We start from the raw sequence: 121,896 nt of genomic DNA, 5'->3' as shown, positions 1-121,896 counted from the left end.
TCATAATGTCTGAGCAAAATGTTTGTTTCATGATTTTGTAGTAGATTATAATCAGTGTTAAAAATCTATGTCAATAATCTGTCCCTTTCTCCAACTGCGTTTTTTCTAAATACAACATGCTACTTTAGTTCAATTAAATATTTAATATGACAAAAGAGTATTACTAACAAAACATTCTTTTTTGTTTTATTTTGTTTATGAAAAGGGAAGTATTACATTGAACAAATAACTGACTTCAATCTAACAGCCTTCCTTTATTCTTATAAAAAGAAGTAATACTTTCAACAAACAGTAACTTGACAGATAACATAATAGCAAATGAAATGGCTGTCTCAATAAAAGTTGGAATGTCAAACAGCAATAAAATGTCAATTCATAAAATCAACTTAGGCAGCAACAAATAAATGACTTCAGCATTTTGGACAATATTTCTTTGTAGTATATGCTATTTAAAAAAAGAAACAGTCAAATCAAATAATATTCAAATGTCTATTGCCTACAGCGAAGTAATACTGCAGATAAATGCAAATACAAGAATGTATACTATGAAAATTTAAACTACAAAACATTGAACATTGCAATATATACACAGAACACATTATACTGTGTTATCTATGTACACAATTATATTTCTGTGCACACAAAACAACAAGTGCAAGAATATAATATTTTCTTTAATAAATAAATTAACTAATACAAGTATTTTGAATAAAGATACATACTTATCTGAAAAGTAAATGATTTTAACAAAATGAAAATAAAATTCAATAGGTACATTTGCTTTGGCTAATTGTGTGTCACATAAAAAAGCACCAGTATATTCTACACACATAACAGCAGCTACTTTCATAAATTTGTTTTTTGTGGAACGATATGTAATGAAGGTCATTTACGTCAAGGGAAGACACACCTCTAAACTTTTGAGTATCAAAAATAGAAATAATGCTGCCATAAACATCACTTTGCATCCAATACACATTTAATAATACAATTCTATAATACTTCTGAGGATTTGGAAGTGTTCAAAACTTGTTTCCTACTCAAATCTGAAATCTGTTCATTGGAACATCAGTACTTGGTAAAGAAAGTGATTACATTGTAAAAATACAGCAAATATATTTAACTTAGGAATATAACCTCAGCTGCATATCTTAAAACACTGCTTACAATGCTTTTATAATAAATAATGTCTTCTTACACTTCTGATGTTTATTGAAGTTCTTGTTGTTACGCAAAGACATTTTAACATCCAACTTCGCACAATGTCAATAAAAAAACTTATTCCTCTCACAAAAGTAATGGCAAGTAACACTTTGGCGTAACTGTAGAAATGATTAAAGACAGAATGAAGCTCTTGTCCATCTTTTTTCTGATCTTCCTGTTCTGAATGATTTTAATCAATAAAAAACTAAGTCTGATGTCCTGTTATAAGTTGTATCAATCAGCTGCACATTTGACCTTCTCAAGATTTTCCACTATTGCTTAATGCTGTGAACACTCCAAACCTCTAACTATATATAAATGGATTTAAAAACATTTTATAAAACCTGCATTGTACAGTCTTTCTTAATTAAGGCACAGAATAGAGTAAGTAGTACAGAATTAATAAGTTTTTTGATTGTTTATAAATAGTTCTAAACAGCTGCACAGCAATTTTTGTTTGAGCTCCACTCTTCAACCTGTACTCTACATGTGGCACAACTATCTTCTTAGGAATGCCATAACACATTTTAAACATAACTTAAAATTTAATCCAGGAGAAAAGCAACCGAACTTGATTGGTTAATTGTATTTATTTTAAAACACCAAAATTTAAAGCAGGTACTCAGTAAGATCTTTTTTGTGTTATGCTGTGCATACCATATTGAACTTATGGAAGTACATGAATAGTCATGAACAAACCACGGTACATGAGAAGTATTTTAAAATTTAATATGCGTTATCTGTCTTCCTCTAATCTGTGACTAATATGACCCTATAATTCTGTCTTGTTTCAAGGAAAACATTAAAAGACAACTCACTCTTACATAATTTTAAATACAGTAATGTTTAACAATTCACAAGTCAACAGTTTCTAAACCTCTGTGCACAATGCACATTTTCCTCGATCTTGCAATTTTACAAAATAGCTGGAAACTCTAATAATGAGTGTTTTGTGCTTTATACTCCATAACACATTTCACAGTACCACACTACAAAACTATATTTTTTTTTATTTTTATAATTTACACAGAACCTTAGTTTGGAGCATGTGATTTTGCCGAGAAACAATGGTTTAGAGCAAGAAGGAGAGATTCATTATTCAACTTCACACTTTTTCTGCTTTTAGGATCATACTTCTAAAAGGACCAAAAAACTGTGAAGCAATACTGAGTATATCATTATCAAAAAATAAGGACTGCACTAGAATGCGTGAATAATGTGGTTCACATTGAGAGTGAATGCGGCATTTACATTTCATGCAGCATTGCACATTTTACATGAAAAACTTTAAAAAGAGTTTGCCTTTTCTGGTACTGCAGTTTCTTGTTATCTCTTGCTTTTGTGACCATTCTCTTGACTTGCACGCCTTTTTGCCAACTGTCGCCTGTGCTCATAATCAAAATCTTCTTCAGAAAGATTCAAGCGCAGTATCTGCAATTAACAAAACACACATTCTTCACATCTTTTTGCCTCTTTGCATAATGTAGGTTTTAAAGTGAAATCCCCTGTCTGTTTACAAATCTTTTGTGTGGAATTGATACAATACATTCTTATAATATTCTGAACCTTAAATAGGTTTCAGACCTACCTGGCTGATCATAAATTCTTCTTCCACGACTTCAATTGGTGGATTGCGCAATACTTCTAAGGTTTCGTACATAGTTGGGCAGCTTTTAATAACACCTGGTCTTCCAAGACTGAATTTCAAAAGTACAAGGGCAGTCTTGAAGATCACCTTAACCCCTGAAACCATAAAAATTCTCCTTATTGCACAATCATCAGTAGTTTGCAATATATGAAAAGAATGAACAAAGTGAACTGAAAATAAAATGTTCAATGCCTGTGAATACCTATCCACTTTTACATCTACAGACTTTCCGGGTGATCTGTTGACATTTTTGTTTCAGATATTCTCGCAGATGTCGGCTTTGTTCTTGCACGATATTTTGACAACATGACCCATTATCTTCAACAATTGCTACCAGAGAATGTTCCTCAAGTGGTACAGGTCCAGTATTTGTACCTACAATCTTCCTTCTTCAAGGTCAGTTCAAGATCTTATGCAATCTGCTTCTACCAGCAATGTTCTTAAATGTTCCCTCTTCGGTCTGGTGCTCTATCTGGGGTTCATCCCCCATATCCACACCTTTCAGTAGTTCTTTTTGTGGGATTTTGTTGCTGTCCCCCATTACATTTTCGGCAATTCCAGTGCATAATCCCAGGCTCTACTGAACTCCACCTAGTGTCATGATTCATGAGTTTTTCTGCCAACTTCATCTCTACTGTCTCTCTTATAACACTGTCCCAGTATCTGGGGGTCTGTGCCAGAATTTCACCATAGATCATGGAATGACTGAGTTCCAGACACTTGGTAATGTCTGATGTAGTTGTCTTAGTCAAGTGCATGTGTGACATTCTTTGCACCTCGTGTCGACTGTTCTACTTGTTTGGACAAGGTACAACATGCCACAATGGCAAGGTGTATTGTAAATTCATTGTCCCAGGTCATCTTGCGCATTTTCCACCCTCAGTAGTTCTCTTACTTTAGTAGGTGGACAGAATGCACATTTTATGTTATGGTTCCTGAGAATCCTGATTTTGGCACAAATGGATCCCACATATGGCTTGTATGCCACTGTCTTTGTCTCAACATCTTCTTCTTCTTCTTCTTCTTCTTCTTCTTCTTCGAGATCACGTGGATGAGTGGCTGGTTGTAGGGCAATCTGAATCTGGCCAAGTATCCATTCTTGCAGACCACAGGTCTGAGATGATCTATTTCTACTGCCAAACTATCTGGGTCTGACAAGGTGTTTGCCCTGTGGATCAATGTCTTCAGCAGTCCATCCCTCTGCACTGGGTGCTGACAGCGGCTGGCTTGCAGTTATAAATCAGGACATGTAGGTTTGAAATACACACGGTGATCAAACCACCCACCTGCTCTCCTTTCGACAAGTATATACAGAAATGGCAAATGGCCATTCATTTCCAGCTCCATTGTGAAGTTCATGTTTGGGTGGCTTGAGATAAGATGTTCCAAAAACTCACTGAGCTTATCCCTACCATGATGCCACATCACAAAGACATCATCCACATACCTGAAGGAAGCATAAGAGTTTGTACCTAACCACATCTATTGCCTCCAAAATGATAACAAGTCATGTTGTCGAAATATTATGCAAGAGCAACACTGGTACCTGTCACAATATCTGAAACCTCAAGGTGTCATCCACATATTTATTTGTGTGTGTGTGTGTGTGTGGGGGGGGGGGGGTTACCGTGTATGCAAAGCCCTTTGACAAAATGTCAAATAATATAGGTACATCAGATCAGTGAAATCACTTCATTTATTTACAGTAATAACCTTGTACATTCAAAATAGCAAGATTATATATAAAAAGTTTACTTAAATTGTGTTAATTTGACTTAGATTGGTACATATTCTATAGGTAATTTTTTATATGCTTGTTTGCAGATTTTACTGGTTTATGTTGTTCATAAGCATTCACAAAAAGTAACAGGATATTCTGATGAAATGGTCTAAGGCAAATGTTGTTAAAGTGAGCCAAAATAAAATATAAACTGTTAAAATACCAATCACTCTCCCATTTTCACTCACATTCACCCACCAAATCATACTACCACTCAGAATAACGAAACTTAACGAGGTCAGTGATCTAACAACCACTAAAATGTTGGAAAGAAAGTGAATATATAAGTTGAATAGTACAGTCTGCTACATCAACGACCCTGAAAATACACAAAATCTTGTCTCACATAATTTCAAAAGCAAATCGGACATACCTTAAAAGTACGTCTATCTGCCAGAATAGAAGAAAATGGAATGGTAAAGCAGACTCTGTTCTCATTTAAATACAAACACTGAGACCAGTGTACTGAAATCCTTACACTACAAGCACTTTTGAGCAGGAGCCCATGTGTCCCTTGAATATGCTAAATTTCCCAGAATTGTGACACAACCTAGCAGAATGACATTTCCTTTCCCAGTGAGTTATGTACTGGATATTCTTGGGTTTTTATCTGCTGGGAACATATGTTGGATTGACTGAATGACATTATAGCAGATTCCACATTACGAGTAAATTTCACATGCTCCAGTGTGGTATAGATGATACGTAATCCTGCAGCAAAAACAGATAGCTCATTTGGTACACAACAGAGCTACTGATGCCTTTGCATTTTGAGAGACATATATGGTTTTTACCACAAATGATTTAAAAGGTACCACACTCGTCACAGCAAAGATCTCAATGAAACAATGGAAAATCCAGAATGGAATGTAACAATATTATGAAAAAGATAGATGCTACTCACCATATAGCAGAGGTGCTGAGTTACAGACAGGCACAATGAAAAGACTGTCACAAAATAATCTTTTGGCCAACAAGGCGTTTGTCAAACACACACACACACACACACACACACACACACACACAAAACCACCACAATCTTTGGCAGCTGAAGCCAGACTAATTGTTACAAGGTTAATATTGTTACAAAGAACATAATGGAAAGATACTCTCCCAAAGTCCTACACCTGTAAAATGTGAATACTATCAAGAAGATTTATAAATACTCAAGTAATTCAAGTACAAAATATGAGAATTCTTGAGCAACAACACAACAGCCACTTAAAAGAAATATTTACACGTTTGCAGCTATTTTCCTTTTTACTCCCACTTCCATTTTTTTTATTTTTCATTTATTCAGACTTTCCACAGAAGAGAGGATCCTTTTCATCACAATAATATCCTTAAAATTTATTAAAATTAGTATTACACAACACTATCTCTTCAAGATGTTCCTCCTTGTACTTCGGTCTTGTGGGTTTTATTCTGTGCCATATTTTTTCATTGTCATCTGTACATTTTGAAGCCAGGTAGTCACTGGTTGTTTCCTTTTTCTTCATTCAATTTCTCATCCCGGTATCAGTTTTGGTAGGTATTCTTGTATTGTCCAGTCTTCGGAATGTCTGTACCACTGCAATTTTCTTTGAACTATAACATCACATACTCCTTCTTCCACTTCCATCATCCTTGCGAGGTCTTTCCTTGAGATCATTGATTCTCCAGAAATCCATTTCCATACTTTCAGCTTGTTTTTGTGTGTCTGATTAGGTGACCATGTCTCTGTTCCAAGCAGGAATGTACTTTATAATATACTGTGCATTTCATAATGAACAACCCGATTTCAAAATTCCATATTTAATTATAAAAACACACCACACACATGGGGCAAATTGCAAAATACTCATAAAATCAAAGTTTTAGCTATGTTACTACAAATGCACTGTGTGTCCAGTAGCAGCAGCACAAACAACATCTAGCCAATAGCTGCATTGGTCATAAAGTTTACACAAGAGATCAGCTATTACAGAAGTTATGGCGGCTGTTATTCTGTTCATCACTTCTTCTATGTTACGAGGTAAAGGTGAGATGAACACACCTCCCTTTACACATCTTCACAAGAAAAAAAATTGTGTGGGACCACATCTCGCGATACTGGAGGCTAAGAATGCAGGCCATATCTAGGAGTCCTGTGCGTCCCATCCAGTGTTGAGGCAGAGTGCCACCGAGAAACTGATGTATGTTGTGCCAGTGAGGTGCAGCTCCATTCTGTTGGAAAATGAAGTCTTAAGAGTCCTTAGGTTATGGAAAAAGCAAATTTTGCAGCATCTGAAGATAGTTCACTTTAGGTGTCTTTTTCATGGTCAATAATGTTGTGAGGGTTCTAAAGTTTCCATATGTGCATATTTTGTCAGTTTACTTTACCACCAGCAGGAAATGTTGCTTCATCACTGAAAATTAAGTGTGGTAAAAATGTTTCATCTTCCACATCCTCTAGTGGAGCACTGCTGAAGTCAATCTATTTCCTTGAATCACCAACCACAAGAGCTTGCACTAATTGTAGTCTGTATTGTTTACAGTCGAACCGATGTCGTAACACTCGCCAGATAGTTATGTAAGGCAATGCTTGTGTGGCGAGTAGACTTTCATGTACTCCACTCAAAAGTTTGCTAAATTCTTTCCACTGTGTCATCAGAAGTATGAGGTCAACCTGGACTCTCAGCTTTGCACAAGCATCCTGGTCTCTTCAAATTGGTGATACCAACGACGAATGTTTTTCAGTGCAGGTGATTAATACCAAAACGCCAACAGAAAGAACGCTCACCTGAAATCACTAACTCACTTTTTGCGTATTTGCAGCACACAAAAAGCCTTCTGTTGAGTGAATGCCAACTTGCTTCTGACTGACAGCAAACTGAGAAGATCCACTGACTGACATATAATAGCACTGGTGACATGAGGCAGCCTGTAAGAGGTCCTAGCTTGTTTTAAATTACTGTGAAAGTATATTGTCAGTTCTTATTAGGCATATACACTGATAAGCCAAAACATTATGATCACTGACCTACTATCGATACAAACCTGTTCAGCCGATAGCCGTGACACCTAACAAACAATGACTACTAGTCAGACACACTCACGGTCTTGCAGTATCAGTGAGAGTGCTGTCTGTGTGTAGAATGGGGAAGGCACACGATCTACCCAAGTCTGACAGAGGGCAGATTGCAAGGGCCCACGGCTCAGTACGAGCATTTCAGAAATTGCACCGCTTGTTGGGTGTTCGAGGAATGCTGTGGTTAGAGTCTTCAATACATGGCCAAACCAAGGTGAAGCCATGTCCAGACATCATGGGGTTGGGCAGCCACCCCTCATTACAGATGTCAGACGTCGTAGGCTGGGCAGACTGGTAAAACAGGACGGGCGGCAAGCTGTGATGGAACTAACATCAGTATTTAAAGCTGGGCAGAGTACAAGTATGTCTGAACACACAGTGCACCAAACACTCCTGATGAGGGGCCGCTGCAGCTGACACATCACACATGTACCAATGTTAACACCATGACATTGGCAACTACGACCGAAATGGGCATGTGACCATCGGCACTTGCCGTCGGGGCAGTGGCAGAGCTTTGCATGGGCTGCTCAATCCCGAGACCTTCTTTATTGCGCAAATGAGAGGGTGTGAATACGTCATCTTCCAGGAGAAAAGCTCCTTTATACATGCGCTGTGGGACAGAGACAAGCTGGTGGCGGCATTCAATGTGCTCTGGGGAACATTCACATGGGCATCCAAGGGTCCAATGGAGTTCACGCAAGGGACCGTGACAACTGTAGACTGGTTGCAGTGGCATTTTTCAACAAGATGATGCACCATGTCACAAGGTCAAAAGCGTGACAGAGTGGCTCGAGGAACACAGCAGCGAGTTCCAATTGATGTGCCGTCCCCCATCTCACCAGATTTGAACCTGATCAAACACATCAGGGATGCGATTGAATGTGGTGTCACAGCTCAAATCCTCCCACGCATTTATGAGAATTAGGTGACTTATGTGAAGAGATGTGATACCAACTCCTTCCAGCAACTTAAACCCAGCAGGACCTCACTGCTTCCATGACACGATGCATCACCTCTGTTATCTGTGCCAAAGGTGGAGATACTGGCTATTAGGCGGATGGCCATAATGTTCTGACTGATCATTGTATTCCCTTAATACATGTCTTACAGTATTTTTAATTAAGGGATCCTCTGTGTCTACCATATTTAATGCTTTCTAAAGCTCAGTTTCCTTGGGATGGTATCATATGACTTTTGTAAATCTTTGAAACTAGTCCAATACTTCTTAATTTTCCTCTATACTTTCCCAAAATCTGTCGTAATATGAAAATACGGTTTATAGACGATCTCCTGTCAAACCACATCGTTCTTCTTGGGTCCTAAAATTAGTTTCCTCCCTCCCTCTCCCCCTGTATTATTATTCTTAAAATTCTCACTAATGAGTGAGTAACACAAATTTCTTTATAGTTCAATCAAATGTTGCAATCTCCTTTCTTAAATATGGTAGCAGTATAACTTTTCTTCTTTCCTTTGATATTAAGTCTCCATTAATTTTTTTTTTAGTAGCTGTGATGCTAAACTTTGTTGCCACTATATTTTCAAAGTCCCAGGTTGGTATCACTTGGTCCAGGTGATTTGCCCATCTTTCCTGTTCTTATACATCAAGCACTCAGTTCAGAAATTTGGAACTCATCACCTTTGTGTTCGCTTCTCCCTACTATTCCTTCCTCCATACAGTCTTCTCTATCCTTCTTTCTTCTTCTTCTCACTGTTGGCTTTACCCTGTATCTTCACAGGATCAGCATGTTAATCTGGATTTGGTAACATTAGTGGTAGAGGATGGCCACCAGATGCCCTTCCTGTCACACTCCGTCCTTCCCTTGGGCAGATTTTGTGCAAAGCTCTCTATCTGCAAGCAGTGTAATCCCACATGAATTTGTGTGCGTGAATCATTTGACTGAGGCAGGACATGGATACCAGCCTGGCATTCACAAAATCAGAGTAGGAAACCACATAAAAATCAGATCCAGGTTGGCTGGCACACTGACCCTCAACTAACACGCTATGCAGGATTCAATTTAGGGCCGATGCACCTCCCTGATTCCAGGAAGTGGCATGCTAACAAACCACTATCTAGGCAGATCTATTATTCTTTATCCTCCTCTAGTAATTTTTTGAAATATTCTTCCCATTATTTTTGTGTTATAAACTGTAGATTTGCTTTGGATTTTATCTGTTGTCAAGCTCCTTTTAATACTGGCCACACTTCTTTCACTCTCTCAAATCCCAGCTTATGTTCTTTCCCATCTTCCATTCTTTGCAATCATTATTTTTTCCGATTTCATTCTTTTTTTCCTTATAGATAGGTTCAGTTGCTTCCAATTTATAATGTAAACACTGAAAATATGTGTTCCTTTTCTGTTTTGCTATCTCTATGTCTTCTGACCATCATTCTACTTGTGGTTGTTTTCCTGTACACCCAATACCTCTGCTGCTATTTTCAAAAATGGTACTTATCTGTTCATACATTTCTTCTGTTCTTTCTTCAAATGATTGTGGATGAATCATTCTGATTCTGGTAGCAAGCAATGTTCTTATACTTTCATTTTGTATGCTCTTGATATTATAATGTTTACTTTCATTCTTCTCAGTGTTGTTCGTTTTTACAGCACTAGTGTTTACTTACTCAGGGTTAGTACTGAATTTACAAAATAAAAATTGAGGACTTTTAAGCACCTCTTCTTTACTGACAATAGTTGCACTCAATGCTGTAGCAATGTCAAGAATAAAATTAACATGTGCTAATAGATGATAACTTCAATATGGTATCACTATAATAAAATTCAGCAGTATCAGCTTAATAGACATAAGGAAAATTCTCTAACAACTTACAACAATTTACTTCATCACATGTTTGCTTGATCTTTGATAATGTTTTTTCTTATTGAAGTGGTTAAAGCAAGTACATCACATTTCATAGGCCTCTCTGCAGTTTTCATCCAACAATAAAGCTTAAAAGTAATTCAAATGTGTGAATTTTAATGAAATTGAGAATTGTCAATAAGAAAAACTTATAAACAGTGAAAGATAAATTGATTAATTAAAAAAGCTACACTCTAGATAAAAAACCAGTAAATCATAACGTTTTAAGTTTGTCAATTTTTTCCTTTGGCTGTCTAATACTTGAACCTCTTCTTTCTTTTCATAAGTCTTCTTCCTTTTTGCATTATTGTAAGCAGTACAAAATGATTCTTGCCTTTTCTGCAACCTCAGAAATTCATCAGCAAGTTTGTGCAATGAAGGAATGTCAGAACTGAGGTGCATTCTTTTCTGTTGTGAACCTTGCAATTCCTCTTACAATTTTACTTTCTTTCCAATAGTGTCTTGGTCTTCTGCACTTGTTTTTGTTCCTCACGATAAGCCATGTATTGTGTTCCTTGCAGGAGATGCAGATGCCAACATATCCTTAGTAAGTTGTACATTTTGCACTCTCCCACAAAATTTAAGGTGGTCTTTAACTTGCCGCATAGCAACATAGGATCTTTCGTTCAAATTTTCTACTTCTAGAGCCTTGTTGATTGAGAATGTACTCTCTACTGCTGCCTGACCATGTGAACAGATTAATATCTTCTTGCAAACCTTCCAATTTTTTTTAAACTTCTTGAATACATAATACTTTTACAGGAAGTAATCTTGAAATTTTAACATCAAAGTCTCTACATTCTTGATATGGTATTTGCTATGCAAAATCTCCAAACTCCAATAAGAGGGAATCACAATTTTCCACAAAACATGGCCACTTCCACCCAGACTTGCAGCATTAATTTCGTGTTGATCCTGCAACCATCTTCATTTTCAAAAATAACTTTTGGATCCAGACACGCTTAATTATGTACAAAGGAATAATATGCAATGGAGATTTTTCAAAAATACTTTTAACCATTTTCTTAAGAAATGACTGTGCTTTGTGTTTTAAGGTTAGGACATCTTTCCTGGCAATTTTTTCCTCCTTAACAATGCTGAACAAAATATTGTCTCCAATAGAGCCTAAACCTACTTTTACTTAATTCACCGAGTGAAAGATGGTTTCACTTCATAAGTGCCAAGCTTACCTGAGGAATCCATTTACTTCATATCCTCTTTCTTCAGTATATGAAAACTGAGGAGACAATGGTTTACTAATTTTGCGAGGCCATTTGAAAAATAAAGGGGGGGAGGGGGGGAATAGTGGTTTGTTGGACTGATATATAGTCAAAAAAGGGTGAACAATCTAGGTCATAGCAACAAGAAATTGAAATTTTATGTTTAGTAACTTATCCTCTAACGCTGATGTAACAACAGTATTCGAACTGGAAGCTGGCTTGTTAATTTTTCCCTTTTCTACATAAGCAACAAGCAGAGAAATGTCATCCAAAATTTCCAGAGCTCTTGGAACTGCATGGAAGTTTCCTTAAAACCTATGGTGGCAAAATTTAGGCCAACTTGCTTTGAAACTGAAAGTTCTATGTATGTTTCAACTTTTGCATGTGAGTCATGAAATAAACCAATACAAACTTTTTAAGGAAATATATATGTCCCAGCCAGAAATCTGAGCACCTTTATCAAAAGCATCATTGGTGTGTGTAACCTGCAGGAGCTTAAATCCAATAATTTCTTTCCATGATCCTGTTTCATATTCTTCTGCAGCATCTTAATGAACTTTTTATTTACTGCAGATCCATCCATGCACACTTGCAGATGTTTTTGAAGCTTGATACTTTCCACAGTAGGCATAAATGAATTTTAATATCCTTTGCTGTTGCACACCCATGAAAGAAGAAGTAATGTATCTTGTATGAACCTGATTTAAGTATGTGTTCCAAAATGTAACTGAAACATCCACCTGCTCAGCCTGGGTGGAGCTATTTAAAGTTTCACCAAATAAAACTGTACTTATCTACACAATCTAAGTATTTAAACAAAGTTTGTTTGAAATGTGGTGTAGTACCAAAACAAATTAGATGGGCACATTTTTTTCCTCTCCACAGGTGAAGTGTTTCACTATTTCACTATGAGTAAACATGTTTATAAATAAAGCTTGAAGCTTCATTTGTTTCTGAATTTGAGTGCAAGTCTTTATAAGATAAAAGTAAATGGTCCACACTTTGTAATGTTCCTGTGGTAGGGTAAAAAAAGTAGCATGCTTCCTTGCTGTTTCACCTTCGCAATGTGTTTCTATCACAGAAGAAAAGAAAAATGTGCTGGTATTATTTTTTAGTAATACTCTTGGTAATTAATATAAACACCTAAATCAGTTTTTAAAAAAAAAAATATTGGCATGTCTTAAGTTTACGAGTTATGGCAAATTTCTTCTTTCAGACGCGTGTTACAACTACGAACTATATCTCAAAACCGCAATTTTGCAAGTACTTTCTTTGAACAGCTTCCCTGGAATTGGTGTTTTGTAAGTTTTAGGAGCCTAGAAGTAAAAAAAAAAAACGTGCCTCCAGCCAGACAATTCGATGCCTTCCTGTCACTGCCAATGTTATATCAAATAGAGGTAATACATCAAGCTTTCTGTACAGTCTGCTACACAGTGCCTGCAATGCTCTTAAATGTGTGTGTGCTGTAGTGTTCCAGTTTGTGGTTAGAACTGCTGGCGGCGCAGCTCTCCCGTCACGTACCCAGCTCCATCCTCATTGGGTCTTGACAGTTGCCATTCAACACTCCATCTTCTGCTATATTGACTTTGAACGATTTGGTCTATAATTCATACTTTTTAATCTGAAATCAACTTGCTATGAGAATTCTACATCTTTGTGTCCATCTATATAATGTAAGTGCTCGCGAAATTACGAGTTTTGCGATATAATTTGTGGGTTTAGCACGGTTTAAGTGCAGTGCACAAGTAATTTACCCCAACCTTTGTTACTTTTATTTTTATGCTTTTGATTGCAAAGTACCTCACCTTTCCGATAAATTTTGACAGTTTCGAGTGATCGTGACTGCACACTAATCTTTTACCATTTGTTTTATCGTTAATGTTTGCTTCATTTATACCTCACCTTTCCCATATATTTTATCACTTACTTTCGCAGATATTAAACATAATTATTATGCAAGTAGTTACAGATGAAACTTATTACCAACTCATTAATGATTCCACATAAGTCAAATCATTCTAATCAAGTTATATATGATGTAAAATAACATTTACTTGTTTATAATTGTCTTGTCGCTGCCACAGTTGGCTAAACGCACACGTTCCACGCATTTTAATCACAATTTTAGAAAGAAACCAAATATGTGCCATGTAGGGGTGGCCGATAAATTGTAGATTGATACCTCTTCGGTAAAATATTCCGGAGGTAAAATAGTACCCCATTCGCATCTCCGGGCAGGGACTACTGAAGAGGATGTCGTTATCAGGAGAAAGAAAATTGGCGTTCTACGGATCGGAGCGTGGAATGTCAGATCCCTTAATTGGGCAGGTAGGTTAGAAAATTTAAAAAGGGAAATGGATAGGTTAAAGTTATATATAGTGGGAATTAGTGAAGTTCGGTGGCAGGAGGTACAAGACTTTTGGTCAGGTGAATACAGGGCTATAAACACAAAATCAAATAGGGGTAATGCAGGAGTAGGTTTAATAATGAATAGGAATTAGGAATGCGGGTAAGCTACTACAAATAGCATAGTGAACGCATTATTGTCGCCAAGACAGATACGAAGCCCACACCTACTACAGTAGTACAAGTTTATATGCCAACTAGCTCTGCAGATGATGAAGAAATTGAAGAAATGTATGATGAAATAAAAGAAATTATTCAGATAGTGAAGGGAGACAAAAATTTAATAGTCATGGGCGACTGGAACTCAAGTGTAGCAAGAGGGAGAGAAGGAAACGTAGTAGGTGAATATGGATTGGGGCTAAGAAATGAAAGAGGAAGCCGCCTCGTAGAATTTTGCACAGAGCACAACTTAGTCATAGCTAACACTTGGTTTAAGAGCCATGAAAGAAGGTTGTATACATGGAAGAACCCTGGAGATACTGGCAGGTTTCAGATAGATTATATAACGGTAAGACAGAGATTTAGGAACCAGGTTTTAAATTGTAAGACATTTCCAGGGGCAGATGTAGACTCTGACCACAATCTATTGGTTATGATTTGTAGATTAAAACTGAAGAAACTGCAAAAAGGTGGGAATTTAAGGAGATGGGACCTGGACAAACTGAAAGACCCAGTAGTTGTACAGAATTTCAGGGAGAGCATAAGGGAACAATTGACAGGAATGGGGGAAAGAAATACAGTAGAAGAAGAATGGGTAGCTCTGAGGGATGAAGTACTGAAGGCAGCAGAGGATCAAGTAGGTAGAAAGACGAGGGCTAGTAGAAATCCTTGGGTAACAGAAGAAATATTGAATTTAATTGACGAAAGGAGAAAATATAAAAATGCAGTAAATGAAGCAGGCAAAAAGGAATACAAACGTCTCAAAAATGAGATCGACAGGAAATGCAAAATGGCTAAGCAGGGATGGCTAGAGGACAAATGTAAGGATGTAGAGGCTTATCTCACTAGGGGTAAGATAGATACTGCATACAGGAAAATTAAAGAGACCTTTAGAGATAAGAGAACCACTTGTATGAACATGAAGAGCTCAGATGGAAACCCAGTTCTAAGCAAAGAAGGGAAAGCAGAAAGGTGGAAGGAGTATATAGAGGGTCTATACAAGGGTGATGTACTTGAGGACAATATTATGGAAATGGAAGAGGATGTAGATGAAAATGAAATGGGAGATACGATACTGCGTGAAGAGTTTGACAGAGCACTGAAAGACCGGAGTCGAAACAAGGCCTCGGGAGTAGACAACATTCCATTAGAACTACTGACGGCCTTGGGAGAGCCAGTCCTGGCAAAACTCTACCATCTGGTGAGCAAGATGTATGAGACAGGCGAAATACCCTCAGACTTCAAGAAGAATATAATAATTCCAATCCCAAAGAAAGCAGGTGTTGACAGATCTGAAAATTACCGAACTATCAGTTTAATAAGTAACAGCTGCAAAATACTAACACGACTTCTTTACAGACGAATGGAAAAACTGGTAGAAGCCGACCTCGGCGAAGATCAGTTTGGATTCCGTAGAAATATGGGAACATGTGAGGCAATACTGACCCTACAACTTTTTTAGAAGCTAGATTAAGAAAAGGCAAACCTACATTTCTAGCATTTGTAGACTTAGAGAAAGCTTTTGACAATGTTGACTGGAATACTCTCTTTCAAATCCTGAAGGTGGCAGGTGTAAAATACAGGGAGCGAAAGGCTATTTACAATTTGTACAGAAACCAGATGGCAGTTATAAGAGTCGAGGGACATGAAAGGGAAGCAGTGGTTGGAAGGGAGTGAGACAGGGTTGTAGCCTCTCTCCGATGTTATTCAATCTGTATATTGAGAAAGCAGTAAAACAATCAAAAGAAAAATTCAGAGTAAGTATTAAAGTCCATGGAGAAGAAATAAAAAGTTGAAGGTTCGCTGATGACTTTGTAATTCTGTCAGAGACAGCAAAGGACTTGGAAGAGCAGTTGAACGGAATGGACAGTGTCTTGTATGGAGGATATAAGATGAACATCAACAAAAGCAAAACGAGGATAATGGAATGTAGTCGAATTAAGTCGGGTGATGCTAAGGGAATTACATTAGGAAATAAGACACTTGAAGTAGTAAAGGAGTTTTGCTATTTGGGGAGCAAAATAACTGATGATGGTCGAAGTAGAGAGGATATAAAATGTAGACTGGCAATGGCAAGGAAAGCGTTTCTGAAGAAGAGAAATTTGTTAACATCGAGTATCGATTTAAGTGTCAGGAAGTCATTTCTGAAAGTATTTGTATGGAGTGTAGCCATGTATGGAAGTGAAACGTGGACGATAAATAGTTTGGACAAGAAGAGAATAGAAGCTTTTGAAATGTGGTGCTACAGAGGAATGCTGAAGATTAGATGGGTAGATCACATAACTAACGAGGAAGTGTTGAATAGGGTTGGGGAGAAGAGAAGTTTGTGGCACAACTTGACCAGAAGAAGGGATTGGTTGGTAGGACATGTTCTGAGGCATCAAGGGATCACCAATTTAGTATTGGAGGGTAAAAATTGTAGAGGGAGACCAAGAGATGAATACACTAAGCAGATTCAGAAGGATGTAGGTTGCAATAGGTACTGGGAGATGAAGAAGCTTGCACAGGATAGAGTAGCATGGAGAGCTGCATCAAACCAGTCTCTGGACTGAAGACCACAACAACAACAACTTTGCCACATATATTTTCTTGTCACAGGTGTACTATTTAGTTAAGGTTTCTGTGTCCCTTGCCATTTCAGCCAATGTATAGTACCACTGCGGCCTATGTATAGTATTTTCCTGCACTAGCACTGCAGTAATGAGTTTACATACAGCAAGCAGTGTCACTTGCCAGTACCGCATGTAATCATACCCCCACTATGTTCTACAGGCCTGTGGTGGTAGTGGAGGGGGGGGGGGGGGGGGAGGGGCAGCCTGCCCCTCTCGCCCTACATGTCATGCAGCTGAGTGACCATCATAACTGCTTTGGCCTTCGACCCATGCATCCATCCTTTTTTCGCCTTTTTAACTTCACAAGTTAATCTTTTTTAAAGTATGAATACAATTGCCAAGATTAAAATAACGACCTTTCAGGACTGCAACTAAAAAAAAAAAGGACAAAATAAGCACTTACAAGTACTTTTATAACATGGTATACAAATTAAGAGCTTTTAAGGACTTTTAAGAAAGGTACAAATCTTGTTGCTGTTTTCCAAAGCCAGAAACACTTCTCTCTCAGTAAACAGTTACTGATAGAGACTGATCCTCACTAGTAATCTCCATAAAGTCTCATATCAGCCACCTCAAAAGTACTTCTTCCTCCAATGGATATATATAATCTATAATCCGGTATTCTGCTACCAAATATATTTGTGAATGTACTTGTATTAAAAAAAAACTGTGTTAAAAACTTTTTCATCAGTCGTTCTCCATTGTCATTATATACTGTTATTCGCATTTTCCCACTATCCTACATGATTCCTCATTCTTACTCTTGCATTCTCCATAATAATCAGTTCTTTACTTCCTGGGATTTTTAGTTTCTCTCTGTCTCTCTAAGAGTTGCCCCATTCTTGTGGTCATTTATATCACTCATGGGTGTACATACTGCGATAATCCCAACTTTCCTATCAAATAGTGTCATTTGAACTATATCAATACATTGCTAATAAATTACCGATTTCCAATTATTTTCTTCTATAATTTTCTCTATCATAATAGAAACTCCTGCTTTGGTTATATCATTTCGAATGTATACATATTTACCAAGCTCTTTCTCTCCTCTATCTTTCAACTTTGTTTACGAAAATATAGTAACATCAATTTTGAGTGTGCTACGTTCTGTGGTCAACTCATTCAGTTTAGCAGAAATACCTCACATATGCCAGAACCCAAACCTCCATCATTAGACTGTCATCCAAAGTTCCAGCTTTTCCAACACATTTTATAGGGTTTTTCAGCATTTCATTTTTTTAGGTGCCGAGAAGCTGGCCTGCTACACAAACCCAAACATGGAGGACCATTTAATTTACTCTCAGGGCTTTCTTCCTTTAGGCTCGCATAAACCGATATAATAATAGAAAACAGCAAAGCTTCTTTTGGTCCACCCTCAGTATTCTATTTCCCTGGTACCCACCATATTGGACGAGAATTCCCTATCTGCTAGTAGGGAGGTGCCTGCTGGAAGACAAGGAACTTCGTATATCACTACTGTTATTCCATAGAGATCTATTTACAAATATTGCTCCAAATTTCTGTAGCCTATCCTATTATTTTCAAGCAAAGTGTAAGTTAAAATTAGGGATGTTATAATGAACTACATAAAGGCATATATCATGTTTTAAGGTGACATTATGGAAACAAATTAATAATTATTTTCTAAGTGGTGCAGCATTTTGTTTGCTTACCTTCACACAAGAACATATCCCACACCCTAAGGATTGTGTCCCATGGAAGTGTTCTTGTAAACACACAAAGAAACCATTCAGTCATGTATAAAATAGGTTCAATTTTTTGCTTTTTCTGTAAAAAAAATATAAATAAATAAATAAATGACATGAAATGACATGTATTATCAGACTACACCATTGCAATGACTAAAAACTGCTATACCATACTTACTATGTGTTTATAAACACTTGGAGAAACTTTTTTAAGTAGTCCAAACAAAATGTCACCATCTAGCTGCAATGTTTCCTGGAAAAAGCAACGGGTTATCATTCACAATCATACAGCTTTTAATTATTTGCTTTAGCACCTGTAATGTATATACTGTAATCCTGTAATACATATTGTAATCCTACAGTAGTCAGTATTAAACTTTCTGACTCCACCACTGCTACCAAATGGTTTTTCTCACAATAAGTGGTCTATGTAATAAAACACAACACTTTGTTGAACAATGTCATGTGTAGTTCTATTCTGATAAGCATACCAAAGGATGGTATCAACAATAGATATAGCCAATTTCCCAAAATTCTCAAGTTCTGACATGGTCCCGACATATTTTTAGCAGTCTCTCCACCTCAACAATAGCAAACTCCCCATCAATGAAAACTTCTTCCTTATTGTCTGGATACTTTCATACACTGTACACAAAGCCACTAGCCCACTATGATGATGAGTTTGAAAAGGTTATACAAACAGAATGGACCCCCTCTATCTCCAACAAACTTGTTATATCTACTAATTCTCACATTTACTGCAGTAGTCAACATTAAAGAAGGAAGAAAAATTAAGGTCTACTGTCCTGTCGACAACATGGTTATCACATATAAAGCAAAAGATGGATTTCAAGAGAATTGGAAAAGAAACAGGCTGTGTTCTTTTTAAAATTGTAAATTTAGGGTATTCACTAAAAATATTGGATGGGGATTTGAACCCTGCTGCTCCTGAATACGAGTTCGAAGTCTAAAATACTGCACTGCCTCAGATGGTAAGAGCCAAAATGTAATACCACCTTTGACTTCAACAACTCAAATGCACCGTCCTGCAGAAACTGAATTACATTTCGTCACATGATAATTAACTGAAGCCCTCAGCTGCTGACAGGGGTTGTTGATATACCTCGGTGGGGAGAGCTGAAAATGTGTGCCCTGACCGGGACTCGAGCGCGGGATCTCCTGCTTGCATGGGCAGACACACTACCCATCTGAGCCACTGAGGACACAGGTGAATAGCGCGACTGCAGGGACTTATCCCTTGCACACTTCCCGTGAGACCCATATTCCCAACTGTCCACAATCTACATATGTAAAGTTCCTAATAGGTATTTGCCAATCTACTCATTACACGTGCACACTAAGGTGGTGATTCGCATAAGAGTTCGGACAACCTGTGCTCTTCCTGGCCATTGACCTTCGTCTGTGCGAATGTGCACAGATTGTGAACAGTTGTGAATATGGGTCTCATAGGAAGCGTGCAAGGGATAAGTCCCTGCAGTCGTGCTATTCATCTGTGTCCTCAGTCTAATATATTTCTTGCATCCTTAAAATTGTTTATCTGCCTCGCCTCCCCCATACCGTACAATATTACTGGTTCATGCTTACACCCTTTTTGCTTCCAACCCAATGGTCCATTGATCATGTACGTTTGAACACTTGTAAGTCCAGCCCAAGCCATCTACTCACTACTTCTTAAATTTGTCTCATACAATTATTTATTACTCTAGCAAATGAAAAGGACCTATTGAAATCACCATGCACAATGATCCTGTTGTCCATTCCAATTAATTGTCAGTCAAAAAATGTTGCCTGGACATATCAGACCACACCAGAGAGCCACTTTCAACTCTTACTTTATGGCTAATACCAACTGGGCACTCCCCCTATATTAGCTTTTCTGAACTCTCATCCTATGGATCCCTTGGTTCCAACAATCATCTAAGCAAATTCCACTGTCTCAACTTTACCTCCTGTCCACTATACTGCCCTAGACTCATCTATCAATGTCTTAAAATGTTCCCTCTGCTTGGTTTCTGACTTTGCAAATGCTCTGCTCTTGCTTCATTATTTATTTAATTTCACATAACTTATTCAACTTTGGTTTGTTTTTAGGTTTCTTCCCCTCTGTTGTTACTTCCAATGTATACTTATTCCCTGGACGGCAGTACTTTTCTCTTCAAACTCTCCTGGTTTCCTCAACTTCTCATCCAATAAGTATATATACATATTTGTTGTTCTCAAAGAATAATAAAATTTACAGGCCTACATATGCAGTTATCACAAATTTTTACATTCTTATCCACCACAAATCACTTTACCTAGGAGGTAAGTTGTAGTCTACATTCTCAATATTGCCAGTTCATAACCTTATAGACCTGTTTGTTGGACTACATAAAAAATGTATCTCCTTCATGTCACTAATCATGCTTCATGTCACTAAACAGACATTTCAATAAAATATCAGCATGTTATTCAAAGCTCTTGTAAGCATACTTCATTATTAAACCAAGTTTCGACAAGAATAAGATGTAAAGATATGGAAAAGCCATGTCAAAGAATTACAAAAATAAAATTAATCTATGTGCTCATCGTTTAACAACTAGATCAATCTCAAAGTGTGCATTAATACAAAATCATAAATCTGGAAAGTCACAAAAAAAATTCCGCTATGAAAATACCACAAACCACGTTAATACATTCTTTTATTAACACACGAACATGAGAAAATCACCTTAAATTTTAAAGCACGAATGAAACAGAAACATGGACACAATTCTCAACATGGATGGTGAGTGTTCAGAAATGGTCACAAGTGACATGTCCACCCATGTGATCTGCAACCACAACATGCTCCAGTGGTGCACTGTACACCATATACACACATTTTGCTTCCAAAAAATGTACACACAGAAATGGATGATTTAACTTCATTAGTGACTTTCCAAAATGCTTGAAGAAAAACTAAGAATATTGTTGAGGTGTCTATGGGTTCAAAGGTACTTAACAAATTGGAAAACAGAACTACAAACATTTTCAATTTCCTTCTAGATAAACTACTACAGATAATTTATTTGAACACACAGAGAACTTAAACAATCACGAGGAGTTAAAAATTTTGTGTGTGACTGGGAATCAAACTTAGATCCCCAAATAAAGAAAACAACTCTCTACCAAACATGCTGCACATTAACGATGTGTTCTGAGGAGTTGTTTCCTTTTTATGCAAAGTATCTTTACAACAACTGCAATATGCATGAAAATGCTGTTGTTCTCAAGGAATAATAAAATTTACAGGCCTACATATGCAGTTATCACAAATTTTTACATTCTTATCCACCACAAATCACTTCACCTAGGAGGTAAGTTGTAGTCTACATTCTCAATATTGCCAGTTCATAACCTTATAGACCTGTTTGCTGGACTACATAAAAAATGTATCTCCTTCATGTCACTAATCATGCTTCATGTCACTAAACAGACATTTCAAGAAAATACCAACCATGTGGATGTACTTTTGATAACTTTTCTTACGTGTTGAGCACACTTATTTTTTCAACAACCTAGCACATTTTGACTTTACGTCATTTTCAAAGGCAGTGTTATGTCAGTCATATAAAATTTTTCATTTGATACATTTTATCATTTCAACCTTCTCGATTGTGAAACGAACCCTGTCAGTTAGTGCATACACTGGAAACTACTATTTGACAGAACACTAAGAAACACAACATTAATCAATCATGGTCAGTAAATCTGAGACATCGTACTTATACATATACATAACAGAGGTGCCATCAAAGTTTCATGTCCATGTCTTCCAAGATTACAACAAACCAAGCTTTCACTGTTACGTGAACAGTGGAGATACACACGATCATTGGTCGAGTAAAGCATTTGGAGAGGTTTATCTGTTCATCCTATACCATCTGTCACTCTCATAACAAACTGTATCGAACACAATGTGATTTTGATGTCTCTATAATGTCCAGTGCCTTGAAGCAATACATTTTCATTATTTACAAATTCTAAAAGCACCAAATACTGCATGTCAGTTGGATCACAATATAGTATCTGCTCAGTTCAGCCCATAAAGCTGAAAGGCATTTCACACTGTACTGATTTCTGTTTTAAAGCACATTGCTGAAATCCAACAAGACTTCAAGCACTGTTCACATTGATGAATGATTTGTAATGTGAAATTCCATCTCATGACATCACAAAACTTGCTCTGTTCCACAACCTTACTACCTTTACGTCTCTTTAGTGGATGGTCCTTATAGTTCCAAAAGCATAAGTAGAACAAATGAAGTGATCACAGCCCGCACCTCGTGGTCGTGTGGTAGCGTTCTCGCTTCCCGCGCCCGGGTTCGATTCCCGGCGGGGTCAGGGATTTTCTCTGTCTCGTGATAGCTGGGTGTTGTGTGTTGTCCTTAGGTTAGTTAGGTTTAAGTAGTTCTAAGTTCTAGGGGACTGATGAACATAGATGTTAAGCCCCATAGTGCTCAGAGCCATTTGAACAATTTTTTGAAGTGATCACAATACAACACAGTATAAGTGGACTGAAGGACCTGCCTACTACAAAACTAAAAATTGTGTCATGGTACAGATGGAAAAGGTACTGCCAAAATTTAGTAGTGAAAATTTAAACATAAATGAGATTAATGATCCACAAAGGTTTTTCCCAATATGAAACCATGTAATAGTTGTAGCTACAGCATCTCTTGGGTACAAAACAACCTAAAAGGCACATCTACTCATTTCTAGAGTATACAGCTTCAAGTGAAATCTGAATTATGCAAAGATAATATCTTTGACAATAGCATGGACATTTTTATTATGATTTGACATTAATGCAGAATTTCCTTTCACAAAACCCAAATCATTGGTGTGCTAGAGAAAAATTGTGATCTTAGCTAGTACTAGATTTATTCTAGTCCACTTTATTTTCCATTCCACACTCCCCCTCCCTGCTGGCAAATCCAACGCTATTGCCTAAAGAAATGAATGTAACACTAAACTCTGTAGTTGGCCAATGTTATGGATTATCTGCCATGCTGTGTTTACAGGACTATCAAAGCCATTTCCTATATGGTTCTTCCAATTTCCAATCTACCAAGATTCTATGTCAACATATTCTTCAAAATTTCTCCCTCTTTACCAACAGTCCACTTTTCCATTGTGAAATACATTGTTGGGTGGTTTGCGGAGTATAAATGTATGTAGATGAATGAAACTTTCTGCAAATCAATGAAAGTAATTTTAACTGACAGGCAATTCTTCTGAGACACACCCACAATTTATAAAGTTGTTAAGTTCTTCATTATCTTCAACACCTTGCTTTTCCATCTCTTATAAGTACCTCTCACATCCTTCCTTGGGACTGACTACAAAACAACCCTCTCCCTTTTTTCAAAAATCTAATGAAACAATAATTTTCTCCAGGTGGTTCCATAGGCGCATTACTGTAAGCTGCTAACCTATTCACAGTGTGTGAATCTAAGTCCCCCAATCTTTATTTCCAACAGGCTTTTAATTTTTGTGAACTCTTTTCTATGCAAGAAGTCTCAGTAGCACTATACATACCATTCCTTGACTGTAGTAGCCCACAAGGTACTTGTCGCAAATGGAAACTAGGCACCAAAATGCTTGTTCAGCTGGCATGTGCATTAGCAGGAAAGCTGCAATTGGAGCCTGTGCCTGGCAGTAGCCAACAGTTTTGTTCATGATTGAGTATGCCTTCAGTACTTGGAAAAGTTCTTGCTGCCTGCAAAATACAAAGGAAATATATGCTACAGCACTCAAAAATTATGTAATGCAATGAAAGAAATTGAAAATGTTAATGACTATGCCCTCATTACTTTCCTGCCTAAACAAGAAACACACAAAAAGTATGGTATACATCTAGATGCTAGGGTGGCCATATGATAATTTGTTTGGAAGGCAAATGGTGACTTAAGTAGCCACAAAAAAGTTTCAGGTCTGACCCTGTTAAAAATCTACGAAAAATACTTTTAAATAATTTCCTTGAAAGAATTTTCTTTTCTTTTTTTTTTGCAGTCGCGGCTCCTGTCCTCTACTACGGTAGTGTTTAGTTTTGTGTTGTGTGGCATTCTTTGCTCCTAAGAGTTTCCTTTTGTTTTCGTCCTTTTACTGTATGAATTATAGCCTAAGTTGACCACAACAGATTATGGGACCAGGTTTGAACGTTTCAGGTTGTGATAATTATAGTATTCATTCACTAGACTATTTTTTTATTTACTAGGATATTCGTGAGACTGCAAGATTTGTGGAATGGCAGACACGATGCTTCAGTTGAGTTATGACATTCAAAGAAAGAAATAAAGAAAGTCGTACATGCAAGAAAGCTGAACATATTGTCGCGAACTGTCTAAAGCAATGGCCACAGAAGTAAAAGCGACAGCTAACAACAATAATAATTTGAGTTCCAGTTTAAAAGTGAGCAGCAAACCAAACAGCCACTAGCTTGTTGCTTCATGTTAATTGTGATAGTGCAGATGCTTGGATTTCGAACATTTCACCAAATGAACACCATTTCGATACATTTGAAAAATTTCAGATTCCGCAATGTGTAACAGACAGCTGGCAAAGAAGTTATTTTTGCCCGTAGGGCTAGCAGTATTCATACTGAAACATTCCTCAACAAATGAGGGACAACTGCTTTGCTTGAAAGTGACTGGTACGTACCCAATATCAGACACCAACTTTTCTCTGTGCATCAAGCTGCACAACGTGGATATAATGTGAATTATGATAACAACATAGTGAAATAGTCATAACAGGAAGACTTGTGTGTTCAGCCTATATTCACAAGTAATGATTAATTTATGAACTTCAGAGGAACAACTGCAATGCTGGCATGAGAGACTCTGTCATCAAGATAAACGACTTGTACAAAATGTGCTCTCTTGGTTTGGTATATCATTCAAGTGTTCTGATACCACATCATTTTGTGATGGATGTGTTCTTGGAGATCCCACCGCAAACCATTTCGCCACACCAGAGATCGTTCACAAACTTTCAGTGGGCAGATCAATGCAGACGTTAATGGACCAATGTCTGCTAACTCTAGAAATGGTTTTCGTTACTATCTTATTTTGAGAGATGATTATTCTTGCTTCATTTGGATATATTTCATGCAAAATAAATCTAAAGCAGCTGACAATTTGAAAACATTTTTGAAGGAGTGTGATGCTGTTGGTCATAAGGTAAAAGTACTTTGGTCTGATGGTGGAGGAGAAAGTAATTGTAACATGGTAGCTGCAGTGCTACAAGAGCATGGTATTAAGTTTTGTCTTACATGTCCAGATGTCAAGACACTCAGATCAGTACCAAATGTTGTGCGTCAATCGAGTATCAACCAAAACAAACAACTTAGTTTGTGCTGTGTACTGATGTCCACTAGAAGATCCATAATTGGTAATTAAAAAGTAACAGATTACGTGTGAAATTGTTATATGGGAGAATATTTTGCTGCCATGTAAAAGGACGTTTCTGAGTTTATAGCAATGTTCTTTTGGCAGTCTGCTTTCACTTCGTTAGTTGAAAGTAGCGAACCTATAGCACATATTTGTATAGATAACACCACACCTACCTATATAAATGTACTCTTAGGTTTATCTTACCAAACAAAAGTGTTGGTATGTTGATAGACACCCAAACACAAACACACACACAAAATTCAAAGTTTCGCAACCCACGGTTGCTTCACCAGGAAAGAGGGAAGGAGAGGGAAAGACGAAAGGATGTGGGTTTTAAGGGAGAGGGTAAGGAGTCATTCCAATCTCGGAAGTGGAAAGACTTACCTTAGGGGGGAAGAAAGGACAGGTATTTTTCCCCCTAAGGTAAGTCTTTCCGCTCCTGGGATTGGAATGACTCCTTACCCTCTCCCTTAAAACCCACATCCTTTTGTCTTTCCCTCTCCTTCCCTCTTTCCTGATGAAGCAATGTGGGTTGCGAAAGCTTGAATTTTGTGTGTGTGTTTGTTTTTGTTTGTGTGTCTATCAACATACCAATGCTTTCATTTGGTAAGTTACATCATCTTTGTTTTAGATATATTTTTCCCACATGGAATGTTTCCCTCTTTTGTACTCTTAGGTTTGTTACTTTCAACCCAGCAAAAACAGATTGGGGAAAAAGACACTACAATCAGTGAGTTTTCAACTCAAGATCCTTAGCATGACAATCTGACACCCTACCAACTCACCTACCAGAGATCTTTATACGTTTTGCATATACTCCATAGTTCTTGTGTTACTTTTAATTACTGTTTGCCCACCTTCTGCCTGACGACAGCACACAGCATGAACTTGGGTGTGAGCAAAATGGTGCTGCTGAACAAGCAAATAAAAATATAGCTGAATTAGCTCACTCAATGTTAACATCTAGCATATTACCTAGATCATTTTGGGCTCGTGCAAGTGACACACGTGCTTTTCTACTCAATTGTACTGGGAAGTCACATGCTGAAGGTAATACACCTTTCAAACTGTGGTCTGGCAAAATGTTTAAGTGTTTCAGCTCTCTACAAATTTTTGGATCCAAATGCTATGTTTATTTGTCAAAGAATTTCATTTTAAGTTTGATGACAAAGCTATGCCTGCCCATTTCATTGGCTACGTGACTGACAACAATGGTTACAAAGTGCGGATTCCATCGAAACATCGTGTGACGAAATTGTGCAATGTTGATTTTCAACCAGAAAAGCTATGTGCAACTGGAAATTCGATAGAATTGAAATTTTATTCCATACCTGAAGAAAATGGAGAGCAAAGTGGGATCTACTGTTGATCAGCTTGTGACTAGTGACCAAGAATATTGGAATGAGTTACCAAATTGTCGACCAGTTCATGAAATATGTCCCCAAGTGAAATTTAGTAACTATAATTAGGATAACACCCTCAGCAGTCTCAAGAAGCAAACACATTAGTTTGCCTGACGAAAACGAAGCTTGAACCACCGAACTTCAACAAAGCTACGGAAAGTAGTAATTCCAATAAACGGTTTAATGCGATAAAAGCTAAGAAATGAAGGCCTCTGAAGAAAATACCTGAAAAAAAAGGTGTTATCAATAATTGATGGGCACTTCATATTAAAAATAGACCTGATGGATCAACTGATCGATACTGTGCTTACTTGGTTGCGTGCAATATGTTTCAACATGCCAGGCTGATGGAACTTTTAGTCCAGTTGCTCTTTATGGCGGCATTCATGCTGTAATAGCGATTGCAACAGAAGAAAATTTGGAACTTGGTCAATTTGATGTCTGAACTGCAGTTTTGTATGGTGACTTTTGGATACAGAAGTATACATGACTCAACCAGAAGGTTTCAATGATGGGTCAGGTCGTATTTGTCGTCTCACAAAATCATTGTATGGACTTATGCAGTCACCTCATAGCTACAATAATAAGTTGCATTCATGAGGGGGAGGGGGGGGGGGGGCAGGAATGCTTATTAGTTCTACAGCAGATACTTGCATTTACATTCAACACAGCAAAGCACAAAAATTGCTGATTGCTATTTATGTAAAATATTTATAAAATTATATCCTAAGTTCCCACAAGAGTATGTAACATTTGTAATCTTTGTTGATTTTGGCAGTTGCAGAACATATACTATGTCCTGTTCCTCTGACAACACCGCTATTGTGACAAAGATACAGGGCTTTTTTGTGTTTTTACATTTTTTTGCTATACAAATGGTTTTATATGACTTGTACTGCGAAGAAAACACGAAATAAATGCTCCCAACTGTGATTTAGTTGAGCCTCTTTGGGGCATAAACACATCTTCTAGCATAGTTTTCTTCTTCTCCGCCTGTAATCCTTTCATAATGTATTTTGTTTACCCTATTTTTGAGACCAAGTCTCAATGTTTCAATTTTGGCCTGAAAGAGTTTCTCACAGAAGACATGTATTCAAAAGTTTGCCCAGTATTTGGATTTTCAAAAAGTAGGACAGACATGCAAGTTAGATTACTGAAATACTTCAGTATGACAATGGTTGCTATGCTGATTAAACATGTGGTTGCTGTCTCGTGCCCACTACATGAGGTTCAGTAGATCTAAACAATATTGAGTTCAGTTTGTATGACTTATGGTGTCCTTCTGCTTATTTATTTTTTTGTCTGCATCCATGATGCCAAAATAGAACATGAGCACTAGAGGAATGTATCAGCGATAGTATTCAGGGCGACAAATCTACTGTAAGGTGAAGCATTTCTAACGTCTCAATCCAGTTGATAAAAAGCATCAACAAAAATATATAAAGTGCCAGCCATGCCAAGAATAAGGAACTACAACACAGTCACAGTACAAACACAACTGTGTATTACTGAGGCATTGGTATCTGTAAGTTAAAAAAGTAGAAATGATTTTTTTTATGGTGACACCATTGCAACGATTCTGGCACTTAGTATTCCCCTTTCCCAAACTAGACAACAACATTATGAAATCATATCTGAAGAAGTAGACTGGCAAATCTGTTCCCAATGAGAGTATTTCAAGAAAGTTACACTTATCAACAGCAGTACTCTGAAAACGACTGTGAATTGCATGGCAGAGGGTACTTCCCATCATACAAGTTATTAGGTCTTTTTCCCACTCCATTCACATAAGGAGTGTGGGAAGAATGATTGCTTAAATGCATCTGTGCACACTGTAATTAGGATAGTCTTTGTGACCTCTACAGGAGTGACACAGAGAGAATTTTAGTATATTTGTAGATTCATCATTTAAAATTGGTTCTTGAAACTTCCTTAGTAAGCTCTCACAGATAGCTTGCATCTACCTTCAAGTGTTTGCCAGTTAAGTTCTTTCAGTATCTCCATGAAGATCTCCTATTGGTCAAATAAACTTCGTGCTGCCATACTTTGTATACATTCCGTATCACCTGTTAGTCTTACTTTGAATAGGTTCCACTCACCTGAGCAATATTTTAAGATGGGTCACACAAATATTTTGCAACCAATCTCTTTTGCAGACACTGCACTTCCCTATTATTTGACCAATAAATGTTGGAAAATGTAAAATGAGGAAAAAACATTTAAAGTGGTGAAGTTACATCTAAATGTTTATTATATAATATAAACCACTGATATAACTAGAAATAGTAACTGTCTGGGAAATAGAAATTTTCGACTTAATTCCATGCATCATAAACAATGTTTTTATCTTAATAATGAAACACTGCAACAGTTACTTATTTTTTGATGCTCAGCAAGACCTATTTCGAGAATTCATTCTCACTACCTAGTGAAAATATTTACTTAAGTATTCTGTGCAGAACTTGCATATGTGTTGTTCTGTGTCTCTTGCAATGTAGTTGTCTTTTTGACATTATCCGGTACTGTGTTCCCCAATTACACAGAAAACAACTCTCACACAATCTATCACTCAAATTGTTAGTTTGTGAAATGACACATAAAATACTTACATAAATATTGCACTTGACAAGAAGAATAAATTCTCGAAAAACATGCCTTCGTAAGTACGAAAAAATACGTTACTAGCACTCAGTTTAAATAAAAAACATTTGAGGCTTTGAACAACGAAAACTGGGCAAAGGTGTTAGCTAGCCAAACGACAAAACATGCTAAATATGGTTAGACAAAGATGTCCTGATGATCACAACATCCATGAAGCTGCTCATGCACAGCAGACAGTTTGAAATGATTGTGATTGGTCATGATACCTTTATTTGAACAAACAATGCTCGTTACTCCCATCAGCCGCCAAGATGAGCAGAACTTGGCAGCAACAGGAGATATGGTATGAATTGTGACCTGTTTATCAGTTCAGATGTGTTGTGTGGAGCATGACCTTGGTGTCAAGAAACTTAACCATGCAAAGTTTGTATATGCTAAGTGATGTCGAATACCATGCCGGCGTCATTTTACATCAGTTATTTCAGTTTTTTAGTTGGCGGTCATCTGTGCATGAGGTGTATTTGCTTGTGTGTATGAATGGTGTGTGTGTCTTTTTTACTGACGAAGAGTCAAGAGATATATTAGCTCTTGTTACATGGAGCAATAAACTATACTTTAGATGCAATAACACACTTCACAGAGTTGACAGTTACAGTGCAGTTAGTGGCCTGTAACAAATCATTAAACAAACACAGGAGAATAAGGACTGCTCACCATTAGTAAAGAAGCAGACCACATTCAGTTATAACAGACAAGAGTCTCATGTCATTATTTCCCACCTGTCTTCATAAATACTGCTGTTCTCCAGCTCTGAATTGAATTGGTCATCACGATAGATGGTTTTTGTACTGAAGCACTAGATTTAATGATTATTACGGTGTAGTGACACCCACGTATTACATGTTCCAGCACCTCTCATGAACACAATTCTTCCTGTTTCCAAGATGACAGCATCCAAGTAACCACATCTGTCCCCTAATGCAACTTGTCACTGGCTGGCGCTTACTACATCGCTGATGGAGAGACTAAGGGTCTTCCAACACCAGTACATCTGGCAGTGCTTGCTCCACTAATTTTGTCATCACTGCTGGATAAGAGGGCTGTCTGGTGCCTGTTTCCTGATCATTGCTAAAGACACTTCTGGGTGTCTTGGCCTACCAGTCTGTTGGGGCCTGGATCAGCCAAGTACATGGTTTTCGACAGTGTGATACTTCCCAATGATTCACTATGAATCATCATCATTTTCTGAAGCATGAGCGAGGACAGTAACGACCGTGTGAGGACATAATCTCTTGCTATGGCTTCACCTGCAGACAGCAGACTTCAGGCCACAAGACTTCGGGCAGATTGCTGGAGTGGAAGCCTTAGCACCTGAGCCTACAACAGGAGTCAACAGAATTCATCTGTGTCACTGACACGAGGCATCAGATGAGGCTGACGAGAAGACACGCAACTGTATATCTGAATGAATAAATACTAACTCGCTAACCGTGTTTTACTAGCACTGAAAGATACTCTACAGGTTCCACAACATCATCCTGACAACAAAGAGCTGTTATCAATCGGGACCACCTACACCTGGTTCAAAATAAACGCATTTAAATAGGCTGCAAACTTCCCTAAAAAGACACATCGTTCCCACCACCTAATGCTAGTACAAAAAGCAATACTTAAATCTGTGCAAGTGTAAATGTAAACCATGCCAAACAGCCTTCACAGTTCCTTGCTGGTCACATTGCAGAGTAAACACACAGTGATACAAACAGGGGCGGCTTCTGAGGTAGTGCCACTGTGCCGTGGCCCCACTTGTATGAAAAAGAAAGAGAAATCTATACGAATTGCACCCAGAACATTGTTTCAGAGTATGTATATTCTGATTTGAAAAGGCGTGTTTCACTGCGCGCATTCTCACAGTGGTTTTCTGAAGCTTGGAGTCAACTGCAGACTGGCACCGTCTGCTCTAATAAGCACAGTGAGAAAGGATCGGTGGTCAGTTTCTACCGCTTCTTATGGTGGCAAATGGAGCCACAGCCATTCTGGCTCAGAGCTTTACATTCCTTCCGCCAGAGAGCATTACAGTGCAGAACTATAGAAGCATGATCTGCCATCTAGTGATCACGTTAGAATACATCAGGGCACAAACTTCTTGTAACCCAGTTCTATAATCTTTCTGCAAGCTAATGCATTCCTAAATGCAAATTAATGCTTAATTAAGTCAAATAGAAATAATAAACTTAATTATCATTATAAATAGTTATATACAATGTGAAATAATTATGCCCTTAGATTTTGAAACTAAGAGGTATTATTTTAATATTGGCATATTTCACAACAGCAGGGCTATAGGAACAGAACAAGAAATCTAACATGTTCACCACCTGTTGAGCATCTGTTTTTCAAACAGTGGTGTAGTATTTCTGTTTATACTCTTTATATTCATGCAATACAGTTCTGTTCAAATACGTTGTAGTTATTATGAGATCATGTAACTGACAATATATAGCTGTGTGCACAGTATTATCTGTAAGGGAAAATTCAGTTGACTGTGAAAGTAGAAAACATGAACAAAGTAAATGAGTTATTAAAAACGTCACTTAGCGGCTGAAAGCAAGGGGAAACTACAGCTGTAATTTTTCCCGAGGGCATGCAGCTTTACTGTATGGTTAAATCATGATGGTGTCCTCCTGGGTAAAATATTCCGAAGGTAAAATAGTCCCCCATTCGGATCTCCGGGCGAGGACTACTCAAGAGGACGTCGTTATCAGGAGATGGTCGAAGTAGAGAGGATATAAAATGTAGACTGGCGATGGCAAGGAAAGTGTTTCTGAAGAAGAGAAATTTGTTAACATCAAGTATTGATTTAAGTGTCAGGAAGTTGTTTCTAGATGGGTAGATCACATAACTAATGAGGAAGTATTGAACAGAATTGGGGAAAAGAGGAGTTTGTGGCACAATTTGACAAGAAGAAGGGACCGGTTGGTAGGACATGTTCTGAGGCATCAAGGGATCACAAATTTAGCATTGGAGGGCAGCGTGGGGGGTAAAAATCTTAGAGGGAGAACAAGAGATGAATACACTAAGCAGATTCAGAATCATGTAGGTTGCAGTGAGTACTGGGAGATGATGAAGCTTGCAGAGGATAAAGTAGCATGGAGAGCTGCATCAAACCAGTCTTAGGACTGATGAGCACAACAACAACAGCGACAGGACTCTCAGCAAAAAAAAATTCAGATAAAAACACTAGGTAGGCCACTCCCGAATCTGAATCTGCAGCAGCAAACAAAAAATCTATGCCTTAAGTTCGAATCGGAAATTTACCAAAAAACAAATTGATTCGTGGCTGTGAAGAAAGAAACACTGTTTTCCTTGTGTGTTATTTGGAGGAGATGTTCATTGGTTAAGACTGAAATAACTGATATTGGGCAAATATGGTCTAAAATAAAAGTACATGAAATGTCAAAGTGACATATGTGCTTGTCTTTCATTTCTAGCCAAAACCAACCTTCAGCAGAAATTAGATTCGCAATACAGACAGACATCTGACAGCCACAGCAAACATGTAGAAAAGATATATTGAATTTAACTGTAAACTATATTCAATTCTGTGGTGCTTTGGAACTGGCTCTAAGGGGCCACGATTAATCTGATGCCTCTCGAAATAAGGGTATTTTCAGTAAGCTAATTCACTTCAGTGCAGAACAGAATAAAGATCTTCACATTCATCTTAGTCAAGCATCAGTGTTCGAAGGCATTTCTAACACTCTTCAGAACGAACTACTACAATGAATGTTGGAAGTGTACCATGATGAAGTTCGTAAAGAGAGAAAAGTCCCGATTATGTTGCAATCATCACGGATGAAAATACAGATGTGACTCGCAAATTTCAATTGGTTATTATTTTTCGTTATAGTGTTAAGGGAAACCTGTTGAAAGATTATGGAACTTTTTTAATCCAGGAAGTCAGAATGTTTAAACAACAGCTGAGAATACTCTGAAAGAAATTGCACCATTAATTGGCGATGACTGAGCAAAATTAATAGCTCAGAGCTACGACAGAGCAAACATTATGAGTGGCAAGTCGAATCGCGTGCAGAAACTAATTAAAGACAAATACCCAAATGAAAACTACATTCATTGTTATGCACATCAGTTCAACTTTATTATATCTATGGCAGCCTCTGTTAATCGCAAAGCCTGCATATTTTTTGCACATCTTTCAGGTACTTCATTGTTCTTTTTTTTACTCGCCACAAAGCAAAAGTGTGCATAGCATTATTTTTTTTTAAAAAAAAAAGAGCTTGTCCCGTGTGTGTGTCACAAGATGGAATTACCACTCTGTAGTGGTAAAAGATGTTTTTGAAAACAGAGAAGATCCTATTGCTGTTATGGAAGTCACTGAAACAAGTGAGAGCATAAAATTATGTTCTACTATTGGTGCTACAGAAGAATGTTGAAGATTAGGTGGGTAGATCACGTAACTAATGAGGAGGTATTGAATAGGATTGGGGAGAAGAGAAGTTTGTGGCACAACTTGACTAGAAGAAGGGATCGGTTGGTAGGACATGTTCTGAGGCATCAAGGGGTCACAAATTTAGCATTGGAGGACAGTGTGGAGGGTAAAAACAGTAGAGGGAGACCAAGAGATGAATACACTAAGCAGATTCAGAAGGATGTAGGTTGCAGTAGGTACTGGGAGATGAAGGAGCTTGCACAGGATACAGTAGCATGGAGAGCTGCATCAAACCAGTCTCAGGACTGAAGACCACAACAAACAACAACACTACTGAAAAAGTTGGTTCATACAAACAAAGACTGCAGGATAATGAATTCATTTTGTGACTATCATTTTTCTTTAAGATAATTCCTCATGTAGATGTACTTTTTAATCATCTCCAGAAGAAGATAACCGAACTGACGAAAGCAAAACAAGACACCCAGAACTTTGAAGTGTTAATGCAAAACAAGAGAGATGACACTGACTCAATCCTTAAAGATATTAGTTTTGAAAATGACAAAACGATGCCTGCCAAGAAGCCACAGAGTTTTGATGGGCATAAAAAAGAGAGATGCTTTGGAAGTGTGCGTTGCCATTCTTTCTGAAACAAAATTACGTTTTCAGTTCACTGGACATCTCACTGCAGCCAACTTATTTGATGCAAATCAGTTTGACAAATATATCACAAATTTTCCACACAAATGCCTTCAAATTACATACACACATACATTTCTGGAGAAAAGAAATTAGAGGGGTGAGCTTCAAGTCTTCTATGTTAGCTTGAGTTGAGAGCAGTTGCTGACATAGTCTCGTTTCTTTCGCTGATTCTAGAGGATGAACTTTGTTACACATTCGACGAGACTGTTAAAAGTTTTGAAACTGCTAATGCCGACACCTATGTTGATATTAGAAATTGAGAAATGCTTTTCAATGCTCAAGAGAATTAAAATTTTCCTGTGAAACACCATGAAAAAAGAACGACTGAGTGCTTTAGGGATGCTATCCTGTGAAAAGTCATTTGAGGGTAAAATTGAAGATTTCAATTTGACAGTGACAGATTTTTTTGCAACAAGGAAGGAATTTCCAATATCATTCCTACTATATATTTTGAAGCTGTTATCTCAAAGTCATTGATTGGTTGGTTGATTTAGAGGGGAAGGGACCAAACTGATATGTCACTGGTCCTTTGTTCCAAATAAAACAATGCCACAAGGGTGAGAAAAAACAAACGAGAATTACAAAACAAAACGGAATGAAAGGAAAAACCACAAGAATGATGGAAGGGCAACAAACACTTAAATGGACAAAAGGGGACAAGACAACTGCAGAAATGCAAGAAACAGGTATAAGATATTAAAACTACAATGCAGATTACCACGGGTGGTTGACCATAAGAATAAAAAGGAGAAGCCAGCCACACTATGACACATTAATACTTCCACCAGGAAAGCACTATGGTGGAGGACATAGAGGGACAAAGGACATGTGCTAAAACTTAGATCAAATGATAAAACCCACCCTCACGAAGAAAATATAAAACTAAATCAGCCGATCAGGCGACAACATATAAAATTAGCGTCAACTAGTCCGGTAACCCAAGATTTCATCGCAGGGCACTCAAAAGTGGGACAGTGCACCAGAATATGGGCCACTGTTAACCAGGCGCTGCACCGAGGCACGTCTTCACGGTGCAGAAGGTAGACGTGGATCCCCAAGCATGGTCAATGCGGAGCCAGCTGAGTCCCTGCGAGAGGCCCACATGGAGGACTTCCATACATTCGCAGTCTCCTTAATGGCACACCATTTGTTGTGCATACTGAGACTATGCCATTCTGTCTCCCAAGTCGAAACATCTTGCGGCGTAAAAACGAACGCAGGTCAGTTATTGGAATGCCTATCTCCATAAGCGGTTTCTGTGTAGCCTGTTTGCTCAGCCTGTTGGCAGACTGGTTGCCTGGGATTATGACGTGACCTGGGGTCAAAACAAACACCACTGAACAACTGGACTGTTCCAGGGCATAAATGGGCTCCTGGATGGTCGCTACCAAAGGAACCAAGGGTAGCACTGATCGATAGCTTGACTGCTGCTCAAGGAGTCAGTACACAGAAGAAATGACTCCCCAGGCATTGAAAGGATGTGCTCAAAAGCGTGAGATATAGCCACCAGCTCTGCAGTGAAAACACTGCAGCCACTGGGCAAGGAATGCTGTTCAACATGTCCTCAATGGACATACACGAAGTCGAAGCGACCATCAGCCATCGAGCCATCTGTGTAAACCGCTTTCTGACCTCGGTAAATGCCAAGAATTGAGTGGGAGTGGCAGTGGAGAGCCGTGGGGTTGACTGAGTCATTAGGGCCATGTGAAAGGTCCAGGCAAAGCTATGGCCTAGGTATACACCATTGAGGTGTACTTGAATGGACCTCAAGTATAGGTGGTAAAGGCAAGGACTCCAGTTCTGCAAACTACAATTGTAAGCCCTGACCTGGGCCATCGATACGAAAGATGAACCATTGTGGGTGGGAAAAGGAGACGGTAATTCGGATGCGCAGAACTACAAATGTGTGCAATGTAACTGGCGAGCAGTTGCGCACACCTAACCTTCCATGGAGACTCCAGCCTCCACCAGGAAGCTGGTCACTGGACACATCCTAAAAGCTCCCGTCGCTAGTCGAACGCCACAGTGGAGCACTGGGTCAAGTAAACACAACGCTGAGGGCGCTGCTGAACCATAAACCACACTCCCTTAGTCAAGGTAGGATTGAACAAGGGCTCTAGAGCTGCAGCAGTGTAGAGCGATCTGCACCTCAGTTGGTGTTGCTCAGGCAGCTGAGGACATTGAGGCGCTGCCAGCACTTCCACTTAAGCTTACGAAAGTGAGGAAGCCAAGTCAATCAAGCATCGAAAACCAAGCCTAAGAATTGATATGTCTCCACTACAGTGAGTGGATTGTCATTAAGGTAAAGTTCTGGTTCTATGAATGGTACGACGGCCGACAGAAGTGCATAACACACGACTTCGCAGCCGAAAACTGGAAGCTGTGGGCTAGAGCCCATGACTGCACCTTACGGATGGCTCCCTGTAGGCACCGCTCAGCAACTCCAATACTGGTGGAGCAGTACGAAATGCCGAAGTCTTCTGTATACAGAGAAGGTGAGATGGACGGCCGTTGCTAGACCGTTAATGGGCACTAAAAGTAGAGATACACTCAATACACAGCCCTGCGGGACCCATGGATATTGGGGGAGGGGGGGGGGGGGGGGGGGGGGGGGGGGGGGGTTGCACTATAGGAGGCATCAACTTGCGACTCTGAAACTACGAAGTGACAGGAAATTTTGGATAAAAATAGGGAGCGGGCCTCGGAGACCCCACTCATACAATGTGGCAAGGATATGATGTTGCCAGGTGGTGTCATATGCTTTTCGTAAATCAAAAAAGACGGCAACAAGATGTTTGTGTCTGGAAAAGGTTGTTCGGATGGCAGACTCGAGGGTCACAAGATTACCAGTGATAGAGCAACCGTGGCGGAAACCGCCCTCGCACGGAGCCAGTAGGCCGCATGACTCCAGGACCCAAACCAACCGCCGACACACCATACGTTGCAGCAGCTTACAGATAACGTTGGTGAGGCTGATGGGCCGATAGCTATCCACATCAAGTGGATTTTTACTGGGTTTTAGCACTGGAATGAGGATGCTCTCCTGCCACTGTGAGGGGAAGACGCCATCATACCAGATCCGGTTGAAGAGGATGAGATGTCATTTGTAGTCAGACGAGAGATGTTTAATCATCTCACTATGGATCCGATCCGGCCCAGGAGCTGTGTCAGGGCAATGTGCAAGGGCACTGAGGAGCTCCCACTCTGTATATGGGGCGTTATAGGATTCCCTGTGGCGTGTAGTGAAAGAGAGGACTTTCCATCTGCCGTTTAAGGGTGTGAAAGGCTGGAGGTTAATTCTCCGACAAAGAGGTTCGAGCATAATGCTCAGCAATCGCGTTTGCGTCTGTAGGTAACATGCCACTGATGTTAATGCCAGGGACACCTGTTGAGGTCTGGTACCCAAAAACACGTCTGATCTTTGTCCAGACTTGAGGAGGTAATGTATGGCACCCAATGGTCGAGACTTCTCTCCCAACACTCTTGTTTCCATCTTTTTATAAGCTGGCGAACGTGGGCATGGAGCCATTTAAAGGCTATTAGGTGCTCTAGGGAAGGGTGCCGCTTATGTCACTGAAGAGCTCACTGAAGCTCCTTAATTGCCTCAGCGACTTCTAGTAACCACCAATGTACTGACTTTCACCGGGGGCAGCCTAAAGAACAAGGGATCGCGTTTTCCACCGCAGAAACGATCGTTGTAGTCACCTGCTCAACCACATCGATGGCACCACGTGGGAGAGATTCAACGGTGACAGCAGGGTGAAGGCTTCCCAGTCTGCCTTGTTGAAAGCCCATCTGGGTAGGTGTCCGTGGGCATGATGCCAGGGGAGTGACAGGAAGATGGGGAACTGGTCACTACCACACAGGTCATCATGTGCTCTCCTCTGAAAAGATGGGAGAAGTCAAGGGCTGCAGAGGGATAAACCAATGGCCGAGTAAGTGCTGTGAGCCACACTGAAATATGGGGTGGCCCCAGTATTTAAGAGGCAGAGGTCGAACTGAGACAGTAAGGTTTCAACATCTCTGCCTCAGCCAGGAAGCACGGTGCCACCCCACGAGGGGTTATTAGTGTTAAAATCTCCCACATGTAGGAAAGGTATAGGGAGTTGATCAATCAGTGCAGCCACTGCATTCAGGGGTACTGCACCATCTCGAGGAAGATATACGTTGCAGACAGTTATTTCCTGTGTCGTCCTTATTCTGACAGCCACAACTTCAAGAGAGATTTGAAGGGGGTACACTACATACTGACTTCAGGACAGAGACGCAAACTCCACCTGACTATTATATTCGCTATGGTTCTCGTAATGTCCCCTATAGCCATGGAGGGCATGGGTCCACATTGCAGAGAACCATGTTTCCTGGAGCGCAATGCAGAAAGAAGGTGTAGAGCTTAACAGTTGCTGTAGCTCAGCCAGGTGCTGGAAAAAACTGCCGCAATTCCACTGGAGGATGACTTGCTCGTGAGATCGGGGAGGCACGAAATACTCAATGAGGCTGTCTACGCCTCAGGGTCACCTGCTGCCACTGGATGAGTTTAACTGTGCTATTGAAATCCATTTGTGTCTGAGGGCCCTGAGAGATCTATGTCCTCAGCGGACGCAAGAATCTCCACTTCATCCTCAGATTCAGAGCTTGTAGGTAGCGGTGGTATGCGTGTCACTGCAATTTCTGGGTTTTTGGGGGTTTTCTCTCGCTGCACCTTTGACTGTAGGGGCTGGGAGGGATTCACTGGATAAGTCTCAGGGACTAAGGAGGACCGTGAAGCCCTCTGACCGGCTACCTGTGGTTGCTTCAGCCACTGGCGGGTGTCAGCTTTGCCACTGGTAGCAACGTGGGAAGGGAGTTATCCAAGGGAACCCTTCCTAGCGAGAGGAGCCGAAGAAGACTTGTGCTTCTCCAACTGAGAAGTGGGGACTGATGTCCCAATGGTTTGGGGGGGGGGGGGGGGGGGGGTGCCCTGAAGTAGGTGGTGCAGCAGCAGCAGAGAGGGCCCCACCATCAAGGGGGCAGGTGGAGTCTGACAGCTCAGATCCAACTGTGCACGGCAGTTATAGTGGCAACATAAGTGGATGTCATATGCACAGGATGTAGTGCCTCATATTTTTGCTTTGCCTCAGAGTAGGTCAGTTGGTCCAAGGTCTTGTATTCCATGATTTTCCTATCTTTCTGCAAGATCCTGCAGTCTAGTGAGCGAGGTGAATGATGCCCTTGGCAGTTGACATAGATGGGAGGCGGGACACATGGAGTATTGGGATGTGATGGATGTCCACAATCTCAACATTTGATGGTGGAAGTACAGTGGGAAGACATATGGCCGAACTTCCAGCTCTTAAAAGCACCGCATCGGGGGAGTGATATATGGTTTGACATCACAGCAGTAGACCATCACCCTGACCTTCACGAGTAATGTGTCACCCCCGAAGGCCAAGATGAAGGCACCGGTGGCAACCAATTATCCCTCAGACCCCGATGGATGCACCGGATGAAATGAACACCTCACCACACTAAATTGGCACGCAGCTCGCCATCAGACTGCAAAAGAAGGTCCCTGTGGAATATAATACCCTGGACCATATTTAAGCTCTTATGGGGCGTAATGGTAACAGATACATCCCCCAACTTGTCACAAGTGAGTAATGCCCTTGACTAGGCAGAGGATGCTGTTTTTATCAAGACTGACCCTGAGCACATTTTGGACAAGCCCTCTACCTCCCAAAACTTGCTTTCTAAATGCTCTACAAAAATTTGAAGGTTCATTGGCATGAAAGGTTCCCCATCAACTCTTGTACAAACGAGCTACCGGATCGAATAAGCTTCACTGCCATCCTTAGTATGACATTCCTCCCATGGTGTGGCCAGGGGGGAAACAATTTGAGTTCGTATTTCTTAGCATTGAAGTTAGACTTTGACTGCTTAGAGACTGCTGGTGTTGGACCACCAGCAAGAGATGACATACTACACTTCATGGCGTGTCATCCACCCTGAAGCCATCCACTCCAACCAGGGGTCCTCACCACAGGCACGCTTCCAGCCTCAGCAAGGGCTACCTGGCACATACCCCGTGAGCAGTGAATAATTGTGCTGTTTGTATGTGTGTGTGCGCGCACATGCATATGTGTGTGCGAGAGAGATTTTCTGAGTCTGTGATACATTTTGTATATCATGCAGACATGGAAAAAAGATAGCTAAAGTAATCTTCTCTCTCTCTCTCTCTCTCTCTCTCTCTCTCTCTCTCTCTCTCTCTCTCTCTCTCTCTCTCTCTCTCTCTCTCTCATACAAATGTTTGCTATCATGTTCTCCAGGAATATATCAAACTCTCACTGTGCATAAGATAGATGCTGTTGTAGTAAGTGTTTATTACTGTTTCCCTATACATTTTGTTTGTTGAATTATTGACGAAATGCCGTAATACGTTTGGTGCTACTAAACTATGCTTTTTTTTGTTTTTTTTCTTTTTTTTCCCCCAATGGAAGGCCTCAGTTGTCGCCACTGGGTACAACAAGAAACCAAGGAAGTGTGCCCTGGCTTCGGTGACAGGCCGTTCCATGTCAACAACAACAAACCTATGCACAACTCAGCTTGTCTGCCCACATCCCTGCTGGGAGGCTGGGCACTGCATTGGACAGAGTGAGGGAATGGGGTGAGGGATACTGAAACACCAGAGACAGGCACTCACACAGCACCAAGCCTACGACGAATGGTGAGCACAGTGTTGTATCGAGCCAAGCAGAAGGCAATAAAATGCCTCTGCCCAAAAGCAAACCAGATGCACTGCCTTACAAAATTTCCCCAATTTATCTAGAATGAATAAATCTAGTTTTTTCCCAGGTTCTACAGGATGCTGGATACCTTGTCTCACCTTCAAAAGTACTGAGATTACTATTAATATTGTCTGCAAGGTCATTAATATACAACATGAACAACAAGGATCCCACCAAAGTTACTTCTACAGCTGCCAATGACCCTCCATCCCAGATAATGTGCTGTGTCCTCCCTAACAAGTAATTCACAATCCAGTCACTCACTTAATTTCATACTCAATATGACCCTACTTATGATAATAAGCATACATGTGGTACTGAGTCAAATGCTCTTTGAAAGTCAAGAAATAATGCATCTGGTTGCCTTGATCCATGGCTTTCAGGATGGCATGTGACAAAAGCGCAAGTTGGGTTTCACATGATCAAAGTTTTTGGAATCGATGCTGGTTGGCATGGAGGTCTTTCTGTTCAAGATATCTTATTGCAGTTGAGCACAGAATATACTACAAAATTCTATTGTAGACTGATATCAAAGATAATAGATGGCAATTTTTTCGGTCACTTCTGCTGCCCTGCTTTTAGATCAATGTGACCTGTGCTTTCTTCCAAACGCTGGACATGCTTTTCGTGTTCGAGAGATCTATGGTATATGATGGTTAAAGACAGTGGGCCATTCCGTGCCAAGTGGTCTAATATCGAGAAATGTTCCCACATGACCATCATGGATTTTAATGAAATTTTGTATGATCATTCACACATGTTCTCAATGAACACTGGTAAAGCTTCAGTTTCAGAAATTCAACACTTGGGGAGATTTAGTCACTTGTTTGAAGCCATAGCACAGCTTCCAATAGTGCATCCTTGAATTTTCAGCAACTTTGAGATGAGATATCTCTAAGTATTTGCATGAAAGAAACAAAACTTGGCCATCTTATATAACTTTTAGAGCTCTTTAAAGTAAAATGTTAAGAAAGGGATTTCTGAGCAATTTTCATATAGATAATTTGAAGCAAAGTTGGGCGAAAAAATAGCTGTTTAAAAAAATGTGAACTTTAGTTTTTTATATCTCCAAAAGTAATTGTGGGATGTACATGAAACTTTCCACACCATGACTCACCAACACAAGGTCTTAGAATATTTCATTCTCCTATTGCTTTCCATTATTTCACAAATCTAGGGTGTAGTCGCCGATTTTTCAAAAAGTGCTAAAAATGGGTATTTTTAGTCAAATTTTTCAAAAAAGTGTTTTCTCCAAACTCTTCTAAACTATGGTCATTAGAAAGAGAATATTCTAAACTATCTAGAAAAGTGGATTTGGTTTTGCAATGCAAGCATATAAGGCCCTAAAAAGTAGCATCATCAAAGAAGCGCACTGGAAGTTCGAACACATTTTTCTGGCACTCAAATTATACCTGAAACATTTTATTATGCCTAATAAATGTTTATTAGTGCCTTTAACAATTGAAATAAAAAGATCTGGTAAATAGGCAATGAGACTGTCAGAAAAACTTGAAAAGCCCTAATACTTTTATTGTAAGTGTTCACCTGCATAAAAAACTTCTCATTTGTAAAAGAAGAAGACGTAGAAGAAGAAAGGGGGAAAAAAAAAAAAAAAAAGCGAGAGATAATAAAGTATTCAATGAATAATAGCTTCATATTTTTTGTACTTCTCAAAATTGTAAATATTTACAACTGGAAAATGAAGACCTAATTTTTGGATTTAATTGTAAAAAACATTTTTTCCAAAAAAGAATCGGTTTGCTTGAATCATGCATCAAGTGATGTAAATTTTCCAATCGATATTGCAGAGATTTTAATACCTAGGTGTTGTAACCTGTGGATTATTAGGGAAACATGTGAAATTGGTTGGTTAAACATCTAAGAGTTTTAATTTTGTATTTAATCACACATTAATGTAGCCTACTACCTTGGTAAATACGTAACCACTAGTTTCACAGAAAAAATTCACTGTTTATAGGAAATATAATGGCAACAATTCCTTTAACAATCAGATTGTTTCATTATTGTGAGCCTTGTTTGAACAATCAGTATTTCAGCGGTGTGTTTACAGCATAGTGAGTGGGTTCTCTTGACTGAGTGTGGCTTGTTAAGTGATTCGTAAGACCATCAAAGTTTCTTATCTAGTTTACAAAAAATTGTTTTGATTGTGTCTTTTATAGCATATATCTCTTTTAGATATTTTCATTGGTATTATACATTGTGTATAATTTCATTCAGTAGCAATTTGTCTGAAATTTTAGCAGATTATAATTTGCACTTGGAGACCAAATACATTATTCAGTTACTGATTAGATATGGATGCAGAAGGGAACAGCATACCTTCCTACTCAATTGGGCAAGGAGATAGTGGAACAAAGTGTCATGTCACTTTCTTTGCCAAAAAAGCTGCTTTAAAATGGTTTACGGATTTTAGTGATGAGGAAAAAGAGTTGTTGGTCTGACGTTCTGAAGCAAAGCTGGACAATACCTCTCAAGTTTGCCTACACCATGAAGCCCTGTTATTGACACAATACAAGAAGAATTAAATAGTAGCTTATTGTCTATCAGTGTTTCACCCCTGAAGAGAACAGTAAGCTATAGAGATAAGCCCCAATATGTGAAGAAGAAAATTCAAAAGGTTCGAAATGTGATTAAAAACAGAATTGTAAATGCACTGGGAGTAAACCGACAAATTTAAGATGCTAGTGAAATTAACGAATGTGGAAACTGTGCCGACTATGCACATTTTCTGACTGAACTGAAAGCCAAGACCCAGAATGCAATTCATAAAGAACAGATGCAAATTTTAACCTTGGCACTTGTAAGTTGGACAGTCAGACAAACAGCAGCTCAGTTCGGCGTGTCCGAAAGTATGGTGAAGAATGCTCGGAAGCTTAAGGCAGAGAAGGGCATTCTGGCACTTCCCGAAAATAGGCAAAGCAGAAGTTGCTAGTAGAGTGCGAAATTTTTTTGAAGATGATGAGTATAGTAGGGTGTGCCCTGGAAAAAAAAGATAGTATTTCAGTTAGACATTTAGATAGAAAGACATACATGCAGAAAAGATAGTTACTTTGCAATTTTCGGGAAATGTATGTTATCTATAAGAATATAAATGGTCCAGAAATAGGGTTCTCAAAGTTTTGTGAACTTAGACCCATGGAATGCATGCAGTTTGCGTCTGTGCAATTCACCAAACTGTTAAGCTTATGCTTAGCGGAACTGGTATATGTGAAAATTATAAGGAGATTCTCAGCAAGGCAGTTTGCAGTTTGAACTCTAAACAGTGCATGCTACATCACTGTGAAAGGTGTCCTGGGCCCGAAGCTATAGCATCTGAAATTGCCAGCTATTTTCTAGATCATGAGCCACAGGAAGTTATTGTGTTTAAGCAATGGATGCATACCGATCGGGCCGCACTGGACACGAAGCAAATGGTAGTGGATGAATTTATTGAAGATGTAAAAAATAAAATATCGAGTCTGTCATGCCATCATTACATTGCCAAGCATCAAAGCTTGCATCTTAAAGGCCTTAAATGTCATCTGAAAGGCCTTAAATGTCATCTGAAAGACGAAGAGCTTGTTGTCCTAATGGATTTTGCAGAAAATTATTCTTTTATCATTCAGGATGATGTGCAAGGCTTCCAGTGGGACAATCGTCAAGCAACAATTCATCCATTTGTTATCTACTTTTGTCAAAATGAGAAAGTAGAATCTTTAAGTTTTTGCATTATCAGTGGTTGTTTGTGGCATGACACTATTACAGTTCAAGTTTTTATCAAGGAGCTCATCAAATATATAAAAGCACGGTTTGCACAGATATCCTACATTCATTATTACAGTGATGGCTCCAATGCTCAATATAAAAATTCCAAGAATTTCCTAAATTTGTGGTATCATAAGAGTGATTTTGGAATGACAGCCGAATGGAATTTTTTTGCTACTAGTCACAGGAAATCACCTTGTGATGGGATTGGAGGTACAACAAAGCGGTTAGCAGCAAGAGCAAGCTTGCAATGGCCACTTCATGGACAAATTCTTACTCCCCTAGATCTGTTTCACTTCTGCCCTGAAACCACTAATGGAATTAAATTTGTTTTCTTCAGTAAAGATGAAATTGAAAAAAAAAAAAAAAAAAAAATTGTGTCACAAGAAGAGAGGATTAAACTTGGACAAACTGTAGCAGGCACTAGAGAAAATCATCACTTTTTATCTACTGATGAAGCAACAATTCAGGTTAGCAGAGTTTCAAATGATTGTTCATCTTTCCTAGCTAAAATGGATCACAGTAATGAAGGAGGCATATTAATGTCTGCCCTCCAACCAGGACAATGTGTTGCATGCATCTATGAAAACGTGTGGTGGATTGGAAATGTCTGTGAGACCTCCACAGAGCAAAGGGATGCATTAATAAACTTTATGCACCCACATGGTCAAGCAAATTCATTTTATTGGCCACCAAGAAGTGACAAGTGCTGGGTTCGAAAACCACATCATTGCAGTTATTCCAGCTCCATCAGCAAATTCGTCTGGCCGGCAATACACCATTCCTCTTGATATTCATCAGAAAATCAATAGCGCATATAAAAAATTGAAATAGGTTAGAGGAAAAAATCTAAGGAACCCAAGAGTGCCTTCTAATTTTACACAGGGCATTTAAATAATTTTACTATCAGGCTTGGGATCCTGTGGTAAAGAAACCCACCCGTGGCTGTTGTTGCTAAGCTATCAAGCGAGGCCCCTATGGCAATGGCAATGCTGGTTTTCTCAGGTAAAATGAAACTAGCAGTGGTTAAGCCACTGTGGACCATAGCAACTCATTTATACACTTCTTTTCCATCAGTAAGCTGGTGTTGCTCATTAAACAGGCAACTAATAATTAGATGATTATGCAAATAAATTTAATGATTTACAATCATTCTTAATAATTATTATATTGTGTGTGTGTGTGTGTGTGTGTGTGTGTGTGTGTGTGTGTGTGTGAGAGAGAGAGAGAGAGAGAGAGAGAGAGAGAGAGAGAGAGAGAGAGTGGGGGGGGGGACAATTAAGAAATAACATTTTTTCTATTTTTATTCTTTTGCAATTCGGACTTAAGCTAGGCCCTATTCATCAGGACTTTTTATTTCACTTATACCAGACATTAATAAACATGTATAAGGCAAAATAAGAGATTTCAGGTATAATTTGAGTGCTAGAAAAATGTGTTCAAACTTCCAGCAGCATGTCTTTTTGATGATGCTATTTTTAGGGCCTTATATTCTTGCATTGCAAAACCAAATCCACTTTTCTAGATAGTTTAGAATATTCTCTTTCTAATGACCATAGTTTAGAAGAGTTTGGAGAAAACACTTTTTTGATAAATTTGACTAAAAATACCCATTTTTAGCACTTTTTGAAAAATCGTCGACTACACCCTAGATTTGTGAAATAATGGAAAGCAATAGGAGAATGAAATTTTATATTCTAAGACCTTGTGTTGGTGAGGTATGGTGTGCAAAGTTTCATGTACATCCCACAATTACTTTTGGAGATATGAAAACTAAAGTCCGCATTCTTTTAAACAGCTATTTTTTTCGCCCAACTTTGCTTCAAATTATCTATTTGAAAATTGCTCAGAAATCTTTTCTTAATATTTTACTTTAAAGAGCTCTATAAGTTGTATAAGATGGTCAAGTTTTGTTTCTTTCCTGCAAATACTTACAGAGATATGTCATCTCAAAGGTGCTGAAAATTCAAGGACGCATTATAGAAAGCTGTGCTATGGTCATAAACAAGTGACTGTATCTCTAAAAGTATTGAATTTCTGAAACTGAAACTTTATCAGTGTTCATTGAGAACATGTGTGATTGTTCATACAAAATTTCATCGAAATCCATGAGGGTCATGTGGGAGCCTCTAGACCACTTGGCATGGAATGACCCCAGTCTAACTTAGCTCCAACTGTGGTATAGAGTCCAACAGAAATGGAGGACAAAATGGCACAAGTCAGATGAGTAATAGCTGATGATCCTTTGTATTTTAGATGAAACAATTGACAAGCAGAACAGATTTCTACTGAATATTAGAGTGAGAACCCTTGAATGGAGACCAAATAAAACCCAGGTTTCGCTGACTTGATTTCTTGAGAAGACAGACAATGCCACTGTGATGCAAAGTTTCAACAATGCACAATTTGTGTTGTGGCTTGATGGAACAAAATATGATTGATTATGCATTTTCTAAACTGCGTTCTGTATTTAAAACATGTGAACTGCATGTGATTAGAGTTTGTGAAACACTAAAAGAAGAATATTCATTCACAAGAGAATCCTGAATTAATGTGATCCAGGAAAAAGCTCCTGTCATAACACACATACATACAATTGACTGGAAATAGCCCTGTTTATTATAATCCGTTAATCATAAGAATAAACCTGATGTAAACATTGCACCGTGTGTTCTTCCGTGTTTGCTGGACCTCATTGGATTTCCATTTCACGCAGAACTGCAGTCAAGCTGTTTCAAGTACTGTCCAGTACAAAAACAAGGATATGTTTTGTGCTGTGCATTACGAGCACATCGACTTAACGGTAATACGGTACAACAACTTTATCAGCGCATTTAACTTGGACAGCACTGGTCGGTCAGCTGGTAAAGCTGGCCTGCAGTGACGTGGTCAGCTGCAGTTCACATGGGAAAAAAGAGAGAGAGAGAGAGAGAGAGAGAGAGAGAGAGAGAGAGAGAGAGAGAGAGAGAAGCAGCTTCGAATATCATTTAATTTTTAAGCAGAATTAAATAATACACTTCAAATCTCCCACAACACGCTCCTTAGACGACTAGACGAAAACTGCAACATGTTATCGTTTTTAGTTAACGTACTATTGTAATTAATAACAAGACTGATGAAAATTTCTGACTTAACCACAGGGTAGTTTTTCTGCATAAGCTGTGTGTAACGTAAGAGTACTGAAGGATTTCACCATATAATTAAATATTGAAGCCACTGAAGATATTACTTACAGTCAGTCGTCTGGTAATCTCTTAGCTCCTTCCTTATCTGAATGCAACAAATACATTTCAGTTCTAGAAGTGTTACATATACATTTCATAAGCCACGATACATGTGTACATGCACAGAATGTGACCAATACACTATCTTCGTATGGTGTCAACAATGTTGTTCAGCCGAACTTCCATCACACATACACCCCTTACCTGCGATTTAAAATTTAAATTTGTTTTCTTTCTCACAAGTCGTCGACAGAGCACTATGACTGAACAGTCTGCGTACCATTTGCGTAAAAACTTGCACTTACAACCGAGTAGAAAACAACGGAACAAAATTCGCAACACAAATATTTACGCATTAACACTGCAGCCAATGACCACCTCACAAACGCACCGTAACCCAGCCTTAAGTTTTCGGATAAATTACCAACTCCTGCCGACGAAAAATAAAATAACACTCTGGAAGTGTTACCTGCTATGTTGATAATGAGCCTATCAACAACAGAATCCACAAAGCCAACCAGGAGCAGCAATTTCTTCTTTTATGGCATTGTTGTTGTTGTTGTTGTCTTCAGTCCTGAGACTGGTCTGATGACGCAGCTCTCCATGCTACCCTATCCTGTGCAAGTTTCTTCATCTCCCAGAACGTACTGCAACCTACATCCTTCTGAATCTGCTTAGTGTATTCATCTCTTGGTCTCCCTCTACGAATTTTACCCTCCACACTGCCCTCCAATGCTAAATTTGTGATCAATTGATGCCTCAGAACATGTCCTACCAACCGGTCCCTTCTTCTCGTCAAGCTGTGCCACAAGCTCCTCTTCTCCCCAATTCTATTCAATACCTCCTCATTAATTATGTGATCTACCCATCTAATTTTCAGCACTCTTCTATAGCACCACATTTAGAAAACTTCCATTCTCTTCCTGTCCAAACTATTTATCATCCATGTTTCACTTCCATACATGGCTACACTCCATACAAATACTTTCAGAAATAACTTCCTGACACTTAAATCTATACTCGATGTTAACAAATTTCTCTTCTTCAGAAAATCTTTCCTTGCCATTGCCAGTCTACGTTTTATATCCTCTCTACTTTGACCATCATCAGTTATTTTGATCCCCAAATAGCAAAACTCCTTTACTACCTTAAGTGTCTCATTTCCTAATCTAATTCCCTCAGCATCACCCGACTTAATTCGACTACATTCCATTATCCTCGTTTTGCTTTTGTGGATGTTCATCTTATACCCTCCTTTCAAGGCACTTCCAAGTCCTTTGCTGTCTCTGACAGAATCACAATGTCATCAGCGAACCACAAAGTTTTTATTTCTTCTCCATGGATTTTAATACCTACTCCGAATTTTTCTTTTGTTTCCTTTACTGCTTGCTCATTATACAGATTGAATAGCATTGGGGAAGGGCTACAACCCTGTCTCACTCCCTTCCTCACTCCCTTCCAACCACTGCTTCCCTTTCATGTCCCTCGACTCTTATAACTGCCATCTGGTTTCTGTACAAACTGTAAATAGCCTTTTGCTACCTGTATTTTACCCCTGCCACCTTTAGAATTTGAAAGAGAGCACTCCAGTCAACATTGTCAAAAGCTTTCTCTAAGCCTACAAAAGCTAGAAACGCAGGTTTGCCTTTCTTTAATCTTTCTTCTAAGATAAGTCGTAAGGTCAGTATTGCCTCACGTGCTCCAATATTTCTACGGAATCCAAACTGATCTTCCCCGAGGTCGGCTTCTACCAGTTTTTCCATTCGTCTGTAAAGAATTCGCGTTAGTATTTTGCAGCTGTGACTTATTGAACTGATAGTTCGGTAATTTTCACATCTGTCAACACCTGCTTTCTTTGGGATTGGAATTATTATATTCTTCTTGAAGTCTGAGGGAATTTCGCCTGTCTCATACATCTTGCTCACCAGATGGTAGAGTTTTGTCAGGACTGGCTCTCCCAAGGCTGTCAGTAGTTCCAATGGAATGTTGTCTACTCCCGGGGCCTCGTTTCGGCTCAAGTCTTTCAGTGCTCTATCAAACTCTTCACGCAGTATCGTACCTCCCATTTCATCTTCATCTATATTCTCCTCCATTTCCATAATATTGTCCTGAAGTACATCACCCTTGTATCGACCCTCTATATACTCCTTCCACCTTTCTGCTTTCCCTTCTTTGGTTAGGACTGGGTTTCCATCTGGGCTCTTGATATTCATACAAGTGGTTCTCTTTTCTCCAAAGGTCTCTCTAATTTTCCTGTAGGCAGTATCTATCTTTCCCCTAGTGAGATAAGCCTCTACATCTTTATTTATGGTGAGGTGTTCTATATCCCACCAGCATCCAGCAGTGAAGTGTGAAAAAGCTGTGTTCGTTAGTTCCACTCTGTCTGGCAGCTTAACAGTCTTGTTACTTCTCGGGCCAAATGGCTCCAGATCAGTTCTGTTGGGTTCATATTGTAATGGTACAGTAGCAAACGTAAAAATGCATTTGTATGATGTGCTCGATGTTGTGGAAATGATTGTTTTTCATGTTTCTTCAACACTTATCTACCTCTGTGGTATAAAACAATGGACATAGTCCAAATAGAGACAATATGGTTTTTGATTTTTACCTTAAAAAATTAAATTTTTATATTTTTTTAATTTAAACGACTTTTATGAACAGTCTTTCATAAACCATTGATAATTAAGAATTTGTATTTGAAATAGAAAGAGGAATTTTGCATCCAGTATGTAATTAGAAACAAGATGTGCATTATTCATAAAAATGATTATGAGTTTTATAATAACGAGATAAGGAATTTCAGAGATTTGAACCAACGGACAAATAATTGAACCAACGGACAAATGATTGCATTTGGTTTACATCCTATAATGCTACCAACTGTGCTGCAGATTTAATACAATCAACTGCATCAGATACAACTTTGGTAGAAGTTAAAAGCCAATTATCTCCGTAAATTTCTGAAAAACATTAAGAGCAGCCTATTTCTCAGCACTTTTTAATCGTTTTCCACGTGCATGTTTCACTACAGAACAGAAAACAGCTCAGCCATTTTTATTCTGTGCATTAACAGCACGCCAATCAGAGCACAATGCTGCATAGGCTGTAACTGTACACAAATTTTGAAATAAAAACTATGTAGCTAAAGCATGATTCAGAAAAACTTTGATGGCTGTTAATAAATTTGAATACCTTAAAGTTTCATTTAACGTAACTTAGTAATAAGATATCTAATACATAAGTACAACCTACTTCCAACAGCGTAATAACACTGGTGTACGTGTGCTAAGGCTGATGACCAATCATCGCGTTTGTGCATGTTTACATCAGGGTTATTCTTATGATGAACGGATTATAGTAATATTTTTCAGACTGAATGCAGATGATTCTTGAGCAATAAGAATGGGGGAAGAACAATCATATAAACATAAACTGCAAGATGAATTTTATGTCATACACAGACTCTCCTTCCTAGTAGCAGATATGAGAAAACTTGACATGGTAAGTTAAATGAGAACTTTTAGCTGTGGTTTCCATTACTAAAGACTTTCTAGTTTCACAAGCTGCTTGTAAGCAATACTCCCATTAGAAAAGAAAAAGTGTACAAACAGGTCTTATACTTCATTGTCTTCACACCAGCAGGTTTTGAACTTTGTGACATACAGAAAACAACTTCATATTCCAAACAAACTGCTGAGACAAATGTCTGCCATCTCAAGCCATTAAATGTATGAACATACACAGAGATGAAGCTGGTAAAAGTCATAAGCAACAAAACACAGAGCATCATAATTCAAAACACTTCAAAGAGGTACATATTGTTCAGCATCTGGAAAGAAAGTAGCAGCACAGTGTAATTTAAAGTTTTCCCACATAGGAGCATGACGCACAGAGCCAATGTTCATGATTTACATAAACACTGCCCCCCCCCCCCCTCGCCCAATGATAATACAGGACTTGGCCACAATGTCTTACAGTATACCAACAATGAATGTGAAATATCATGTGAAAAACTCAGAATGAAGTTTTCTCTGTACTGAAACTAAATGCAGTTTATTTAGAGGCATTGATTTACACAAATTAGAGAACTATTTACCTAAATAGGACTGCTCATGGCAAATAGACATATTCAGCATGTGTAACACCTATAAATTAAGCTTGTATGTATCAAAGGTGTTACAGTGTTATATTATATAGAACACAAAAGACACAGATATACTGACCCAAGTCCATTCTGGTCAACAAACATCTCATGGTATGGAAACTGCCGATGGAGGTCTTTGCGAATATCATCAACCCACTTAGGATCTCCTTCTTGTTTAATGAGGGCTGCATATTGCTCTCGACACTGATCTTGAACTAGTTTGCCACCACAAAGATAGAGCCAGGCACGTGGTCGGACTGATGGAGGGATCCCTTTACGACAGCGTTCTCTCACCTGAAAATGCAGTAGTTAGGCAATCATTTCTTCATGTATGAGTAATAATGTTACCAATGCTTTATACTATAGACATCTACTGAATGTATATACTACATATTTATTTTTAACATATATCATTGATTTCCACAAAGGATATTAACATTTAAAAAGAAATGTAAATAATGTGAGATTACTAAGGCAGATAAAAATGATATTGTATTTGTAAATAATAGATTTCAGCTTTCAGTCGTGATGTACAAAGCCAGACCAACAGGCATTACATGCATTGACCAGAAAGGATAGTGCATTGAGAATGGCTAGTTGCTAGTCGAAATCTAGATCTGCCAATAAATATTCCAAAGGACGACTGATAGCTGAAATCTATTATTTACCAATCAAAATAACGGTCACTGCGTGCAACAGCCTCTGAATGGAGGATGAACTGATAAGAATGATATTAACAGCTTCCATGCTCTGTAACATGCATGTTGAGAACTAATTCACTCATTCCTTCATAAATAAGTGTTGTTATAAAGTATATTTTAAAAATCACTTGTATGTATGTATTCCAGAAAAAAAGTACTCTAAAGAGGTAAGGCCATTATTTCCACTAGGGCATTCGATTATAGTAGCTGTAGAAAACCACATTCACATTTTGTACCTCATAATATTTTGACAAAACACACCATTCACAAACAACTACCCTTACAAGGAGTTTGGTAACTTTCAGAACTATTCAATTCATGATCACTGTTTTTTCATAAACACTGTGTTGACCAATATGCATACAGAAGTGTAGGGAAATGGATGATAAATAAGGGTTGAAGCAAAATATACATACAAGGAATATGAATAGTTCTTTTGCAGTTCCTATAGAATATACTATTCTTTGTAATTATGCCTGTTAAAAACAAAATTGCTGATCATCATATATTTTAAGTTATTTATTTAAAATGCCAGTGGGAAGTAGGACATTTTATTTGGAAGTAACAGTATTCAAATAATGCACCCATCCAAAATTTAAGGTTTACATTGTTTCCTCAAACAGTTATAAGCAATTGCTGGTATATTTTCTAAAAGATGCTGCAGCTGCTTCGCTCTCCAGCTGAGATGTCATTTCTGAAAGAGATAACCCCAACATTCCTTTCAATTAAATACCAAATAACCTTCATTACATGTTTTATTTTTAAGCTTTAATTTATACAATACAAATTCCTCATATTAAAAGAAAACAATAGAGTGTTATGATTAGCCAGTTGTATTAAACTCTTTAAGTAATTTATGAAAAACTGAAAACAGAAACTTATTTTAGTTTCTTTTATACACAATTTCCACAAATGTCACTGAACTAAAAAACTTATCACATTTAATTTGACTTATTTTCTCTCAGAACATCTTTCGAAGCTTGCAATGCTTGGATTTGGACAGATCAAAACTTCACTGGTATGTAACTGCAAAGAGGTTGCATTTTTCAGTTGCTGAAATTGTTAGATCATTGCTGATGAATCACCGGAACTGGTCACGACCGTAAAACATCTAATGGTACCCAGTGGAAGTGAAAGTCCATGTAAGTTTTGTTGCTGGCAAGGCAAATACCGAATATTCATTGGGAAATTCCAAAGGAAATGGTATTCGCCCCAATGAAATTCAATTACAAAACTGCCTTATCAATACTTCAGTACTGTTTCTAAAACTTTGCAAGAACTGTGCAATTTGGCATGTTTATGTAGCAAGCATAAGATATAAAGGAAGAGGTAGTGCACTAGGTAGAGGCTTAATTTTGAATTTCTAAAAATGACTGTTCCAATAGTCAAGAAATAGTCTCTCTCTGCCATATACAATTCGCACAATGACTGTTGTGGTGGACTTTTAAGGAGGCACATCAACAACCATTCTCACTGTGACGTCATTTTCAAATAGACTATAATGCAGATAGTTGTGTGTGCTGAGTGGGAGTGGAGTTGTATGGTGACTATGTAGAGTATAGATGCATGCTTTGATGTTGAGAAACTATCTTAAAGGAGATGACAGGTTATAAAGTTATTAATACATTTGCAAATTGTGATGCGGTATAAGAAGCAGGCGCAAACTGAAAAAAAAAGCATTAATAGTACAGACCTTCCTATAGTGTTTGTTCATCATTTTCTCCCAACTGTTGAGCATGCGCAGCCATTTTCTTTCACGGCGAAGTATTACGCTTGGAGGAACAGTCAGTTTCCTAAAATTGAAAGACAGTTTTTAAAAGAAGAGTTGGATTCTGTGGTAGAACTTAAAATTTCCACTCAAATAAGTTAACAAGTCTAAAACTATAAAACAGCATAACCAGGCTACTACAATGAATAAATTGTTTTTGTGGTTATTTTTTTTTATGAAGTTTTCCCTTATGAAATATGCTAAAGCTATCAACCGCATCACCTTGAAGATATGATCTGTCTATACGTCTAAACAGAAGGCTTTTTGATTTTATGCCACACACATTTCCCTTACTTTTATTTATTAAGCATCCTTGGTGGCCTATAATACATTTTTGGTGTATGTCTATGAAAAATGTGCTATGTTTCCACATATGCTATTATATTACAGTTTTTTCATTGTTATCTTATTGTTATTTAAGAAAACGTTATGGAGAGTACGTTCCCTAAGGGTCAATCCATACCAAGTGGTCCAGCACTGGCTGCTTGCCCATCTGAGAAAAATTTTATATTTGCTGGCTGAATTCCCCAATGTTTAGTAATCACAAAAATATTTTTAAAAAAATTTATTGTTTATGATTTTGAAATGGTGGCCATATTTGTTCCAGGCCACATGCATTTTTTCGTATTTGCAAGCATCAACATTTTTTACAATTACACAGTACTGGATTGTCCTAAGCCTTTCTGATAAAATGCATTTAGTTCAACACGCTCTGGGCTACAAATTAACATCATTATCACTTAGACGAATGTTTTCTTTAATATATTTTTAATAGTTCAAAGTTATCAGCTACAAATTAAGAAAACTCAATTTTTGAACAGTAGTATTACAAAGAGAGATTAATTTCTCAGCTTTAATATTTTTTCTGCTATTACACTGTATAGTATAGTTACTTTTTATAGAGTATCAATGGTGAGCAGCTTACACTTAAATTACACTATTTTAAAAAATTGATTTTATTTTTATTTTTCCATTTTGTGGCCTGCAATATCTTTGTTGGATGACCAAATAAAAATCTGAAAATTTCACAGTTAATAGACCTTTATGACATCAAACTTCAGTATATATTTCAACTTTGAGACTCAATTGGAAGTTATTGAAAAAAGATTACAAACACGAGTCAAAAATACTGGCAGGCTAATCAAATAAAGTATACCAATTGCATAATTTAACACACCACATTTCACTAGCTAATGCTTATTTGTCGAAACAATGCTATGGTAATTGTTTCAGCACACTAACAATTGCATCTGCAAGCCTATACAAGTCTGATTGTTGTCCTCCCCCTTACACCAACAATTGTCTATTCACATTCACAGTATTTAGCTAGAAGTTCTTGAAGTGTGCAGTTGAAAATGGTATCTCAGTGTTCTGTTGGTGTTATTATTAATGAAGTATGTCATAAAAGTGTGAATGGAGTGTATCCTAAAGACATTACTTTAATCAAAGATTACAGTGAAGAAGAAAAAGTGTTGTTTTACAAACGAGTCGGCCCAGAGGTCACATCAACATGCAAGTACCAAGAAATGCATGGACCTTTTTGAGAAACATAAGAAACCTACAACAAAAGGTCTGCGATAAATTTTATCATTATTCTAAAAATAAAAGCCCTTTTGTCAATCTCATACCAGGAAAATCACTGTGTCCAACATGTTATTCTAAGATATTTGTAATTCGCAAGAGAAAGGATAGTGAAACCTCAGATACAGAATTTTGTGGCTTATCAGCAACCATTAAAAAAGTAGACACAGCTTGTGAAATCCTGGGTGATCTGTTAGTAAGATCAGAAAACTAAGTCAAAGTAAAAGACCAAGTGCCTTGAATATAAAAATTGAGAAAGTGGCACCTACAGTCAAAAAGAATTTGGAAGTTTCATTTCAAAATACGATTTGTGCTAAAACAGATGGAAGTTCTAAAACTTCACCAGCCGAATATGATGATGTGATAAAAAAACTAAAAAACTAAATGCAGTACTTCAAACAAAGAGAATAAAATTAAGATTATCAGTTTTCTGCCGAGCAAAAGTTAGTGACGAATATAATGTGTCAGAATGTCTTGTTAAGTTAACAAGGCAATTAGTAAAATAACAGGGAATTTTACCAGCATTACGAAAGAAAAGTGCATATAATTTGGTAGATGAAAACACAATCAATAAAGTTCTTATGTATTATGACGATGACAATAACAGCCATTTCATGTCTGGCAAAAAAAGACTGTGTTTCTGTGAAAGGAAATGGTTCTAAGACTCAAAGACCAAAAAGGTTAATATTGTGTAATTTAAATGAACTATTCACTGAATTAAAAAAAGAAAGCCCTGACATTAAAATTGGAAGATCAAAGTTTTGCGAGTTGAGACCAAGATGGAGTATTGTTGCAGGGGCATCTGGCACCCATAATGTTTGTGTGTGTGTATCATCTGAACGTAAATTTTATGATAGATGGGGCCAATCTTAGAGTTGACAATAAAGACCTTTTGGAAGTTATGGTATGCAATATTGACAGTTACAATTGTATGATCAAGGGAAAATGTGAAAATTGTCCAGGCAAACAAGCCTTACTTGACATGTTTGAAGAATCCGAAGAAGATGATTTGATGCCTGACAATATAAAATACAAACAATGGGCGACACAAGACAGAACTGAAATGGTGATGGTCATAAACTCACGAGAAGATTTTTTTGAAGTGTTGGTGTCTAACCTTGAAAATTTTATTGCGAAAGTTCAAAGTAAATTTTTGAAAGAAAAAAGCAAACGTTGGCAGCTGATGAATGCATAGTTCTTGCTGACTTTCCAGAAAATTATTCCTTTGTTGTTCAAGATGAAGTACAAGGGCACCACTGGGTAAACAAACAGGCCACAGTTCATCCATTTGTATTCTATTATAAAGATGATGATGAACTAATGAGCCACAGCTTTTGCGTCATAAGTGACTACCTTGAACATAACACTACAGTAGTACACATATTTCAACTAAAATTAACACACTACATTAAACAGCAGCACCCTTCCACAAAAAAACTGATTTACTTTTTCGATGGGGCAGCAACTCAATATAAAAACAAAAAGACATTTATTAACATCTCATTTCATTAAAGAAGATTTTGGGTTTCATGTAGAATGGCACTTTTTCACTTCATGCCATGTGAAGAATGCTTTTGATGGTGTCAGGGGTACAACAAAGCGAGCTGTCACGAAAGAAAGTCTGCAGTGGACTGATGACAATCATATCATAACACCTCAAGAAATGTTTGAATTCTGTAAAAAACATATCAAAGGAATTACCTATGTTTTTCTACAATTTGAGGAAATACAAGAATTCTATGACAGTGTCTTGAAGGAAAGGTACAATACTTGTCAGAAGATTAAAGGCACTCAACCTTTCCTTTTTTTGTATCCCATTCAAACAACTTACTGACGTGTAAGATCACATCAAGTTCACCTGATAGTGAACTTCATCAGTGTGGAAAACTTGTACAACTGGTTCTTGAAAATAAAGACACAGTGGCTTGTGTTTACAATGAACAGTGGTGGATTGGAGAAGTTGATAATATTGACTGTCAAAACCAAGATGTATATGTTGTATTTTATCACCGTCCAGGACCTAGGACATCTTTTAAAAAAATTGAGAAGGATCAAGTTTAGATGCCACTTAAAAATGTACTACGGAAGCTGTCACCCATGTAATTTACAACTGTGGCAGGGCAAACTTATAACGTTGTTGTTGTTGTTGTTGTTGTTGTTGTTGTTGTTGTTGTCTTCAGTCCTGAGACTGGTTTGATGCAGCTCTCCATGCTACTCTATCCTGTGCAAGCTTCTTCATCTCCCAGTACCTACTGCAACCTACATCCTTCTGAATCTGCTTAGTGTATTCATCTCTTGGTCTCCCACTACGATTTTTACCCTCTACACTACCCTCCAATGCTAAATTTGTGATCCCTTGATGCCTCAGAACATGTCCTACCAACCGATCCCTTCTTCTGGTCAAGTTGTGCCACAAACTTCTCTTCTCCCCAATCCTATTCAATACCTCCTCGTTAGTTATGTGATCCACCCATCTAATCTTCAGCATTCTTCTGTAGCACCACATTTCGAAAGCTTCAATTCTCTTCTTGTCCAAACTATTTATCGTCCATGTTTCACTTCCATACATGGCTACACTCCATACAAATACTTTCAGAAACAACTTCCTGACACTTAAATCTATACTTGACATTAACAAATTCCTCTTCTTCAGAAACGCTTTCCTTGCCATTGACAGTCTACATTTTGTATCCTCTCTACTTCGACAGTCATCAGTTATTTTGCTCCCCAAATAGCAAAACTCCTTTACCACTTTAAGTGTCTCATTTCCTAATCTAATTCCCTCAGATTTAATTCGACTACATTCCATTATCATCGTTTTGCTTTTGTTGAGGTTCATCTTATACCCTCCTTTCAAGACACTGTCCATTCCATTCAACTGCTCTTCCAAGTCCTTTGCTGTCTCTGACAGAATTACGATGTCATCGGCAAACCTCAAAGTTTTTATTTCTTCTCAATGGATTTTAATACCTACTCCAAATTTTTCTTTAGTTTCCTTCACTGCTTGCTCAATATACAGATTGAATAACATCGGGGAGAGACTACAACCCTGTCTCACTCCCTTCCCAACCACTGCTTCCCTTTCATGTCCCCCGACTCTTATAACTGCCATCTGGTTTCTGTACAAATTGTAAATAGCCTTTCGCTCTCTGTATTTTACCCGACACCTTTAGAATTTGAAAGAGAGTATTCCAGTCAACGTTGTCAAAAGCTTTCTCTAAGTCTACAAATGCTAGAAACGTAGGTTTGCCCTTCCGTACTCTAGCTTCTAAGATAAGTCGTAGGGTCAGTATTGCCTCACGTGTTCCAGTGTTTCTACGGCATCCAAATTGATCTTCCCCGAGGTCGGATTCTACTAGTTTTTCCATTCGTCTGGTAAAGAATTCGTGTTAGTATTTTGCAGCTGTGACTTATTAAACTGATAGTTCGGTAATTTTCGCATCTGTCAACACCTGTTTTCTTTGGGATTGGAATTCTTCTTGAAGTCTGAGGGAATTTCGCCTGTCTCATACATCTTGCTCACCAGATGGTAGAGTTTTGTCAGGGCTGGCTCTCCCAAGGCTGTCAGTAGTTCCAATGGAATGTTGTCTACTCCTGGGGCCTTGTTTCGACTCAGGTCTTTCAGTGCTCTGTCAAACTCTTCAGACAGTATCGTATCTCCCATTTCATCTTCATCTACATCCTCTTCCATTTCCATAATATTGTCCTCAAGTACATCACCCTTGTATAGACCCTCTATATACTCCTTCCACTTTTCTGTTTTCCCTTCTTTGCTTAGAACTGGGTTTCCATCTGAGCTCGTCATGTTCATACAAGTGGTTCTCTTATCTCTAAAGGTCTCTTTAATTTTCCTGTAGGCAGTATCTATCTTACCCCTAGTGAGATAAGCCTCTACATCCTTACATTTGTCCTCTAGCCATCCCTGCTTAGCCATTTTGCACTTCCTGTCGATCTCATTTTTGAGACGTTTGTATTCCTTTTTGCCTGCTTCATTTACTGCATTTTTATATTTTCTCCTTTCATCAATTAAATTCAATATTTCTTCTGTTAACCGAGGGTTTCTACTAGTCCTCGTCTTTGTACCTACTTGATCCTCTGCTGCCTTCACTACTTCATCCCTCAAAGCAACCCATTCTTCTTCTAACTGTATTTCTTTCCCCCATTCCTGTCAATAGTTCCCTTATGCTCTCCCTGAAACTCTGTACAACCTCTGGTTCTTTCAGTTTATCCAGGTCCCATCTCCTTAAATTCCCACCTTTTTGCAGTTTCTTCAGTTTTAATCTACAAATCATAACCAATAGATTGTGGTCAGAATCTACATCTGCCCCTGGAAATGTCTTACAATTTAAAACCTGGTTCCTAAATCTCTGTCTTACCATTATATAATCTATCTGAAACCTGTCAGTATCTCCAGGCTTCTTCCATGTATACAGCCTTCTTTTATGATTCTTGAACCAAGTGTTACCTATGATTACGTTGTGCTCTGTGCAAAATTCTACCAAGCGGCTTCGTCTTTTCATTTCTTTGCCCCAGTCCATATTCACCTACTATGTTTCCTTCTCTCCCTTTTCCTACTACCGAATTCCAGTCACCCATGACTATTAAATTTTCATCCCATGAAACTGATATCAGTGTATGGAACTTGGGTTACTGTGTGTGTTGACACTCATCGTCAGCCATTAGAGGAAGCAGGTGGCACTGCATATGCAGTCTCAAACACCCTACACTGACGGCTGACACCATATATACAGAAATTCTCTTTCATACTTCTACACCTGGTAGAATATAGGAGTTAGAAGTAACCTCTCGGAGGGAAAAGGACATGACATGGAAAGAAATGGAAATGGCACTGGACAAGATGAAAGTAGAAAAGGCAGCAGGTACGGATGAAGTAACTGTCAACGTGGTGAAGGCAGCAGGGGAGGTTAGGAAACAGTGTACTGTGTGACAAGGGTGGTGTAGAACGAGAAGAAGACTCCAGAAGATTGGAAGGGGGGCACTAACTATCACGTGTTCGAGAAAGGGAACAGAAAGGATTGCAGAGTTGTGTGAAAGTGGGAAACGAAAGGATGGATTGGTTCCAGCGAAGAAGTGGTGCGAAACAGAGCAGTGAACTGTCACCTCTCCTCTTCACTGTGGTCCACAAATAGATAATGGTTAAGATGTCAGATAAAAACTACAAAGACAAGATTACAGCAAAGGTGTTCGCAGATGACTTGATGATTTAAGAAGACGGAGAGGAGGAGATTCAGGAACAGGTGGATGCTTGGGAACAAACAATGGCGGTATGGAATGAAATATAATGTTAACGAATGTGAGATCCTAGTTACAACTAGAAAGAAAGCTAGGTCAACTAATGGAATAAGAATTGAAGGTGAACAATTGAAGAAGATGGAAAGCATCAAATATTTTGAGAAGTGTGAAAGAGATCAGTGAATGTGGCAGACAGGCAAAAACATTCCTACAAAGTGTTAGGAGCCTTATTGGAACAAAGCTATCCCATAAAAAAAAAAAAAAAACAAAGAAGAAATATACAGACTTTACCACATCCCTACACTGACCTAAGCATCTGAAACATATGTAATCAAGGAAAGAGATATAACCAAATTACAAGCAGGTGAAATGAAGTTCCTCGGAAGTAGGACAGGAGTAACAATAAGAGAGGTTGAGAAATGAAAGGGCAAGCGAAATAGTGAAAGAGAAACCTTTGTAGAGCATGATAAGAACACCAAAGATGAGACGTTATGGGTACTTAAAAAGAAAGGAAAACAAGAGGAGTCACGAGAAGATACAAGAAATGGAAACGTGAAGGAAATGACCAAGAGGAAGACCGAGGGACAGATGGCCGAAAGGTGTGGAAGAGTGTGTTGAAGAAAGAGGCAAGGACAGACCAGAGTGAACACAGAAGGACGGTGGGAAAATGTGTTCCAAACAGAACCAGCACGTGGCTGGAAACAGTTCAAAATGATGATGATTTATGGTACAAATGTATGCTAATAAAGTTTACTTGAATATTATTTGTTTTATTTTTTATCTGTTTTCTATTACCTTGATATATTCCCTCCGGCATCTTTAAACCACACTGCAGGTTTCAGGAATCATTTTTGATAACAACTATGAAGGAACAACAACACTGAATTTGAAATCTTCATAATTTCTTCAGTGGTTGGACACCAAATGTAGCTAACAGCCTCTCTTCACAACTTATCGCATCTCTCATGATTGTATTCTTTTTCGTTAAGAATGGTTTCATGACATTCAGCAGCCCCGAAAAGCACATTTCATCCATTCTTACATATTTATGAAAATCAATGACTCCCAGCACCGTAAATAACAAAGCTTGGGTAAATTTCCTTCTTTGCATAAGCCACTTCCTTGTCCACAACTTTCTCTAGGCTTGGTCTTGTTACATCTAAAATAGCCAAGGAAAATCCCAGTTTTTGTTTCTAGCTTTTTTTTTTGTAAGAGCAGTAGCAGCAGTTTGTAGAACATGTCCTCAATGAACTCATTATAAACATTTGCAACCAGTGATAGCAACAGAGCAGCACTGCAATTGTTTAGTGCATTTTGTTGGGACATGTGTAGGCTGCCACCAAACTAGTTGTTTGCTTGGTTGACCGGGAACTAAATTGATATGTTTGTAGTGCCTTTTACAGCACTGACAGTAAAAGCAAACTCAATGACAACACATAGTTCCTTACAGCTGAATTGACAGAAATTGTGCCACTTCAGAGCAACACTATCGCAAAATCAAAGTACTATAGAGCAGTGGCAGCTTTACCGGCGTTGTCAAAGCCTAAGTTTCATTTTTTGTGCTGCATTTCAAGTGTTTAGCAAAAACATTTTCTTTTTCAGTACTAATTTGTAGAAACATGTAGGCTGTTATTGTTGGGTATCTGCCCAAATTTAAACTCAGTTCAGTTCCAACTGCAAATAGATTCAGGTGAACTGCAATTTAAGCATGGTATTTGTTTTGTTTTAGGCCATATGCACCCATGTCAAAACCTTGTACCACTACGACGAAAAAAGGAGTTAGAAGCAACTACATATTAATCCCAATTGATGGAAGGACAAAGTGTTAAGAGCAAAGGCTTCCTCTTGGAGAAAGGGCCACAAAATATGAGGTAGAGACAACAGAGATCCGGATCTAAAGATTAAATGTCCTTCGCCATACTGCTATGGCAGATAAAAAGTAAAACATGGTCAACAGCCTGTGCAGTGTACTCTAAAATGGCTGATAACTCAAGACAGCAGACAGACATTAGAAAATAAGTAGTCAAAAAACAGGCATTCAGTCAGGAAATGGCAATCAGTCAAAGGCTGATGAAAATGAGCACAATGTGGTGGAGGATCACCACTTAACAAATGGCAATGGCTAAAACAACAGTGCCCAATGTGCAACCTAGCTAAAATGGTCTCCTCATAGCAAAAGGGCCGAGAAGAGGTTGGCCAAGCCACTGGGAGAGGTTTAATTCCCTGGAGCTTGTTCCCATGAAGGGAAGACCAGTGGTCATGACAAAGCAACACCACCTGCTGACAGCAACAAGATCATCGGAAGGAATGGAAGAACTAGTGGGTCAAGTTAGGAGGACTGCAGTTTTGGGAGCAGCGTAGGGACCCACATAAACATCACAGTGGCTCCATCGGCTCCATCAAGAGTGAACAATTGAAAGCTTTCTTTGACCGGTTGCCCTAAGGGATGGACTGCGTACAATACAGAGTCACGAAGATGGCAGGTAGTGCGAAGTTAAGCTGTCGGAGCAATAGCCAAAAGAGAACTCCGAGAAGAGGGATATGCCCCATCCTGGTGGTCAAAGGAGCCAGCGAAGGATGAGGCGAAGGATGGGTGGCCGAGCATGGCATATCGGCAGAGGAGAGCATCACATTGGTATGACAGTGATAGTTCGGCAGCTTCTGCATACTCTCAACTGGGCTAGAGTAAAAGGCGCCAGTGTCCAAACGGGTTCCACGATGGTGGATTGTATTTAGATGGTGTACGACAGATGACGTGCAGATGTGTAAGCAAAACACCCGTAGTCTAATTTCAAACGGACAAGGGATAGGTTCAAATGGACGACGGTGGTTTGATCTGCTCCATTGGAAGTACCGCTTAGCACACACAGGCCACTGAGAGGCCAGGTACAGTGTGTGGCCATGTAAGACGCATGGGAGGACCAAGAAAGTTCCCTATCAAGCATGAGCCCCACCAATTTTGCAGTTTCAGCGAACGAAAGAGCAACAGAAGGTGGAAGAAACTCACTGCACCACCAGAAATTGATACAGACGGTTTTGTCAGTGGAAAAGTGAAAGCCCACTGTTGATGCTCCAGGAATAAAGACAATAGAGACATCACTGAAGATGCCTTTTAAGGAGACAGATTCTTGGAGACTGCAATAGATCACAAAATTATCATCGAAAAGGGAGCTGGAGATACCTGGTGGGAGACAGGCCATAACCAGGTTAATGGCTGTAGCAAAGAGGACAACACTTAGGATGGAGCCCTGAGGCACCCCATTTTTCTGGATAAAGGTGCCTGACAAGGCAAAACCCAAATGTACCTCCAAAACCTATCTTTTAAAAACTCCCGAAGAAAAAGGGGCAGACAGCCTCAGAGAAGCCCCAAGTGTAGAGAGCATGGAAGATACTAGTCCTCCAGCAGCTGTCGTAGCCTTTCTCAAAATAAAGAAAAAAGTGGCCACAGACCAGTATTTCCAAAGAAATACATCACAGCATGGGTTGACAAACTGATGAGAAAGAAAACTGCAGAACTGTGCGCTCAAACGCCATTGCAAGGCTTAAGTCACCATACCAGGCAGATATGAATCATACGTTCAATCATTTTACACACACAGCTGGTGAGAGAAATGAGGTAATAGCTAGAAGGAAGGTGTCTGTCCTTACTGGGCTTACGTATGGGTATGACGATGGTTTCATGCCAGCATCTGGGAAACATGACATCTGGCCAAATGCGATTGTACATATGAAGGAGAAAGTGCTTGCCCGCAAGAGAAAGGTACTACAACATCTGAATGTTAACATCGTCCTGCCCTGGGGCAGAAGATCGGGGTGAAATGGGAGTATGATACAGCTCCCTCATAGTATAGGCAGCACTGTAGCATTCATGATTCTGATAGGAGAAGGGTATCACCTGAGCATCCTCCACTCATATCCAATGGAGGAAGGCAAGGTGTTAGTGAGTGGAACTCAAAATCTCCACAAAATAGTGGCCTAAGCTGTTGAGGATAGAAATGGAGTCCACAATGACATCATCTGCTAAGGCCAGGCCAGATATTGGGGAACTGGACTTGATCCCAGAAAGCTGCCAGAGGTTGACCCACACAATGGAGAAGGGAGTGGAAATGCTGAAAAGAATTAGTAAAAGAAATCCAGATAGCCTTTTTGCTACACCAAAGAGTGAGACGAGACTGCGCATGCAACTGTTTATAATGAATGCAGTTCGCCATTGTAGGATGACCGTTAAAGATGCAATGAGTATGTCTCCGCATGCAAATTGCAATGCAGCACGCCTCTGTTCACTAAGGGATTGAGACACGAAGTAATAATGATGAAGTGTGAGGATAGGAACATTCTATGGCAGTAAGGATAACATTTGTAAGGTATTCTACTTGGTTGTTCGTATAAGGTTGCCAGGGAACAGTAAGGCCTCCCGTCGGTCTTAGAAAGCTGCCAATTCGGTTTACACGCAGATGGGGTAGGAGTCAACAAATGGCCAGCACACGGGAAATTGTTGCTTGAGTATGTGTCACAGATAATGGACCACTTGAGACAACGGGCAAGCTGGGCAGTGCAGAATGAGATGTCCAATTGGGAATAGGTGTGCACAAGAGTCTGAAAAGAATGTGGGTGTTCCAGTGTTAAGGCAGATGAGGTTGAGTTGATTGAAAAGGGCAACCAAGACGGCACCTCTCTGACAGGTTCTGAATGAACCCAAAAGGGAATGGTGTGCATTAAAGTCACAGAGCAGGAAACAGGTGTGAGTGAGTTGTCCAATAAGCCAGAGGAAGTCTCCCTGGTGACGCTGAATGATGGAGACGATACAAAGCCGAAGCGAAGCAGGAAAATGCGAACTGCAACAATTTGCAGCTGGGTGTTCAGCGAAGTGGTTTGGCTATGAACGTCATACTGGATGAGCATTATGAGCCCCCCCTCCCCCCCCCCCCCCCACCCGGAGACGGAATGCTGTCCGCAGGAGAGGGGGCGAGGGTGACTGCCGAGTGCCATCCTTCAATGACTAATTGCTATGGAGTGCAGAGACTGGAGGGGACGGTACTGTTCCATGACATCTACAGAGGCATCAGCATTCTCAATGGGTCAGCCTGGGAGTTCCAGTGGAGAGAAACAGTTGGTGGTGTGTACTGGTGAAACTGAGGTCGATCTGGTGAGGGTACCACGACAACACTGCTGACAAGGATCTCAGAGTTGGCGAAGGAGAAAATCGTTTACTTTTGATCTCTTGGAGCCTTTGCAGTTGGCAAATGAAGAGTAATATATTTGTTGGCTGGATGGACGTGGAAAGTTTTTGTGGGAATATTCCTTCTGTTCTATCCAGTCTGACAGTTGTTTAGCAGGCGATTTTGCCACTGGGTTCGGTGGCTTGTTGCACAGCTGGAGGAGGAGGAGACCGAGATGCAACCTTGACATTGGGCGATTTTACAACTGCGGTGCTGAATTTGAGATCGCAAGTCTGCATGTCCATGTCCTTTGTAGAGTGAAGTGTTGCAAGAACAGTAGTGTAAGTGCCAGATGGTAAAACACTAGGCTTCCATTGAGCAAACAACTTGTGAGTGAAGGGTAAGGCAGTTTTTCTTTCAGCCGGATCTCCGGGATGGCCCATTCATCGAGATGTACGAGACACTCTCAAGAGGAAGCTGCATGGTCACCATTGCAATTGATACAGCAGGTAGAAGGTGGTGAATGATCATCCTCCAAGAGCATCCCTACCACTAGTATCACACTTGGCCACATTTCAACATGACATTCAAGTGTGGTCCTAAAATTGACACTGGTAGCAGCACTTTGAGTTTGGAATGTACGGTCAGACCGTAATGACTTCATAGCCTGCTTGGATCTTTGGTGGCAGCACTGTTCTATCAAACATGAGAACAAGAGTGTGCGCAGGCACTAAAGCTGCATAAACCCCTTTCATTATCATATGGACTGCATTGACGCCCTGATTGGAGAGGTAAGTTTGGATTTCTCCCACGCTTAGATCATCAACAAGCCTAGTGTACATACACAATGCAAAGAATTCAGTGCTCTATGGGCCTCAACATGAACAGGATAGCCATGGAGGAGTGAAGCTGCAAGCAGTTGCTGGGCTTGAGAATCACAATTGGTCTCCAAAAATAAAGTGCCATTATGTAAACGAGGGCAGGATTTCACAGGGCCGGCAATTGCATCAACATATTTCTGAATAATAAACAGATTAACTGTAGCAAAGGACTGACCTCCTTCAGTACATGATACCATGAGGAACCGAGGTGCAGGTAGGAGGGTCTTGGAATCTATAGCATCATTCCATTTACATGCAGTAGATGTACACTGAGATGATTATTGTGATTATTGGCTCATTGGAAAAAAGTTCCCATGATTGCGGGTGTCTCCAACGGGGGGTCCCCCTCAGACAGGGGCTCACTTACCTTGGGTGGTTGTTCACACCTCAAGTCACACCTTCCAAACCCCTAACAGAGGGACCAATTGGTGATTTGGGGAGGTAACAACTCATGCAATTACCCCTCCCTGGGCCTGGCCTGTTCAAAAAATGGTTCAAATGGCTCTGAGCACTATGGGACTTAACATCTGTGGTCATCAGTCCCCTAGAACTTAGAACTACTTAAACCTAACTAACCTAAGGGCATCACACACATCCATGCCCGAGGCAGGATTCGAACCTGCGACTGTAGCAGACACGCGGTTCCGGGGCCTGGCCTGTACCAGGGGATATGTGCAAACCCTACCAGTCACCCCACAGCTGGGAATTATTTGTTTTCTAGTCACCTGTTACGTATAGGATACGTGGGCCATCCTTCAGGAGCACACAGGGAGAAAGAAGAAGCAGAGAGGAACATCAAGTGCCAAAATGGAGGAAGGATCGGAAATGGAGAATGAAGAAAGAAAGAAAAACCAGAGGAGGGGCTGTTTTGCTGTCAGGCTACTAAAACTTGAGAACATATTCCCAAGAATATATCAGACATGTTCCCCAAGGAAGGGGGGAAAAAAGAATAGCAGGAGGATAGAATGCTGCAATGAAGAGAAAAAAGTGCTGCAAAGGTTGAGGCCCCATGGTAGCCAAGCACAGACTCACCGAAGAGTGTTGAGCATGGCAGATGCTCATAAACAGCCTAGGAGTGCTGTACACAATCACATGGCTGGCAACAGGATGAAATCTGTTTCTCGCTTACTACTCCCCTCCTCACATACATCCTACAGCGCAGCCAACCTGGTGACACTGTTCGTCCTCAAACCATTACGAATTCTTCAAACTAAAAATGTGCAGGACCTAATTTATCACAGATTCATCTGTAAGTGTAAGACAACTTCTGTATTAATCCATTACCCTATGTAAAAATGCACACCTTAGAGATGATAATATGTGAATGTTAGCCAACACTGTATTTTTTGAATGTCGAATTTGGGGGCAAAAGTATCTTATAGCCAAGTAAATACAGACTGTGTGCTGTTTGTGAGCCTTATTACTGGATATGAGTTAAGAACCTGAACAGTAGGGGGATGAGCTACCAGGAGCACATATTGACGTTATAAGCTCATCGGAAAAAGATTAGTTACACATCAATGGCTATGCATAGATGAATCATTAACCCTTTACAGTTGGTAAAGCGAGCGAGTCGTGCTCAACTGAACGTGGGCTTCCTCCATGTGAGTGTAAGGCAGCAGCAATCACTGATTTACGTTTCACTAGAGATTATACATAAATGTGAGTAAACATGACAGAACTGCAAAAAAGGGGTAATCATATTTGGCCACGCCCTTGGCAATATGGTGTGTGAAGTTTCTGGATTTGTAGGTGTTTTGCACCAGACTATTCAACATGTCATAATGCACGAGGCCACGAAACATGACATCAGAATTTTGGTCGGAAAAAGATCCTGGTAGAGAGGGACCAGAGACGCATTTCATGCCTTGTGAAGCAAAATCGCTTCCAAACCTGACTGTGAATGAAGGTCCATCCCAAACGAGGACACTGCAACAGGAACTGCATGCAATGAACATTTGGAGTCTGCCACCCCGCTCAAGGCCATTGCTCACACTCGCACATAAAGACGACAAAAGTAAAGTTCACTGGGATAGAAGAATGTTAGGCCATCTGAACACTCGCCCAGCCTATTACAATTCAACTGATATTGCGGCTTGTAGTGATATTGCGTACTTGTGGAATATTGCCTCAGTTATGTGACTTGATTTGTGATTTCCTGTCAGGTAGGTCACAGTCTGTAATAATTGACGGGAAGTCATTGAGTAAAACAGAAGTGATTTCTGGTGTTCCCCAAGGTAGTGTTAGAGGCCCTTTGTTGTTCCTTGTCTATGTAACCGATTTGGGAGACAATCTGAGCAGCCATCTTATGTTGTTTGCAGACGACGCTTGTTTACTAAGTAATAAAGTCATCAGAAGAACAAAACAAATTGCAAAACAATTTATAAAAGATATATGAGTGGTGTGAAAATTAGCAGTTGACCCTAAACAACAAAAAGTGTGAGGTCATCCACACAAGTGCTAAAAGGTTACACAATAAATCAGTGAAATCTAAAGGCCGTAAATTCAACTAAATACCTAGAAATTAAAATTACGAACAACTTAAATTGGAAGGAACACATAGAAAATGTTGTGGGGAAGGCTAACCAAAGACCGCATTTTATTGGCAGGACACATATAAAATGTAACATATCTACTAAGGAGACTGCCTACATTATGCTTGTTCATCCTCTTTTAGAATACTGCTGCACGGTGTGGGATCCTTACCAGATAGGACTGATGGAGTACATCAGAAAAGTTCAAAGACGGGCAGCATATTTGTATTATAGCAAAATATGGGAGCGAGTGTCACTGAAATGATACAGGATTTGGGCTGGACATCTTTAAAAGAAAGGCTTTTTCATTGTGACGGAAATTTCTCAAGAAATTCCAATCACCAACTTTCTCCCCTGAATGCGAAAATATTTTATTAACGTCGACCTACATAGGGAGAAACAATCACCACGCTAAAATAAGGGAACTCAAAGCTTGTACGGAAAGATGTAGGTGTTCGTTCTTTCTGCACCTTATACGAGATTGGAATAATAGAGAATTGTGAAGGTAGTTCAATGAACCCTCTGCCAGGCACTTAAATGTGATTTGCAAGGTATCCATGTAGATGCAGATGGAGATGAAAACATTAAGAAGCAGATGAGGGTGCATTCTAGTGACACTGCAAGACCAATACGTTATATGATGCCAGATATCTATTGGTAAAAACTGACTGGCAACAACACTGTCATTAAAAAAAAGTGACAGAAGAACCTTGTTACCAATTTTGGTAAAATAGCATCCATGAAAAGCAATTTTTAAGACTGAGCATTTTGAAAACAACTCCCTTTTTTTTAAGACTCTCTACACTGTAAGAAGTGTAAAAAAAGCACTATTTGAAATGACTGTAATTATTTATTAAGTTGGCAGAGCTTAGCAAATATATTTTATGGTACACTGTAAGAAAATTCATGTGGTAACTGAAAGATAATTTGTATTGTCATGGGTTTCAAAGTTGTCATGTAACTAAGCAGTTTTCTTATAGTTACTCTGTTTTCAATTACAAAGTATTTTCCATCTTACATCAATAACTTTAAATCCACACCCCTGAGAATGCTTCATAAATAAGAAGCAGCAAAATGATTATTGCACAGAAACAAATAGCCTTTTACTTAGTTGCACAGACAGACCACATTTCCTAGATGTCGTCATTGATAATAATACAACTAGGAGACCATAATAAAATGTCCATGCTCAATCAGTTAATGACTGACTGGGAATGATAATGGCTTCCACTCAAAAGTACTTTTACATTTTACACTGATCAATCTATGTGCAACATCACATACAATACAGTGCTGTATTACAAAGTTGGATAACACGAAACCTTCAAACTTACAACATGATTTACATATACGACAATATGGAAAGTATAAATTGCTGGTCACAACATACAGGAGGTGTTGGGAGGCTATCTTGATCCAGTTGGTCCAGAGACAACACTAGTCAAGTGTGTTAGATTTGTGCTTGTATGTAAGTTTGGTTTCATCCACATTGGATGATGGACTTAGTTCAACAGCTTAATAATATGTGGTAGTCTTTTTTGTTACATCTGCCTCATTCGTATACTCCTAGAAAAAACTAATTTATCTTAAGAACAATATACACAATCACCGGCAAATGAAAATCTGTGAACATTATGAAAAGCTTCTTTAACTACATGACAGTCATATCCATATTCAAAGAGTATTTTATAGATTACATGCTTCTTATTGCAAAATGGTTTTTCTGTGTATTAAGTTCAAATATACTGACAGAATGGTAATCGAGCGCTCTTTATTCTCTCTATACCTGTATTAATTGTTATTATGCTCTATTGCTTCAAGCAAATATTACTTTTCTTCACTTCTCATGATATGTCAATTCCCTCAAAGTACATACAATCATGCATCCTCAGTATGGAGCACATGGGACGCAACACAGTACATTATCTCAGTGGAAAAAACACTGTAAGGACACACAAAAAAAAGAATGAAAATTTTGCAATCCCCCCCCCCCCCCCCCCCCCCCCCACACACACACACGCTCTCTCTCTAGTAGAAGTGTGGTTGCAGACGGTTAGCAGAGTGTGAGACAAGAAGGATTACAGGAGTGAAGAATGTGTTGCATCTGGGTAGTTCAGAAAAGCTGGTCCTTCCAGCACTAGAGAATGATGGTCTTTCCAAGCAAGAGATATTCCTCATTTTACCAAACTATATACCCCAACGATTATCTAAATACAATAACCAGTAAAATATTTACTAAAGACAAGTTATGGCAGAGGGCATGGTACATTGGAAGACACTGTCATGTCTGCCAGTGTTTATTCTGCTCGAAATGAATCGGTACCAGATGCAGTGATAGTCTGATCAGAAAGTATACTAAAGTATAAGGAATTAAAAGTTGTGCAATTACAAAATAAACTGAGAAGCTACACTAAAATCGATCTACTGCGAAAGTAGCTTACATATGAAAAATGCAACATGGCACAGCACCATTTGAAATACAGTAAGAAACATAAAACCCCGGCTGACCTAATTTTAAGTAAATGTTAACTGAAAAACAACAAGTGAATCAAGTATGACAAATTTCTTCTGAACATTGTACTCCTAAAAATTAAGTTGCCCAAAAGTTAGGCATTTTTCAAAGCATGAATTGTTGCCGCTTTCTTGGGGTACACACCTCTGAAGTTTAGTACAGAGTCTCAAATGCACATACAATTAATACACATGCTGTGGAAACAACTTTAATTATTTTCAGGATGAACAATATGAAAACAAATTCATGTGCAAGTTGATTTTTGACAAAGATGAAGCTTCAAGAAAAATTATTGTAGTTCAATAATGCTTGACTGAGGCTCAATGGTTCTATTCATCTATAGGAATGTATTAAAGGTAATTGTAAGGATAATCTTTAAAATCATGCTCTAATGTTAACATCTGCTCCATAAATGGATTCAACCAGTAGCTGTGGATGTGGGTTCCAACACAACCCTGGTGCTGCCATCTTATAGATACTAACTCAAGTGATTATCCAGCTAGAGCGAGCAAGAACAAAAATTATTGCAGCTGACAGTCAATTACATAAAAAAATTGAGTATTTCTAGGAATTAGTGGCATAAAATATAAAATTACTTACTCTATACCAAACCCAAATAAAAAACAGCAGAAATGGGTATTTTCAGATATTTTTGTGGTAAAACTGATGTAATTTTTCATGACGAGAAGTTTAACTACAATTTTTATCCATATGATAATTCCCCAGATATGCAGGACTGAAAATTTCCCACAAGTTAACTTCCACTCATTTGGGTCAGGCATCATATCAATGAATGAACATACAATGAGTTCTGTTCAGTCACTCAGTTGTTCAGTTGTGAAGAGCATAAAATTCTTCAGGGAAATAAAAGGTATAGGATTTGAAGGTAGTAAAGCAACAGAGGAATTCACAAGTAATATGAACAACTTGGTAGACTTTTTTTTTTCTTTTTTGTCATCAGTCTACTGACTGGTTTGATGCGGCCTGCCACGAATTCCTTTCCTGTGCTAACCTCTTCATCTCAGAGTAGCACTTGCAACCTACGTCCTCAATTATTTGCTTGACGTATTCCAATCTCTCTCTTCCTCTACAGTTTTTGCCCTCTATAGCTCCCTCTAGTACCATGGATGTCATTCCCTCATGTCTTAGCAGATGTCCTATCATCCTGTCCCTTCTCCTTATTAGTGTTTTCCACATATTCCTTTCCTCTCCCATTCTGCGTAGAACCTTCTCATTCCTTACCTAATCAGTCCACGTATATAACTTATTTCCCTAATGGCACCTTATGTAACAACTCAAAGGCTCACAAAGCCTTAAGTAAATCTAGAAACTTTCTTGCCGATAAATGTAACAACTCTGCTCCCAAAAGACATCTCCAGTCTCTATGAGTAACTTAAAAGTATATCTGATTAGGTACAGAAAATGTTTCAGAAATACACTGAAAAAAAAATCATGCTAAACTTCGCCATTTCAGCATCATAAAGTCCCTGAGTTTCAATGATCATTCATCAGCAACAGACTTCCTCAATTTTGCACTTGTCCCTGTAAAAGTTCTTACATTCTAATACAAACTGAGATATGTATGTGAATGTTCCTTGACATCGTATGTAAGCCAAATGTGGGGTTTAGCTAAACTTTTGGAACAAGGTAACAAGACAGTTTTGGAACCGGAAAATGTAATCAATAGAACACTGTGTGTGTGTGTGTGTGTGTGTGTGTGTTCTATATGTATCACCACAAAACCCGGTCCAAATGACAACATATGCTGTAGATTTTGAAAGCAACTCAACAAAGAAATGTTTGGTTTATAACATGGCAGCTTATATGGTTAACCAAGCAAAAGTTACAAAATGCCCTAACTTATAACAAAGAAAATAATCAACTATTGATAATATAATGTAAATGGACGGATAAAAAAAAATCTACTCACCAAGCGAAAACTTGTGAAAGTTAAATCCTTTTGTGTGTGTGTACCCCTGCTGCCACTTGGTGAGAAGTTTTTTAAGTCTACAATGCCCTAAGTGTGAAGTTGTCTGATATACCTTTACTTACATCTGAGATTATGGTGCTACTGGAGGAAAGACAATGCTCATGTATCCACCAAAAGGTGTCTTCAATGTTCCTATTCAGATGTAAATGTCGTAGTACTAGACTCCATTCCAACATTTTATGAGGCGACTTTAATGCAAGTGCAGCTAGTTGGTTTACATCACAGCAGAAATTTCCAATTTAGGCTGCTGCAAAGATCATGTGACGAAAATAATTCCTAAGCTGAGTACTTATTATACAAAAGCCGGTTTTTCACAAGCATTAACCTCTGGATGCATAAGCGAGCTCTTTTTGATCCAGCAAACTTTCATCTTTTCAAATAAGTGCCGCAAAAATGGTCTATTTTAGTTCATGCTCTGTACAATCTTCAAATTTATTTTACTTTTTTTTTTTTGGGGGGGGGGGGGGGGGAGGGAGGGGACATTATTTGTGCAAGTCCATTTTCTGGATGAATTTTGTCATACTACACATATAATGCATGACAGAGGTCTTTTAGACCCGTTAGTGAATTTCCATCTTTCAAATAACCACAGGCAAATTAGCCAAAAAGCTATAAATGGGGGAAATAGTTTATTAAGTTTTGAAACTTCAGGAAGATGCTCATATGGGATGTAGTATTCGTTGTAGTGGCCTTCAGTCCAAACACTGGTTCGATGCAGCTTTCCATGCTACTCCAACCTATGCCAGAGTAAGTGCTCCTGAAAAAGCAGCGAAGCTCACAATACTAGATACAGTAAGCTGGTTGAAACCCGCAATTCACAGAAATGAGATTTTTGGGGAAAATTTAATTGCATGTCAAAAGGATAGGCAAATGAGAAACAGAGGTTGTGTATTTGTTGCGATACACAAGAAACTCAAACCCACTGAGATATAAATTGAAGCCACATGTGAGATTTTTGGGCAAGACTCAGTATCAGGGACGGGCACAAAATGAAAATTTTATCTTTTTATCACCAACTCACCTCTTGATGTAACCAAAACTTAGAGAAAAGTTCGCTTGTAGCTAAAAGTTCCCATATCTTACTGTAATCAGCAGTGGAAACTTTAATCATCAAACAATCAACTGGAAAAATTACAGTTTTGTTAATGGTGGGCATAATAAGATGTCCTGTGAGATATTACTAAATGCCTTATCTGGAAAGTACCTAGAACCGATAGTTTGGAACCCCATACATGATGGAAATATACAGTATCTACTGGCAATAAACGGACATGACCTCTTTAAGGGTGTCCATATCTGAACTGGTACCAGTGACCATCATGAGGTTATGGAAACAAAGATTCCACACTACAAAACAGAACTAAAAGAAGCAGATAGGTAAATATGTTCAGTAAATTAGATAATAAAAAGTAGTAGTGTCATATACCAAAGAGGAACTTGAAGCTTTCAGTACATTGCAGGAGCATGTAGAAGTAGTATGGCTCAATTTTAAAAGAATAGTTGGCCATGCACTGGACAGGTATGTACGCAGTAGAACAGTTCATAATGGAAGAGACCCTCCATGGTATATGGTCACTGCTAAGAAACTGACTCCAGCATAACATAAGTAAAACACAGTATACGGCTATAGATAGAGAGATGCTGAATGGAATACGTTTGGCTGTCAAGGGAGCAAAGTGTGACACCTTCAATGACTACCATAGCAGAATACTATCAAATGATTTATCACAAAACCTAAGAAATTCTGTTGTATGTAAAGGCTGTTAGCGGTACCAAAGTTGGCGTCCACTTGCTAAAAAATGACACAGGAACTGGAATTGAGTGTAGCAAACCCAAAATGCAGAAATGCTCAAGTCCATTAATTATAATAATCCTTTATAAGGGAAACCCAAATTTAATTCTCAATCCACTGAAAAGATGAGGGCAATGCGAAATCAGTATTAGTGGCAGTGGTGATGGGGGGATGCCAAGTAGTTGGAAGAAAGGGCACCATTTTACAAGAATGTTCATAAAAGTGATCCACAAAACTACCACCCAATATCGATTTGTAGTTGAATCTGAGTTCAAGCCAATGAGATACACTTTTTGATAAAAAGTATCTGGACACATCCAAAAACTTAAGTTTTTCATATTAGATGCATTGTGCTACCAGCTGCAGCCAGGTACTCCGTATCAGCGACATCAGTAGTCATTAGACATTGTGAGAGAGCAGAATGGGGGGCTCCGCGGTACTCACAGACTTCGAACGTGGTCAGGTGATTGGATGTCACTTGTATCATATGTCTGTACATGATATTTCCACACTCCTAAACACCCCTAGGTCCACAGTTTCTGATGTGGTAGTAAAGTGGAAACATGAAGGGACACTACAGCACAGAAGTGTACAGGCTGACCTTGTCTGTTGACTGACAGAGACTGCTGACAATTGAAAAGGGTTCTAATGTGTAATAGTCAGACATCTATCCAGACCATCACACAGAATTTGCAAACTGCATCAGGATCCACAAGTACTATGACAGACAGGCAGGAGGTGAGAAAGCTTGTATGCCACATTCGAGCGGCTGCTCATAAGTCACACATCACGCCGGTAAATGCCAAACAACGCCTCACTTTATGTAAGGAGCATAAACATTGGACGATTTAACAGTGGAAAAATGTGTGGAGTGATGAATCACAGTACACAATGTGGTGATCCGATGGCAGGGTGTGGGTATGGTGAATGCCCGGTAAACATCATCTGCCAGCATGTGTAGCGCCAACAGTAAAATTCGGAGGTGGTGGTGTTATGGTGTGGTCATGTTTTTCACCTAGGGGGCTTGCAACCCATGTCATTTTGCACGGCAATATCACAGCACAGGCCTATATTAATGTTTTAAACACCTTATTGCTTCCCACTGTTGAAGAGCAATTCGGGGATGGCAATTGCATCTTTCAACATGATCGAGCACTTGTTCATAATGCACGGTCTGCGGCACTGGGGTTACATGACAACAACACCACTGTAATGGACTGGCCTGCACTGAGCCTTGACTTGAATCCTGTAGAACACCTTTGGGATGTTTTGGAATTCCGACTTCGTACCAGGCCTCACTTACTGATATCGATACCTTTTCTCAGTGCAGCACTTGTTGAAGAATGGGCTTAGAAACCTTCCAGCACCTGAGTAAATGTATGCCTGCAGGAGAGGAAGCTGTCATCAAGTCTAAGGGTTGGCTAATACCACACTGAATTCCAGCATTACCATGGAGGGCAACAGGAATTTGTCAGTAATTTTCAGCCAGGTGTCCAGATACTTTGATCACAGAGTGTACTTGGATGCAAAACTTTGAAGGGATATGAAATTGGACAATAACAGACTTGAGTAAAGCAGATGGTGGACTTTGGTTTACTTGTAGAATACTACAAAAAAAAAAAAAAAATCAAAAGGTTTACAAAGGAGATTGCTTACAAATCATTTGTGCAACCCATTCTGGAATACTGCTCTAGTATATTGGATGCACACCAAATAGGACTAACAGGAGATATTTGAATGTATATAGTGGAGGGCAGCATGAATGGTCAAAGGTTGGTTTGACCCATAGGAGTGGGTCAGAGAGATGCTGAAGAAACTGAACTGGCTGACTCTTGAACATAGACGTAAACTACCCTGAGAAAGCCCACTTACAAAGTTTCATGAATAGTCTTTAAATGACGACTCCAGGAATATACTACAATCTCTCACAGATGGACTGTGATGGACAATAGAGATCAATTACAGCATAAACAAAGGCATTTAAACAATAATTCTTCCTGTGCTCAATACGTGAATCGAACAGGGATGGAGCTGGCAAAATGAGATGCACGTTCTGCCATGCACTTCACAGTGGTTGCCAGAGCAGAGATACAGATGTAGATATTGTATGCATACTGGAATCCTACAGGTGGTTTACGTAACCATTTTGATGTTAGCATGAGTCAAAGCATATGGATGGTATTGGTAGGTTCAATATTTTGGAGAATAACAAGGAAACAGTGTGAACAGAAGTACAAAGTTTTCATTTATCACTGATAACATTACTGATTTTTATTGCACAGAAGTGTGAAGCTGCAAAAGCCAAATGTCTTGATGGCATCTGCATTCCTCTTCTTCACAATATTTCCTGAAAAATTTATGGTGGAGAAATGAGAGTCCTTAGAAGAAGGAAGATAAGAGAGACCTGAAAAGTTTTAGAGCATTCCTGTTGTTCTTTGGTTTCTCTAAAATATTATGCAAGAAACTTGTACACTTACAAAAAATTTAGCTCGTAGTATGAGTTTCAGAAATGTTACATATACAAAAAGTGGTATCTTTCATTTTACCAATGATGCCCCGACTTCACAGATATATAATGAACATATAATGTCTGTATTATTAAATCTTACAAAGGTGTTAATGAGGAGTTAATGCCTACAAAATTGGAACTTTAAGTATACACAAACAACGCACAAATGGGTACTGTCCCATCTTCAAAACAGCAACAAGAAGTGTAAGTCAATGTACAAGAAGGAAACATGTTACATGTTTAACCCCGTTCATGATTTTGTGGTCTATAGTTGTCCAGTCCACATCACTTGCTTCTTAAATTTGAAGATGATGATGAACCTACTAAAAAGAAGGAAGACTGCAAATAAGGTACATGGTGAAATGGAAGTATGTGAATTGCATATACAGAATTTGTCCAAAATTACTCTCATAATAGATGCAGAAAAAGGCCACAGTGTCAATTCATTTACATGACTTTAAAAAAGCAAGTTGAAACTGTGAATACCATTAAATTACACAGTCTGCGGACACATGATAATCTAAAAATGGGATGAACATGTGAACTACAGTTCTACAAACAAATTAAAAACCATATGTTACCACTTCAAAATTCTAAAATAGCAGATTATAAAAAAATGTATAGGCTAGGCCTACTATGCGTGAGTGACATCACTGTTATGGTATGGAGTAATTTTTGGGGGGAAATTCTCTTGCAGGCCAAAGCTGGTTTATAAAACAAAAAGTTAACACTGTTCACGAACTTGGATAATCCAATGTTTAAAAATACAAAAACTTCTTGTATGGCCTTCCTTACGCATTTTGGAGATGGCATTATTTGTGAGGAAAATGACAGCAGAAACCACATCACCTACCAGACAAAAAGCTGTAACTACATGCACTAATCATTAACACACAAAAAATGAAGCAAGATGGACAGCTGCATACTAGAACAAAGCTTTGCAATAAAGTAACTAAACTAACTAACAACAATCTATTACAATGAAGATGAATTTTTTATGGCATAAAGTGCCGCATGTTATTGGCCTTTCAGATGCCATGTATGTATTCATCTTGGTAAATTTAAATATTTTGTAAATATGACCATTTTAGTGATAGTAAATAGTGTAATTCTTCTCTTGGGTGTGTGTTTAGCCAAACAGTAACTCTCAGGGGTACCTACTGACTTATCAACAGACTTTAGTACTAAAACTGTTAAAATAATATGCTGGAAGAATTAGTAAACAGTCATTAATCATGACAGTAATAAATATTCATGATATCATCAGGAAACTTGTACCCACTGTAAAGTCTAGGACTCATCCAATAACACATTGTAAATGTGTATGTAGCCTATAAACATAAAAGAGTAATGATAAAATACTATTCTATATTGTAGGCTAATAAGTAGCATCAGCATATTTCGTCATGTATCTGTACGTAAAGAGAGAATCGTTAACCCTAGCAATACCAAAATATTTTTCATAATGCACATTAATAAAGTGGGAGGGGCGGGGTGCTTTATGCAAACTCTAAAGTTTCAAAAAGGTAAAATTCTTCAAGTGTTGTTCACTTATATTAATGACATGGTTTTGTTTAAGATGTGCTCTTGTGTTAAGTCCAGAACCTGATAAAACATCTTTTAACACATTCCTTGCAATTTCAAGACATTGTCAATGTGTACTATCCAGCTGGGGGCACTTTTTCTTTACGATCAGCACAAAAAATCCAAAACGCGAATTACCTTAATTGTTATTGGCTTTTACACACAAAACATTAAAGAGCTATTGATGAGCAGAAAATGTTGCATGCGCCGTTGATTGTGGCAAGTGTCATCTATTGATAAATCTTAAAATTTTGGGCTAATTTTAATAAAAAAATTTAAAACATTTATGGAACCTGGTAGAAGAATTCATCATAAATAATAAAGGTATTTTTTCAAATTATAAAAATAACTGACTAGATTACAATATCTTCAGAAGATAGGCGTAGTGTCCTCTCTCCCCTTCGTATTTGGCGAGTTAAGGGAGGAACCCAATGGGTTCTGAACACGGGCTGTTTGATGCCCGATTATCAACAATAGTAAATAACTTAAATGACAACAAATAACAAAGTCCACCGACTGAATAAAAGTACAAATTACTTCTAAATAATGAATAGTCACAAATAATTATTAGCAACGGGGAATCTGATAAACTTACGGATCAGGTGTGTACTGTGAACCTCCAAGAAATCCGTGACGATCAGGAACTGTGGAAATCACTGAACCATTGTGTACTGCGCTGCTCGCCTCAGAACACGTATCATCATCATCTTGTTGTTCTATTGCCGATGCCATTTCGATGTTACATTCTGAATACGGAAAAAATTGAAGCGATTGTTTTATTTCTTCATAAACTAAATCAAAACGTTGATCCCTAAACTCAATAACAACAACAATATTACTGCTATACTTATATTAGCCACATTCTGGCGTTTGCAATGACAACCAACATGCATTCGGGCATCACTCCGTGTAAATATAGCAGCATTCCTGATGTCACGTCATATGAGGGTGCGGCAGAATCCTAAAGTTACTGTCCTGTACTTGTTCCCAGAACAAGAAAATTTATGACACAAGGGGTGCAATAAGCTTACGGAGTAACACCGAAATCTGATTTTACTTTCCATACTGCTCGTACCACGTAATACTAGTATGTGCATGAATCTGTCATAAATAATAGGGTGCCTTCTGCTCATACACATGACGAAAAAAAAAGAAAACGATAAAAATGTAGATACGTGACAGCATTATCAGAATCTGGAGCCTTAAGTCGCTGAACAGTCAATGCTAGTGAGCTTTATGAATAATGATTACCTCATAAACTATTACACATTTTATAAGCCACGACACATGTGTACATGCACAGAATGTGACCAATACACTATCTTCGTATGGTGTCAACAATGTTGTTCAGCACAACTTCCATCACACATACACCCCTTACCTGTGATTTAAAATTTACGTTTGTTTTCTTTTCTCACATGTCGTCGACAGAACACTATGGCTGAACAGTTTGCGTACCATTCGCGTAAAAATTTGCGCTTACAACCGAGTAGAAAGCAACAGAACAAAATTCACAACGCAAATATTTACACATTAACACTGCAGCCAATGACCACCTCACAAACGCACCGTGACCCAGCCTTAAGTTTTCGGATAAATTACCAACTCCTGCCGACGAAAAATAAAATAACACTGACGGCAATCTGTGGCTTGCAGTCAGCGCTGTGCGCGGCGAATTCAGGAACTTGATAAGACGCTTACGACAGAAGGAGAAAGTACTACCGTGCTACGGTTCCTTGTACGGCTACTGCACTTGGAAAACTCTTATTTTTATTAATTGTAATAGCATAGCTAAAACAATTACTCTAAGGACCATTAACTTCTAATAGAACATTTCTTATCTTTTAAGGCACGCGATTCGATATTGTCTGTTAGTCTTACCGAACGAAAGATAAGCAATAGCAGGTGTAGCATAGAATTATGATTTTCACCATTCAGTTAAAACGAATATTTGTTTCTTTATACAGGCGAAGTATGACTCTAAGCACAAGGTGATTTACCATTCTGTAAGAAGCAATGGTTCTTTAGTTTTTCTAAATAGTTTTATATGTAAATAACACTTTTAATGGTACGTTACGCCGTAAGATTAATATAATAAATATTGTGTTTTGTTTCAGCTATTTTTATTATACAATGATGACCTAACTCTGCAGCACAACTGAATATTTGAAATACCGTACATAGAGTAGAGGTACCTATATTTTTCCGTGTATAAAAATTACTCGGGAATAGTTATGATTCGACAATACTACAATTGTACCGGTAACTGTAAGTGCATCTGAGAGATGCATTATTTTAGTAAGGACAAAATTTTATCACGTCGTTCAGGGGGTGGAGAAAATGATGGAAACGCCACAAACGTAAACATTGCAATGCCTATGCGGTGTAGGAAAACCGTTGGCATTCAAGACAGCTTCCAGTCATCACGTAGTGGGTAAATACAGTTCCTGTATGCATTACAAGGGAATCATATACTACTGTTCCTGTAAAATAGTGGCAAGTTCAAAGAACGATGAGGGAAATGTGTAGCGAAGATTACTAAGACTCAATAATATTGAGATCTTGTGATTGTGATGGTCGACATTGTAATTCTGTCAGAGACGGCAAAGGACTTGGAAGAGCAATTGAACGGTATGGACAGTGTCTTGAAAGGAGGATATAAGATGAACATCAACAAAAGCAAAACGAGGATAATGGAATGTAGTCCAATTAAATCGGGTGATGCTGAGGGAATTAGATTAGGAAATGAGACACTTAAAGTAGTAAAGGAGTTTTGCTATTTAGGAAGTAAAATAACTGATGATGGTCGAAGTAGAGAGGATATAAAATGTAGACTGGCAATGGCAAGGAAAGCGTTTCTGAAAAAGAGAAATTTGTTAACATCGAATATAGATTTAAGTGTCAGGAAGTCATTTCTGAAAATATTTGTTTGGAGTGTAGCCATGTATGGAAGTGAAACATGGACGATAACTAGTTTGGACAAGAAGAGAATAGAAGCTTTCGAAATGTGGTGCTACAGAAGAATACTGAAGATAAGGTGGATAGATCACGTAACTAATGAGGAGGTATTGAATAGGATTGGGGAGAAGAGAAGTTTGTGGCACAACTTGACTAGAAGAAGGGATCGGTTGGTAGGACATGTTTTGAGGCATCAAGGGATCACAAATTTAGCATTGGAGGGCAGTGTGGAGGGTAAAAATCGTAGAGGGAGACCGAGAGATGAGTACACTAAGCAGATTCAGAAGGATGTAGGTTGCAGTAGGTACTGGGAGATGAAGAAGCTTGCACAGGATAGAGTAGCATGGAGAGCTGCATCAAACCAGTCTCAGGACTGAAGACCACAACAACAACAACGGAAGAGGTGACAATTTGTCCTCTTGCTCACAGAACCAGTCCTGTAGGTTGCGAGCTGTCGTCTTGGAACACAATACCACCATTGAGGAAACAACCCTGTACTGTGGGATGGACCTAATCGGCCTAAACGTCACATAATCCTTAGCAATAATGCGACCTTGCGAAGTAACCATAAGGCTCGTGGAATACCACGGTTTGGCTGCCCAGACGATCGCCGAATCCCAGCCATGATTCACTCTTGGGACGTAAACTAGGCCAAAAGTTGGAAACATGTGAAACTAGACTTATCCGATCAAATGACACTCTTCCACAGTTCCATAGTCCAGATTATCGGCCTCGGCATCTCGTTTTCCAGTTATGGGTGTTTACATCAGTGTTGAGCGGTCTTGGGATTTGAGCTCACACTGAAATTCCCTGCTTATGGAACTCCCTTCTTGTTGTTCTGGTGCTTCGCGAATGCGACATTCAGTTCTGCAGTGATTTGCAGCTGTCGTCCTCTTATTTTTCGTCTCAGTCTCCTTCAATGACCGTCTGTCATTATTACTGACACACACACTTTCGTCCGCGTTGTGACTTTGTGGCTAATATTTCCCTGCATTACCTGTCTCTGGTATAAATCTGATACGGTGGCTCCGCATAAACTTTCCGCAACCTGGTTTGCGGGTGCACCCACCGTACGGGCACCAACAATTCAGATTCACTGAGCTCCGACATAATGCACTGACAACTGCAGAGAAAACTGTTCAGAGCACGACTGACAAGATCTATTAAAGACATTGCACAGATGCCGTTCGTGGTCAAATACAAACAAAACATGTGCACTTATTTCAACATGAACTTTTTGCGGTTTTTCCATATTTTTGTGCAGCTCCTATACCTAAGGTAACAAGGTATATGTGAGTCCAAGAAAATTGCAACAGGACACATTTCACCCCAGATAGCATGAGTTTCTTTGATGAGGCCTCTTACTGTCGCCATTTATTACCAATGGTAAGTAACTGATTAGTCCACGATGAAATGAATTGATCTGTTACTGTCGCCATTTATTACCAATGTTAAGTAACTGATGACGAAATGAATTGAGTCTGGCTTACGTTAAATCATGATATTAATTCAACAATAAATCTGATGTTGTACCAAGACTTAAAATACAATCACAGATTCCATAAGGAGAAGGCATGGTAACATTGGGGCGGGGGGGGGGGGGGCGAATCAGGAATACAGTGTTTTAATTCACTTACTGAATGGGTAACCACCAATTCTCTGCGATATGATGAGTTTTTTTTGTCACCGATTGTGGCATGAAATAACACGAAACTGACCAACTAAATTATAAAAAAAATTGCAATTTAAGAGTCATGCTACCACCACCCTCATGCATTACCACTGGAAAGATTTCTGCAGACACACGTGTACAACACTGGTGTTGCTGTTAGTGTCTTAGCAAAATGTCGGAAGGATAAGTGGTTGTTACTCCTGATGACGATGGCAGAGATAGCCGTCCAAAGCTTGAGTATTCAAACTGAAGCGGTTTGAAAACTTAGAAGATTTTTCTCAATCTTAACAATAGTTGCTATCTCCACTGATACTAAAATATTGTCTGTTCATACACCAAACATTTTCAGTATCATCTTATGTCTTCATTAATAGTCGTTTTGGACTGTGTAGAGTGTCCTTATTTCGAGTGTTATGGCGGTGAATTTTATCTCTCTTGCTGCAAATTACGGTTCAGTTTCGCATGTGACGCAAAGGAACAGCTGAAACACATTGGCTGAAAACACTCAAGATACGAATCTTTTTCTTTTTTCTTTTTAATGAAGATGGGATGGCAATAAAACTAAACTCTGGCTGAACACGCCTCGGTAGACCGACCGACCGCCGTGTCATCCTTACCCTACAGGCATCAGTGGCTGTGGATATGGAGGGGCATGTAGTCAGCACACCACACTCCCGGCAGTTGTCAGTTTTTGTGACTGGAGTTGACACTTCTCAGTCAAGTAACTCTTCAATTGCCTCACAAGGGCTGAGTACATCCCGCTTGCCAACTGTGATAGGCAGGCCCGGACCGTCGCCCATCCAAGCGCTAGCCAAGCTTGACAGTGCTCAACTTTGGTGATCTGAAGGGGTCCGGAGTTACCACTGTGGCAAGGCGTTGGCTCGTTTCCAATGGGCCGTTAAAAAGACTCAATGATCCTCACTGCCTTTTTGTGTAGCAATATCATGTTCGTGCAACTGCAAAGTGCCCCAATGTCTGTAGCTCATAGCTGACATTCCTGTAAAATAATACGTAAGTACTGTACTCTTCAGTTAATAGCGAGCAAGTTGGCGCAGTGGGAAGGCACTGGGGTCCTACTTTAGGGATGACTGCAATTAAACTAAACTCTGCCCGAACAGTACCGACTGGCCGCCGTGTCATCCTCAACCCACAGGCGTCATTGGATGTGCATAAGGAAGGGCATCTGGTCAGCGCACCGCTCTCCCGGCCGTTTTGTCAGTTTACGAGACCGGAGATGTTATTGCTCAATCAAGTAGCTCCTCAGTTTGCCTCAGAAGGGCTCAGTGCACCCCGCTTGCCAACAACGCTAGGCAGACCCGACGGTCACCCGTCCCAGTGCGAGCCAAGCCCGACAGCGATTAACTTAGGTGATCTGACGGGAACCGGTGTTATCCCTGCGGCAAGGCTGTTGGCTGTATTTTACGGATGACAGCAGCCCAAATATCCAGGTTTATATTTTCCCTAAACGGCTTAAGGCAATCTCTGTATGGCTCTAGTGAATGAGCATGGCTGGTTTATCTGAGCTTGTACTCCGCCTCGAATGGCTTCGCCATCTACGGGGAGGTGAAGCCTCACGTTCGCCCTTTTCCTCTGTTATAAAAGATTTTAGTTTTCTGAGTAGACTGAGAAATCATGAAAGCTTGGGTAACACATGTTCGGTGTGCACTTCCCAAATCAATTTCCAGACGATGACGAAGACCGTAAGTTTAACAGGTCCTGTGTCATCCAGAGCTCCAGTGCCACAGAGTTTACATGCCGCCCTCTGCTTTTTGTTTTCGTTTATTTTCGTCTTATTCGCACTAAACCCGCCTCTGGGCAGAAGTTAGTCGACTTGGAGGTATGCAGGTTCGGATCTTGGCATTGGGAAATTGTCGCTGCCAGTATTCAGACGAAAAGGAGAGGAGAGGTAGTGACTTGAAAGGGCCCCACACATGACATCTAAATTTATGACTCGGACAACGTTCCTATGGCAGGACGCTGTCCCAGAAGTAAATAAAAACAGTTCCAATTCCCCAATTCCGACCACTGCTTTTGGGGTGTTTCCCTTGGCTGTGAGTTACGTGTCGGAACTAGTAAGCCCTTCCCACTTATTCCCAATTGCGAACCCATTCTGCCTTACAATCAGCTGTTCTGTTAATTGGCTGAATAGAACTACAGTTCTTTAATCAACTGGCTCTCAAACAGTCCGCTCCACACCTTACAGTACAGAATAAAAAGTTAGAAGAGAAAAAAAATGTACACGCACTCATCAAGTCATCCACACGACACAGAAATACAATTGAGTCTAACAGGCTGGAGCAAGGCAACAGCAGACCACTTCCACTAGGACTTGCCTAGAGCGGATGCATGATTCCAGCGGCTGCTCCCCTGAGCTCGTTTCCTGTGTACGCGACATTTATTAATTTACTATTCACGTTACGCGACTTCGTTAGCAAATCACCTAGGATATGTGCTTGTTATACATCTACATCGAACACCGTAAGCCACCTAACGGCGTATGAGGGGCTTACTTTTGGTACCACTACTTGATCCTCCCTACCCTGTTACACTCGCGGATGGCGCGTGGCAAGAATTATTGTCGCCAAGCCTCAGTATTAGCTCTAATTTCTTGTATTTTCTAGTTGTGGTCATTTCGCGAGATTTATGTGGGAGTCGGTGTATGTTGTCTGACTCTGCCCAGAAAGTATTCTCTCGAAATTTCAATATTAAACCCCACCGCGATGCACAACGCCTCTCTTGTAATGTCTGCCCCTGGCGTTTGTCAAGCATCTCTGTAGCGCTCTCGCGCCGACTAAACTATCTCGTGACGAAACGCGCCGCTCTCCTATTGGTCCTACCTGGTAAGGATCCTGTATCCATGAACAGTACTCAAGAATCAATTAAACAAGCGCCTTTCAAGCCACTTCCTTCGTGAATGAGCTACATTTCCTTAAGATTCTTCCTATGAACCTATTTTTGCAACTATATGCTTTGTGTGGTCATTCCACTTAAAGTCGCTCTGGAGAATTACTCGTAGATATTTTACGGTAGACAGTGTTTCCAGCAGTTTGTCATTAATCGTGTAGTTGTACAGTAGTGGATTTCTTTTCCTACATATGCGCAATATGTTACATTTATTCACGTTCAGGGTCAACTGTCAAAGCATGCGCCATAGAGTGGACGTGGGGTTCTATGTGCTACAGTCTGGAACCGAGCGACCGCTACGGTCGCAGACTCGAATCCTGCCTCGGACATGGATGTGTGTGATGTCCTTAGGTAGGCGACTGATGATCTCAGAAGTTAAGTAGCATAGTGCTCAGAGCCATTTTTGAGCATGCACCATTCATCAGCCCTCTGGCGGTCATTCTGCAATTGGAGACTATCTTCTGTCGTTCCTAATTCGTTACAGACAACAGAAATATCTGCGAACAGACTGAAAGAGCTTCCGCCGCTTTGCATTAGATGATTTACATACATAGTAAACAGCAAATGTCCTACTGGAGTACTCAGGAAATTATATTTACATCTGTCGATTTCTTCCGTTAATGGCGGGTTGTTGAGTTCTGTCTGCAAGGAATTCTTGAATCCATTCGCAATTTGGTCCGATACTTGGTCAGCTCTTATTAGTTCACTAATCGACTGTGCGGGGCAATGCCTTTCTGAAAGTCAAGGAACACGGTATCAACGTGAGCGTCGTAGTCTACAACGCTATGGATCTCATGGAGGAAAGAGTGAGCTGAGTTTCACATGTCACTTCTTGCAGATATGTCTGAATGTCACCCTTTCCAGTAGAGAACAGTGTTATATCATCTGCAAAGTGCGGGATGTATCCAGTTTAGCTTAGAGCTTAAAAAAAATAAAAAGCCAGAGGCGCTGGAATAGATCATGGAGGCACATCCTGTGACAACTCAGTTTTATATGAGACTGTGGAGGTACAGGGAAGTGGTGGGGTTCGGTTGAGTTGTTAGAGAACATAAAAATTTAACATTTTATTTCACACCACTTTCACTTTACAGCAAACCTTAAATCACATCCAGGATGAGAAATAAAAACAAATATTTAGTGACAGCGAGGATGGCCAGTCAAGGGAGAATGCAAAAGTGACTACAAGAATGATTAAAATGTAAGATGATATAACGAGGTCCCATACTCTGAGGAGCGTAGGGGACGATGTGGGACACCCTCACTGCCGGCTAGGCAAGGTCCTAGCGGAGGTGGTTTGCCATTGCCTTCCTCCGACCGTAATGGGGATGAATTATGTTGATAAAGTTGACACAACACCCACTCATTTCGATCCCGCTAGGAATCGAACCCGGGACCCCTTCTGCGGGAAGCGAACGCTACCACAAGACCACGAGTTGCTAAGATGATATAATAAGCCCCGAAAGATGAACGGTATAGTAACCACAATATTAAAAATAAGACGATTAATTTATCCCTGGCAAGGCCTTGGAAAAAAAACATTCAAAGAGACTGTACATGATTCATAAGAAGATCTAAGCAAACGGAACCAGAAGGCTAAATAAAAATCACACTCTACAAGAGACACAAAATACAGATGTAAATTACCCTAGTTACTCGTGCCCACAGGCCATTCCAAATTACAGAATGACAAGAAACAGAAGTGTGAGTAAGACTTATTTACCCCCAAACGAATTTATTACCCAGATGCACACGCATCATCACCCGTAAATGCAACTTCTTTCCCTAAATACTGCTGTATGAACAGTCAGAAATAATCTTAGCCCGCGTACTCAAAAGCAGACGTGATGACACGCAGACAAGTCAGTTACGGATGTGTAGTAGCAACCTTACACGGAGTTACGGCCATGTACGCCACCCAGCACTAACGCCTGTTCTTTCTTGCAGCCGTGCGGTGTTGCCGCGCTGTCTAAGGCGCCTTGTAACAATCCGCGCGGCTCCCTCCGTCGGAGGTTCGAGTCTTCCCTCGGATATGGGTGTGTGTGTTGTCATTAGCATACGTTAGTTTAAGTCAGATTAAGTAGTGTGTAAGGTTAGGGACCGATAGCTTCAGAAGTTTGGTCCCATAAGATCTTACCACAAATTGCCAAATTTCTTTCTTGCAAATACGAGGGGCGTTGAACAAGTAATGCAATACTTTTGTTTTAAAGTAGCTTGGTTTTATTTAGAATCTAATACACAATATTACCCCTTTGACTACAGAACCCTATTTTTCAACATAAATGTAAATGCCGTGTGGTTCAAGTGGCTCTGAGCACTATGGGACTTAACATCTGTGGTCATCAGTCCCCTAGAACTTAGAACTACTTAAACCTAACTAACCTAAGGACATCACAGACGTCCCTGCCCGAGGCAGGATTCGAACCTACGACCGTAGCGGTCACGCTGTTCCAGACTGAAGCGCCTAGAACCGCACGGCCATAAATGCCGTGTGGCTGGGGCGTTCCGTCGGATAGACAGTTCGCCTGGTGCAAGCCTTTCGAGTTGACGCCACTTCGGCGACTTGCCTGTCGATGGCGATGAAATGATGATGATAAGGACAACACGCAGTCCCTGAGCGGAGAAAATCTCCGACCCAGCCGGAAATAGAACCCGGGCCCTTAGGATTGACATTCTGTTGCGCTGACCACGCAGCTACCCGGGGCGGACTTTTTCAACAAAATCTCTGTTCAATTCGACGGCCTTACGCCACCTGTATGCCCGCATGGTACCACTCCGCTGTCCGCCTGCTTATCTGAGTGGTTACGTGCTTGCCTCCCATGCAGCAGGCCCCGGTTCGATTCTCGGCCGGGTTGGAGATTTCTCCGCTCGTGGACGGAGTGTTGTCCTCGCCATCATTTCATCCTCATCACCGGCGCGCAATTCGCCCAGTGTGGCGTCGACTGAAACAGAATCGTAGTCGGCCGCCGAACTTCCACGGATGGGGCCTTCCGGCCAACACTGCCACATGCTCATTTCATTTTAGCATTCCACTAGTCAATGTCGGAGCCAGCGTTTTTCTGCATCGATAATCTCCCCAGCTCCTACGCACTATTTTCTGTGGAGTGCATCATTCATTGGACCAAACAGGTTGAAGTAGGAAGGTGCGAGTTCTGGGCTGTAGGGTGGATCAGGAAGAACAGCGCAGAGAAGTTTAGTGAGCTCCTTTCGGGTGCACAGACTTCTGTGGAGCCTTGTGTTGTCATGCAGAAGGACGAGTTCGTTTGCATTTTTGTGACGACGTAAACGCTGAAGTTGTTTCTTCGAATTACTGAGAATACTACACTACTGGCCAATTTTTAATTGCTACACCAAGAACAAATGCAGATGACAAACGAGTATTCATTCGAAAAATATATTATGCTAGAACTGACATGTGATTACATTTTCACGCAATTTGGAACCCAGAACAACCACCTCTGGCCGTAATAACGGCCTTGATACGCCTGGGCATTGAGTCAAACAGAGCTCGGATGGAGTGTACAGGTACAGCTGCCCATGCAGCTTCAACACGATACCACAGTTCATCAAGAGTAGTGACTGGCGTATTGTGGCGAACCAGTTCCTCGGCCACCATTGAGCAGACGTTTTCAGTTGGTGAGAGATCTGGAGAATGTGCTGGCCAGAGAAGCAGTCGAACATTTTCTGTATCTAGAAAGGCCAGTACAGGACCTGCAACATGCGGTCGTGCATTATCCTGTTGGAATGTAGAGTTTTGGAGTGATCGAACACATCTGAAATGTAAAGTCCACTGTTCAAAGTGCCGTCAATGCGAACAAGAGGTGACCGAGACGCGTAACCAATGGCACCCCATACCATCACGCCTGGTGATACGCCAGTATGGCGATGACGAATACACGCTTCCAATGTGCGTTCACCGCGATGTCACCAAACACGGATGCAACCATCATGATGCTGTAAACAGAACCTGGATTCATCCAAAAAAATGACGTTTTGCCATACGTGGTGCACCCAGGTTCGTCGTTGAGTACACCATCGCAGGCTCTCCTGTCTGTGATGCAGCGTCAAGGGTAACCGTAGCCATGGTCTCCGAGCTGATAGTCCATCCTGCTGCAAACGTCGTCGAACTGTTTGTGCTGATGGTTGTTGTCTTGCAAACGTCCCCATCTGTTGACTCAGGGATCGAGACGTGGCTGCACGATCCGTTACAGCGATGCGGATAAGATGCCTGTCATCTCGACTGCTAGTGATACGAGGCCGTTGGGATCCAGCACGGTGTTCGGTATTACCCTCCTGAACCCACCGATTCCATATTCTGCTAACAGTCATTGGATCTCGACCAACGCGAGCAGCAACATTGCGATACGATAAACCGCAATCGCGATAGGCTACAATCCGTCCTTTATCAAAGTCGGAAACGTGATGGTACGCATTTCTCCTCCTTCCACGAGGCATCACAAAGACGTTTCACCAGGAAACGCCGGACAACTGCTGTTTGTGTATGAGAAATCGGTTGGAAACTTTCCTCATGTCAGGACGTTGTAGGTGTCACCACCGACTCCAATCTTTTGTGAATGCTCTGAAAAGCTGATAATTTGCATATCACAGCATTTTCTTCCTGTCGGTTAAATTTCGCGTCTGTAGCACGTCATCTTCGTGGTGCAGCAATTGGAATGGCCAGTAGTGTACAATTCACTTCCGAGCTGATCGTTGCACCATGAGGGAGGACATCAAACAGAATAACCTCTTCAGATCCCAGACGTTCGTCGCCTTACTTTACCGGCTGAGGGCGGCTTTGGACTTTTTCTTCGGACGCCAGACGTGTGGCGTAGCTCCACGGATTGACGTTTTGCTTCCGGCTAGAAGTGACGATCCCATGTTCCATCGCCTGTGACGATGTTAGACAAAGAAGTGTGTCGACCACTTCGTAAGGTGCAAGCAGTTCCGCACAGATGTTCCTCAGTTGCTGTTTATGGTCTTCTGTTAGGCGGCGCGGAACCCAGTGGTCAAACACCTTTGAGTAACCCAACCGGTGGACGAGTGTGTCAGCTCTAGCAACAGAGACGTTCAGTTATGCAGCGAGGTGTTTGACTGCAACCCATCTATCGCCTGGAATGAGAGTATACGAAGATGGTATCTGTTTTTTAGGACATGTCCGGAAGAAAAGATACCGTCGGTGACCATGCAGCTCTCTTAAAATGAAGTGATAATTACATCAAGACCCTAAGCTGTCTACAGGCGTTGATATACATCAACGGGGACAGTTGAAAATGTGTGCCCCGACCGGGACTCGAACCCGGGATCTCCTGCTTACATGGCAGACGCTCTAGCCATCTGAGCCCAAAGAACAGATACCATCTAGTTAAAGCTAACCGGCCATTGACCTTCTTCTTCTGTGCTGGATACACACGCATTGCCCGAACTTTTACGGGATTCGGTAAGATTGTCGGCTGCGAGTAATGAGTGTAATGGGCAGGGACACTACGAATGTAGTGTGTGGACATTAGGACGGGAATGTGGGTCCCACGGGGAGCGTGCGAGGGATAAATCCCTGCAGTCGCACTGTCCTCTGTGCCATTGGTGGCTCCGATGGATAGAGCGTCTGCCATGTAAGCACGAGATCCCGGGTTTGAGTCCCGGTCAGGGCACACATTTTCAACTCTCCCCGTTGATGTATATCAACGCCTGTCGACAGGTTAGGGTCTTGATTTAATTATCATTTCATCGAATGAGTGTGGCCGCACATTGAAATGTTGCAGGAGTAACAGCTGCATGCGGCCAGCTGGTACACGGGTGATCGGACAGGTTTGCGCGACCTTGTTGGGATGATGACAGACGCCTCATCCTACGATCCACCCTGCAAGGTGTCCGTAGACATTCTGCAAGAGTCTACGAATATCTGCGATGCTCTGGTTTCCCGCCAAAAGAAACTCAAGGTCATCTCTCTCGTTGGAAAGTACCCTGTTACAGACATCATTTTCAAGGCTGTGTACAGCGCCGCCTTAAAAAAAAAAAAAAAAAAAAAAAAAAAAAAAAAAAAAAAAAAAAAAAAAAAAAAAAAAACACGGTTCAAATGGCTCTGAGCACTATGGGACTTAACATCTGTGGTCATCAGTCCCCTAGAACTTAGAACTACTTAAACCTAACTAACCTAAGGACATCATACACATCCATGCCCGAGGCAGGATTCGAACCTGCGACCGTAGCTGTCCCGCGGTTCCGGACTGAGCGCCTGAACCGTTAGACCACCGCGGCCGGCAGCGCCGCCTCTTTCATGAAACTATAGAGGCTGAAGCGGAAATATTCCACGATGTTCTACTACAAATTCTACATGTTTTCATCCGAAACTGACCGAGGAAAGAAATGTGTTACATTACTTATTGAACGCACCCAGTACAGTACAATATCGCCAGTGCAGTGGGTACACTTAACAGCACGCCGGAGCCAAGGGAGTGCTGTATATAAAACACACACCTAAATAGCTCCACTGCCCCAGATCGTGCTCTCCAGCAACATCAAGGAACAGACTGTTCTACACAGAAACATCACCGACCGTCGCGTACCCCTAGCATTCGGTCACCACACCCGTGTTATCGGTCGCCATTCTGCCGACGGTTACACTGGTGCCTCTGTAAGTCCGTCCTGTTCAGTTGCTGTCTTCCAATCACAGCGGGCCTTCCTCGGAGAAGGGTGCTGGCGCTGCGCTGCTGCTATCGGAGAGAGAAATGCGTCAGCCTTGGCGCCGCCGTGTAACTTCGCGGCATTGTGTCGGTTGGTCACAGCCAGTGTGCTCCCTGCCGCCGTTGGATAAGCAGCTGCCAGCAGAAAGTCGTATACTCCTAGCTCACTCATTTGTTACATAGTTTAATTCTTAATTTCTTTGCGTGTTTTTGGTACTTGCATTACTAAATTCATAAATGTCGGGCGTATTATAGTATTTGAGAGTTGTAGCATCGCGTTGTAGTACCTGAATAGTGTAAAATCGCGTAGTCTCCTTCCGCCGCCGAGCAGTGTGTCAGCAGTGCGCAAGTAGCAGCATTACTGCAATTACTAGGCAGTCTTGTATTTTAATAACCGTTTAAATTTTGTGTCGATTTGTTTGTGCTCTCTGTAGATTAGTTCAGACGTTCTTTGCACAACAGTTTTTAGCATGGATAGGGACTGCAACTGCTGTGTTCGGATGCAGGCTGAGTTGGCATCCCTTCGCTACCAGCTTCAGGCAGTGTTGGCTTGGGTCACACAGCTTGAGGCTGCTGCCAATGGGCATCACTGTGGGGGTCCGGATGGGGGTTTGTCGGGGACGGCCAGCTCGTCCCAAGCATCCCCCGATCGGACTAAGACTGTGGCTACCCGGGATACTGCGCGCATTGAGGCTGATCCCTCACCTGTGGTAGAGTGGGAGGTCGTCTCGAGGTGTGGCAGGGGGCGAAAGACATTTCGGAGGGCTGAACGGAAGGCCTCTCCAGTTTGTCTGACGAACCGGTTTCAAGCTCTGTCTCCGGCTGATACTGATCTTCTGCCGGAGATGTCTGCTTGTCCTGTTCCAGAGGTTGCCCCTCAGTCTGTAAGATCTGGGCAGTCGCAGAGGGTGGGCTTACTGGTAGTTGGGAGCTCCAACGTCAGGCGCGTAATGGTGCTCCTTAGGGATATGGCAGCAAGAGAGGCGAAGAAAACCAATGTGCACTCCGTGTGCATACCGGGGGGAGTCATTCCAGTCAACCATGACTATTAAATTTTCATCTCCCTTCACTATCTGAATAATTTCTTTTATTTGATCATACATTTCTTCAATTTCTTCGTCATCTGCAGAGCTAGTTGTCATATAAACTTGTACTACGGTAGTAGGTGTGGGCTTCGTATCTATCTTGGCCACAATAATGCGTTCACTATGATGTTTGTAGTAGCTTACCCGCATTCCTATTTTTCTATTCGTTATTAAACCTACTCCTGCATTACCCCTATTTGATTTTGTATTTATAACCCTGTAGTCCCCCCCATGAACCATGGACCTTGCCGTTGGCGGGGAGGCTTGCGTGCCTCAGCGATACAGATGGCCGTACCGTAGGTGCAACCACAACGGAGGGGTATCTGTTGAGAGGCCAGACAAACGTGTGGTTCCTGAAGAGGGGCAGCAGCCTTTTCAGTAGTTGCAGGGGCAACAGTCTGGATGATTGACTGATCTGGCCTTGCAACATTAACCAAAACGGCGTTGCTGTGCTGGTACGGCGAACGGCTGAAAGCAAGGGGAAACTACAGCTGTAATTTTTCCCGAGGACATGCAGCTTTACTGTATGATTAAATGATGATGGCATCCTCTTGGGTAAAATATTCCGGAGGTAAAATAGTCCCCCATTCGGATCTCCGGGCGGGGACTACTCAAGAGGATGTCGTTATCAGGAGAAAGAAAACTGGCGTTCTACGGATCGGAGCGTGGAATGTCAGATCCCTTAATCGGGCAGGTAGGTTAGAAAATTTAAAAAGGGAAATGGATAGGTTAAAGTTAGATATAGTGGGAATTAGTGAAGTTCGGTGGCAGGAGGAACAAGACTTCTGGTCAGGTGATTACAGGGTTATAAACACAAAATCAAATAGGGGTAATGCAGGAGTAGGTTTAATAATGAATAGGAAAATAGGAATGCGGGTAAGCTACTACAAACAGCATAGTGAACGCATTATTGTGGCCAAGATAGATACGAAGCCCACACCTACTACAGTAGTACAAGTTTATATGCCAACTAGCTCTGCAGATGACGAAGAAATTGAAGAAATGTACGATGAAATAAAAGAAATTATTCAGATAGTGAAGGGAGACGAAAATTTAATAGTAATGGGTGACTGGAATTCGAGTGTAGGAAAAGGGAGAGAAGGAAACACAGTAGGTGAATATGGATTGGGGCTAAGAAATGAAAGAGGAAGCCGCCTAGTAGAATTTTGTACAGAGCACAACTTAGTCATAGGTAACACTTGGTTTAAGAATCATGAAAGAAGGTTGTATACGTGGAAGAACCCTGGAGATACTAAAAGGTATCAGATAGATTATATAATGGTAAGACAGAGATTTAGGAACCAGGTTTTAAGTTGTAAGACATTTCCAGGGGCAGATGTGGACTCTGACCACAATCTATTGGTTATGATTTGTAGATTAAAACTGAAGAAACTGCAAAAAGGTGGGAATTTAAGGAGATGGGACCTGGATAAACTGAAAGAACCAGAGGTTGTACAGAGTTTCAGGGAGAGCATAAGGGAACAATTGACAGGAATGGGGGAAAGAAATACAGTTAGAAGAAGAATGGGTTGCTTTGAGGGATGAAGTAGTGAAGGCAGCAGAGGATCAAGTAGGTACAAAGACGAGGACTAGTAGAAACCCTCGGTTAACAGAAGAAATATTGAATTTAATTGATGAAAGGAGAAAATATAAAAATGCAGTAAATGAAGCAGGCAAAAAGGAATACAAACGTCTCAAAAATGAGATCGACAGGAAGTGCAAAATGGCTAAACAGGGATGGATAGAGGACAGATGTAAGGATGTAGAGGCTTATCTCACTAGGGGTAAGATAGATACTGCCTACAGGAAAGTTAAAGAGACCTTTGCGGAGAAGAGAACCACGTGTATGAATATCAAGAGCTCAGATGGCAACCCAGTTCTAAGCAAAGAAGGGAAGGCAGAAAGGTGGCAGGAGTATATAGAAGCTTTATACAAGGGTGATGTACTTGAGGACAATATTATGGAAATGGAAGAGGATGTAGATGAAGACGAAATGGGTGATACGATACTGCGTGAAGAGTTTGACAGAGCACTGAAAGACCTGAGTCGAAACAAGGCCCCCGGAGTAGACAACATTCCATTGGAACTACTGACGGCCTTGGGAGAGCCAGTCCTGACAAAACTCTACCATCTGGTGAGCAAGATGTATGAAACAGGCGAAATACCCTCAGACTTCAAGAAGAATATAATAATTCCAATCCCAAAGAAAGCAAGTGCTGACAGATGTGAAAATTACCGAACTATCAGTTTAATAAGTCACAGCTGAAAATACTAACGCGAATTCTTTACAGACGAATGGAAAAACTGGTAAATGCAGACCTCGGGGAGGATCAGTTTGGATTCCGTCGAAATGTTGGAACACGTGAGGCAATACTGACCTTACGAGTTATCTTAGAAGCTAGATTAAGAAAAGGCAAACCTACGTTCCTAGCATTTGTAGACTTTGAGAAGGCTTTTGACAATGTTGACTGGAATACTCTTTTTCAAATTCTAAAGGTGGCAGTGGTAAAATACAGGGAGCGAAAGGCTATTTACAATTTGTACAGAGACCAGATGGCAGTCATAAGAGTCGAGGGGCATGAAAGGGAAGCAGTGGTTGGGAAAGGAGTGAGACAGGGTTGTAGCCTCTCCCCGATGTTATTCAATCTGTATATTGAGCAAGCAGTAAAGGAAACAAAAGAAAAATTTGGAGTAGGTATTAAAATTCATGGAGACGAAGTAAAAACTTTGAGGTTCGCCGATGACATTATAATTCTGTCAGAGACGCCAAAGGACTTGGAAGAGCAGTTGAACGGAATGGACAGTGTCTTGAAAGGAGGATATAAGATGAACATCAACAAAAGCAAAACGAGGATAATGGAATGTAGTCCAATTAAATCGGGTGATGCTGAGGGAATTAGATTAGGAAATGAGACACTTAAAGTAGTAAAGGAGTTTTGCTATTTAGGAAGTAAAATAACTGATGATGGTCGAAGTAGAGAGGATATAAAATGTAGACTGGCAATGGCAAGGAAAGCGTTTCTGAAGAAGAGAAGTTTGTTAACATCGAATATAGATTTAAGTGTCAGGAAGTCATTTCTGAAAATATTTGTTTGGAGTGTAGCCATGTATGGAAGTGAAACATGGACGATAACTAGTTTGGACAAGAAGAGAATAGAAGCTTTCGAAATGTGGTGCTACAGAAGAATACTGAAGATAAGGTGGATAGATCACGTAACTAATGAGGAGGTATTGAATAGGATTGGGGAGAAGAGAAGTTTGTGGCACAACTTGACTAGAAGAAGGGATCGGTTGGTAGGACATGTTTTGAGGCATCAAGGGATCACAAATTTAGCATTGGAGGGCAGTGTGGAGGGTAAAAATCGTAGAGGGAGACCGAGAGATGAGTACACTAAGCAGATTCAGAAGGATGTAGGTTGCAGTAGGTACTGGGAGATGAAGAAGCTTGCACAGGATAGAGTAGCATGGAGAGCTGCATCAAACCAGTCTCAGGACTGAAGACCACAACAACAACAACAACCCTGTAGTCACCTGACCAGAAGTCTTGTTCCTCCTGCCACCGAACTTCACTGATTCCCACGATATCTAAGTTTAACCTATCCATTTCCCGTTTTAAATTTTCTAACCTACCTGCCCGATTAAGTAATCTGACATTCCACGCTCCGATCCGTAGAACGCCAGTTTTCTTTCTCCTGATAACGACATCCTCTTGAGTAGTCTCCGCCCGGAGATCCGAATGGGGGACTATTTTACCTCCGGAATATTTTACCCAAGAGGACGCCATCATCATTTAATCATACAGTAAAGCTGCATACCCTCGGGAAAAATTACGGGCGTAGTTTCCCCTTGCTTTCAGCCGTTCGCAGTACCAGCACAGCAAGGCCGCTTTGGTTATTGTTACAAGGCCAGATCAGTCAATCATCCAGACTGTTGTTGCCCCTGCAACTACTGAAAAGGCTGCTGCCCCTCTTCAGGAACCACACGTTTGTCTGGCCTTTCAACAGATACCCCTCCGTTGTGGTTGCACCTACGGTACATAGACAAATGTAATATATTGCGAATACATAGAAAGATGGATCCTTTATTGTATGAATATACGATAGCGGAACAAACACTGGTAGCAGTTACTTCTGTAAAATATCTGGGAGTATGCATGCGGATCGATTTGAAGTGGAATGATCATATAAAATTAATTGTTGTTAAGGCGGGTACCTGGTTGAGATTCATTGGGAGAGTCCTTAGAAAATGTAGTCCATCCACAAAGGAGGTGGCTTACAAAACACTAGTTCGACCTATACTTGAGTATTACTCATCAGTGTGGGATCCGTACCAGATCGGGTTGACGGAGGAGATAGAGAAGATCGCGGTGTATCTTGCTCGCCATGTTTCGAGAGGGTGCGTTTCTGGATGAGGTATCGAATATATTGCTTCCCCCTACTTATAGCTCCCGAGGAGATCACGAATGTAAAATTAGAGAGATTCGATCGCGTACGGATGCTTTCAGACAGTCGTTCTTCCCGCGAACCATACGCGACTGGAACAGGAAAGGGGAGGTAATGACTGTGGCACGTAAAGTAACCTCCGCCACACAACGTTGGGTGGCTTGCGGAGTATAAATGTAGATGTAGATGTACGACGGGCGTTCAATCAGTAATCCAACACATTTTTTCTCGGCCAAATTCAGATAAAAAATACGGAACTTGTTGCAGAACATAGTGGAATACGAGGTTTGACAATAAAGTAATGAGGCTGATTTTCTTTGCAAGATGTGGCAACCTTGCAGACTTGTGTAGGCACAATATCTTTGACCTTGGTCTATAAGCTGCTTTTAGTCCAAGTGGCACATCGGTGCAACTGCTCAGTCGTGAGTTGTGCTGTAATAAGTTAACAAATGTTTGTGTCTCTCATCACGGAAATGGAACAGCATAATGTTGCGCAACAGTATGACATTTATTTTTGCGTTAAATTGGGTGAAAACGCGACGACAACATGCGATAAGCTTCATAAGGGGTGCTGGTTATGTCAAGAGCTCAAGTTTTTTGTTGGCATAAAATGTTTAGTGAAGGCAGAACGAATGTTGAAGATGAAGACCGCATTGGACGACCATCAAACTCACAGACGGATGTCAACTTGTCCAGAGTGTGTGAACTCATACGATCTGATCGAAGATTATCCGTGAAAATGATTGCAGAAGAACTGAACATCAATCGAGAAACGGTTCGTCTAATAATAACTGAAGATCTTGGTATGAGAAAGATTTGTGCAGAAATGGTCCCCAAAAATCTCAAACCACAACAGTGAGAAACACGAAAAATTTGGCAGCCGATCTATTAGAGCAAACGGAATCCAGTACTGGTGAGCAGTGTTATCACTGGTGATGAAAGTTGGTTTTTTCAGTGCGATCCAGAGGCAAAACGCCGAAGTTCGCAATAGTGTTCAAAGGGATCACCCAGACCAAAAAAAGCTCGCATATTAAAGTCAAAAGTGAAATGCATGCTTGTGTGCTTCTTTGATTCCAAGAGAATTGTTAATAAAGAGTGGGTGCCTCCTGGACAAACAGTTAACCAATATTACTAAAAAAAATTTTTAGAAAGACTTCGTAAAAGAGTTCTTTGTGTCCTTGCCATCATTGCTGATAATTGGATTCTGCATCACGATAATGCGCCATCCCATACTGCTCTGTCAGTACAGCAATTGTTAACCTCAAAACAAATTTCAGTACTACCACAGCCACCTTATTCACCAGATATCGCTCCGTGCGACTTTTTTCTATTTCCAAGAGTCAAAACGGATGTGAAGGGACACCATTTTCAAACAACACAAGATGTCCAAAAAGCTGTGACGAGGGTCTTGGAGGATATTACAGAAGATGAGTTCCAGAAATGTTACATTCAATGGTAGAACCGCTGGAAAAAGTGTGTGCGATCAAAAGTAAACTACTTGGAAGGAGACAACACTGAACTTCACTAAAACGGCAAGCAACATTTTTTTTCACATTAGTCGCATTATTTTATAGTCGCACCTCGTGTCCCTTCTTCAGTCCCCACAGTTTCATGAAGTTCCATTAGGTGCTGACACTTTACGTAGCCTTCAAAATGGTGTCCGTGAAGTAGGTGTATTTCAAGCCGAGACCTGTCATTGAGTTTCTTTTGTAGGCAAACCAGAACATCGCATAGGCGCTTGCAGAATGTCTACGGAGACCTGACAGTGAGCAAAAGCGCGGTGATCCGTTGGGCGAGGCTTCAGTGGTCATCGCAACGAGGTCGCGCAAACCTGTCCGATCTCCTGCAAGTCGGACGGCTGTACACAGCTGAGACTCCTGCAGTGTTGGAACGCACTGACGCTCTCGTCGAGGTGATCGATGGATCACAAGGAAACATCTCGCTGCACAACTGGAGGTCTCTGCTTGTAGTGTTGACACACTCGTCCATCAATTGGGATATTCAAAAATGTGTGTTCCTCGCGTACAGCCCCGATATCGCACCTTTCGACTTCCGTCTGTTTGGATCTATATACAGCAAGAGGTTGACTCCAACGTCGACCAGTAGAGTGATAACATGCGGGTATACTGGCCGTCCGAGTGAAGTGGCGTAAGGCCACCCCACTGAACGGATATTATGTCGAAAAATCGGTTTTGTAGCCAAAAGAGCGGGGAATACATTGAGGCGGCAAAAAACCGTGGGGTACATTAGTGCGCGTATACGGATGGCGGAAGTATCGCGTACACAAGGTATAAAAGGCCAGTGCACTGGCGGGGCCGTCATGTGTACTCAGGTGATTCGCTTGAAAAGGTTTCCTACGTGATTATGAGTGCACGACGGAAATTAACAGACTCTGAACACGGGATAGTACTTGGAGCTAGACGCATGGGGAATTCCATTTCGGAAATCGTTAGGGAATTCAATATTCCGGAATCCATAGTGTCAAGAGTGTTCCGAGAATACCCAAGCCTCTTACCACGGACAACACATGGGCGGCGACGGCCTTCACTTAACGACCGAGAGCAGCGACGTTTGCGAAGTGTTTTCAGTGCTAAAAGACAAGCAACACAGCGTAAAATAACCACAGAAATCGAAATGGGACGTATGATGAACGTATCCGCTGGGCCAGTACGGCGGAATTTGGCGTGAATGAGCTACGGCAGTAGATGGTCGACGCGAGGGCCTTTACTAACATTACTACATCGCCTGCAGCGCCTCTCCTGGGCCCGTCATCATATAGGTTGGACGACTGGAAAACCGTTGCCTGCTCAGATGAGTCCAGATTTCATTTGGTAAGATCTGTTGATAGGGGTCGAGTGTGGCGGTGACGCCACGATGTCATGGACCGAGTTGTCAGCAAGGCACTGTGCAAGCTGGTGGTGGCTCCATAATGGTGACGACTGTGTTTCCATAGAATGGACTGCATCCTCTGGTCCAACTGAACCGACCAAACTGCTGAAGTCATCGGTCCCTAAGCTTACGCACTACTTAAACTAACGTATGCTGATGACAACACCCACCCACCCGTGCCCGAGGGAAGACTCGAACCTCCGACGGAGCGAGCCGTTCGGACCGTGACAAGGCGTCCTAGACCGCTCGGCTGCAAGAAAGAACATACGTTAGTACTGGAAGGCGTACAGGGGCCGTAACTCCGTGTAAGGTTGCTACTACACATCCGTAACTGACTTGTCTGTGTGTCATCACGTCTGCTATTGAGTACGCGGGCTAAGATTATTTCGGACTGTTCATACTGCAGTATTTAGGGAAACAAGCTGCATTTATGGGAGATGATGCGCATGCATCTGGGTAATAAAGTAGTTTGGGGGTAAATTAGTCTTACTAACACTTCCGTTTCTTGTCATTCTGGAACTTGGAATGGCCTGTGGGCACGAGTAACTAGGGTAACTTACAGGTGTATTTTGGGTCTCTTGTAGAGTGTGATTTTTATTTAGCCTTCTGGTTCCGTTGGCTTTGAGGTTCTTATGAATCTTGTACACTCTCTTTGAATTGTTTTTAATCCGAGGCCTTGCCCGGGATAAATTAATCGTCTCATTTTTAGTATTGTGGTTACTATCCTTTTCATCTTTGGGCTTTATTCTTTCAAGTTACGAGTTCGTAGTCTTGCGATGGCGTTCTCGCTTCCTGCGCACGGGGTCCCAGGTTCGATTCCCGGCAGGGTCGAAATGAGTGGGTGTTTTGTCGTCTTCATCAACATCATTTATCCCCATTACTGTCGGAGGAAGGCAATGGCGGCAAACCACCTCAGCTAAAACCTTGCCTAGTCGGCGGTGCGGGTCTCCGCCATCGTCTCATCATATTATCTTAGATTTCAATGATTCTTGTAATCACTTTTGCATACTGCTATGATGAGCAAGCCTCGCTATGTCACTAAATATTTGTTTCTTATTTGCCATCCTCGAGAGTTATTTACGTTTTGCAGTAAACTAAAAATGGTGTTAAAAAAACGTTAATTTTTTATGTTCTCTAACAGCTCAACCGAACCCCACCACTTCCCTGTACCTCCAATGTCTCATACAAACTTCAGTTGTCAGAGGATGTGCCTCCATGATCTATTCCAGCGCCTCTGGCTTTTTATTTTTTTTTAAGCCCTAAGCTAAACTGGATACATCCCGCACATTGCAGATGATATAACACTGTTCTCTACTGGAAAGGGTGACATTCAGACATATCTGCAAGAAGTGACATGCGAAACTCAGCTCACTCTTTCCTCCATGAGATCCATAGCGTTGTAGACTACGACGCTCACGTTGATACCGTGTTCCTCGACTTTCAGAAAGGCATTGCCCCGCACAGTCGATTAGTGAACTAATAAGAGCTGACCAAGTATCGGACCAAATTGCGAATGGATTCAAGAATTCCTTGCAGACAGAACTCAACAACCCGCCATTAACGGAAGAAATCGACAGATGTAAAGATAATTTCCTGAGTACTCCAGTAGGACATTTGCTGTTTACTATGTATGTAAATCATCTAATGCAAAGCGGCGGAAGCTCTTTCAGTCTGTTCGCAGATATTTCTGTTGTCTGTAACGAATTAGGAACGACAGAAGGTAGTCTCCAATTGCAGAATGACCGCCAGAGGGCTGATGAATGGTGCATGCTCAAAAATGGCTCTGAGCACTATGCTACTTAACTTCTGAGATCATCAGTCGCCTACCTAAGGACATCACACACATCCATGTCCGAGGCAGGATTAGAGTCTGCGACCGTAGCGGTCGCTCGGTTCCAGACTGTAGCACATAGAACCCCACGTCCACTCTATGGCGCATGCTTTGACAGTTGACCCTGAACGTGAATAAATGTAACATATTGCGCATATATAGGAAAAGAAATCCACTACTGTACAACTACACGATTAATGACAAACTGCTGGAAACACTGTCTACCGTAAAATATCTGCGAGTAATTCTCCAGAGCGACTTTAACTGGAATGACCACACAAAGCACATAGTTGCAAAAATAGGTTCATAGGAAGAATCTTAAGGAAATGTAGCTCATTCACGAAGGAAGTGGCTTGAAAGGCGCTTGTTTAATTGATTCTTGAGTACTGTTCATGGATACAGGATCCTTACCAGGTAGGACCAATAGGAGAGCGGCGCGTTTCGTCACGAGATAGTTTAGTCGGCGCGAGAGCGCTACAGAGTTGCTTGACAAACGCCAGGGGCAGACAACACAAGAGAGGTGTTGTGCATCGCGGTGGGGTTTAATACTGAAATTTCGAGAGAATACTTTCTGGGCAGAGTCAGACAACATACACCTACTCCCACATAAATCTCGCGAAATGACCACAACTAGAAAATACAAGAAATTAGAGCTAATACTGAGGCTTGGCGGCAATAATTCTTGCCACGCGCCATCCGCGAGTGTAACAGGGTAGGGAGGATCAAGTAGTGGTACCAAAAGTAAGCCCCTCATACGGTGTTCGATGTAGATGTATAACAAGCACATATCCTAGGAGATTTGCTAACGAAGTCGCGTAACGTGAATAGTAAATTAATAAATGTCGCGTACACAGGAACCGAGCTCAGGGGAGCAGCCGCTGGAATCATGCATCCGCTCTAGGCAAGTCCTAGTGGAAGTGGTCTGCTGTTGCCTTGCTCCAGCCTGTTAGACTCAATTGTATTTCTGTGTCGTGTGGATGACTTGATGAGTGCGTGTACATTTTTTTTCTCTTCTAACTTTTTATTCTGTACTATAAGGTGTGGAGCGGACTGTTTGAGACCTAGTTCATTAAAGAATAGTAGTTCTATTCAGCCAATTACCAGAAGAGCTGACGGTAAGTCAGAGAGGTTTCGCAATTGGGAATAAATGGGAAGGGCTTACTAGTTCCGACACGTACCTGACAGCCAAGGGAAACACCCCAAAACCACTGGTCGGAACTGGGGGATTAGAACTGTTTTAATTTATTTCTGTGACAACGTCCTGCCCTAGGAACGTTGTCCGAGTCATAAATTTAGATGTCAGGTATGGGGCCCTTTAAAGTCACTACGTCTCCTCTCCTTTTCGGCCAAATACTGGCAGCGACAATTTTCCAATGCCAAGATCCGAACCTGCATTCCTCCAAGTCGACTAACTTCTGCCCAGAGGCGGGTTTAGTGCGAATAAGACGAAAATAAACGAAGACATAAAGCAGAGGGCGACATGTAAACTCTGTGACACTGGAGCTCTGGATGACACAGGACCTGTTAAACTTACGGTCTTCGTCATCGTCTGGAAATTGATTTGGGAAGTGCACACCGTACTTGTGTTTGCCAAGCTTTCATGATTTCCCAGTCTCCTCAGAAAACTAAAACCTTTTATAACAGAGGAAAAGGACGAACGTTAGGCTTCACCTCCTCGTAGATGGCGAAGCCATTCGAGGCGGAGTACAAGCTAAGATAAACCAGCCATGCTCATTCACTAGAGCCATACAGAAAATGCCCTAAGCGGTTTAGGGAAAATATAACCCTGGATTTTTGGCCTGCTGCCATCTGTAGAATACAACCAGCGGCCTTGCAACAGTGGTAACACCGGTTCCCGTGAGATCACCGAAGTTAAGCGCTGTCGGGCTGGGCTAGCGCTTGGATGGGTGACCACCCGGTCGGCCGAGCACTGTTGCCAAGCGGGGTGCACTCAGCCCTTGTGAGGCACACCGAGGAGCTACTTGATTGAGAAGTAGCACCTCCGGTCTCGTAAACTGACAAAACGGCCGGGAGAGCGGTGCGCTGACCAGATGCCCCTCCATCTCCGCATCCAGTGACGCCTGTGGGTTGAGGGTGACACGGCGGCCGGTCGGTACTGTTGGACCATCATGGCATGTTCGGGCGGAGTTTAGTTTAATTGCAGCCATCCCTAAAGTAGGAGCCCAGTGCCTTCCCACTGCGCCAACTTGCTCGCTATTAACTGAAGAGTACAGTACTTACGTATTATTTTACAGGAATGTCAGCTATGAGCTACAGACATTGGGGCACTTTGCAGTTGCACGAACATGATATTGCTACACAAAAAGGCAGTGAGGATCATTGAGTCTTTTTAACGGCCCATTGGAAACGAGCCAACGCCTTGCCACAGTGGTAACTCCGGACCCCTTCAGATCACCAAAGTTGAGCACTGTCGAGCTTGGCTAGCGCTCGGATGGGCGACGGTCCTGGCCTATCACAGTTGGCAAGCGGGATGTACTCAGCCCTTGTGAGGCAATTGAAGAGCTACTTGACTGAGAAGTCGCAACTGCAGTCACAAAAACTGACAACTGCCGGGAGTGTGGTGTGCTGACTACATGCCCCTCCATATCCACAGCCACTGATGCCTGTAGGGTGAGGATGACACGGCGGTCGGTCGGTCTACCGATGCGTGTTCAGCCAGAGTATAGTTTTATTGCCATCCCATCTTCATTAAAGAGAAAAAAAGAAAAAGATACGTATCTTGAGTGTTTTCAGCCAATGTGTTTCCACTGTTACTCTGCGTCACATGCGAAACTGAACCGTAATTTGCAGCAAGAGAGATAAAATTCACCGCCATAACACTCGAAATAAGGACACTCTATACAGTCCAAAACGACTAATAATGAAGACATAAGATGATACTGAAAATGTTTGGTGTATGAACAGACAGTATTTCAGTATACGTGGAGATAGTAGCTATCGTTAAGATTGAGAAAAATTTTCTCGGTTTTCAAACCGCATCAGTTTGGATACAATACTCAACCTTTGGACGGCTATCTCTGCCATTGTCATTAGGAGTAAAAATCACTTACCCTGTAGATATTTTGCTAGGACACTAACAGCAACACCAGTGTGAGATTTTCACTCTGCATCGGAGTGTGCGCTGATATGAAACTTCCTGGCAGATTAAAACTGTATGCCGGACCGAGACTCGAACTCGGGACCTTTGCCTTTCGCGGGGAAGTGCTCTACCATCTTTTTTTTTTTTTTTAGATCTCATTTTGATTTCGTTCTATATTGTTCGTCGTATTTGTTCGGGGCGGACGTCCGATGACACGCGTTCAGGATCTTTGTTGGCCCGTTCACTCAATTTTTTTTATTACAGAAGGCAGCTAACCCTCTGACCAAGCAAGCTGACCAAGCGTGCCGCCTACCATCTGAGCTACCCAAGCACGGCTGACGCCCCGTCCTCACAGCTTTACTTCTGCCAGTGCCTCGTCTCCTACCTTCTGCCAGGAAGTTTCGTGTCAGCGCACACTCCGCTGCAGAGTGAAAATCTCATTCTGGAAACATCCCCCAGGCTGTAGATAAGACATGTGTCTGCAATATCCTTGTTTCCAGGAGTGCTCGTTCTGCAAGTTTCGCAAGAGAGTTTCTGTGAAGTTTGGAAGGTAGGAGACGAGGTACTGGCAGAAGTAAAGCTGTGACGATGGGGCTTGAGTCGTGCTTGGGTAGCTCAGTTGGTAGAGCAATTGAACGCGAAAGGCAAAGGTCCCGAGTTCGAGTCTCGGTCCGGCACACAGTTTTAATCTGCCAGGAAGTTTCAGCAGCACCAGTGTTGTACGCATGTGTGTCTGTAGAACTCTTTCCAGTAGTAATGGGGGAGGGTGATGGTGGTATGACTCAAATTGTCATTTTTGTTATAAATTAGATGGTCAGTTTCGAGCTATTTCATGTCACATAAATTAAATTTTATAGGTGACAGAAAAAACTCATCATATCGCAGAGAATTGGTGGTTACCCATTCAGTAAATGAATTAAAACACTGTATTTCAGATTCCTCCCTCCCCCCTCCCCCCAATCTTGCCATGTCTTCTCCTTATGGCACCTGTGATTGTATTTTAAGTCTTACTACAACATCATATTTATCGTAGAATTAATATTATGATTTAATGTAAGCCAGACTCAATTCATTTTGTCGTGGTCTAATCAGTGACTTACCTTTGGTAATAAATGGCTAACAGACCTCATCAAAGAAATTTCTACTATCTGGGACGAAATGTGTCATGTTGCAATTTTCTTGGACTCACATATAGCTTGTTACCGTAGGTACAGGAGCTGGACAAAAATATGGAAAAACCGCGAAAAGTCCTTGTTGAAATAAGTGCACATGTTTGATTGTGCTGTTGTATTTGACCATGAACGGCATCTGAGCAATGTCTTCAATAGATCGTGTCAGCCGTGCTCTGAACAGTTTTCTCTGCAGTTGTCAGTGCGTTACGTAGGCGCTCAGTGAATCTGAACGTAGGAAAATTGTTGGTGCCCGTACGGTGGGTCCACCCGCAAACCAGGCTGCGGAAGAATTTGGGCGAAGCCACCGTAACAGATTTATACCGAAGACAGGTAACGCAGGGAAACATTAGCGCGAAGTCACAACGCGGGCGAAAGCGTGTGTCACTGATCATGACAGACGGTCATTGAAGGAGATTCGGACGAAAAATAAGAGGACGACAGTTGCAAATCACTGCAGAATTGAATGTCGCAATTTCGAAGCACCAGAACAACAAGAAGGGAGTTCCATAAGCAGGGAATTTCAGTGTGAGCTGAAAATTCCAAGACCACTCATCACTGATGTGGTTGTGTGGGGTGTCGAATTGTGCTGCTGTAATTGCCAAACTCTGTCGGAATGCATAATGGATATGAATGGATGCAGGTAATCAGACAGGATACTTACGTACCTGTCACCTGACAGCGTCGTATCTAGAGTATCAAGGGTCCCATATCACTCCAACTGCACACGCCCCACACCATTACGTAGACTCCATCAGCTTGAACTGTCACCTGCTGTCCATGGATTCATGAGGTTTTCCCCATACCCGTACACGTCGATCCTCTCGACACAATTTGAAACGAGACTTGTCCAACCAATCATCAACGGTCCAATGTCGGTGTTGACGGGCCTAGGAGAGGCATCAAGGTCACACGAGGGTCCATCGGCTCCGAAAGCCCATATCTATAATGCATCGTTGAATGGTTCACACGCTGACATTCGTTCGTGGCCCAGCTTTGAAATCTGCAGCAGTTTGCGGAAGGTTTTGTACCGTTAAACGATTCTCTTCAGTCGTTGTTGGTCCCGTTCTTGTAGAATCTTTCTCCGGCCGCACCGACGTTGGAGATTTCATGTTTTACCGGATTCCTGACATTCACGTTACACTCGTGACGTGGTCAAACTGGAAAATCCCCATTTCATCGCTTCCTCGGAAATGCCGTGTGCCATCGCTCGCGCCGACTATAACGCTACGTTCAGACTCACTCAAATCTTGATAACCTGTCATTGTAGTGACCGTAACTGAGTTAACAACTGCGCCAGACACTTGTCTTATATAGGCTTTGCCGACCGCAGCGCCGTATTCTGCTTGTTTACATATCTCTGTATTTGAAAACGCATGTCTATACCAGTTTCTTTGGCACTTCAGTGTGTATCACTGGACGAGTCATACTTCGGGTGATATGGCTTCATACACACAGGGCGAAGTTTGCGTAAGATGCACGTGAAATATGTGTGAAATATGTTGAATATAGGTGAAATATATGTGACATGTGCATACCTAGGCAAAGCCACAGGTAAAAAGCTCTTCCTAAACTCCTGTATCGATTTCGACTAATTTTGGTAGACACATTACTATCTGAAAATAAATATTATGTGGGTAAGAACACCAACTTCCTCTTGGGTGGGGATGATTATGGGCTGATGATGGGAGAGGTTAGAGGGGGATAAAGAAAAGGGGAAGGAGGACATGGACACTGATAGGGGGAGAGGAGATGGATAAAGAAACGAGAGAGAAGGGTATGGACAGAAAGAGGGGGATGAGGAGACGGATAGAGAAAGGGAAGAGAGGGGTATAAACAGAAAGAGGGGGAGGAGCACACAGATGGAGAGAGGTGGTAGGAGGAGAAGGACTTGGAGGGGCGACGAGCAGATATACAGAGAAAGGCGGGAGGAGGAGATAGAGGGAGAGACAGGGGAGGAGCAGGTGAATAGAGAGATGGAGGAGGAGCAGATGGACAAAAGGAGCAGGAGGAGAAGATGGACAGAGAGAGGGAAAAGAGGAGGTGAACAGAGAATGGATGAAAGAGGTGGACAAGGATAGAGGAGACGATCATAGAGAGGGAAGAAGGTGGGGATGGGTAATATAAGAGTGGAATAAATACATACCCCGGCGAAGCCGGGAACTCGCTTAGTCTGTTTATAAATGATTCCTAATACTGCTGCTTCTGTGCATCATTCACATCACAGTACTGTATAACAGAGGTAATGTAGAGATGAACCAGAAAACAAGTTACTACTACTACTTCTCGCAAATCTTCTTCATAATCCACAGTTTCATCAGCTGTGAGCTCGATCAGTATAATTTCTTCTTCATCGTCAGCAGTTCCATTAACTCTGAGACTGATAACTGTCAGGAAACTAAGAGATAATGTATTTACAGTTAGAAGAGATTGACAGAAACTCGCTAATTAGAATGGAAGTGATATAAGTTTGTTGACACCAACCTGCATAGGAGCGAAATGACCAGAGAAGCCGGCCGGAGTGGCCGAGCGGTTCTAGGCGCTACAGTCTGGATTCGCGCGACCGCTACGGTCGCAGGTTCGAATCCTGCCTCGGGCATGGGCGTGTGTGATGTCCTTAGGTTAGTTAGGTTTAAGTAGTTCTAAGTTCTAGGGGACTGATGACCTCAGCAGTTAAGTCCCATAGTGCTCAGAGCCATTTGAACCATTTTTTTGACCAGAGAAATTTGAGTCTTGCAAGGAAAAACATTTCAGTATTCCTCTTTCTGTCCCTCACGCTGTTCAGTATCGCTTTTTCCAATCTCAATTTCGAACACTTCTATTAGCAGTGAGATCGATAGCTGTCAAAAAAATAGAAAATCGTGAGATAATGTATCTACCAACCGAATTCGAATTTATTTATATCAAAACTGTGAAGCCGTAAATTTCCAATAAAGGTATAATTAGGCTCTTTGCTTCTTCGTGTGTTCATGCAGCTTGTAAAATAGTTTCTATGCTCCCCAGGTATTCGCGTGTGTAACAAAACAGAAAGACTTACATAAAACAGATTATGTTTACCTATTACGGATATTTTAGAACTGTCACTGTTACTTGAATGTAAATAAGTTATATAAAATTGGAACCAATCACTATTTTGTATAATTATGTTTTATTCCATGCTTAAAATCCCAATGGACACAAGTGAAAGACAAAAAGAAACAGAAATTATTACATCAATCGCCTCCAGCAATGGGTACAACCCTGCAGTAGTAGACAAACTAATCCATACAGCAAAGTTATATCAACCAACTTCTGAACAATCACTCACAAACAAGAAGACCAAATTTATAAACCCGCCTTTCCTAGGGAAGGTTTCTCACCAAATTGCCAACCTCTTAAAGACATATAACATAAAAATAAACTTCTTCACCTACAACAAAATATAAAATAAAATCATACACAGCACAAAAACCACTATACAACAGTATCAAAAGTCAGGTGTACACAAGCACATTTGCAACTCATGTCCAAGCTTCTACATTGACAAACTGGTAGAAGCTTCACAACAAGATTTACAAGAAACATACATGCACTCCATCTTAACAACCTGAATAAATACAGCTTTGCCTCACATCTTGCCCAACACAATCATTCTGCAAACAACATAGAACAAAATATCCAAATACTTCATTTTGACAACAAAGGCACGATACTTGACCTTCTTGAAGAAATTGAAATATTTAGCTACACAAATACAGCACCTGACTACCTACGAGGTGCATTCAAGTTCTAAGGCCTCCGATTTTTTTTCTAATTAATTACTCACTCGAAATCGACGAAACTGGCGTTACTTCTCGACGTAATCGCCCTGCAGAAGTACACATTTTTCACAACGCTGACGCCACGATTCCATGGCAGCGGCGAAGGCTTCTTTAGGAGTCTGTTTTGACCACTGGAAAATCGCTGAGGCAATAGCAGCACGGCTGGTGAATGTGCGGCCACAGAAAGTGTCTTTCATTGTTGGAAAAAGCCAAAAGTCACTAGGAGCCAGGTAAGGTGAGTAGGGAGCATGAGGAATCGCTTCAAAGTTGTTATCACGAAGAAACTGTTGCGTAACGTTAGCGCGATGTGCGGGTGCGTTGTCTTGGTGAAACAGTACACACGCAGCCCTTCCCGGACGTTTTTGTTGCAGTGCAGGAAGGAATTTGTTCTTCAAAACATTTCCGTAGGATGCACCTGTTACCGTAGTGCCCTTTGGAATGCAATGGGTAAGGATTATGCCCTCGCTGTCCCAGAACATGGACACCATCATTTTTTCAGCACTGGCGGTTACCCGAAATTTTTTTGGTGGCTGTGAATCTGTGTGCTTCCATTGAGCTGACTGGCGGTTTGTTTCTGGATTGAAAAATGGCATCCACGTCTCATCCACTGTCACAACCGACGAAAAAAAGGTCCCATTCGTGCTGTTGTTGCGCGTCAGCATTGCTTGGCAACATGCCACACGGGCAGCCGTGTGGTCATCTGTCGGCATTCGTGGCACCCACCTGGATGACACTTTTCGCATTTTCAGGTCGTCATGCAGGATTGTGTGCACAGAACCCACAGAAATCCCAACTCTGGAGGCGATCTGTTCAACTGTCATTCGGTGATCCCCCAAAACAATTCTCTCCACTTTCTCGATCATGTCGTCAGACTGGCTTGTGCGAGCCCGAGGTTGTTTCTGCCTTCATTAAACTGTCGCACCCACGAACGCACTTTCGACACATCCATAACTCCATCACCACATGTCTCTTTCAACTGTCGATGAATTTCAATTGGTTTCACACCACGAAAATTCAGAAAACGAATGATTGCATGCTCTTCAAGTAGGGAAAACGTCGCCACTTTAAGTATTTAAAACAGTTCTCATTCTCGCCGCTGGCGGCAAAATTCCATCTGCCGTACGGTGCTGCCATCTCTGGGACGTATTGACAATGAACGCGGCCTCATTTTAAAACAATGCGCATGTTTCTATCTCTTTCCAGTCCGGAGAAAAAAATTCAGAGGCCTTAGAACTTGAATGAACCTCGCATTCAATGACCAAATTGAAGTGAGAAACAAATTTTTCCTTCAGAACTCTGAAGATCTACTAGTTCAAAACAAGTAACCACTCAACCAACCCTACACCGCCTCCCCATCTCCCCCCTCCCTAACGACGCTCCCCGATCCCTCTCTTTACATCCTTATCTACACTGGCGTCAATGTAATACCCTACCACAGAATAAAACCTGTACTATATTTCTAAATGGTAAAATCCTCTACTCTTAACATAAATTAGTACTTTTATACATAGTACTTCTAGCTAGATCAAACGGAACCTGCTTTTACCAGTATTCCAGATTACTTTAATGTAAGAACAAAAATAAGTCAACAGTTCACTTGAACGTTAATTCTTGGTCTTTAAATATACAGTATACGGTCATACAAACAACTTTAGTCCGTTACAAACACTATAACTTTTATACATGTACCTTTAGCTAAAATAAACAGAATCTACTCTTGCTAATATCCCAGATCATGTTTATGTAACAACAGAAATAAATCAACAGTTCATTTGAAGGTTTGTTATTGATTTAAAAATCTTGAATTTAACTGTAAAGGTCCTAGCCATACTAACAGCTGTATCTCATTGCAATACAATAACTCTATATTATTGATTCCTGGGCATTCATGTTAATGCCACTCATGATTAAATTATTTGCTATAATCTGCCTGTATTATACGTTAATATACAAGTAGAAATAAGACATCAGATCACCTGAAGTTTGTCCTTGTAGTCATTTATTTATTTATTTCTTTATTTTGTGCTCTCATGTTATCGCCTGTCTGATTAAAATATTTGCCCTTATATCGACTTAAATACATGTAAAAAAAAGAGAACAAATTACATCCCCGTGCAAAGTAGGCTTATGCCATATCTTTTTGTCAAGATCTTTGTTACAAGCAACAGTTGTAAGGTGCATGCTGGGGGGTGGCAAACTCTCGCTGTCAGAGTGTAAATTAATGCAGTTTTTGTGAAAGTGTGTGTAGTGATATAACAACTGGACATCAAAATGGAGGCAGACAGATGGACACTAACATAATGTCGCAGTAAGTAAAAAACTAAATTTACATCCATAACGACAGATAAGCAATAGCCATGGCGATATATTAAAGCGTGTTCCTTTTTTTTTGTCATAGAGCCAGCACCCAGAATTATGCTAGAAACAATGATGTAACTTCCAGAAACCATCTGAAGATGAACCTGAAAAGGTTCGAAAACCGGTTCATCGAATAAAACATAATTATTCAAAATAGTGACTGGTTGCAGTTTTATATAACTTATTTGTATTACATAAAACCACTTTGAACAAGATTCTTCAAGTTCTCGCATAGGATGCAAAGTATGTAACATCCATGCTAAAAGCTGTAACTATGATAGATGTGTGTTGTGTTTATGTAATCCTGAGCTGCTTAGGACGATTGCTACATGTGTTTCTAATGCGAAGAGTGCTTATTCGATCGAAAAATTTCCAACTACATCGCGTAATGGATATGGTGGCGGCACGTATGTCTAGATATCGGGAGGTGCGTCTGTGTGAGACCTGCTGTAGGGTTCGCTTACGTTACTTGAGCTTTCTATTGACGACCTTGGAAGCCAACTGCATGTGGTGCCCACGCACCTGCCTGCAAACTTAAAATCCTCGCGTACTTTCTGTTGTCAAATACGGAGCGAGCAAAATCAGCGCGTGGTATCTCGACCCATCTACCTGCAGGTTGTCACAGGAAAAAAAAGTCACATTTCTCGTAGAAACAACGTGAGCACCACTAACTTCTTCTCCGTGTGCGTAGGAACAAACGCGTTTAGAACTAAACAGGACATCTTGCATAACGGTAGTTTAGTATGGATCAACTGTGAAAGAATCGTACTACACACGTTATGCAAATGAGAGTTCATTTTCTCCTTTTGCAGTGTATCCTCCATCGCCCTCTGAGCTTATGATGGATACTGTTATACGGAAGGCAAAATGATGGTTTTATTATTTGTCAGAAAAGGGTTAAAATCAACTTGATTAATTGACAATGTGATACAAAGATGTTACTTATGTAAAAAAAAGACTGAAATTTCTTCTGTGAAAAATATTTCAAAGTGTGATAATATCAGTAAATTTACAGCACATCATAGATTCAAAATCAGATTCGAGGAAGCTTTTATTCTGGTATAACATAAAATAGCAACATCTGAGATGTGATACTTGTCACAAACGTAGGAACTGACTCCATCTTATGTTCCAACAAAGATTTTTGTAAAAAGGTAAATAAGCGAATGATCTGTTTGACGTTCTAGTTATGTTGCAATATGAATGCTATTTCTGTAAACCTTTTCATTTTTTTGTAATGCAGCTCACGACAGTGAATCTGACTCTTGGATTGTTGTAGTGTAGCGCTTGGAAAGAATGATTGTTAGTAAGCCTATGTAGTAGCTCTGATTTCTCCGATTTTCTTGTAGTGGCCATTTCGTGAGATACGTGTGGGAGGCAGTAATATATTGTCCGACTCTTCCCGGAAAGTGCTCACCTGAAGTTGCAGTATTAAACGCCTCCCTGACGGCCAACGCCTCTTTTCTAACGTCTGCCACTGAAGTTTGTTGACCATCTCTGTAACGGTCTCTCGCCGACTAAACGGACCAGTGACGAAATGCACCGCTTTTCCTTGGGTCTTCTTTATCTCATCTAACAGAGCTGCCTGGTTAGGACTCCAGATTGATAAACAAAATTGGGAGCAGATACTCACGGCTGATTATTTGATGCTGAACCATCATAACTACTGTTTCAATGCTTTTTTTTTTTTTTATTTTGGACACGCAAGCAACTCTCCAAAAATGAAAAATGTAAGTCTAGCGAAAATTACTGTCAACAAAAATTACTGTTAACAATCTAATATTATGTCACCTACTGATTACTTTCTGTAACTCAAGGATGGCTTTATACTGCACCACATCAGAGCAATGATTGAAGAATTGCATTGGCTATCGTCAACATCGTGAGGAAAATTCGATAAGTGCGGCAACTCTCCAAAAAATATAAGTCGTACATGTTCCACCTACTGATTCTTCTTCTTCTTCCTGAAAGGTTTTCTGCTTATGCAGATCGTTGACAATGTCGCTTCCAGTCCTCTCTTTTAACTTTTAATACAGGTCCGCAGCTCGTGGTCTTACCGTAGCGTTCTTGCTTCTCGCACAAGGGGTCCCGTGTTCGAATCCCGGGGGGGGGGGGGCAGGGATTTTCTCTGCCTCGAGATGACTGAGTGTTGTGTGTCTTTGATCATCATTTCATCATCATTGACTCGCAAGTCGCCGAAGTGGCGTTAGCTAAAAAGGACTTCGGCGGCCGAACACCCCTCCCGAATTCCAGTCTCGGTCCGGCACACAGTTTTAATCTGCCAGGAAGCTTCATATCAGCGCACACTCCGCTGCAGAGTGAAAATCTCATTCTAGAAACATCCCCCATGGCTGTCTCCGCAATATCCTTTCTTCCGGGAGTGCTAGTTCTGCAAGGTTCGCAGGAGAGCTTCTGTAAAGTTTGGAAGGTAGGAGACGAGGTACTGGCAGAAGTAAAGCTTAAAGCTGTGAGGACGGAGCGTGAGTCGTGCTTGGGTAGCTCAGTTGGTAGAGCACTTGCCCGCGAAAGGCAAAGGTCCCGAGTTCGAGTCTCGGTCCGGCACACAGTTTTAATCTGCCAGGAAGTTTCACCCCTCGTGGGGTCTCCCGGCCAACAATGCTTTACGATCATTTAATTTCCTGTAATGCATGCTTCTGTCTATTCACATCTTACTATATCTATTATTGGAATTACCAGAGGCCACGGCTAAGGTCCTCCTTGCCCAATCCATCTTTAGACATACCCGTACGTCAGATATCTTCTCACCTTAGCAGCAAAGCATGCATCCTCTGGCGTTGTTCTAAGGGAGCATCTTCATGCAGTCCTAAAAGATACTGAATGGAAACCGAAGGTAATTCCGAGACTGAATTTTTTAGTAACACTTACGGCTCCGTTAGACGATCATATTCAATGAGAAACGTCGCTGATGGCGAGACTCATGCACAGCATGTAGGTTGGAGACTAGATGACTCCAAAGGTAAGGATTATCATAAATACGCCATCACGAGTGAACCCCGGTTCGGTCAAACGTAGGTTTGCCTGCAGCTTGTTGTTGCATTCACCGACAGAGCGTTAGTTTAGGATCAAAGTGCGCCTCGTTGGAAGTAGTATGGTTACATTGCATTACGATGTATTATTCTCCAAACAGTACTGTGGCTCATTCCAGGAATTTGTGTGGCATGTCTCCTTGTCAAGAGTGACTGGGAGAGTTCGGTTGTTTCCCGCACCACATCTTCAGGCACAGGTGTAATTCGTACCTGCTGCCGGTAGGCTTATCTGCTCTCGGAGGCGGTTGATGCCCCTTGTAAACTTTCGACCCTTGGGGTGCCTTCCAGCAGCGTAAGCTTCTTGGTACAACCTGCAGCCTCTTATGCATTGCCGTTAGCCCTGCCATAACATGAAATGTATATCCGCATACTCCTTGTTGCTGTAATGTTCAACGTTAGCACCAACACTCGGACAACAGAACTGATGCTCCACAAACAACTGACATGAGTGGTACTCTGACTGTACTGTACTGTACTGTCTCATCCATACCATTTACAACTTCACGTCTCGAAAATGCAAAGAAAGACCACAATAAAATGCCGTGTTACACAATGTCACTTCAGGAATGGCTGGTAGCCTCAAAGTTGCAATTATCTCGCATACGGTTCGTTTGCGGACCTATGTTTACAGAGACTTTTTTGCTTCTGGGTCCTGTAGACTATTTTCAACGGTGTGCGTGTACGCCATTAATTATAATATATATTGTATATGTTGGCCACGACATCTTGGTAGATGATTGTTGCTGTGTCTGTGTGTTTATGGGTTGCATTTTTTCATATGACTTGTCAAGCCAAAGGCACAAGTGTATCTGGCTGCTGAGGCGGGAGCAGTGGTAGCATTGCGAAGCTTTTTATGCCTTAATCTGTCTAACAAGCATTCATCGTGCTTCGACATTCCAGATGATATATCATCACGCCACTCTGGTCTCATGCTAGCCCGTGCCTCCCATCTGTTTGTGCGGATTTCAAAGCTCTCCATATCTCGTTTACAGGAGTCCTTGGATCTCAATACAGGACGTCCTACAGGTATTTTGGCTATAGAGATCTCTCCAAGCATCACCTCACGTGGTAATCTGCCAGGATCCATACGGTGGACGTGCCCCAGCCAGCGGAGTCGTCTGTGCTTCAAGATAGCTGAAATACTGTTGCAGTTAGTTTTAGATAGCACTGATTCGTTGGTCACTCGGTCCTTCCACTTTACTCCGAGGATAATTAATAATATTATATAATAATTAATAATATAATTAGTATAGCTATTTCTAAACAGCTGCCAAGCTGTGAAATAACGGGCAGAAACTGACTAACCAGAAGAAAGTTGAGTGAGATAGTCGTCATACACTTTCATGATCTGCAACTTCCACAGACTATCTAGAACTTTCTAAGACTAAACAACTGTCATTTCCGTGTAGTGATTTTAAATAATTAAATCCCCAAAATTACTCAACTTGTACTTCCACCTAGCGTATACGATAGCAAAATTCACTTCAATAAATGCAATCCGAAAATTACAAATATAAGATTTTAACCACAACACAGTGACGTATATTCTTCAAATTCCATACGTACAAGCACACAATGGTGTCCAAAATTAAAACAGCGAGGGCCCTCAGCACTTCGCAACAGCCGCACATGCGATCCCAAGACCTAATCGCGATACCTGACAGCAGTTAAACCCTGCCGATTTACCGACGCAGTTTCATGAAGAGGTGTTCGAGTGGTCAACATAATCCCTGCCCACACCACTAAGGATCCTCTCGATATCGGTCTCTTTCCGCAATGTTGTTGTTGTTGTGGTCTTCAGTCCAGAGACTGGTTTGATGCATTTTATGTGAAAGTCCTTGCACTGTAAAACGATCCACAAAAGTGTAACTATAATCCAGTCCTGTCATATACTACCAGTGCTGCGTGGTAAAGATAGCGTAAGGCGTGAAAGATAGTTTTGCAGTTGAAGATGTAACCAGAACGTGACCAGCGGGCTTCTGCGGGAGAAATTGCCATCGTTTGAAGGGAGGCACGAGAAGCACCCTCAGGGATCGATTGTCTTTGCCTTGGATTATTACGAAGCTACTTAAGCTCTGACCGCATCAGTCCGTCCGCCAAACGCTTTTTGCCTTCAGAGTAGGCTGAAGAGAATTTCATCCTTTTTGCAAATTATTCCGACAGTTTCGATTCAGTAGAACAGTGGCACCTAATAAGCAAAATGCATATATAAAGGATGCTTCAGGAAGTTAAAAAGTGGCCAGAAAATGTTTCGACAGACAGAATGGAGCATGTCAGACGCGAATGTGCATACAGCTGAGCTCCGACAGGACGTGCGTGGTCCACACACGGCGGCCAGAGCGTTGGAGAAGAAGGCCGATCGTGTCTGTCAGTCATAGAAGCCGACAGGCGAGCTCGTAGAAGAATGGGTGACGAAGCAATTCTGCAGAACAAGAGCTGGACTAGAGTGTTACTGCGTGGAGGGATTTATCACCGTGCACGGCCGCGAAAGGCGCGGGACTGGCTGAGCCATAATTCACTTTACGGCTGTCACACAATTAAAGTCCGAACGGAT

General features: G+C 40.7%; 1 protein-coding gene across 1 annotated transcript; it reads right to left on the bottom strand.

Annotated features, from left to right (window-relative positions):
- Nucleotides 1-234: 234 nt before the first annotated feature.
- Nucleotides 235-83,269, bottom strand: LOC126284257 (TBC1 domain family member whacked). Its single transcript, XM_049983058.1, has 9 exons — nucleotides 82,792-83,269; nucleotides 82,006-82,156; nucleotides 55,541-55,640; nucleotides 53,226-53,440; nucleotides 24,238-24,418; nucleotides 18,833-18,907; nucleotides 18,619-18,733; nucleotides 2,792-2,946; nucleotides 235-2,634 (listed from the first exon to the last, which is right to left on the bottom strand). Exons 2-9 carry the CDS (start codon nucleotides 82,140-82,142, stop codon nucleotides 2,530-2,532), a joined length of 1,083 nt encoding a protein of 360 aa, XP_049839015.1. The 5' UTR covers nucleotides 82,143-82,156; nucleotides 82,792-83,269; the 3' UTR covers nucleotides 235-2,529.
- Between the last annotated feature and the right edge of the window lie 38,627 nt (nucleotides 83,270-121,896).

This window comes from Schistocerca gregaria, chromosome 8 (genome assembly GCF_023897955.1).
Source record: "Schistocerca gregaria isolate iqSchGreg1 chromosome 8, iqSchGreg1.2, whole genome shotgun sequence".
Lineage (NCBI taxonomy): Eukaryota > Metazoa > Arthropoda > Insecta > Orthoptera > Acrididae > Schistocerca > Schistocerca gregaria.
This window is presented reverse-complemented; position numbering and strand designations above follow the sequence as displayed.

Bases quoted from the DNA above. Each gene is read 5' to 3' on its own strand.
- LOC126284257 (XM_049983058.1), bottom strand. From the start codon at position 82,142: ATGGCATCGGCAATAGAACAACAAGATGATGATGATACGTGTTCTGAG. The intron at 24,419-53,225 runs GTCAGTATATCT...TGTATTTTGCAG, and splicing joins GTTGACCAGAATGGACTTGG to GCAGCAAGAACTTTTCCAAG. The intron at 2,947-18,618 runs GTAAGCAAACAA...TTATGGTTTCAG, and splicing joins GGATATGTTCTTGTGTGAAG to GGGTTAAGGTGATCTTCAAG.